This window comes from Paroedura picta, chromosome 13 (genome assembly GCF_049243985.1).
Source record: "Paroedura picta isolate Pp20150507F chromosome 13, Ppicta_v3.0, whole genome shotgun sequence".
In the NCBI taxonomy this organism is placed as follows: Eukaryota; Metazoa; Chordata; class Lepidosauria; order Squamata; family Gekkonidae; genus Paroedura; species Paroedura picta.
In genome coordinates, this window is record NC_135381.1 from 22,034,187 (window position 1) to 22,177,547 (window position 143,361).

Genomic DNA, 143,361 nt, shown 5'->3' on the forward strand with positions numbered 1-143,361 from the left:
AGAGAACAGGCATAATTGCTTCATGTAGCAGCCATTACTATTCAAGCTTTCTTTTTTTTTTACCAACATCACAGCCAACTTATGGCAGCCTTTTAGGTCACCTTGGTATAGTGGTTAAGAGCAATGGCTTCTAATCTGGTGAGCCGGGTTTGATTCCCCACTCCTCCTCCATATGCAGCCAGCTGGGTGACCTTGGGCTCGCCACAGCACTGATAAAGCTGAGCAGTAATATCAGGGCTCTCTCAGCCTCACCCACCTCACAGGATGTCTGTTGTGGGGAGAGGAAAGGGAAGGCGACTGGAAGCCGGTTTGAGACTCCTTTGGGGAGAGCTGACTAAGCAGGTGATTGGAAGCTGCTTTAACACTCCTTCGGGTAGAGGAAAATAACATATAAGAACTAGCTCTTCCTTGGATTTTCAAGGTAAGAGTCCTACAAAGGTGGTTTGCAAATGCCTGCCTCTCCATGACAACTCTGCATGTCCATGATGGTCTCCCACCCAAATACTCACCAGAACCAAACCTGCTTAGCTTCTGAGATCAGACAAGATCAGGTTAGCCTGGGCTATCCAGGTCACAGCATTCAAGCAGTGGCACATGAATTTGACAATTTATTTTTAAGCCAACTCAAATATACAAGTTAACTTTTTTGTTGTTAGCAAAGCAAAAACTGGCGGCTTCACATGCTATCAACCACCCTGAGAGATGTCAGAAGAGTTTTACATACATTTGCAAAGCACAAATCGACCCTGTATTGCTTCATGGCTCAGCAGTAGCTATTAATGTGCAGTGGCATCCTTATTTCCCTTATTTCAATGCCTTAAATACGTCTCCCCAGCTTCAAGTCCAGCGGTTGAGCAAAAGTTAATGTTGCTTTCCTATGAATGGTGACTATGTTCAAAATTGTCTTTGATCATAGATTCTTCTTTTCTTTGACATCTAGCGAGTGAGAAATAGTGATTTGTGGTGGTGGTGGTAGGGAAAGGTGGGCAGCTGTGTATGAACCCCCTAGGAGGGGAGCACACAAATGGTCTTTGACATCGCAGTAGGAAACAACCTGGAAGTGAAGCAGAGAGAGTTCAAACAATGACTTTGTTTTTGCTGCTGCAGAGGAGATGACACCCAATAAAATGTTCCATGGTGGAAGACTAACATGTTCCGCAGGAAGTTGTGGGCAGCACACTGAGTTTCTCATTGCCATCTTGCGCAAAGTAAGAGTGAAGTGGTGTACATGCTGTGTGTACACTGGGCATTGGACACTGGAGGCACATGGACCTGAACGAGCCATATCCCCCAACTGCCCCTAAACCGGCTGGCATCACCGTCAACATGAAAACAGTCCTGTACCTGATAATCGTATTCGTGATCGCTCAGCTTGTTGGGGCGGTACTTTTTGGTTTATATCTTCACATGAAGGTGGACAAGGTAAGTCTGGGCTTCAAGGATGGAACAGGTTAATGAGTAAGAATGGCTTTAACTGTTAAGCAACAGAAAGGCTTCACAGACACAAGAGGCTGCCTTATTCTAAGCCAGGCTGTGATTTTATCTCACTCAGCCTTATATATTCTGACTGGTGGCAGTTTCTTCGGAGTCAGAGGCGGACAGTTCATTAAAAAAAAGATAGCTTAAAGGCAAACAGTGCAGATACATTTGTTAAATTAGGCAGAATGTGACTAAATGGAGAGAAAGAACCTTTTCCCCTCTCCCTCAAGCAGTAATTTTGGATTGCTCGATGAAATTGACAACCAGTAGATTTAGGAAAAATGTAATTAATTAATTAATTTGTTTATTTATTTATTATATTGTGCTCGCTTCGGCAGCACATATGCTAAAATTATTTATTATATTTATATACCGCCCTCCCCGAGGGCTCAGATCAAAATGAAGTATTGTTTCACACATTGTACAATTAATTAATGTGTTGCCATGAGGTAAGATTGCCACTAGCTTATATGATTTTTGAAATATAAATTAATGGAGGAGAATTCTGTCAGTAGTTCACCTTGGATAGCTGGACAGAGCCTCCACCTTCAGCATTGGTATTCAATTAAATATTTATTGTGGAAGTTCGGGCATGGCTCTGATCTCCTCAAGGAGCTCGTTCCACCAGGTGGGGGCCAGGAGAAGGCTCTAGTCCTTGTTGAGGTCCGATGTGCTTCTCTGGGGCCAGGGATCCGCAGCCAGTTGGAGGTGGTGGAGCGTAAGGCTCTTTTGGGAGTATAGGCAGGGAGGCGGTCTCTCAGATACACTGGGCCAAGACCGCGTATGGCCTTAAGGGTGATTACCGAAATCTTAAACTTAATCCGGAATTCAACTGGGAGTCAGCCGAGTTGTTGGAGTGTTGGCTGCATATGGGAGTGTTGGCTGCATATCCTGGCTGTAGCATTCTGCACCAGTTGTAGTTTCTGGATCAAGGATAAGGATAGGCCTACATAGAGCGAGTTGCAGTAGTCCAGTCTAGAGGTGACGGTTGTATGGATCATCGTGGCTAGGTGCTCTGGGTCCAGGTAGGGCGCTAGTAGCTTGGCTTGGAAGAGGTGGTAAAATGCCAGCCACACTACCTTTGTGACCTGGGCTTCCATTGTAAGGGAAGCATCCAGGATCGCGCCCAGGTTTCTGGCAGAGTGCATCGCTGGGTGGGCAGACGCGCTTCCTCCCATTGTCTCTTCCTACCCAACCATAAGATCTCCGTCTTTGCAGGGTTGAGCTTCAGATGACTCTGTTTGATCCATTTTGCCATTGCATCCAGACATCTGGATAAGGATTCTGGGGGAGAGTCAGGGCGGTCATCCATAGGAGGAAGAGCTGGGTGTCATCCACATATTGGTGGCAACCCAGCCCAAATCTCTGCACCACCTGAGCCAGAGGGCGCATAAGGATGTTAAATAAGATAGGAAAGAGGACTGCTCCTTGTGGGACTCCACATGTGAGCTGGTGATGGTTAGATACTCTCTCTCCTATTGCTACCCTCGGTCCGCGATCCCGGAGGAAGGAAATCAGCCATTTAAGGGCTGTTCCCTATATCCCGGTTGGCTAGGCAGTGAGCTAGGAGCTCATGATCGACTGTGTCAAACACTGCTGACAGATCATCAGGGCAACTAATGCTGTCTCTACCCCATGGCCAGGCCGGAAGCCCAACTGAAATGTGTGAAGGGCTGAAGTTTCCTCCAGGAATGTTGATATTTGGTCTGCAGCAGCCTTTTCAACCAACTTCCCCAGAAACGCTAGATGCGAGACGGGGCAGTAGTGGTCAGGCTTCTGCGGAGCCAAGAATGGTTTTTTGAGCAATGGGTGTATCATTGCCTCTTTTAATCCCTACTTTGTCACCTGAGTTTCCATAGATAAAGCAGAGTGAAATGTCATGTCTAAATTCCTAGTGGTTAATGCAGCTGTCAGCTGTACCCCATCTAGGTAAGGCAAAAGTGAATCCTTGCCTGGGCCTTTCCTACCTATATGAAGGTTAAGATCACATTAGTTCCACACATCTGCAGAGCCCTAACCCTTTAAAGGTAAAGGTATCCCCTGTGCAAGCACTGGGTCATGTCTGACCCTTGGGGTGATGCCCTCTAGCGTTTTCATGGCAGACTCAATACGGGGTGGTTTGCCAGTGCCTTCCCCAGTCATTACTGTTTTACCCCGCCAGCAAACAAGCTGGATACTCATTTTATCGACCTCAGAAGGATGGAAGGCTGAGTCAACCTTGAGCTGGCTGATGGGATTGAACTCCCAGCCTCATGGGCAGAGCTTTCAGACTGCATGACTGCTGCCTTACCACTCTGCGCCACAAGAGGCTCTTCCTAACCTTTTACATACTCCTTTTAGGCTTCCTAGAATCATCCATCCAGCTGGATGCTGGAGTTGGGTAGCTTCTACAAGAAGGTTTTGTGCTGGCTTGATATTAATGGAGCAGGGTTAGGGGGTGGGTTTAAATCATTGATACGACATCATCCCCTAATAACCCATTAGCCAGCTTTCTTCTCTGCTGTCCTCTGACTTCACCCAAAACCTGGATTTATACCAATGCTTGGGAAATATTGAACATTTTTCTTGACCCAGACCCTCCCCCATGACTGTCTCCCCTCTCTGGACAACTGGAAGGCTTTCTCAAGTTGTTTTTAAATCAGAAAATGCAATATTATTATAGTGCTGTTGGCCATGAGTCAATCAAAGCTCAAGAAAATCTACCATGTGGATGCTCTTTTGCTAGTGTGAATACTTGTTTAGAATCATAAACATGTAAAAGCAGCCTAGATAGAGCTTTGGCATGATCCAGTGAGGCTCATCTTAACATTTTTGAATTCTTAGCTCACACCAATGGCACTAAAGTCAACTCTAAGAACAAGAAAAAATACTAAAAAAGAGAGGGACATAGAAAAGCCAGTGTGGCATAGGAACTAGAGTTTTAGGCTACAGCTGCAGCTATACAGGTTCAAGTATCTGTTCACTCATGAAGGTTACTGTGTGACCTTGGGCCATTCATTAGCTCTTGTCCACATCGAACCCTCAAGGAGATAAAATCTTGAAGTCCTTGGAGAACTGGCTGGATAAAAAGATAATAGAAAAATCAGAGAAGATATCGTAACATTAATCAGATGAAGATTAAAAACCCATTAGAGGTGGTTATCTCCAATAGGTCAAGTGTAGTTATTTATTACTAGAAATGCCATCCCCGCTCAGAATGGCTCGAAATCAAATTTGCTTGCAGAACAATTGGGGGGCTGATCTACTCTTTCCCCTATATTCATCATTAGATCTGTGCAGCTATCTGACTCTTGTACACAGAACTTTTTATGCATTAGGAGAAGGGCAGAAGGAAGCAAGGGCCAGAATGGATTCCTTTATAGATTATATTTCTAGATTCCAAAATAGTTTGCCATCATTCCCAGTTATTTGGGCTGTTGCATCCAGAAATCTGGGATGCTGGGAGGTGCAAAAACTTGAAAGCTGGGGAGGAAATTAATATCAGTGTTTTAACATTCATTTATGTTTTTAGGAATATTTATTTATGCCTTTAGGAATATGCCTTTATCAAATTCAAAATCGGTTTTTTTCTAAATTCACAGTGAAATTAGAATTCTAAACTTCCCCCAATTCTTAAATGTGTTGCAAAAAAGCCAGCCTTATTTATCAAAGAAAGTAGGCAATTAATTCTGTCTTGGAGCCAAAGTACCTAAGATGGCAGGAGATGCTGTGGCTATTGTATGAGCAGCCCGCTGGGATTCAAAACCTGCTCAGGATGCAGGTGCATTTGTATTTTGATGGTTGACTTCAGTTGTATTTGGTTTAAGCTGTTGTTTTTAAAATTATATTACACATTTCTGTAAGTCTCTTTGGACCCCCATTGAGTAGAAATGTGGGGTACTAAATTACCTAAACTCAATCAGATCAAATATGATCGCCTGACTTTTTTTAGCAAAGAAGAGGAGCAGAACAGGCCTTCAGTGGTGGGGTGAGCAAAACTTTTCCTTTGTATGCCCTCTGCTCCCAATCAAATTCTTACACCGTCTTTGTTGCTTCTTTTAAGAAAATGGAGGAATAAGATCACATCTTGGCTAGTTGGGCCTTTCTTTCCCCAAAGCTCATGGAGTCAACATGGAGTTACATTGGGACTGCTTAACACTAGCAGATGGAACTAATTTGGAGTAGAGAGAGCCGGACCAGAGGCAAAAGGGAAAACACAGACAAGAGACTTTCATAAATGTGTGGAAGCAGAATTGCTTGCTTGCTTATTGGACCAAAGTCAGAGCATGCCAATTAACGTGTTTACATGGGGCTTCTCTCAGAAGGATATTTCTCTGTGCTTTTGTAGGCAAGGAACTGATAGCATTTATTTGGGAAAAATATTTCACACTTGTCCGTGGAAAATTTAAAACCATACTCTCTGATACATGGGAAGCTGCCTTATGCTGTGGCCTGACTACTCATCATCAACCTATCTCAACAGCTGACACCCACTGGCTCTCTAGGGTCCTTCCCCACACCTGGTACCTCTTTTAACCAAAGATTCAAATGACAAAAGCCGGGCCTTTCTGCCTGGAAAGCAAGCAGTCTGCTATAGGGGTTGTTGTAAGGATAAAATGGGAAGGAAATGAGCTCGCCTCCCTGAACTCCTTAGAGGAAGGCGCAAAATGCAGCAAATAAATATTCTGGGTGGTCTGAAAACAGACCTGCAGGTTGCATAACAGAACAGTCAACAGAACTGAACCTCTGTCGTAAGCCAGAGGTCCACTGGGCTCAGTTGAACTCCAGAATCCTCAGGCCAACTGGTTTCAGTGGAGGGGCTCTGGGACCGGCATTACATTGTGAATCATTAAGAAAACCTAGAAAGCAAACTACTCATCAAACTTGTGAGAATTAGAAAAGGGGTGGGTTTCGGGCATCCAGCCTTCCTCTGCAGGATGTTTATTTATCAGTTTTCTTTCTGGAAACCCTTGTCTTTTTTCATAGTCCAATATGATTTATCGCACCTTGCTATAAACAAACTTTCTTTTTCTGATTTTTTTTTCAGGTGGAAGATGAGATGAATTTACGAGAAGAGTTCTTGTTCCTTAGAAGACTTCAGAAATGTTTGAAACCCCAAGATGCTGACACAACTTTGCTGGATTGTACAGCTATCTTAAACATATTTCCGGATCTTCAGGACCGAACAAGCAAAGTAAGACACTGTCTAACCGTGGCCGGTTCATCTTTACAAAATACGTAGCTTGGGGGATTGCATATTTTGTGAAATATACTTTGTGAAGCATATTGTATTTGATAGCCACGATGTTTGTGAGCTGACACTTGAGACGTGAGCGTAACCTTGAGCATCCAGCATGGTGTAGTGGTGAAGAGCGTCAGCCTCTAATTCGGAGAACCGGGTTTGATTCCCCCTCCTCCTCCACATACAGCTTGCTGGGTGACCTTGGGCCAGTCCCTCCCAGAGCTACCCCAGCCCCACAGGGTGCCTGTTGCATGGTCCCTAGGCAAAATGAACTGCAATTTGCTTTTCATACCTGGCATAAAAGAGCCTCTTGTGATGCAGGGTGGTAAGGCAGTAGAAATGCTTTTTGAAGCTGTCTGCCCATGAGGCTGGGAGTTCGATCCCAGCAGCCGGCTCAAGGTTGACTCAGCCTTCCATCCTTCCGAGGTCGGTCAAATGAGTACCCAGCTTGCTGTTGGAGGGTAAAACGGTAATGACTGGGGAAGGCCCTGGCAAACCACCCCGTATTGAGTCTGCCAAGAAAACGCTAGAGGGCGTCACCCCAAGGGTCAGACATGACCCAGTGCTTGCACAGGGGATACCTTTACCTTTACCTTTTTACCTGGCATAAAAAACATTTATGACTGAGTCCAAGGGTCTTGTAATGGAAGGGTATATTAATATTTGAACCCGCAACTTTCTTTATGGAATCCATGTGCCTGAGTTTTGACCCATGCTCCCTGCTTTCAAGCCAGATTAGTTGCCTATTCGGCTCACTGTTATCTGTAAAGACCAGCAGTGTTATCTCTAGAGTTTCAGACAAGAAGTCTTCTTCAACATTTGTTATCTGAAATTCTTTGAACTGGAGATGCTGCAAATTGAATCTGGGCCTTTCAATGTGCAAAACAGATGCTCTAACAGAAACTGCAGTCCGGCCCATTTTGACCTTTGGTGCTTGGATGAAGCCAACCTAGGCAACAATCAATTTCTTTCGCTTTCTCCCTGCCCCAACCTAAATAGGTTTTCCAGAGTAGAATCTACACTCACATTTCCCCCCGCTGTAAATCTTGTTGAATTTTGGTCGATTTGAACCTGTATCTACAGCCTTCTTCCCCCCCCCCCCCCGATTTGAAACAGAGGTCACCCTTCTGCATTTGCATTGTCCCAATGTTCTGTTTCCTTCCCAATTGATTGGGGGGTGGGTTGGGTGAAGCTCCAGCCGACATTAAAGGAGCACAAGGCTGAAGAGTGCTTTATTCTCTGCCTTTTGACTCCCAAGTCTACAGCCAGACCAAGACAGGGGAGGGGTAAGTGGAGCATGAGGCTGCTTGTTTATCTTTCTTTTCCTGCAGGAGTGGGGGGGGGGGGGGGAAGCAGCAGCCTCACAGAGAATGAGGAGGGGAAAGTAAATCCAAGAGGCTCATAGAAGTGTGGGCTTTTGGAGCACTGTCACTTTAAAAAAGACCCTGGAAAGGACTTTATGCCATCAATGTGGCAGTGCCCCCTATGATTCTGCCCCCCTAATCTCCCACCAGGAGCCAGTCACTGGTTCCTACTGGCTCCTGGTGAGAGATTGCCTTGGTTCAAGGCAAGCTCACCATACCAACTTGCAGAAATGGAGTAGGTGGAAATGTTCTTGATGGAGTGATAACCAACCTTCACCAGCTATATTTCTGCACAGCAGGCAGTCCAACTAAGCAAAGGAAAAGCAAAAGCTGTTACTTTGAAACTATATCTAGTGGTGGTACATAGGAAACCAACATAGTTTCAGGCATCTCGAAGGTTCACACCCTCATTTTAGACTTTCCGTTTATATAACAGCTTTTCCTGTTGCAGCATTCTTACCATACAAATCCAGTAAGAATAGAAGCTTTTGAAGATTCTGAGTCGCAAGCAGAAAGTGTGCCCCAGATAACCTTTGCGGAGGATGTATTTTCATAGTCACCACAATACACAGTCAGGATATGGATTCAAGATCAGTTGCTGCGAGTGAACAGAACTGGCTCCAGATTTTGAGGGGCCATTGGCAGGATGTTTTCAAGTGTTCCCTCCACATTAAGCACACACCATTAAGCACACCCTCACAAGCACACAGTTGGAGAAGGAAGTGGAGTCTGACTTTCTGGCTTGTAGGGTTGGTAGGAATTAAAGAAGGAAAATTTTGGATTCTGCTGATTCCTTAGATCAGCGGTCCCCAACCTTTTTCAGGCTGGGGACCGGGGGGGGGGAGAGGGAGGCACGCTGGTGCCCACAAATCAGCAGGCACCCCTCAACCCCCCGCGGTACTGGGCCACGGTCTGGTGGTTGGGGAGCACTGCCTTAGATGCTTCTCCCTGCAGGTGACATTGCAGGGGTTTCTACGGCATTCTCTTACATCTGATGGGCATGCATAAGTCAAGCAACTTTTGCTGGGCCATGGGCCTCAGGAGATGCTTCACCATGCTAGCCTTTGCGTCTCTGTAGGAACCATGTCATTAGACCAATCCAAATATAAAGGTTACTAATGGACTAGATTGAGGGCAGATAACCTTGCTCCTCCAGGAACATATGGATTGATTCTCTGAATAAAAGTAGGGAAGTGTAGTTTTTTCTTAGCAATTAACATGAAGTAAATGGAACTTCCATATTGAGAAGCAGTATACCTTTGCATACTAGTAGTTGAGGGGTCAACAACAATGGGGGAAGCTCCTTGCCCTGCTTCTCAGAGGCATCTGGTTGATTACTGTGGGAAACAGAATACTAGACTAGATGAGCCATCGGTCTGACATAGGCAGGCTCTTCTTATGTTCTACTAGTGTATCATAATTTTGGCCTTATTTTCCTATTTGACCCTAAACTAGGCGCACATTGATCATTCCTGGAGTGCAAGACTGTTTCTCCCCTGGCTCACCCTTGTACCCATCTAACCATGATAATATATGGCTATGTTCTTGATGAGAAGCCAAGAAGGCTTTCCCACAAGGTGAAACATTATCTGCCAGTCACTGAGTTTTGATCAGTGTCTAGTGTAGCATGCATTGCAAAGATCCTATTGTGCTTTTACTAATAAGTCTTATTAATTTTTCTTACTCCAGGTTCCCCAAGAAAGTTTAGTTGCCATGCAACAAGGTATGTGATTGACCTTAAGATGTCAGTTTTCAGCAGAAGGTGTACTGAAAGAAACAATAGGTTGGATCTAGCCAACTTTCCCATTAAATTCTGCCAATAAAATTCTCTATTTACTGCAGTACCTCACCAATGGCTGTTTTTCATGCAGATCACATGATTCCCAACCTTCTTGTTGACCAAAGGGGATTTCCTGCCCTCTTTTTCAGCAATGGATAGCCCAGGCAAGCCCAGTCCTCAGACCTTCTGGCTACAGTGCCCATAGTGCTTACCACCAAACTATAGCCTCACCCCCCACTCTGCTGTCTTAATGTATGGTAACTGGTGTGTTCCAGTTGGGCTCTGAAAATCTGGCAAGCCTAAGTAGATGATGAAAATGAGTCCTTATAAACCAACCCCTAATAGTGGCTGCTTCTGCCCAAATGAAATTATTTAAAACTGTATAGCCAATCATATCTCTGTCACTGTCTGGGAAAATTCCCATCAATCTTCCTTCCTGTGGGCCTTGTTGTGACTACTCCTGAAATGCCCCCATCTTCTTAATTTGCACTTAGATGCATCAGTTCTGTGGGGATAGCTTCTGTGAAGTGACAGGTTGATCTGTTTAGATATCTGTTCCCAGATTTTTGTCAGTTAGGAACCAATGTTTGCAAAATTAAAAGCTAGAGAGCCAAGATCTGACTCCAAAGTATTTACAATTAAGTTCTAGATCATCTAATGTAGGGGTAGTCAAATTGCGGCCCTCCAGATGTCCATGGACTACAATTCCCAGGAGCCCCTGCCAGCAAAAGCTGGCAGGGGCTCCTGGGAATTGTAGTCCATGGACATCTGGAGGGCCACAGTTTGACTACCCCTGATCTAATGTATCTCAGACCTTAAAATACCAGATCACACTGAATCAACGTGTACCTTTCCTAGTATATGAAAAGTCAACTCGCTCTATGCGGGCCTGCCCTTGGCTTTGATCCAGAAATTACAGCTGGTACAAAATGTGGCTGCAAGGATCCTCACTAGGACACCTTGGAAGGCCCATATTGAGCCGGTACCCCGTCATCTACACTGGTAACCAGTCTGTTTCCGGATCAAGTTTAAGGTATTGGTTTAAGGCTATACGCGACCTGGGTCCTATCTATCTGCGCTTATCTGTTTATGCTCCCCGCAGAGTGCTACGCTCTGCGGGTATGAATCTACTAGCTGTCCCGGGCCCCTGGGATGTTTGCCCGGCCTCGACCTGAGCCAGGGCTTTTTTGGCCCTGGCCCCAACCTAGTGGACTGAGCTCCTGGAAGAGCTAAGGGCCCTGTTGGGGTTGTCAGCTTTCCGCAGGGTCTGCAAGAAGGAACTCTTCCGCCAGGCATACAATTGAGGTGGCATCCCTGGTGTTACCATCTGAGATCTCCATCTGAGACCAAAAGAGATTAGCAAGAATCCTCGCTCCCAGTTTCTTGACATACATGCTGGACGCGGGGGGGGGGGGGGGGAAGGTGTGTGGGAGGGTTGATGTGTTATGGTTGCAATCTTGTTTTAGTGTTAATGTTATATTGTTATATTTTAAGGGTATTGTTGGGGATTTTATTGTATTTTATCGACTTCTGTAAACCGCTGCGAGACATTCATGAGTGGCAGTATATAAATATAATTATAAGTAAATATAAAATAAAATAAACTGAGAACCATTTTCTTTTCAGGGGAGAAACCAACAGCATCCATTCACCTTGCAGGTTTCAAGAACAACCCTCAGCCAGTACCAGGTACGGACAGGCTATCATGGATGTTGTTGTGGAGGAGGGTGTGAATACAATCAGCATTTTCCCACCCTGTATATGTTTACATTAGTCAAATAATTAAACAGATCATTAGATAACAGGAAGAATAGTTAATGTGAGATTTTGCTCTGCCTACTGTACAGCTGCTATTAGGTAAGTTGAAGGATGCACTGAGACCATAAGGAACTTGGCTGGATGGAAAATGAAAGAAAAGGGGTCCAATTGGGGGTATTGATTAATGCTATAATGTCATTCAAAGGGATTATATATCTGTAAACTGATTGGCTGTATTTCAACTGATGGAATCCCTTTGAAATCCCAAGGGATTAAAGTAGTTTAATAGTCATCATATTCCCTCAGGGAACCTGAGGAGGTACTTATTGAAATGCTAGCAGTAACTTGGATCTATCTCCAGCAAACTACACTATGCAATGAATCAACAGGACCCCCAATGGGTAGTGCTGTGTAGTGGTTGGTGGACCCCCCCCCCTCCGCACACATACACAAAATCCTGTGGCTGTTATTTCCACAAAGAGATTGTGGATAGCTGTGTTGAACAATTAGGAGTGGGGAGAACTCAAAAGCAAACAAACAAAAAACCTCCCAAATGAATGAGCAAGGTTTTTGAGCTCCACAGAACTCTTAATTAGGCTGGATCTTAGATTTTAAGCCCATATAGTGAATCCTGTACTCTGAGGTGTATTTATAGACTTCTGGGCTATCCATCCTGCCCTGAAACATATCTCCCTCCGACTTGGTTTTCTTGTGTTTAACGTTCAAGCTGATGGAACAGTATTAGGGAATTCAAAAGTTTCAGCAGCAGATGGGATATCTTAACGGGTTCAAATAAAGTGCTCCCCAATACCATGCTACCACACTAATGGTATTCTTCTCAACCAATGTTAAGCTAGATAGACTACTGTCTTGGTTCAAGCAACGTATGCTTTATCAAAAACCAACACAATTAAATCTTTTCTTCACCATAGTCTTGCAATGGACTGAGACAACATATGCCCCAAGAGACGACACCTTTTCCTACCGAGGTGGAAAGCTAGAGATTACCAGAAGAGGACGATATTACATCTATGCCCAAGTCACTTTTTGCATGAAATCTGCGCTGCATGTGCCATTCAGTGTGTACATGTACCTGCATCTGCCTTCTGAGACAGACCAGCTACTGGTGAAAGGAGTGAGAACCCCTGGCCGTTCTGACAGCATTTGCAGCCTGCAGTCTGTTTATCTTGCAAGAGTGGTCGAGCTCCAGCAGGGGGACACTGTCTTCATCAATGTGACCGACTCCTCCAGAGTGAACTATGATCACGGAAACACATATTTTGGCATGTTTGAAATCTCTAAGAGCCTATGAAGCTTCACTTTGTTGAACAAAGTACCTTCTTTCAGTTTGTGATATTTATACCCTCATTCCTCTTGGGTTTTATTGTCCTTATTTTATTTTATTTATTAACCATGTTAATCATCAGAACATTAAATATAATGCTTAGAACCCCGAACCCACACATATAGCAGCTGGGTGTCAAATGCTATGTATGTGTCCTAGAAGCAGGATGGCTAGGCCCAATCCTGAGCCTCATGTGCGGGCACAATGAGTCTTAGGATCACTTTTGCTTTCTGTTTCAGTAGGCCGAAACCCAACCAGTTACCAAGAAACAGTTGCTGCAAAAGAAACTCAAATCAATCTCTCCTTTCTAGCTGTATCATTTTACTTCAGAACCAAGACAGCCATTTTCCAAGTCATTGCCTTGAAGCAATCGCTCAGTTTTCTGTTGTGGAAAAAGTGCAACAGTACCCTCTCCGAGTCAGGAAATAACATGTTGTGCAAATACACTGATCTTGTACCTCATGCGGTTGCACATCAGTGTTTCTAGGTGCAAATGAGGATGTGCACCAGGACTGTGACTGGCTCCAGTGCAAAATGATTAGAGCTGGACTGGGGTCATAAGGCACCCAGCAATGAATGAGCCATATCTATCACAGTACGCAAGTGACAAATGCAGGGGTATGTTTCAGAACTAGTCTTTGGAAAATAACCTCAAATATTATCGAGCACAGTTTGAAATCTTAATGAAGTAAATGTCATCGTGACAGTGCCAAACTGTGAGACAGACATGAATTTTAAGAAAGGTAAAAGTGATTTGAGTGGAGTTTCATATCCCAAAGCCTATTTCTTTTGTCTGGTTATATCCCAGGTTTGTGAAGCAGTGTCAAAAAAAAAAAAAAAGAGTTTAGCATGAGTAAAAGCAAGAAAATTGTACAAGCAACAAGCTTTTTTTTCAAATTCTCTGGTGGGGAAAACTAATCTGTTCTGGCCATAACATTTGTATGCTCTCTCTTACTAACTTGGTTGGCAGCACTGACATTTTGAACTGAATACATCAGGGGTCGTCAAACTGCGGCCCTCCAGATATCCGTGGACTGCAATTCTCATGAGCCCCCTGCCAGCAAACAGAGTTTGACTACCCCTGGAATACATGCTATGGATTTTGTGTTTGGTTGTTTCCCCACAGGGGTCCTCTTGAATCAAAAAGCAGGAACAACAAAAATGGTGAATGGTGATTTTCAAAAATGTATTGCAATACATGGTATGTGTCCTCTGGTTTGCTCTCATAAAAGTTGTTAAAGAGTCCAGCAGGATACAGGTCAAGGTGTGAAAGATGTGGAGTGAAACAAGAAGCATTTTTTCCTTTAAAATCCTTTATTTTGTTGAAAACCACAATTAAAAAACTGTTCAAAATAAAAACAGGTTAGAAAAAGTTTAACTTGCATCAGTTGTCATAACAGTAAATAAATCCTTACATGATAAGAGATAAACTGGGATGCAAGGGAGAAAAAGAGGAATAACAGGAGCACATCTATAAAGGGGCTGTAAACAAAGAATATATAATACGGGGGAACACTGCAATTAGTTTCACATGGCTTCTGTTCCTTTAGGATAGCTGCACATTCTTCCTTTATTGTTTTTTTTTTTTTACAATGCATAACATGAAGTGCATACATTATGAGCAAATGCTCCATTGGGACAGCGAGACCAGCCTTCTTCACACATTGCATAGCCATGCTCCAGTTCCAGAGGTGCGTGCATATTTTCACAATCAGTTCTTGCTCTCACCGGCAGGAATCCTCTTGGCATATGCAGGACAGCCCCAAACAACGCCTGGCTCCAAGCGTTCCACTTTCATCCTTACCAGGCATGGCCATGACCCATGGGAGGGATGCCAGTCCCCACATGGGATCTGGGGATACCTTGGACAAAGGGGATTTCATCCTCTGGATGCTTTGGAGCAGGGGTAGTCAACCTGTGGTCCTTCAGATGTTCATGGACTACAATTCCCATGAGGCCCTGCAAGCAGTGGCTGGCAGGGGCTCATGGGAATTGTAGTCCACGAACATCTGGAGGACCATAGGTTGACTACCCCTTCTTTGGAGGACTTCCATAGCATTATACTCCCCTGAGGTCCCTTCCTGCTTCAAATCCCACCCATGCCTGGCTCCACCCCCAAACTCTCCAGAATTTTCCCACTCAAAGAGTGGGCAACCCTAATACAGAGAGACAGGGCAGGCTACTCTGAAGCTGCAGCTGCCATTCACAGGCCAACACTCCCACTCTGGCCACCAGCTGCTGCTCCTCATGGCTATCATGGTTCAATTTGAGAAGGGGAGGAACAGGAGTGTTCAGCAGCTGTTCCTGCCTCCCTTCTGTCTGGCAGAAGAGAGGAGGGGTGGGCTGGCCTAATCCTTGGGGGGGGAGGGAGGGCAATGCTACTTCTATTACCACAGAGAGAGAGAGAGAGAGAGACAGAAAGAGAGAGACAACAGGCAGGCCCTGCCAAGAACCTGGGGCTCAGCAGAGGCCCAGCAAATGCCTGCCCTTCCTGACTCGGAGAGGGTACTGTTGCACTTTTTCCACAACAGATTGGTTGTCAGGAGTGATTGACAGGCGCAAGCTAGGGGAGGAGCTGAAAGGAGGTGAGGAACGCTGCAAACGCTATGATCGTGGAGAGAAAAGCGGGGAGGGCTATCTAGTGTAAAATGAAGGTAGGACGCTACAAAATGGCGCGCTGAACATGTTACTTTTCCATTGTGCGGAATGGTCCCCAGTCTCCTTCAGTGATATCCAAACGGTTCTTGGCATAGGGCATCAGGAGGGGGTTGGGTGGGGGGACTGGTGCACTTATAAAAAGCAATGCATCCATGCCTCTGGGCCTTCCAGAGCAGAAGCAGCAACTATGCTGTCCTGTCTCTCTGCCCAAATGTGGGTAGCAACATCGTTGCAAAAGAAGCCGGAGCCTGGGCAAGGTGGGATTCAGGGAGGGGAGGGACCTCATCACAGACACATCAGGAGAGCCACGGTTCGGCCACCCTCCAAAGCAGCCATTTTATCCAGGGGAACTGTTCTTTATTGCCTGGGGATTAGTTGTAATTCTGGGAGATCTCCAGGCCCCCCTTGGTCATCTCAGTGACAGGACTGGGCATAGCTCAGTGTCAGAGCATGTCCTTTGCACACAGATGGTACCAGATTCAGTCTCTCGTCTCTCTTTAAAGCAGTGGTCCCCAACCTTTTTATCACTGGGGACCACTCAACGCCGGGGACCACTCACCGGGGACCACTCAACGCCTTTTACTGAAGCGGAGGGTAGTTTACTCCTCTACTCCCAACCACTGCCCTAAGGCTCTCTGATCGCTATGGTAATATTTAAACATTCCTTCAAAATAAGATACAGACACACCACAACAATGAAGTGTGTTGTAAAGGGCTGGGGGGGATGAAGTAAAGGGCCGGGGGTGGGGGAGAAGGCGTCCTTCGGGGCCCACCTCCAATTAGTCGAAGGACCACATGTGGTCCGCAGCCCACAGGTTGGGGATCGCTACTTTAAAGGACCCTGCATATCAGATGTTAGGAAAGACCTTTCTCTGCTTGACATTTACTGCTGGTTAGAGAAGGCAAGAATGAGCAGGGACCAAATGCCTCAATTCATCTGCTGCTCAATTAATCAAGGGGGCACACTTTTTTTCTCTATCAAAAGATTTTTCTAAACACAGACAAGCCTTAAAAACTGCTAACCAACAAAACACACACGTACACAAAAACAACCACATCCTAGCCAAGCTGAATTCAGATTCTACTCAGGCATGAAACACATTGTGCTGCAGAAGGAGGAAAGTGCTGGATAAAGAGAAAACCAGTGTTGTGCAGCCAGGTGCATGATGCACACATGCTCACATGCATGGTTTTGCAGCCCCTGATAAGCAGCCAAGCTGAGAGGCTGAATCACAACCTCTTGTGGGTTTCATGTGTAGCTTGCTGGAAGGCTTAGTGGGTCACAATTTGTGCATGCTTGCCCCACATTTGGCTAATGAAAACACAAGAGGGTCAACATCCCAAAGGGCGTACAAACTGGAGGGAGGTCAGCTTGCTGAGGCTTCAAAGCAGTGTTGAGGGATCAGTGCAATCTCCCTGTGTGATAATGAGGGCACCTCCAAATCAGCCCTCCCCTAGCAAGAAATAAATGCAACCTGTTGCATTACCTATTGCACATTTGCACTCACAGAAAGGCCACATGGGAAACCACTGTATTGCTATGTGCTCTCTTTCTCAAGTGTGAAGAACAAAAATTGTGCATTGGGTGGGAAAACATAACCTGTTTTCCTGCTTATCCCCCCCCCCCAAGAAGTGCATGTCACCTTTGGCTTTTTACCTGATTGCAATTCCTGAAACCATGTTTTTTCCCCTCCTCCAATACAAATAAATTAACGAACAGGTATTTGAATAGAAAAGGGAAAAAACTGAGGAAGGAAAAATTTTGCATTTCCTCTGAAGTTTCTACTCAGCAAATTTTCTTCTGGACGGCTATTGATTGTTTGCGAAATCCATATCCCAAGAAGGAGTTGAGGTACTGGGAGTTTGCAGAAGAGCTGCTGTGATTCACAGGCCAAACTTTCACAGAGGAAGTGTGGCTGACTGTGATTTGCGAAATCTAACCTGCTGGATGGGGAAAGGGGTTAACTGAGCTGTCGCATTTCTTTCCAAAATCCAACATAAGGAACAAGAGGGATCAGAGTCCAGCCTTGCCAAAATACCTGAAGTCACATGCAAGCTGCCTGCAGCACAGTTCAGAAATCAAGCCAGAACCGAAGACCTGCGGCTGGTTTCTTCTCGAACACATTCATCTGTTTGCTTTAACAGCCTCCAGACTAATTTCTCCAAATCTTTCCTGGACTTCAGCTCTTCTTCCAAGCATTGCTTCATCCTTTTATTCTCCTACAGTGTATAGGCAAGGAAGGGCCAGAGGAGGGAAATATTAATATCCTAATTCATTTCCAGGATTTCTTAACCACCTTTTAACAATTCCCCCCCCCTCAAAAGAAATCTCCCCAAAGAAAACAATTCAGCAGTTGATGTGTTTGTGTGTGTGTGGGGTGGGGGGTGGGGGGTAGTGGCTCAAAGATATAGGGATTTGTGCTTCAAGTTTGAATTTTCTCCTCTTCCACAAATTCACCAGGATGTCCACTTTCTCTCAGCCTCTATCTGCCACATGGGAACAATACCTGTCCAACTTAAGGGCTTCAACAAGACACAGAGTGTGAAACTCAGCATCAAGCTATATAAATAGCATTTCCACACATTGAAAAAAAAAATAGCATTACGCCAACAAAATGGTGTAGTGCTAAACGTACCGCTCCTCTGGCCATTCCTCATCTGCTGCCTTCTTGCACTTCTTACACTCCGCAAGCACTACTTGAAATGGCGGAAGAGAGCAATATGCTTTACATGCGACTCTCTTCCGCCTGTCAATCAAGCCAGGCAGCCAATCCAGTTTCACAATGTTTTAAAGCAGGGGTAGTCAAACTGCCGCCCTCCAGATGTCCATGGACTACAATTCCCATGAGCCCCTGCCAGCATTTGCTTAGTGTTTCATTTGCTGGCAGGGGCTCATGGGAATTGTAGTCCATGGACATCTGGAGGACTGCAGTTTGACTACCCCTGTTTTAAAGGGTCCGCGATGCCTGCTAATTTTTTTCAAGTAAAACTTCTCCATTTGAATGCCTATGCATCTAATCATACATGTATAGTGCTTTTTATAATGCCACCCCTTATGGAATCATGAGTCTGGAATCTTTAAAAAATTAATTTCATTCCTGATTTTTGGGGGAGGGGGAATTTAGAGAGGCATGCTTTGTGTGACAACTTTGGGGGTAAATTCTTTTTGGCTTTGCCTAGATGACTGAATGCATATTCATTGCTCCAGGCAGTTTGCTCTAAAAAAAACCCCAAAGAACGTCCCTGGGAGAAGGGAGGAGGAGGTGGGTGCGAAGGCAGGACATTGGAGGCAGAGGTAGCGCTTCTTCACCTCCATACATTTCTTTAACATATGGCCTTCTGGTTGCTCTCTTGTAGCTCATGCTTTTTAGGCTGGAGAATCACTTTATACGATTCCCCAACTAGCGCTTTAAAATGAAGGGTGTTGCTTGAGGTTTGCTGGATGGACATGGGAGGCTGGCGATGTCGAGCAAAATGCCAAAAACATGGTGTCTTCATAAGGTTAACATTTCACTGTATTTATCAGGTGCAGAACTGCCCCTGGTGTTACAAAGAAGGCAACTTCAAGCAACAGTAAAGGGAAAACTTCTACCTGATGGCAGCTAATTCCCAAAGTTTATACAAAAGGTTTTACACAGTTTCAAAAAATGGATCAGAGAGAAATATCAAGGAGAGTAGAGATAAGCTTGAACACCCGATCTATGATTCCCCCACGCAAGTCTCCTCCCAGAGATGCCTTGGCATTTTGGGCTATGTGGGGCTTTTATAAAGACAGGATCCTGGATCATGGGAATGTGGCTTACCTCCCACCCCATTTCAGCAAGCAGTGTTCATACACACCACCGTCATAAGTTAGGGACTAGCAACTTGGAATTTATTCTTTGCCTGATTTCACTTTCTGCACAATCACAAAACTGCAGGCCAGGCATATCACTGGCATAGAGAGTGCTCCTGCATACCTGCTTTAGTTCTTTGACCTCATCCTTCAGTGCATAGACGGTATCAACAAGACTTCTAAAAAACAAGCAGAAGGTCCAAGTAAGAAGCTTTGCTAAGATGTCACATTAAGAAACAGAGAAACATTAGGTCCGGTGGGGGGGGTAGTTTACTCCTCTACTCTCAACCACTGCCCTAGCGCTCTCTGATCGCTATGGTAATGTTTAACATCCCTTCAAAATAAGATACAGACACGCCACAACAATGAAGTGTGTTGTAAAGGGCTGGGGGGATGAAGTAAAGGGCCGGGGGGGGGGGGGAAGGGAGAAGGCGTCCTTCGGGGCCCACCTCCAATTAGTCGAAGGACCACATGTGGTCCGCAGCCCACAGGTTGGGGATCGCTACTATAAATGCAGCTGAATGAGATGACAGACTAGTGGGCAGGATAGTACAGAAAGACATGACACAGCACGAACCAAACACGTGTCCCAGAACCTCTGGCACTATGCGGAAAGCATCCAATAGTATAGTAAGTTTGTTCTAAACACTGGGGTGGAGGGGGGTAAAGTTCTCACTCTCTAGCATTCATCTAAACTCTTTGGGGGTTTATGACAGGGTTTTGATTGTGTGACCCACCCCCCCAGGTCACAGTTTCTCATGCACATCCTAGATTCACTCACTTCTCCTCTGTGATGGTCTGACCGTTGCTTCGTGTTTCCTCAACAATGATTTTTTCTTCTTCAGGAAGCAGGACTTGGGGGATGGAGTCTTTCCGGGAACCTATTGACAAGAGTTGACTAATCAGGGAGAAAACTTTCTGGGATACACACGGAGTAAAAAAAGAGCTGTGCGGCAAACACTCTAGAACTAAAGGTAAAGATAAAGGTTTCCCCTGTGCAAGCACCGAGTCGTGTCTGACCCTTGGGGTGACGCCCTCTAGCGTTTTCTTGGCAGACTCAATACGGGGTGGTTTGCCAGTGCCTTCCCCAGTCATTACCATTTTACCCCCCAGCAATCTGGGTACTCATTTTACCAACCTCGGAAGGACAGAAGGCTGCGTCAACCTTGAGCTGGCTGCTGGGATTGAACTCCCAGCCTCATGGGTGGAGCTTTCAGACTGCATGTCTGCTGCCTTACCACTCTGCGCCACAAGAGGCTCAAAATAGAGAATGCTGAACTAGATGGAGGAATGGTCTCCAGGCATCCATATCAGAAGGTTCAGTGACAGAGCAAATAACCTTCATGCAGAAGATTCCATGCTCATTCCTGGAATTTATCTGCCATTGCTAGTCAGAGCAGATAATATTGAGCTATCTGGATGAATGGCCTGACTTGCTAAAATGGCTTCTTCTGCATTCTGAGTAGTACAGGATGCCTTCCATACTCACATACTCTATGCTGTAAGCAAGAAAAACATCCACAAATGAAACCACCAGATAGCTGCATCTCGCTTATCTTGAAAATACCGCAGCACATATAGTCAAAAGCGTGCCTGAGATAACTTGCTTGATTCACATCCAGAGGTTACCAACCTGAACTCAGGGTTTGCTGAAAGCCAGCTCCTGTGCAATAGGCCTCAATCACTTTCAGGATTTGGGCATCTTCTTCCAATGCAGCAGTACCTGCAGGACATTGCAAAGACAGGTCAATGCAAGAGGAATTTAAGGTAGTCTTTACACTATGTTTTATGTACTGCTTTCTGATTTTTGCTTAATGACACTGCTTAATGACACTGTTGACTTCATATAATATGATTTTTCACAGTGCTGTTCTACAGTCTTGTAATTTCTGCTTTGCGCTCTATATTATGCTGTGTTTTTAGTGCAATGTCTTCTAATGTTTCAACTGCCCTGCTTTTTAGCTATAACACACCTCAAGTCTCAGTGAGAAATATGGACTGTAATTGAAGTAAACAGATTTGATTAAGGGCTTCTTAGAGAGCCACATGGGGAATGGGTACAATCTGAGATTAGGACTGGGAAAACCTATGTTTAACCTACCTTATAGGGTTATTGTTGTGAGGATAAAATAGAAGAGAACTGTATATGTCACTCATTTAGTCTGAGGTCAGGAACTCAAACCAGAATCTCCATGGTTCAGGATCAGCAGGTCAGCTTACAAACCAATCCAGGATGGCAAGTTACTATGGGGCTTATTTCTGGCCCTGTGGTGGAGGCCTGCCAGTTAGCAGCAACAACTTGAAGTTTCAGGCCTCCCTCATGCCCCCATTGCCCTTCTGTGCCCCCCTTAATTCCTCCTTTATCCAATCTCTGGTGGGCCAGTGTGGCTATAAATTATAATCAGTAAAGGCTTGTGCAACAGTGATAAATTGCCGTTTTGCAACTTTTATCATTTTAGCTTGTTCTGTATTGTTATTTACTGGTTTTACTGTGTTTTAAATTGCGTAACACACTATGCTTTCAATCAAGTAAACCGCCCTGAGAGAGGTGATATAGAAATCCCTACATAAACAAACAAACACATTTATGTATTGGATTTTTAGATGACACTCACCCAAAGGGTCTCACCGCAACTTACAATATTAAAATCATAAAATAAGGTTAAAACAACATATAGTAGATAACAAGTTTCTTATAGTAACATGTTAAAACTGTTAAAATATGTGCCTAAAAGGTAAAGGTATCCCCTGTGCAAGCACCGGGTCATGTCTGACCCTTGGGGTGACGCCCTCTAGCTTTTTCACGGCAGACTCAATACGGGGTGGTTAGCCAGTGCCTTCCCCAGTCATATGTGCCTAGCACATCACTAACAAAGATCAATCCAAATATGTGGATTATTCTCCAAAGGCCAACCAGACCATTCGGCCTTGCATGTCCTGCAGAGACTAAGCAAGTCTGGCAGGCCATGGGTGTCATCTGAGAGTTCATTCCATAGGATAGAGGCCATAAGGGAGCAGGCCCTTCCCCTGGTAGGGGTATACAAAAGGAAAAAAATCTTTTTCCTTCTCAGGTCTATTGGACCCCCCAATATTCAGTATTTCTGAAAAAATCCCAGGTCTGAAACAAATACTGGTATAGAATCATAGTGTTGGAAGGGGGCTTTTAAACTGACGCAGGAGAAGCTACCCCCAGGATCTTTGTGCAGTGGGGCAGAGCTCCCTATGGCAGGCAGACCTGGCTGGGAGGGCATCTCCTGTGGTCTGGTTTAGGATGACTGGAGGGAGTATGGGGGGTTGTAATGGCAGAGGAGTTTGTCTGTCACTGTACAGTGGGGGCATGGGGGGACCTTGGCGGGGGGCCTGGCCCCCTCTGACTTAAGATTCTAAGTCTCTCCTGAATTTTCAGGTTCCTTTGAATGGAACATGAACCTGCTTTGGCCTTCTAATATTCTGGCCAACGAACACATAGGCAGTAGGAGAATTCATGAACCCTGCTTTTAATATATTTTTAAAAATTAAATGCAATTAAAATCCTTTAAAATATTTGAATCTCAAACCAGCAATATCTGCAGGGCCCCTCCTCCCTCTCTCCCAGAAACTCACTCATGCATTCTGCCCCTGGACCTGTTTGCACTGTTATAGTTACCTTTGTTACAGTTATTAATGTTAATTATTATTGTTGGGGTTATCTAAATATTATGGAAAACCTAAGTTCCTTGTATTGTTTTACATTCTATGTAAACCGCCCTCAGCCTCAGGGGAGGGCAGTATATAAATATAATAAATAAATAAATAACTCTAGCAGTATTTTTATAAAACCACACAGTAGTGTCCTGTGGCTTTAAGCGATAGATAACATGGTTCAATAGCAGAGCACTTGGTTTGCTTGTATGGAGAAGCTCCTGAGCATGATCTCTGCCAATTCCAGCTAAAAGTTATCAGGCAACAAAGGGTGGGAAAATACACTTCTCCCATGATCCTGGGAGCTGCTTCCAATCTGAGTACTGAGTTTAATGAAATAATGCTCTGATAGGTAAAAGGCAACTTTAAATAGTACTCGACCTCTCAGCAGTGTTTGATACAGTAGATCACAAGCTGCTAGCTCTCTGCCTTGCCAACACCGGGATATGAGCAGCAGCCCTTCAGTGGCTGATCTCCTTTCTTCAGGGTCACAGGCAGAGGGTAACAATAAGAGAGAACCAGTCACTCCCATTTGGGGTGTTGTAAGGAGCAGTTCTCCAATCCTATCTAACATCTTTATGTGTGCTCTTGCCCAGCTGATATGGAGGTTTGGTCTGGGGTGCTATCAGTACGCCGATGACACCCTGCTTTTCCTAATGATGGGCGGCCACCCGGACTCATCCCCAGATGCATTTTCCTGCTGTCTGGAAGCAGTGGCGGGCTGGCTCAAACATCTGAACTCAATCCTTCAAACATGGAGGTCCTGTGGTTTGGTAGGAAAGGTTCAGGAGAAGAAGCCCAAATGCCTGACCTGGAGGGGGTGCAACTGTCAGTTGTACGCTCAGCCAGGAACTTTGACACCTCCCTCTCCATGAAGGAGCAGGTCACCAGAGCAGCATGGCTAGCATTCTTCCAGCTACTAGTGACCTAACAGGTCCCAGAACACCTAGCCACAGTGATCCAGGCTTGATTTCTGCTCTACGTAGGCCTATCCGTATCTCTGATCTGGAAACTTCAACTGGTGCAGAATGCAGACATACTGATGATCTGGCCAGTTTACGGCTGTTCCCTATGATTTCACTAGATTGGATTGTATTTAAAGAATCATTGCAAATTCAGAACCACAGAGCCCACTTACTTTTCCTAATGACAAATTCCTCGTCAGAAGCTTTCCTTTCAGTTTTCCTTTTAGGAAGGAATTTCTTCATTGTCTTTGGACTCTTGCTGGAATCCTGTAAGGGGCATTTACTGAGTTTAACAATTGTCAAAAGAACATATTTAGTTTTTGATCTTCCAAAGCCATTCAGTTTCACTATCTGACAAACCACAACAGCAACCCTATAAAGGAGGTCAATGTGATTATACTCATACTGTAGAGCAGGGGTTCCCACCCTGAGGCCCATGGGCCAAATGTGCCTCCTGACCTCTTTCTGTGCGGCCCTCCAACCTGCTTGTCTGCTGCTATCACCCTCAGTAGGTTAAGAATTTTGTTACGTTTTGGTTTAAGATGTGGCCCTCTTTAGGCACTGGGCACGCTAATGCGGCCCCCATGTGCCGAAAGGTTGGGGGACCCCTGTTGTAGAGTGTGACATCCTGAGACTGAGAGACCGTGTCTTGGCTAAGTCTGAATCATGAAGTTCTTAGTTCATAACTTGATCTTGTCACCAATATGCTACATGAACAGTGCACACCTAGGCAGACCTAACTAGTGCATTGTTGAACTTGAAGCAGAACTTGAGGTATTCACAGAGCTGAATTCTACATCCAGGGTCACTATGGCCATTTTCAGACCACTTGTGTATTCCGTTTTAGTAATTGGTTATGAATGGATTTCGCCCCTATCATTTCACTATTCTATTCTACAGAGAATCTAGAAGATAGTGCTAGCAACTCATGACATTCCAATGTTCTTTGGTGGTCTCCCCACCCCCAGTTTTTTCTTCAGACTCAATTTATGGCAGTCTATTTTACTGAAAGTGCAACTGCAGTACCAGCGTGATTAGTGTGAATTGCTGAAGTTATTAAAATCATTCAACCCATTTTGCTCATTTGTCCCATGAGCAGTGCTGCTACCCTACTTGATGAGTAAACTCCTGTCAGCTTTTTGACTGCAGCATTCTTGATTTGATCCTTAAAAGATCAGGCCTGGTTCATGGAGAAAGCAGTCTTTATTTACTGCTTTCCTGTTTACAGCCCAAATGATTTTTGTTTTTTTGTTTTCGAATAATTGTATTTCTGTTGTGGACTCAATTATTAAAAAACTAGAATTAAAGCCCATTGTAGCTGATACAACGGGCACTAGCAGGAGGAGGGAGAAAAATAGCCAAGAGAGAGGGAGGTAGAAAGGAAGAGAGTGATTAAGATAGAGAGAGCTTGGCATGAGGAAGAGTAAGGGGAGGGATTGTCCAGCCTAAGGGCATGAGGTTGAATATGTGTGTTGTGTGGGGGGGTTGTGGTGGTGTGGTGACAAATGAGGCCGTAGGTGTGGAGGGATGGGTGTCAAGAACCTGTGGTTTGGATTGTTCGTTGAGTGTGGGAGAGGACTGACCTTTGGGAATTGTGGCATAGTGGTTACAGATGAGCTTTCAAGAGCCATGTCTTCAGATATGTGAAGGGAAAATCAGACTGGAGACTATTCTTAGGGGGAGATTACATGGCAACCAATTCCTCCCAGTTCTGTGGCCCTACTCCTTCTGTCTCCATTTTTTTACTGTTGATATAATGTTATGAGCCCACATGCTTCTTTCACTGTTGCCCCTTAGAAAAAGAAGAGATGGATTTTTGTACCCTACTGTTTAATACCAAAAGGAGTCAGATAGCGGTTTACAAACACATTTTCCCTTCATCTCCTCACATTAGATAACCAGTGAGGGATGTGGGGCTGAGAGAGAATTGGGAATGGCCCACAGTCACCCAGCAAGCCTCAGGTATCTCTAAGCAGTTTAAAAGCACCTTCCCTTCCTCTCCCCATAACAGTCACCCTGCGAGGGAAATGGGGCTGAGAACTCTGAGAGAACTGGGAATGGTCCACAGTCACCCAGCACGCCTCAGGTGTCTCTAAGCAGTTTAAATGCGCTTTCCCTTCCTGTCAACTTGGACACCCCGGACACGCTCCTCCCACAGGGCTGTTCCACAAATAGATAGAGGAACCATGGATAAGGATTAAAAGTGATCCCAAAAGAGTTTTCTTGTCTTTTAGTTCATGTTTCAGTTTTGCTGTTACTTGTAAATATTCAAACCAGTCAATATGCTTTCCTTCTTTTTTTAGTTGCTCCCAACTTTTAATCAGCCCAGTACTGGTTATTAAGTCTTTATTATATTAAGCAATCTGTTTTCTTCTATTAAAACCTGTTCAGGTGAGCTTCTACTGTGGATGTCCACATTGATATGGTAGAACTCAATCTGCCTTTATATTTTGTCCATATGTTCAACAAAACATTCTTCCAAAAATAAGTATCTGTTTTTTTCTTTGTTCCCATCGTTGGCCACAATAAACTGTGCAGTCAAGGCCATGTTTTTCAAAAGCTAAGTCTCTCATATAGGCTTTAGAATCAAATCAGTTATCCAAGTTAGAACAGAAGCATGATAATATAGCTTTAAATCCCATAGTCCTTGACCTCCTGTTGTCTTATCATCCTGAAGGACTTGGAAAGCGATCCTGGGCCTCTTATAGTTCCATATGAATTTATTCAAACAACTTTTCCAGCTTTTCAGGGTTTTATTTTGAATTTCTATAGGTAAGACTTGAAATAAGAATGACGGAGTTTAAAAACATAATTGCAAAAGGTAAATTCCGTATGCGTCAAATATATAAGCTATAAGCTATTAATAAAATTTGAGACAGAGGGTGAACAGATTAAAAATTGTATGGTTAAGTGGATGCAAAACATTATTCATAATGTATCTATAGACGACTGAGAACAATTATGGAGGGGAGACTGTCAAGTTAACTAAATGTCAAGTACTAAGTCAAAACTGGTACAAAATGTTTTATAGATGGTATGTAACCTACAAAGGGATCAGCAGAATGTTTAATCAGCATGATGGTAAATGTTGAAGGTGTCATGAAACAGTCCGTTCCTTTTATTGTATGTGGTGGTACTGTCAGAAAGTTGTAAAAATTTGGATAAGAATTCATACCATCTTAGAAAAGATGTTAAATATCAGATTTCCTATTTATGCTGAATATCTGTTATTAAGCCATAGCACTGATAAAGCTGTTCTGACTGAGCAGTGATATTGGGGCTCTCTCAGCCTCACCCACCTCACAGGGTGTCTGTTGTGGGGAGAGGAAAGGGAAGGCGACTGGAAGCTGCTTTTAAACTCCTTCAGGTAGAGAAAAGTGGCATATAAGAACCAACTCTTCTTATTCTTCTAAGCACTTTCCAGAATTATCCCAAGTGTCAGATTAGTCGGATAAAATTGGAGAACTTTCTAATATGGCCAAACCAACAATATTGGTAAATAGAAAATCACTGGAAGAATTTCAATGGCATTTTTAATTGGATTATATAACTAGGTAGCTTTTTGAGTATTGTATTAGATAAGATGACTAAGTTGGGGAATCACATGGAGCCTCTTTCTTCTTTTTCTTGTTCTTTCTTTTCTACCTCTATCAGTATTAAAATAAAAATTTTCACACACAAAAAATTAAAAGTGAGTGATTCTGTTCAGCTGCAAAGAAAAAAGTAGAGCTGGTAATAATAATAATTAAAGTCATGCTATTGTCCAGGACTGTAACTGAATAGAATTATACCCTCCTGAGTTCACTGAAGTCAGCTCTGCTTAAAATGGCATTGCAAGTATCTAAGAGGTTCTTATGCACAGCAGCCCTGGATCCACAGAGAGACAAGTGGACTAGGCATCTGTCTGGAACATTTTCATTTTGCAGAATACAGCAACAGCATAAACCTGCCACCCTACACGCACTTTAGGAGCAAATCACACTGCAGTCATTGAAACTTTTTCACGCTGGGCTTTTGCCACAGCTTAGCTTCTTAACTACGTTGGTTTTCCTTCTCTCTTATAGGTGATATCATTTGCTCTCCTAATTCCTCCATTTTTGTTTTCAAACCACTTTTGAGGTGGTCTGCAAAACCATGGGAGAAATGTGGGCAAGAAGAACAGAAGAGCAGCAATGAGCAAATGATGCCAAGGAAGGGAAAAAACCCAATGCAACTAAAACTGGGCCGGATCAAAGAAACATGGACAAACCCTGAGTTAGCCTGCCCAGGACTGGATTGTTATAAAACAAACAAGACACCATGTCTAAAGGGATCCCCTGTGCAAGCACTGAGTCATGTCTGACCCTTGGGGTGATGCCCTCTAGCGTTTTCATGGCAGACTCAATACGGGGTAGTTTGCCAGTGCCTTCCCCAGTCATTACCGTTTTTACCCCCAAGCTGGGTACTCATTTTACCGACCTCGGAAGGATGGAAGGCTGAGTCAACCTTGAGCCGGCTGCTGGGATCGAACTCCCAGCCTCATGGGCAAAGCTTTCAGACGGCTGCCTTACCACTCTGCACCACAAGAGGCTCTAAAGAGCCTGCCCATGACTGGGTTGTTATAAAACAAACAAGACACCATGTCTAGCACCAGCATATATGACATACACACATTCTGACACCAGGCGGAATGCCACAGAGCAGGGAAACTCATATGTATCTGAAGTAGTCAAGCATATGCCTACTGCCATGGAGCAAGCCACAGAGATGCTTCTACCCTTACCTTTAAGATGTAGGACATCCGCTGCAGTGAATATGCAAAGAAAGAAAAGATGGACATGAGAAACTGATTATTAAAAATATACACTCCCCTGTTCACCATTATATCAGGATCTGCCCTGACAAGTACTGGGTTGACTTATGATTATGGCCAACTGGTGACTAGGGAGGGGAATTGTAGTCCATGGGCATCTGGAGGACCACAGGTTGACTCTCCCTGCTTTGGAGTACATGGTCACTATTATTAACAAACAACACTCTTTCATGCAACATGTAAGAAGTTTCAGGAGTAAAAATATGTTTGTTCTCCCCCACTTCACTGATAGGGATCAGATGTACAGATGCCAGCATGCTTCTAGCACAAGAGATGAGCAGGACGATACACTGTCCGCTAATGCAGGGTGTTCTGAACGAGTCCCATGAAAAATGAGTCATTTAAAAAAAAAAAGATTAATTGAAAAGGGATAACTGTAGATTTTGTACTCTCGGTGGCTTACAGGTTGTGACACCAGTTTCTGGTATGATGCAAGCCATGCCACCCTCCCCTTTTCCCACCCCATTTCCTGTGAGTTAAAATTGCATAGTGTTGTGCTACAAGGTTAAAGCTTGTCCAAAAGGGGAATAGCAATTTACTAAACCACCACATTAAATCTGGTTTCCAGAATAATAAGTAAAACAACATTGGATACTGAAAAATGCCAGCTTTTGTATGGGTTTTGCATGGGTCGTGGAGAGCAAAATCAAAGTTGAAGATTCTGCTAGATGAAGAATTCTTAAAAACTTAGATTCAAATGACTAGCCGTGTGGGTCTGAAGTAGCACAATAAAATTAGAGTCCAGTAGCACCTTTAAGGCCAACCAAGATTTATTCAGGGCGTGAGCTTTCGAGTGCAAGCACCCTTCGTCAGACTATGATCTTCTTACATGACAGGGAATATATAGCAAAAATCAATTCTGTTACATCAGTAGACTGTGTCACAACCAAATACAGCCAATGATAATCCTTTGTCAAAACAGCCAATAGCAACATTTTGGTTTCTCTTTGTAAAGTGCACTGAATTCTAGGGGATTGATTTTTAAAGACAGTATGGCAAGCCAAAGATGCCCAAAATGGCTTGGCAAACACACCTGGCTTTTTGTCAAATATGTGAATCAAGCCTCTTGGCACACAGGCAAGCGTCAAACCCTCTGCATTCTGCTGTAGAATAAAATAAGCAATGAAAAGATTCTGATTCATGACAACGGCTTCATTAACATTACCTCTTTGTAGCTTAGTGCCACCGATGGCCGGAGGGGAGGGGCAGGTCTGAGGCAACTTAAGGTCCAGGGTTTGAGGATCTTCGGTGGCTCCAAAGGACCACGTGTTTGTCCAGTACAGTTGAAGGCCTGAAGAAATAGGAGATGGTGAGAAAACCAGAAAAGGCTGAGCCTGATGATTTTATGTGCTTATTCTATACCTCCCGCTATTTTGGCTGAATTCATAGGAGGTTATGAGACTAAGGTGGGTCATTCATTAACAAAAAGCCATATGAGGAGAAAGAGTTCTTCTATCTTGTGTTGGTCTACAACAGGGGTCCCCAACGTGCTGCCTGTAGGTGCTATGACACCCATGAACCACTGACTCCTTTCCTGGTGCCTGCCAAGCAGTCTTAGTCAGTGGGTGGGGCCAGTGGGGATAGCTCCATCAATAAAAACATTCTATTATAGAAAAATAAAACCTCCATCCTCAAAGGCAATATATCTCTAAGTTCCATTTACTGGCAAGGCATAAGAACATAAGTTATCTGATCAGGCCAATGGCCCATCCAGTTCAACACTTAATATGACACCATGACCAAAATCCAGGTGCCATCAGGAGGTCCACCAGCAGGCTTCCTCTTTGGCCTCTGTACCTCTACTAGAGGCCTTCCCAGAGGAATCTGGCTGGCTACTATGAGAACAGGATGCTAGATTAGAAGGACATTTGTTCCAGCCAGGCTCTTCTGACGTCCTTATGTAGGACTGTTCCATTTTGGAGTTTTGGCTCACACGCATCACCTGCAAAAGAGGTCAGTGCTCTCCACTGCTGAAGCACAGCATGACCAATCCAATAACCTTACCGAGTGAGAACTCCAAGAGTGTGTTTTGGACAGGGTGCCACTTGAAGCTGCTCCTCTTGTCAGCCTCTGCAAATGGTCCAGCCATTCATGCAGATCGTGGCTGCTATTACAATGTACCGTGATCCGGTCTGTCATAGTTCCTGTGAGATGGGAATGAATGGTGTAAAATTTAAAAACAAACCAAGCCCTACTAAGAGCCAGCTAAGGAAGAAAAATGTAGGATGCTTTCACAAGTAGCATAAACGTCTTTTTTGACATTATGTTTCCCCTCCTTTGAACATGGTTAAACACAGCATATAAAATGGAAAAAATAATCATTTTAAAATATGGATGGTCAACCCCCCCACCCCCTCCAAATGCTGCTAAATTTACATGATCTGGCAGATACTGATTTTCCATGTTGCTCTAAGCAGGCGAGTAATCAAAGGCAGGCAAATCTGCATTCTGAGTTGCCGTATCTGGTCGCACAAAAATATAGCATCAGGCCTTCCTCCTGTATGCATGTGGGGGTGTGTGTGTTGTGTTCCTAACTGCCCCCAAACACTAATATTTGAATTATGCATAATGTGGCTTGGCTAGTCATTGCTGCACAAGTGTGGGAAACTGGAAAAACACACACGCATAACTGAACCATCTCTTACAAAAGTGCCAATACATTGTGTAAACATTATCGTAAACTAGTCTCATAGTGTTCTAGTTTGGGGATAACATCATAGCCAATAGCCACTGGTGGGCCAATCCTCTGTAACAGTGTTTAGGGGCAGCAGCTTCTTCCATCTGCAGCCCTTACAATCTGTTAATGTGCAATAAATAAACATATGGGTATTATTGTTAATAAATCCCAGTTGATTAACCTGTTGCCATCACTAACTAATCATGTCAGGATCTCCTTCTGCAGCAGCCAACAAGATGATATTCCTACCACAGCTGCCCATTTGTGCCAGCAAAGATATCCCCCACAACAGGGGTAGTCAACCTGTGGTCCTTCAGATGACCATGGACTACAATTACCACGAGCCCATGGGAATTGTAGTCCATGGACATCTGGAGGACCACAGGTTGACTACCCCGGCCCCACAACACGCATATAACAGCCACGGTTACTTGTTACTGTTGTCAGCCATTCAGTGGAGTCTGAATACTGGTGATTCCATGGCGCAGCTGTTGCCACAATCCCCAGTCCCACACCACCTCCCTCATCCATGCAACTGTCCACCTGGATCGCATCCAACCACTGCACCTTTTTTTATCCTGGTTTCCTTTTTCCACTGACCAATCCTAGCGTAACTGCTTTCTCCATTGAATTGCATATGGCCTTACTGACTGACCTCCAATTTCAAAAGCGTGTTCGTTTCCATCCATCTCTTCAAGTCTTGTCACCACCATCCCTGTTAAAGACAGTTTCCCCTACACCCGTAAGAAAGAAAAAGTTATTTCCATTGAATTTGATGAAGATTCTGCAATATTTGCAAGCATTGATTTTATATCTTCCATTCATCAGTTAATCATTTAGCTGGTAGAAGATTTAACAATCCTGTCATTCCTAGGCAATGCTGCCAGATACAGTTCTAGAAAGAAGGATCAGCATTCCGTAACCACCTGTTGCATAGGTAGACTTCCCACTTAATTTAGGGAATCACTTCTTATTTAGTATTAATATAAATGCACCAAATATTTTATCCATTTCCACTTTAGATGTTGTTGTTGTTAGGTGCGAAGTTGTGTCCGACCCATCACGACCCCATGGACAATGATCCTCCAGGCCTTCCTGTTCTCTACCATTCCCCGGAGTCCATTTAAGTTTGCACCTAGATCTCAGACTTCAAATGCCCTATCTTTTTCATTACTACTACAATTTATTTTCTTAGCAGTCTTGTACTAGAAAGGTGGTGTAACTCCTGAAATTCACAAATAAATGACTAAACGCAGAAATAAGCTTTGCCACTTCTTACTTATATTTACTTATTTTATGCAAGGCCATTATGAGCTTGGTTTTCAGTTTCCGGGAATTCCAAGCAGGCTTGACTCACCTGATAGATGAAGCCACTCATTCGAGGACTGGCTGAGAGCATCAGGAGAACATTTGAAAACAGCATAAAATACCTCTCTTCTCTCTCCTGAAAAACAAGAGGACATCTTAGATCAGTCTGCTTTCACAAAATGCTTTCACACCTTGCAGGGAGTGGGCCTAAGTCCAATCCCTGACATCTCCAGTTAAAGGACAGCTGGGGTTGAGAAAGACCTTTCTTTGCCTCAGATTGGTGGCCAGTCGGCACAGATGATACAGACCCTGATAGTTCTGGACAGGCTGGGCTGTGTAGCTCCAAGCACTCCATGAAAAGGCAAAAACCTTTCCACAGACAGAATCATCCATCCACCCAGCACCCAGTCAATCATTTGGCCTATGTTTATTGTTTTGAAATGCCATAAGAAGGCACTGTGCCTTTTTGGGGGGGAAGAATTACACATGTGGATTTGGCGCTGTCCTTTCACAACTTGTCCTTTCACAAGGAAGGGTGAAAGAAGAGAAAACGGTGAACAAGGGTCTAGTCCTCATGGTTTGTGATAGTTTGTGATAGTACCACCTTTCTTACCTCACTTGTTCCATATTGGACTATGACTTGTGACATGTAAATGACAGGGCCCATAGATTTTATGTCTTCACCTTCCCAGCCCTGAATGGACTCAGAAAGGATCTGGAGCTCCAGCTGTTTCCTCTTCCTCAGTTCCTGACACTGGGACTGGAAACAGAAAAAATGCCTTTGATTTAAAAACAAAATTGTTTCCTGTTTCTCTCTCTCTCTCTCTCTCTCTCTCTCACACACACACACACACACACACACACACATATAAAGAGCAGATGCTCTAATAATCATTCTATATATCTTGGTTATAGGACTGGAGACACAGGAAGAACAGACCATTCTCTATTAGCTGGAATAGAAGCTCTTCAGTGGCCCATTACTCACGGAGGGGAAGGTCCGCATTCGGGGTGGAATGGCGTCGCCTAAAATCACTGATAATGCACGGCACCAGCTGCAACCGGCCGCAGATTCGGTGCATGCTGCCGAAAAAGCCGCTTTAGTGAAACATGGAAGAAATCGCAGCTTCCGGGAGACCGGGGCGCAACCAGAAGCGGCGCCGGGGTCGCCGCGTGCATAATCGGTTACTCTGGGTTTTGCCGCCGTTGTGTCCCGTTCCGTACATAAGCTTTTTGGTTTAAGCCTGCTTCTGAAGCCTCCCCCCGAGCGGTTTTTCTTTTTTCCCATTTGTGAAGTTTGATAATACTCAATGAGAAAGAGGGTGTAAGCCCTCTGATAATTTAGTGAGATTATTTTGGTGAGCCCTGATAGTTTGACACTAGAAAGAAAATTTCCTTTTCCTTTTCCTTTTTCAGGGCTCTAGAGCCGTGTCCTATCAGTTGTACACCAGCCAACACCCACTTACAAGCTGTGAGCCCAGTAATTAGAAAAAGGAAAGCAGTCTTCAGAGAAAATGCCAACAGAAGCAGTCCAACAAGAGAAATTTAAAATTTCTCAAGGTAAAATCTTCTAAAATAGCATTCTTGAAAAAAACTTGAATCGGGCACCAAGAGCACCTCAGTTGTTCTAGTTGCTTGAAGAGCGAGATTCGGAGGGGGAGGGTTCCTCAATTTACCAGCATCTCTCAGTTTTGTTTGAATAAACAAACTACAGCTCTCACTCCCAATCTCTCCTGAATGTCGGTCTAATACAGTGGTCACTAACCCCCGCTCCGGGGACCGGGACCAGTCCGTGGATCGGTCAGTACCGGGCCGCGGCTCCTCCTTGTCCTCCTCCCCAGGTGCTGCCTCGTGGTCTGCCCTGCCACTCTGCCGCTGGCTCACCTTTGGTGCTCTCCAGCGGCCGCCATGGCTGGGGCTCCCCCTTGGCGTGGAACTGTGCAGCTGCTGCTGGCAGCGCCCCCCAATGGGTGGCAGGAAGTCAGGGGTGCTAGTGGGAAAGCAAGTGGAGCAGGGGCTCAGGCGGCAGCAGCAATGTCCCTCAGCAAAAGACTACCCCCCCCCCCGAGCCTCAGTAAAATTGTCAAGCGTTGATTGGTCCCCGGTGATAAAGAGGTTGGGGACCACTGGTCTAATAGATAGTACAGTTGGTGAGGCAGAGAAAAGTTGGTTTAGCAGGACAAAATAGAGAGAACTTATCTCCTTCTTGCTACCTGACTTCAAGCTCTTCTCTACCCCTACCCTTTGAAGCTTCTTTGTAAAACATGTGCTTGCACATAAAGCCTAGGGAAATAGTCCCCCCTTGTGGGCAATGGAAATCTATTTTTAGGACAGATTCCCAGTTTTTTGCCTTACTGATCCCCTTCTAAGCAGATAAAAATACCACCCCCAGTCTCTTGAAATGTCACTTTGGGACAATTTCAAACCATCTACAAAACTGCCCTGAAGTGAAATGAAAGGTGGAATGCAAATATTTGAATATAAATAAACAAAATGTACTAAGGGAATTGTCATAAAGGAATTCTCAGAAATCAGTCTCAAACAGTGGAAACAAAACAGATTCACAAATCAACGTAATTTACTTTACAATTTTAAATGAAACAACTTTTAAGCTTTGATAAAATCAAGGAACACCCACACACAGATGTTCAAGCACTTGACAATCCAGAAGGATTGCTTTAGGATGCTTAGGGCTGATCCTGCGTTGAGCAGGGGGTTGGACTAGATGGCCTGTGTGGCCCCTTCCAACCCTATGATTCTATGAGGCTCCTGTCTACTTTTCCCACTTATCTATATTTATCTAAAAATTCATCAGTGGTACTGCATCTGGTATGACTGGCAGACACCGTTTTGGAACCTACCACAAGAGACTTGAAGGATGTGACAGCTTTCAAGACTTCTTCATGGTCTGGATGCACTTCCTACAAAAAAGGGGCAAGTTCTGGAGTCAGTCTTGAAAGAGGGTGGGGGAAGACTGAGAAAGGCAGAAATCCCACCTACCCCTAGGTGGTGCTGGCTACAAATACCTGAGGAGTTACCACCACACACACACACTCACATACACACACACACCTTTCCCCCTATTTTTCACATAGTTGTGCATTGCACCACTCCAGTCATGATGAGGAAACAGAAAATATGGATCCGACTTGCACAAGGGAAAAGCAATCCCCCTTTCCACCCCCTCCCCCAAAGCTAACCAGGAATTGTTGGAGACCATCTTCAGTGCTGAAAAGCATGCCTCCAAGTTTACCTCCATGTGCCGCTCCAGTTCCTGGAGAAGGGAGATATATTTATCCAGCCGTGTAAATGGTTTGCTGAGGCTCGTTGTTAAGGTCAGGATCCCTGAACAGGCTGCCCCTTGGATCTCCATGAACTTTTCTAGTTCATCACTAGAAGACGTGAACATACAAGAAAAACACAGCAGAAGAGTTGATTTGCATTCCCTGCTTTTCTCTACCAGTCTCAAAGCAGCTAACAATTGCTGTCCCTTCCTTTCCCCACAACAGACACCCTATTAAGTAGGTGGGGCTGAAGGAGCTCTGCGAGAACTGTGACTGACTCAAGGTCACCCAGCTGGCTGCATGTGGAGGAGGAGTGGGGAAAGCACTGGCTCTCCAGATTATAGCTCTTAACCACTATACCATGCTGGCTCTCTAACAGGAGATGGAACCAGAGTCCATTATTTATATCCCAGTACTTTCTTGAAAGTTTTTATTATTGTTGTTGTTGGTCTCTGTTTTTACCTGTGTTGGGTCAAGACACTGACAGCTGAAGGATGGTTAGCACAATAGGTGAGGTACAGCGATCTGATCTGGGGCATCAGGCTCAAGAAGCAGCCTCCAACCTTTTGCTGGTTCTCTGGAAGTCTACAAAGTATACAGGGGATGTGTTCAGAGCACTCATTCATCCATCATAACGTTGCCACACTTTCCTCTTCTGCATGAAGGAAAAGCTGATGAAAACTCACTAAATACATCGTTGTTTTTTCTGATCTCTGCACAGAAGAGTGAATTTATTCTGCAAAACTGATTTTGCTCTGCATGGTGAACTGCCTCTTCGGTGCTTTAAGCGTCTTTTAAGAGTTTTTTCTGAAAGATGCTTTTCACCAATTCATTTCTCTCCTGCCTGCCTGAGACGCTCTATTAGTCATGCAGAGAAACTCCTTTAGTTATGCAGATTAGTGACTGCATTAGAGAACAAAGCATGTCACTGGCAAAACTACAGGGGGCAGGGCTATGAACTGTTTCATGCAGAGAGCATTTCAATGTAGTTTTTCAACAGACTATATTCAATGCAGAACAACCATTGTAATATAATAAAGCGGTCTAAACTGATTGTTTTTAAAACTGTTTTATTGGGCTCCGTGCAGAATACCTCCTGGTGAGAGTTGAGAGATTCAAATTTCAGCCTGGAGGTGGCGCCATAGGAATGCAATGATTTCAGCCCCACCCCCAAAAGGTGGACCAAAGGGAGACAATAACATTGGTCACTCTTACAAGACTATTGTAAGAATTATTGATACTTTGCCATTTTAAAAAGATATTCAGTAGCTACCCATTTGCTTTGGTGCGGCCCTCTTCTTGCCAGTACTTACTTCGCACATTCTTCCAATGCCTGGTGGAGCGTTTGCTGAAAAGAGCAGATTTCGTCTACATTCCCAAGTAAAGATGCAGTATCTATGGTGCTCAGCCTGGAAAAAAATCCAACAATAAAATGCTATCTTTCCAACAAGCAACAGAAATGGCATGTAACTAGTACTTACAATACTCAAGTTAAAACATCTCATTTCACACATCTGTCATTAGGCTGTGAGTTCTGTCATTAGAATCCTTTGTGTTCTGAGTATTAATGAACACACACAGCTACTTCATCCCAGGTCAGACTGTAAGTCCATTTAGTGCCACCACCAGCACCTTATCTGTATCAGCAGTAGCTCTCAAATACCTTGGGAAGAGAAAAGAGCTTCCCAGGGTCAGCTACCTGAGGACCTTTTAACAGAGATGTCTACTTTTAAGTAGAGATAACAGGAAAACGCTAGAGGGCGTCACCCCAAGGGTCAGACATGACCCAGTGATTGCACAGGGAATACCTTTACCTTTTTAACAGGGATTAAACTTGCAGCCTCCTACATATGAAGCACTCGCTCTCCCATTGAGCCAGAACCCAAGCTGAATGCCTTATTGTTCATTTTCCCATGGTGCTTTGCAAACCCTAAGAATGGCATGGTTCAGATGCAGCCCTGGATTGTCTTGCATGATCCTTCTGGCTCCTCCCATGCACTCAGTCTGTAGCAAGCCATTGTTTGATAGTACATATTACATCCATACTGGCAAACTGCGATATTTCCCCTACAAACCAGGATTTCAAACTGGGAACAAAAAAATGTGGTCTGAAATCATGGCTTGTGGGGTGACTGCAAATTAGATTTCCTGTTCTTATGTTGATGCAAACTTGTGCCAAGTGCAAAATCAGTAAGGATGCCAGCCCAAGGATGTTTCAAACTTCATTCACAAGAATACTTTGGTAGCCCTGTTCACAAGTTACAGTGAACATGCATATTGTCTTGTCTACAGACTTTTCTTTACATGTTACATTCAACACATGTACAGTTGAATGTATGATTGAAACTGCACATTTATCTTCAGATGGCAGGTTCTGCATTTTCCATTGCATTAAAAAAGAAAACCAACATTGCAAATATAAAATTAGCACGTTGCTGATTTTCAATTTGCAGTCTTTCACTTGTAAGGCGGCATGCCAAACTTCATGATCTTCCCCCTGCAGTCTGAAGTGGAGCGGACTACCTCACCGACCAGTTTGGGAACCATGCCCAAGTTGCAATACACTGCTGCACATGGGGTCCTCCCTCATCCTTGTGGAATCTGGACCTACCATGGGGGCCAGTCATTGCCCCCCTGATTTACATCTGTTCAGATACGCAATTGGGAATAGACGAGTTGAGGAATAAGGGTCTAGATAGGTTAGTTATTGTCGCCATCTATGTTATTTTAGTTCATCTTGTTTGCATTGTGTATTCTGTCGGCAAGCTGATATGGCTCGCTGTCTTATGGGGTTTTAATGTTTTTATTATTATGCTTGTAAAACACCACAAGCTGGCTGGTCTGGAAGTGGCAGTACAGAAATCCAATAAATAAATAATAAATAAATAATCAATTTTTGCAGCTGCAAATGGAAACTTATCAATCTGGAACAAGTAGATCTTACTTGTCATAGGACTGGAGGGGCCTCAAGTATGTCCCCAGAAGAGCCTGCAGTTCCCTGGCATAGTCTCGCTCTGTTTCCAGAATATTCTGAAGTACCTAAAGTGAGAATATGATGAATAAATGGATAATAACAACTGAGCTCTTGTTGAGATGGCAGGGATTGAATCGACCTGGGATTGGAATAAAAACTCCATGCAGATTCAAGCCCTGGTCTCCTCCATTTCTACTGAAGCAGGCTGTTTACTGAGCAAGGAAGTCACAGAGTGTATTTCCAGTAAATGCCCACATATTCCACATCTTGTTTCTCGAGGCTCCCTCTACCCTCTGCTGGAATATTTTCCTGCAACATTAGTGTGACATCAAATGCATCAAGTTAATCTACATGGTACCAAATTGTGATGCTGGTTAGGTTAAAGGAACTGACAGGTGGGGGGGGGGCAAGTAAGGATGGGAAAAGAATATATCCTAAGTAACTGGAGTATGTGTATTGTGGAAGGAATTGCCAAACACATTAGGGGTTACCTCCTGGATGCCTGGTACAATTTTGCTAGTAAATTTAGAATTGTAAAGAGAACGTCATGTTCAGATTCTTGCGGATGTAACAGTAGGATGCTTCTAGGCAAACTCTCACAACCACTATCGGACTCTTCCCATCCCTGTTTGGAGCTCACAAACTTTGAGTATTTATTTGCTTAATATACCAGCTTGTATGTTTGGATCAGTGGTGCAGAACTATGAAATTGTAGATTTATTTATAGATAGGGCTGCATCTAAGCAGCTTCTCAGCTGATGACAAAGATATTTGTGGTTCTCCTTTGACCACCAAAAAGGGGGTCATGGGACATGCCAGGACAAAAATCATGTGAGATTCAGGCTTTAGTAAGGAGAGAGGTGAAGCAGAATGAAAAGACTGGCTAGATCCAACCTATGATCTCTTTGACAAGTCAGATTTTATTGCATGTAGCCATAGGTCATTACAATACAAAAGAAAAATATAAAAGGATTAAAAACATTTCAGATCAGTAATAAAAAGTAAATAAGAGAATGTGCAATCTCAGATAATAATTACTTAACAACAATTTCTTTGTCTGCACATAAAATTGGCCTGGTTCAGATCCAGCAACAAACCAAGGCTTGATACGACATTCACAAGCCTTGTAGAAGCCTCAAGGAAAGTTAAGAAGAGCCCTGTTTGATCAGACCAAAGGTTCACCTAAAAGAAAGAAAAACCTATCACAAGGCTACTAGCAATGTTTGCAAACTTTATACAGAATAAAGAAAAATAAGATAAAAGGTCTCTTCTTTATGTGTGGCTTTATTGCAGGATCCAACCAAAACGGATTTCTAGATATCTCCCGTTTTCAAGGTAAATTTTCCTCAATGGTTGTTCCTCTCACTTGTAAATGAATTGGTACTTCAATACCTCTATGAAAAGAAATTATTTAAAGTATATCCCGGTCTTTGGCTCTGCAGTGTAGGGAAGCTAGTAATGCAACAGTTGGATTCTAGAAGTTCTAATTAACAGAACTGAACTGAGGCTTTTAGAACTTACCACAGGATAATAATTCTTTGTTAGCTGAGGGCTGTCAGTTCCTTTCAAACCTTTAGGAGAGAGTGGCTTATCTGGAGAGAGAAACAGAGGACGGCATTATACACAATCGGCCTTATTCCGTCAGGAAACAAATAGCAAAGAAAGAAAAAAGATAGGGATTTTGTCAGCAACTTGAGCAAAATTTAAACAACCCACAGACAAGAAGCCAATCTTAACTGCAGGACTGCAGCCTGAACTGATGTGGCAACAAGGCACTTCAGTGGGTCACAGATATGGCAAGCGGCTTTTGGAAGCTTCCACAAAAGGACAGCCTGACAAAGCTAAGGTTTGTTTTGAAGCTTGCATAGTGGGTACAAAAGGTCTGATTGACAAGAGGGAAGGTGCCACTGGGAAGGGAGGAGAGGGTAAAAATCTTTCATCATTTATTATTTTTATGTTTATTTTCATCATCATCATCATCATCAATTTTTTGATTTGTTACCCACTGCTCTTGGCCAAGACCAGTTTGCAGCAGTCTACAGTTTAAACATCAAAATACAATAGAATACAATACTATCTGGAAATCTGGAACAACTTTGCTGTATAATAAAAAGTTAAGGCCTAGGCGGGCAGAGAGTGGGTGGGGCCACTCCAATCTTTGTACCTTCCAATTGGTCCAAAGATTGGACTGGCCCTGCCCCCCCCCCCCGGACTTGGGACCAATAGGGAGGTGACACCAAGTGTGCCCACTACTTCCACCTCATCCACCAGTTCTTCCCTATTGATGAGAATCAAGTCTAAAATAGCAGAGCCCCTGGTTCCCCTCTCTACTTTCTGGGAAATGAAGCTGTCAGCAAGATAAGAAGAAATTAACAGAGTTTGTATTTTTAGCAGAGTTGGTCTTCCAACAGATATCTGGGTAATTGAAGTCACCCATGACCACTGTTCCCCCCCTCTTTGAGAATTCTGTAATTTGGCCTAGGAGTATCTCATCCAAATCCTCTGACTGGCTTGGTGGTCTATAGCAGACCCCACAATAATATCACTCTCTTTTCTTACTCCTTTTATATTTACCCAAATACACTCAACTGAACTTTCATGCTCAAGTACCTGTATTTCTTCACAAGTATAAAGATTCTTAACATATATTGCTACACCTCCCTCCTTGTTTTCTTGTCTGTCCCTTTTGAATCTCAATGAGTTAGGGATCAATTCAAAGAAGTTGTGCTAATAAGGACTTTGATATTTTTCTGCCTGGTTTCCCCTAACTCTGCCAGTCCAGGGTACAGAGGCCAAAGTTACTAACTGCAGGTTGGGAAACTCCTGGAAATTTGGGGGTGAGTCTGGGAAGAGCAGTGTATGGGAAGAGAAAGACCTCAGCATGGCATGATGCCATAGGCTCCTCCCTCGGAAGTAACTATTTTATCCAGGGAACTGGTCTCTGTAGTCAGGAGATCAGTTCAAACTCCTGGCCCTACCTGGAGCCTGGAAACCCTGAGCATGTAGACACACATTTCTACCCCCCTCATTCTTCAAATAAGTTTGTATATTGTTCTTTCTCTCTTCTTTATATTAGCTTCACCCTGTGTGGTGGGTTATGGTAACAAAGAATAACCACCCCAAGGCAGAGTAGGAGTTTGAACCTCTATCTCCCCTTTCATAATCTATCATTCAAAGCACTCCACTCCAGTATATCGCTCTCCCAGAAAGAAGATCAGGGGTTTTTAGCAGCTTACAAACACCTTTCCCTTCCTCCCCCTACAACAGAGACATTGTAAAGTAGGTAGGACTGAAAGAGCTCTGACACAACTGCTGTGTGAGAACAGCTGTAACAAGAATGTGACTAGCCCAAGGTCACCCAGATGGCTGCTTGTGGAGGAACAGGGAATCTACCCAGCTCTCCAGATTAGAAGCTGCTGCTCTTAACCACTACCATAAATTGGCTCATCATACCAAGTGAGCACCCCCTTTTTTCACTGCCTGGAGGAGTCGCAAAGTGGCTTACAAACACCTTTCCCCACAATAAGTAGGTGGGGCAGAGAGAGCTCTAAGAGAATTGCTCTGCGAGAACAGATCTGACAGGATTGTAACTAGCCCAAGGTCACACAGCTGGCTGCATGTGGAGGAGTGGGGAATCAAGCTTGGTTCTCCAGATTCAAGTCCGCCACTCCTAATCACTACGCAACACTGGCTCATAGGCCTCACATGTACTGGGATAATGGAGTCGCTAGCTGAAACCTCCCCCCCCCCCCTCGGTAATCTTGAACTACAGGAATATTCGAACCGCACTCTGATTGCATTGACCACTTGGGCCCCAGTCAGTCACTGCTTAACACAGGTTAAAAATCCAAAAGGAACATCTTACCCGTGGATTTCAATTCTCTGACATAATTACTGGGAAACCAGCCAGTCTTGCCGTTAAGGACCCCTTCCCACCATCCGCCTTCCTCAACCCGGGTGACGTAGATGATATCGCCTTTGTTGATCGAGAGCTCATCTTCATTCGTCTGCTTGAAGTGGAACCTGGCCTTGACCACCAATTGGTGACTGCCATTCTCAGTCATCTCCTGACGCAAAGACACAAACAGTAAGTTCCATGAACTGTGGAAACCGGCAAAGAGCAAAATGACTCTAAGGGGACTTTTTCTGTTCTGGGAAGCAAATTACTGAGATCTGTGCAAGAATCAGGATTCATCCTGGAATGCAACTGACTGGAGACACTCCGAAGGAATGGAGCTGGGCAAAGTTAAGCCAAGTCTTGTAGATCCCAGGAGAGCTCAAAAAACCTTTTAGAAACCTGAAGGCTCAGGGAAGCTATCAGGTGCATATTAACTGTGACCGCACCATGCAAGAAACAGAATCGAGTGCCCTGAGAGTCTTGGAAAGTTTCTAGTCCACACTGTCTGAGATGTAAGCTTGAGATCCAGATAATGCAGTGATGATGGGCACTTGCTGAGCTAGCTTTATTTTTTAAAGGATACACACCACAGAGGATGGCCTGTCAACAATAATTAAAAAGATGGAACCTCCATGTCGAGAGGAAACAAAGAGCTGGTTTTTTTGGTACCCTGCTTTTCTCTGCCGGTAGGAGTCTCGGAGCAGCTTACAATCGCCTTTCCTCCCTCTCCCCACAACAGACACCCTGTGAGGGAGATGAGGCTGAGAGAGCTCTGAGAAAACTGTGACTTGCCCAACATCACCCAGCTGGCTGCATAGGAAAGAGTGGGGGATCAAACCCGGTTTTCCACTCTTAACCACTACACAAAACTGGCTCTCAGTACACCTCTAAATACTGAACACAGGGGGTGAACAAAAAGGGAAACAGTTGTAATTATCCAGAGTCCTCTAGTTCAGGGGTAGTCAACCTGTGGTCCTCCAGATGTCCATGGACTACAGTTCCCATGAGCCCCTGCCATGGACATCTGGAGGATCACAGGTTGACTACCCCTGCTCTAGTTGACTGCTGCTAGAAAGTGAACAGAGATCCAGCAGGACAATTTTTAGCTCATGCCAGTGCCCTCACATAACCCAGAAGGACAAGGAACAGGACTTCTCTTGGAAAGTCAATACTTTTCACAGTTATTGGATTTGGGTTGCGGAATCTGGCAGTTCCTGGGCCAGAATCTGAGCTGCTTGGAAGCAGAAGTGCTGTACTATGAAGAATAGCATCTGCCAATCAATGATCAATTGCTCAGCAAGAACGGGTGGGAAAACAGACATTACGATCCTGCAAACCACTGAATGCACAGCAAGTCCCTGTAGCAAGGCCACCACAACCCTCTGTACATGCTCTTCTGCAACATACCCCCACTCCTGACTGCCTCTGCACTGCTCTCGTCGATTTTGCAGCTGCTCCTTGTGGAAAGGGATGGCTGTCACCCCTGGGGGAGCTAGGAGACAGCAAACGTGGGCATGGCCTGGTGGACTGTTGATCTGTTTAAAAGGAAGAACAAAAACACCTCCAGTGAGCTGGACGGTCTGAAGTCACTCGACACTACACATATATGCAGAGAAAACCCAAAATTTGCTGTTTCAGGCCATGCAAAACAGCCCCAAGAGGGAACCCTTACACAACCAGGACAGGTTCTCATGTAATACAATATTGCACTATCACTGGACTGCAGCAGTCATTTGCAACGAGGCCATGCGGGCAGCGACAATATGTGGATGCAGCCTCAGGGAGGCAGGCTGCCGTCAGCAAAGCAAAATCATCCAGTCGGCTTTCCATACTGCGCCTGTCAAACAGCAGCTGGATGTTGGCAGTGTAACTGCATATGCAAAACCCACACTGCAGACAACACGAAAACACGGTGACATTTGATGCAAGTTGCCACAGCTGTTTTCTGTTTGCCAAGGTGGGCCAGTGGGAAAGGACAGCAGGCTCCTAAAACAGGATTGTTACTCCCCCCCCCCACCTTCTGCAGACAGGAGAAGACAAATGACCCACACATCAATTCTTCCCCACTCTGCTCCCAAACTATCATCCTCTGAGATGCTTTTCCTCTAACAAGGTCAATGCAGCGCTCACCCTGAAGTCTTCCCCACGTTATTTGCTCCTTGAGCTACGTCATGTCAGTGTCTTAAAGTTATTCTCCCACTCCAAAATTGCAGACTGCCAAAGATGGTTAGACATATCATGCTAAACAATTTATTTATATATTTTAATGTATTTAGGGATTTATAGACTGCCCCTCTCAGAATACCATCTTGGGACAGTTTGCACAATCTAAAAACACAACGATACCAGTAAAATTAACAGCTATACAAAACAAGTTAAAATTGTACCGTTTACAAAACTGCAGTGAATCACTCTTGCACCGGCCATTACTGATAATGATTTAAAACCACGCTGGTCCACCAGATGTTGGACTAGGGAGGAATCAGAGGGGGAGCAGAAGGGCAGAAATGGCAGGAGGGAGACCTGAAATTTCATTGCTGTTACTAGGCTGGGCTCAACCACAGGCCTGGTGGAAGACCGCTATCTTGTAGGCTCTGCGGAACTCAGAGAGCTTCATCAGGCCCCTGATCTCTCCTGAGAGCTCATTCCACCAGGCAGGAGCCAGGGCTGAAAAGTCTGATTGAGGCCAAACAAATTTCCTTACAGACAGGGATCCTTAGCTGATTAGTGTCGCTCAATCAAAGTGCTCTCTGGGTAATATATTCAGAGAGGCAGTCCCTCAGATACAGTGATATAACTGGCATAGTCATCTCTGCCCACAGCTCTGCCTCATCATCATTTGGGGCTTCTCTCCATTGCCAAATAATTTTTATACCTCTTCCTGACACGTACTCTTTGGTGAGGGGGAAAGGCACAGTGTGCTTATGAGTGTCTAAGACAGGGGTAGTCAAACTGCGGCCCTCCAGATGTCCATGGACTACAATTCCCAGGAGCCCCTGCCAGCATTTGCTGGCAGGGGCTCCTGGGAATTGTAGTCCATGGACATCTGGAGGGCCGCAGTTTGACTACCCCTGGTCTAAGAGAACTATTCCTTGGCTCGCTGCAACACTTCTAGTCCTCAGCGATGTAAAGACAGAGGGGAATCTGTCCGCAAGATTCCACTGAGTTTGTTTTGTTTTGCTTCACCATTTTAAGACAAGGCTATATGAACCATATTCCCCTCCCAACAAACTTCTCCCCTTCGCACATCTTCCTCCTTTACTGAAATGACACAAGAGCATGTTTCTATACCACAGAGTAGGCCTTAAGATAGGCAGGGGCAGCAAAGCTTTGCTTAAGATACCAAATTATCATTTGAGAACATGTGGCAACTATTTCATTCTGCATAGTTATATCTCCAAGAATGATTAAGTGCCCTATATCAATGGGTGATCCAATTTCCCCCTTACAACAATGCTGTGGGACACAGGTTAGGGTGAGGAAGTGTTTGTGATTGGTCCAAGGTCATCCAAAGACGTCATGAGCTGTGATCTCCTTAGCCCGTCCTTAAGCACTGTACCACACTAGTTCCAAGGTGCTACAAGAGAGATTTGTGTCACCCCAGGCAATTAGAAAATTCCACACCCCTGCTCGCAAAAATCATGCGATGTTGGAAGAACCGTAATAGGACCTTCCCAGTGCTTTTTAAAAGGCTGAACTGCCACACTAGGCCACAATTCAGATCAAGGCTGTCGTGTTCTGTCTCTTTCTGGGTCTTCATGGGAAGATCAAACGACACATCACCCAGCACTATATCTGTTTAGATCCTCAACTGATGAGGTAGGATTTGATCACTATTAAGAGTCATCACTTCACTCATGAAGACAACACTATGCATATCTACTGTGTTCCACCTGCTCGAAATATATTTTCAGCATGGACATCATGGCTAGGCAATCAGTCTTAAGCTATGAACAGAGCATGGTTTTATTTCCAATAGCTTTTCTCTAGAAGAGAGAAATTAACCAAGTCAAAATATTCAGTTATTAACCATGGTTGCAGAATTCACTGATGTAACCCAGATTTTTAAAATCTTCCCTCCAAAACAATAGCTCATTGATTTATTCTCTTAAGTACTCAGCAAGAAAAATTATGCTTGCAGAGCAGCCAGGGCCAACATCTATTCTTGGAACAGAGTTTGAATCAAATTTAAATGTCATTTCAGCGATGAAGCGTGGTATGCATCAACAATTTGGTGTTTGCATTCTGTAACGATTTAAACTTTCAACATTGATTCTGCTGTGCTTTACCAGCCAGATATTTCCATATGAAGCGTTGTGCTTGCCAAATTGTTCAGAATAATCAGACATTACCCTGTCTGCTATCAATGTCAAAGCTATGTATGAATTCATTTCAGCATCTTGCAGCAATTTTATCTTTTTTTAAAGCTGCATCAAGAACCTGCCTTGATCTGGCAGCCTGGGATTCCTGAACACAATATCCTGTAGGGTAGCGATCCCCAACCTGTGGGCCGCGGACCACATGTGGTCCTTCAACTAATTGGAGGTGGGCCCCGAAGGACGCCTTCCCCCCCCCCCCAGCTCTTTACAACACACTTCATTGTTGTGGCGTGTCTGTATCTTATTTTGAAGGGATGTTTCAACATTACCATAGCGATCAGAGAGCGCTAGGGCAGGGGTTGAGAGTAGAGGAGTAAACTACCCCCCCCCCCACCACCGGGCCTCAGTAAAAGGCATCGAGTGGTCCCCGGCGTTGAGTGGTCCCCGGTGATAAAAAGGTTGGGGACCACTGCTGTAGGGATCACACCATTCCAAGTATTGCCTGAAGAAAACTAGCATCAAAGAGCAGGACAGCACTAGACTTCTTCCTGATTTGTTATTTTTCTATGTGCTGAGAGATTCTGTATAGATGCAGGGGGAGGAGAACGGGACATTTAAATACAAGATTTCCCATTTGCATTATGAAGTGCTGTAGCCCAAGGAATTACATCACAATAAAGAAAAGTGGAATAAGGGCCTATGCCCACAGCTGTAAAGAATGGGCGGTATAAAAATCAAAACAAACAAACAAACAAATAAACAAATAAATAAATAATGCCTACATAAGAACTCCCTGTGTCAGAAATTCCTTGCACACAGACTGTTGTGTCCTAATGGTAATTCTTTCACAACAGTATGAAAGCCCATGCCTGGTCAAATTCCATTTTCTACCCAATTATATACAGAAGTAATTTCTTCCTTTCCATGAAGGAGCACCTGTTTTGCAGCCAGAGGGTCCTGCTCAATCCTAACCACATTCTATTAAAAAGGATGTCACACAATGATTTTTACGAAAGTCCTTCTCTCCTTGAGATGCCAGAAAGCTGCTGCCGTTCAAAGCAGACAATACCAAGCTAAATGGGCTGCTGGTCTGACTCAGTGTAAGGCAGCTTCTTATGCAGAGTGGTTATAGTTTAACAGCAGATTGCCTGCTTTGATTGCAGAAGATCCCGAGAATACTTCTTAGCATCTCCAATGAAAGCATCTCAAAGAGCAGGTGTTGGGAAATGTCCAAGGTGCTGGAGAATAAACAACCCTCAGCCAATGGTCACTTAACATCCAGAGGAGAGGCCAGAGCTAAGTGGCAAAGCACCTGTTTTGTATGCAACCCCTGGCATTTCCCACTAAAGAACTGCAAGCAATTCATCCTGAGATCTTAATGAACTGCCACCAAATTGACTAAGCAATGGTCCAACTAAGATAAACAAAGTTTGGATTTGATACCAAAACTAGTGCTGAAGCAGGGAAAGACATGTTTGATGGGTGCCTGATGGTTGAAACTATGCAGATTTGGTTTTGTTAAGTGCTCGAATGGAAAAAGCCCTGGTAATCTGCTGTCTGTTACTTTGAATTGAATTCCAGCATGAAAGAAAGGCAGGATAAAGGTAAAGGTATCCCCTGTGCAAACACTGGGTCATGTCTGACCCTTGGGGTGACGCCCTCTAGTGTTTTCATGGCAGACTCAATACGGGGTGGTTTGCCAGTGCCTTCCCCAGTCATTACCGTTTACCCCCCAGCAAGCAAGCTGGGTACTCATTTTACCGACCTTGGAAGGATGGAAGGCTGAGTCAACCTTGAGCCGGCTGCTGGGATCAAACTCCCAGCCTCATGGGCAGAGCTTTCAGACTGCATGTCTGCTGCCTTACCACTCTGCGCCACAAGAGGCTCTTAAGGCAGGATATTAATGCACAAAATAAACTTGCCCACAGGTTTCCTGTGCAGATAGTTGCTGCAAGAGATGAACCCAACAATTTCTTACCTTCTGTTGCTTTGATTATAGCTGCAAGGGTATTCAGCACCTGGGGAAAATTGTTTCCAGTGTACAGATCATGTGCATCAAACAGCTGTGGGAATAGACAAAAAGAAACATCATGGACTTCCCAGCTCAGCATTGAACACAAGCAGAAGCTGTATCTATCCCAGGGAAAGTTTCAGCACTGGATTCTGTTTGTGGTTTCATAAAAGAAGGAGGGATTCAACAAACTGTGCAGACTCTTTCCAAGCACTTGGATAATGCCACAAAGGAGCAGTTTTATCTTTCAACATCAGCAACGTGAGGGCTTTCCCTTTGCTCAAATTCTCAGAAGAAAGAAGAAAACTGGAAGGGGCAAGGGCAGAGGAACTAGCTCTGAGACTCAGAGAGAGAAGTCTAGGGTCATATATCAACATCACACTTTCGGATTAATAGGGAACTAGTTTTCCACTCTAGCTTGCAATGGAAAGTGTAAGTGTAATGGTTTTTATCATCGAAATGTCAACGATGCCACTCTGTACTAATAAAGAATCATGGCATACGTCAGCTTTCAGCTGTTACCAGAAGTTCAGGCACTGCATTCTTTGGTTTGAGATCCCCATTTTGTCAGCTTTAGATAAACTGTTGAATCTGAGTTTACTTTCTGATCTTTAAAATGCTAACCCCTACCAACCTCACTGGGAAATCTGTGAAGGAAAACACCATACCCACAGCTGTAATTCAAATTAAAAGCATAGCATAGGCCTATTTTTGTTTTGCACACCAATGTTTATCAAAACTCTCAGGAGAAGTCTTACATGTACAACGCCCCCCCCCCCCTTATTGCAGAGATTATCATTGCAATGGATATAATCAGGCACTACTATGCCTGAGTAAGGTCCTATATGGCACTGACAATTTTACAGGCTTAGAGCCAAGCTAGATGTTCTAACACCAGATCCCCTAATGAGTAGTTTGTTTGCAGAGTTTGAATATGCAAGGAGAGCAGTGTACCAGACTGCTTGAAGAATAAAATTGCTTTTATTCAGAAGAGAAACAACTATATGTAGAAAAAGACAGAGACCTACAGTCTAACAGGGGTAGTCAACCTGTGGTCCTCCAGATGTCCATGGACTACCATTCCCACGAGCCCCTGCCAGCGTTTGCTGGCAGGGGCACGTGGGAATGGTAGTCCATGAACATCTGGAGGACCACAGGTTGACTACCCTTGGTCTAACTAACAGTTGTCTGCAGTCATCCTCCAGTTGTTCAGCAATTGTCCGTCAGGCACGCAGGGGGAAGTATGCTCAACCAAACAGGAAGTCTTTTGTGGAGCCAATCAGAACACTGGAGGAGATAATTTGAAAATCATCAGGAAGCTCCTATTCTATCTATGTTACATATACATCTCTTCTGATGCTCCCCAGACACCCTTCATATTCTGCACAATTATGCACACTGCAGATCTTGCATATTTCAACATTGTTTAGCCTCAAAAATCAGACAGAGGGGGTTGGAACTTAATTTAGACAGGGTCCCTGGTGCTGGGAAAAGGTTATTTTTTAGGAATGCTGGGCACTCTGCAGCAAACGGGTTCAGCAACCAAAAATGCCATATGTTGGACAACCACAATCACTTGTGACCACCAACACATCTAACTTGGCTCTTACAATACAATACTAAATGTATTTACTCAGAAGTTAATGACACTAATGGAGTTTACCTTCCAGCATGAGCTCTTCACCACTGTAGCCTACAGAAAGGATCAGATTTTTCTCAATCTGGTACTTTACAGATGGTGGCTAAACTATTGTCTGTTACTAGAGATGTCAGTGGAAGCAACTAAATGCTGCAGATGTTTCAGTGGTTTGTGGAGAAAAGGAGGGGGTACCCCCTCCGCCAATGTCAGCAGTTTTACAACTGCACCCCTTAACTGCTAAGTCACTCTGTGGCTTTTGCCTTCCTGGAACAACACAGAGACTGTAAGGCACTCCCTCTAACCACAACTTCAGATTCTTAATTCTCATCTAGAACAGGATGAAAGGGACCATTCCTTTTTTTTAAATCCAAGGGCTGTAATGTGAGTTGCTAGCAAATTGTACCCAAATGAGATCCTAGATTTAGGGTTGTCTGTGCTGTGCTTTCCTTTACCATCTGTGGCTTGGCACATCTGAGTCATCTGGGACTAGGCATTCATCCTGCAGGCAATTCAGAGCCACATACCTCACTGGATCATACTCTACACACATAACACACTGTGGTCTGAGTTTATGTGGGCGAGTCTGGGAAAGAGTAATGTGATGATACCCTGACTTCTTTTCTAGCCCTGCAGTTCCATAAAATGCATACGCAAGCCCGCTATCACTCTCTCCCTATGGACTTTTTAAAATAAGGTGTTTTAAAGATTCCTGCAGAGCGGTAGACTTGGTGGCTAATGGTTGCTGGGATTCTTGCAAAGAATGCTGCCCCAAGTCCGAGCACATATTCCGGATGCATGCATGGCCAAGGGGTTACAACACACATCACCCACATACACACAGTCTCAGGATCAGTCCCAAAGTCTAACTGGCAATGGCTCCCCAGCCAAAACAGCCTAGAGCAGGGGTAGTCAACTTGTGGTCCGCCAGATGTCCATGGACTACAATTCCCATGACCCCCTGCCAGCAAATGCTGGCAGGGGGATCATGGGAATTGTAGTCCATGGACATCTGGAGGACCACAGGTTGACTACCCCTGGCCTAGAATGCTGTGATCATGGGAATTATAGTCCATGGACATCTGGAGGACCACAGGTTGACTACCCCTGGCCTAGAATGCTGTGATCCTTCCAAGAACAACCAGGGTAGAATTTGCCAGAGCCACAGCATACTTCATTGGGTGCACATTTTACAGCTTCTGGACTGTGCAGCCCTTTGATTCCCGTCACTCCCAAATTTCTCTATTTTCATGCAAAATGCATGTATGGATCCCCAAAGGCATGACGCAGAAGGGGACGCCGGTGGAGAAACCTAACTTCCCCACCTGTACCAGAAGGAATAGGAGAGGAGGCTGGAAAGGCAGGTGGAGGGCACAGCAGAACCAGAGCAGGCAGGCACAAAGTTCAGGGGGTTTCCCTGCAGGGAGCACTTCACATCTGGCAGCACCAAGCGGACAGGAGGATAGTGGAGAAGGAGGAAAAGGAAACATGAGTGTTGGAAGCGCTTCCTGCCACTCAGGCAGGCTGGTGGGAGAAGGGGACTCAGGGCGCGGAAAGAAGAACTGCAATGACCACGGATGGTTTGCGGGGCGCGCGGGGACGGAGCGCGCGGCTGGGGAGGGGCGCGCGGAGGGCGCACCAGGCGCCGCCGCAGAAGGGCGAGCGGCTGGGGAGGGGGCGGCCAGCGGGCGAAGGCTCCAAGCGCAGGAAGACGCGGCCAGGGGCGGGGAAGGGGGGGCCAGGGAAGGGAGCGGGACTGCGGCGCGCGGGGCGTCCAAGGAGGCGCCAGAAGCGCTGTGGGGCCACCCCCCTGGCCGCGGCCCAAAGGCTGCTCAGGCGGCGGGCAGGGGCGCGCAGCCTGTCACTCACCCGCCTCAGGGTCTCCGCCGCGGCCGGCCCATGGCAGCGGGGGCCGACTGGCGCCGGCAGCAGCCACTGCGGGGGACAGGACGGGAGGCGCCGCGCTCTGACCCGGAGCCGGATCGCAGGCAGGCGGCGCAAGGAAGGGGAAGTGATAGGCGGCGGCGAGGCGGGCAGGGTCGGGCCTCCGGAGCGCCACCTCCAACCGAGCCGCGAGTCCCTCGGGCGCAGAGAGCCGCCGCCGCCGCCCCCGGAGCCTGTGCACACTCGGCCCCCCTCCCTTCGCCCATGTCGTCGCCAGCAGGCAGGCAGCCTGGAGGCTAGATACGAGAGCCAGAGTCTCCTGAACATGTGCAGAGCGCTTTTCCTCGCTTCCAGATCACCATGGGGGGGGGGGGGGGGGGGTCGGTTGGTCCGGCTGGTTTGAGCCCCACAGTTCTGGTTTAAGTTAAGGACGGGGGGGAGCCGCAGGGCGAAGAGCTCGAGGCAGGCAAAGAGTTATTTCAAACCCACTCCCTAGCTGAATTGCTGGCAAGGAGGCTTTGGTGAAAAGCTGGACGTTTCTTTGCTTTAAGCAGCTCGTGGGAGTCGTGGTTTCCTCCCCCCCCCCGGGTTGTTCTCACAACAGCCTTGTAAAGTAGGCTACACCAAGAGGTTACGCCAGTGAACTATAAGGCTGAACAGGAATTCAGATTAAATTCCCACCCCTTCACCCACTATATGTACTGGAAGGCATATTTAAGATCAGCATTAGGGCTTTCTGGGCTTCCTTGTCCAAAAGACAAACTTGTAGTTTTTCACAAGTACCTACTTTCCTGAGGACATACAATAGTTTCGTTATTTAGTCAGGCTATTTTACATGCTGCCTTTTCACCCAAATGAGTCCTCAAGGTGGGCATCCGATAAATCTCGTTTTTATCATGGAAAATAATAATGTGAATAGAAAAGAGTGCCTCTGAGCATATGACCTGCAGATTTCTAAAACTGGGTAATCTACACATTGCACCAGCTTGCGGCCTGCCACTATAGGTTTGCTTAACGAGCTATTGCTGCCCTGCTTTTTAGGCATCGGACAACAATAAAACCAATTACAATGCATCATAAATCCAAAACAGCAAAGCACAATAAACAATAAAGCATTTTTAAAAAACCCTCAGCAGACGAAATAAATATGTCAAAACAACAAAATTAAGACAGCCACTCAAACCATCACAAACATTAATGAGGTCAGGTAGGCAGACTACCAGACATTAGAAGCCCAAATATGAAACCACTCGTTTACAAACACTTGAGCACCTGATGAATGCAACCCAGTGGCCATGTGCTTGAGTACGTCCCTCTATTGCTGCTGCATTCAAGCAAACCCAAAGCTTATACCAATTCCTTGCGCTGCTCTTTGTGGTCAATGGCTTGCATTCTGCTTGGTGGGTCACAAGAGATACCATTTGCTGGAATGAGCACTTCAAAATCCCTTATTCTCCCACATACTGCTAGGTGTCCACTTTGAATAGCCAGCTATAATCCAGACAATCCTTTCTGTTTTTCTCTAAGCCCCACCTTGTTATATTCAGAAATGCTTCTGCCTCAAGAACAGTCATATTAGGTTGCTATATAAAGTTTGCACTCCACCCCTCCCTCCATTGAAAGAATCAACTGTTCTTCCCCTCCCACATATGGCACCTGGTGGGCATTGCCATATGTACTCAGAACTGTCATGTTCTTTCTTCTCCTTTCTTGCCATTATGCCTGCAAACTTAGCTGGAAAGCCAGAAACATCTTCCAGCATTACTAAAGATGCATGTTGTTTGAGTCAGTGGGTATGTTAGGCTAACAGTGGTGTTTTCCTCCAGCACAAAAAAACTTTCTGTTTGAGCTATTTCAGGTGTCCGCAGCAGCAAAAGATTATTTGCATTAAGGGAAAACACCACCATTAGCGGAACAAGTCTGGAGGGCCTAAACAAGGGAAGCTGGAATCTACCATGTTTATGAACAAAATGGTAATGTGGGAATTCTCAACTATTTCACCCAGGGCTTAATCTGTGCCAGGTCTGAGCCCCAGAATCTGTCCAAAACACCCAGGCTCCCCTATTCTACTCAGGTCCTTGGTTTGTGATTGCATAGCCGTTACCAGCCAAGTCCATGCTGTGGGAGTTTCATCCCACCTTCCTTCTTTGTCCTGCTCATGCACATATTCCATACATTGATGTCCTGTTTTCCCCCATGGCTCAAAGTGGCTTATAATGTATAACATTCAATGAATCTACTAATCTACTAACCCACCATGAGCAAAACAGGGGATGCTGGCTATGCTGGTTAATCCCAGCCACACAGCCCACCAGGGCTTTTTCCCAGTGTTATTAACAGCCAATCCACCTCTGGAGTCTCAAAAAAAACAAAACCAGTAAAATGCACCAAAATTAAAAAAGCAATCAAAAGAATCAGCAATAAAATGAGCAGTTTTGAATCAGCAAAGAAATCAACCACTAAAAGCCCGGCTAAATAAAACCACTTTTTAAACTTTTTGCCAAAAGACTGCAGCAGTGGAGTAATCCTTCTGGAGAAGGACATCCCCACAGAAAAACTCTTCTGTTCAGCAGCCCATTTATAAACTTGGAGCATCAAGATAAGCATCTCCACGGCAGATCTTAAAAACTGGAAAGGTCCCTATGGGAGATGCCGATCCTTCAGGCACTTGACCCTAAGCTTCACTAGGGTTAGAAGTTGTGTTTGTCAATTAAAATCTTTCAATGCCATAAATATTACAGATAATGCAGTCATATTATTAAAATTATGGACGTTTTAATAACAATGGCTTGCTTTTACATGCCAAAGTTCACTTTGTTAAGTCCTGGGTACGTCCCATGATAGAATTAAAACTCACGGATTGCCCTTAGTGAAGCTCTGGATCCATGCATCAAAGTAGATGTTCGGGACTAGATAAAAGAGCAGGCTTGATACAAGTGTTTAACACTCACCTGCACTTTAAGTGCTGCACACCCATTTAAGAACTCCTTGATGTTGCCAATGCAGTCAGCTTCTGTCTTGGGCTCCAAACAATACTGTAAGAATCAAAAGCCAGCAATGAACATCTTGACAGCTCCCGTCAGAATAGCCTGTTCTGTTCTCGGCAAGCCTGGGTAGATATCAGCCTGTGTATTTGTACTACTGAATGAGACAGCTTGGCACTGTAATGATTTTTAGAAAGAGGGTGGACTGTGGTGGGTGGTTAGTGGGTAGAGGCAAGCTGTCAAGCCAGGAAGAAAGAGCAGAGCCAACAGAACAACTGAACCAGAAAACTACGTGGCTCACTTCTTGTTTTGAATGTCAGAAGGAGGATGTCGCCCTTGAAGATCAATCACCCTGCCCAAAGGCAGACCACAGCTTATACCAGGGGTGTGTGCTAAGAGATTCTGTCGCTAGCCTCTTTTTTTTTAGGGGGGGAGGGAGGGGAAGTCATGAATGTAATTATAGGGGCATGAAGAGGAGTGCCTTCCTGTAAATGTGGGAAAGAAGAAGGGGAAATACTATTAGGGTGTTTATGGTGACAGATGCAGGGAAAGAAGGGACTCGAGCATCTGATAGCTGTATCTAGTGCTTCTAGCTTCTGTGCCAGTGTAGAATGCGGAGATGGCAGCAGTCTTACAGTCGGGTGGAAATGCTCGAAGGGCCATGCAGGGTGAAGTAACAGTGGGGTTCCTCGATCTGATTTCTGGCAGCTGGCTAGGGAGCAGGGCTGCACATATGGAATCAACTTCCTAAGGTAGTGGTGAACTCCCCCTCAAGCAGTGGTTGGACAGATACTTATCCCGGATGTTTTAGGCTGATCCTGCATTGAGCAAAGGGCTGGGTTGTTGTTGTTGTTGTTGTTGTTGTTAGTTGCGAAGTCGTGTCCGACCCATCACGACCCCATGGACAACGATACTCCAAGGCCTTCCTGTCCTCTACCATTCCCCAGAGTCCATTTAAGCTCGCACTGACTGCTTCAGTGATCCATCCAGCCACCTCATTCTCTGTCTTCCCCTTCTTCTTTTGCCCTCAATTGCTCCCAGCATTAGGCTCTTCTCCAGGGAGTCCTTCCTTCTTATGAGGTGGCCAAAATATTTGAGTTTCATCTTCAGGATCTGGCCTTCTAAGGAGCAGTCAGGGCTGATTGCCTCTAGGACTGACCGGTTTGTTCACCTTGCGGTCCAAGGGACTCGCCAGAGTCTTCTCCAGCACCAGAGTTCAAAAGCCTCAATTCTTTGACGCTCGGCCTTCCTCATGGTCCAACTTTCACAGCCATACATTGCCACTGGGAAGGCCATAGCCTTGACTAGACGCACTATTGTTGGCAGGGTACTTTTTAGGATGCTGTCTAGATTTGCCATAGCTTTCCTCCCCAGGAGCAAGCGTCTTTTAAATTTTGCTGCAGTCCCCGTCTGCAGTGATCTTGGAGCCCAGGAAAATAAAATCTGTCACTACCTCCATTTCTTCCCCATCTATTTGCCAGGAATTGAGAGGGCTGGATGCCATGATCTTCATTTTCTTGATGTTGAGTTTGAAGCCAACTTTTGCACTTTCCTCCTTCACCTGCATCAAGAGGCTCTTTAGTTGCTCTTCACTATCTGCCATTAGAGTGGTGTCATCGGCATATCTGAGGCTGTTGATATTTCTCCCTGCAATCTTGATCCCAATTTGTGACTCATCTAACCCCGCATTTCTCATGATGTGCTCCGCATACAAGTTAAATAGGCAAGGCAACAGTATACAGCCTTGCCAAACTCCTTTCTAAATTTTGAACCAATCAGTGATTCCATGCCCAGTTCTCACTGTTGCTTCCTGACCTGCATATAGGTTTCTCAAGAGACAGATGAGATGCTCTGGTATTCCCATCTCTTTAAGAACTTGCCACAATTGTTGTGCTCCACACAATCAAAGGCTTTAAAATAGTCAATGAAACAGAAGTAGATGTTTTTCTGGAACTCCCTAGCTTTCTCCATGATCCAGTGTATGGTAGCAATTTGAGCTCTAGTTCCTCTGCCTCTTTGAAATACAGGGTTGGATTTGATTACCTGTATGGCCCCTTCCAACTCTACCCTTGCTCTTGCTGTGATTTGCAGAAGTGAAAATCTCCATCTATGATTATATTAATATTGAAAGCTGCCAAGCACATTATTCCAAATAGAATGCATATTTGCATGATTGCAGAAAATGTATAAGTAATACCTCTCCTTGGGCTAGAAGTGGGGCACCTTGATGTAGAATTTGGAAGTAGTCTACTATCACTCCTTCAAAAGAGAGAAAAACTCTTTTGCCGTGGAGGCAAAAATAAACAACCCCCCTCAATGTTTCTCTCCTGCCCCAAATCCTCCTGTGATCCTATAGAATTTTGTAGAATGAGTCTCAAGTACTGGCTTGGAGTCCTTGAGATGTACACTTAACCAGTCTGAGAGATTTTACAGTTAATAGGTTCCTGTTTTTGGGAGGGTAGGGGAGGTATTTCAGTAACAGCCTTTTATCACACTGCTGTTTCCTCTTTCTCATAAGTTCTTTATTCTTTCAATTTGTCTTGCTTTTCAAATATTGCTGATTGGGGGTTGTGATATATAGCAGTGGTCCCCAACCTTTTTATCACTGGGGACCGGTCAAAGCTTGACAATTTTACTGAGGTCTGGGGGGGGGGGGTTGTCTTTTGCCGAGGGACGTCTCCACCTCCTGAGCCCCTGCTCCACTTGCTTTCCCGCCGGTGCCCCTGACTTCCTGCCGCCCACTGGGGGGCGCTGCCAGGAGCAACTGCACAGTGCCATGCTGAGGGGAAGCCCCAGCCATAGTGGCCGCCGGAGAGCACCAAAGGTTAGCTGGCGGCAGAGTGGCAGGGCAGCTCCCGAAGCAGCAGCCAGGGAGAAGGACGAGGAGGAGCCGCAGCCCAGTACTGATTGATCCACGGTCTGGTACCTGTCTCCAGACCGAGGGTTGGGGACAGCTGATATATAGCACTACCAAATGAGGCTGGTCAGCAATAGATTCAGGACAGACCAAATAATATGCATCTACAAACAATGCATTATTTATGGAATTTGCTGCCACAGGAAGTGATGGCTTTGGCCCTTGCCCCACACAGCTTTTAAAGGGAAGGTGATGTGAGACATTCGTGGAAGATGGGTCTAGTGGGAGCAATTAGCCACAATGAACAAATTGAACCTTTGTGTTCAGGGGCAGCCCCTGAAATAAATACCAGCTGCTAGTGGGAGCAGCAGGAGTCAAAATATTGCTTTCCTGCAGCTTTCCTCAGTAGACACTGTGGAAAATCAGGAGGGTTGGTGTGATCCAGCAAGTTGATGATATAGGGTAGTGTTAGACCAGCAGACTAGGATCTGGGTGAGCCAGGTTTGAATCTCCACTCTGTCATGGAAACTTGCTACAAGACTTTGGGCCAGTCATCTGCTCTTTGCCTGACCTGCCTCACAGAATAATCCTTCCAACAACCACCCTGAGCGAGGCCAAGCTGAGCTAGAGTGACTGATCCCAAATGGCCCAGTGAGCTTCATGGTGCCATGTTTGGGGTTCCCATGGGTGGCGCCATTTTGAAAACCCGGGGAGCCCCCTGGGCATGGTGACTGTTGCCATGTATTGGGGACTTGTTCTCAGAGCTCCAGATGCCCCTGTTGCCCTTAAGAGACTGGCGGTCCGGGGAGCCAGTTCTTGACCACAGCTCCAGTGCATTTAGCTCACCTGCATGGCTCGCCGGACCTGCGTGCTTCCAGCAGCTCCTTGGCTGAGCAGTCCTGTGGCTGCTTAGTGCAGCCCCCAGGCGGCGTGCCTTCTGGAGCTACGGAGCACTTATAGCCACACCTGGAGTCTTGCTTATGCTTCATTGTAGGCTTCGGGGCCACTTTGCGGGAGCCAATGCCTTTTGGCACAGCTCGACCTTTCTCCTTCATGAGGGCCCTTTTGTTCTGTGCTGCAGCCTTCCAACCTGCCGGGGGTGGGGAATCCGCCACCACCAGCCATGTCCCAGTATGAGTCCACTGGAGGAGTTGAGGCCTGGCGCTCCGGGCCGCTCCTCAGGGTCTTGGGCAGCCACCTCTGACCCTTCCTCCTGCTTTTCTCCTGCAGCGTGGTCGGTCCTGGCTCCAGTCACTTGTGGGTAGTGGGAGCCATGGAGAAAAATCCCTAGCAGTTTTCTTAGAATTGCGAGGAAGTTGCTTGTAGCAGAAAAAATATCCTCTTTTTGCAGCTGTTTTATTTTGTAAATCCAATGGATTCTATTGATCAAGAGCAAAGCTCGGGATCTCCTACCTAGGCAGTAAGGTATCCCCTGTGCAAGCACTGGGTCATGTCTGACCCTTGGGGTGACGACCTCTAGCGTTTTCATGGCACTCAATACAGGGTGGTTTGCCAGTGCCTTCCCCAGTCATTACCGTTTACCCCCCAGCAAGCTGGGTACTCATTTTACTGACCTCAGAAGGATGGAAGACTGAGTCAACCTTGATCCAGCTGCTGGAATTGAACTCCCAGCCTCATGGGCAGAGCTTCAGACTGCATGTCTGCTGCCTTACCACTCTGCACCACAAGAGGCTCATTGCCTAGGCAGTAAAGGTAAAGGTAAAGGTATCCCCTGTGCAAGCACCGAGTCATGTCTGACCCTTGGGGTGACGCCCTCTAGCGTTTTCATGGCAGACTCAATACGGGGTGGTTTGCCAGTGCCTTCCCCAGTCATGACCGTTTACCCCCCAGCATCAAGCTGGGTACTCATTTGACCGACCTCGGAAGGATGGAAGGCTGAGTCAACCTTGAGCCGGCTGCTGGGATCGAACTCCCAACCTCATGGGCAAAGCTTTCAGGCAGCTGCCTTACCACTCTGTGCCACAAGAGGCTCTTGCCTAGGCAGTAGGGCAATCTAAAACTGGCTCTGGTCACCAGCTAAGTGGCTGCAAGAAATTTATAGTACAATTGCCCTACCTAGGCAAGCAGAGATGTGACCTGGATGACTTCGGCCCCAACGTAGGAGAACTATAAGACTCTTTCTTGCAGTCATTGCTTGGAGTGCCTAATTATGTAGTCAATAAAACCCTGGCTGTGTTGCAACAAGAGTGTGGAAGCAAACCTTTAAATACTGGCTTGGGTTTTACTTTTTAAGATCCATCAGGGGAGTCTATTATCCAATCTACTGGAAGTTCCTTTTGTGTCGAACTGGTCAGCGTTAGTCCAGCAGAAAACAGCAATGAGATTAGATCTATTGTTTCTGATTGGACATGATGAGAGGTCAATATTGCTGCAGGTTATTCAGGATCTGGAAATTCAGTTTTTGAGATCTGAGGCATTTAGTTCATGTTCAACAAAGCACTGGGGAATAATGACAGACTATGGAGAAATACATCTCTAACTTTTTGTTTTAGACAGTTCACTTTCACGAAGACCATTCTTGCTACCCAGAATGAACATCTTTCCGTATAACTTAACAAAAGTCAGGTTTAATAAGATCCCTGTTTCCCAAGGCTATGCATTCTATCTATCTATCTATCTATCTATCTATCTATCTATCTATCTATCTATCTATCTATCTATCTATCTATCTATCTATCTACCTACCTACCTACCTACCTACCTACCTACCTACCTACCTACTACCCTCCCTGGAGGCTCAGGGCGGTTTACATAAAACGTATAAACAATCCATGAAACCATCCATGACATATAAATAACCTTAACAATAAAAAAGACCAGCTCCTCTCTGCTGTTGTCCTCTGTGCATTCAGAGGCATCTCTCTGCTCTGGCAGCAGAGTTGGTTGATTTACTGCAGCTGGCTCGGCAGTTGTCTCTGCTTGCTGTGGCATCCCCTCGGAGACGGGAGCTGTCGGCGGGGGCATGACACCCAGTCAAGAAGCGTGCAATCATACTAATCTTAGTTCAGATTTTAGTTGCCCACGTGGAACAGATAAACGCAACTGCTGTACCGATACATGATTTTTGTAACTGTCCTGCAAACCTGGTTTCGCACCGTGACTGTATTTTATTCTTGTTTTACTCTTTGTTCCTGTTAACACCGATAAAGGCTCTGTACTTGTTGGTATAATAGTATCACTCCTTTAGATAGCTCATCTGGTAACCCTGGCTCTCTCTTTTGCAAGCCTAATCGACCTCACAGGACAGTTGAAAGGATAACATGGGAGAAGGGAGGGTTGAGCTTCTGCAAAGGAAGCATGATAAAAATGCACTAGAGTGTGAGCTACTTCTCATCGGCTGCCCGCAAGCTACTACTACTACTACCTCTGCAAAACATATATCACTGGCCTACTAGATTAATGGAAATATTGAAAGCTCTTAGGGGACCTTAATGGCTGTCTTTCATTAGTGTCTCTCGGGGAATGAAAATAGTATAAGGAAGGCTCATAGTTTCTTATCAATATTGAAGAAGAGTTGGTTCTTATATGCTGCTTTTCTCTACCCGAAGGAGGCTCAAAGCAGCTTACAGTTGCCTTCCCTTTCCTCTCCCCACAACAGATACCCTGTGAGGTGGGTGAGGCTGAAGGAGCCCTGATATCACTGCTCAGTCAGAACAGCTTTATCAGCACCATGGTGAGCCTGAGGTCATCCAGCTGGCTGCATGTGGGGGAGTGCATAATCAAACCTGGCATGCCAGCTTAGAAGTCCACACTCCTACTACACCAAACTGGCTCTCTTGAAGCTTATGGCTGCAGGATACTCATCTCCCAACCCCGGATAGGTACAATTTTCAGAGATCTTGCAAGCTGCGGGCTTTGAGCAACAAGCAGGTCAGCTTATAAACCTTACCTTGTCTATAGACCCCGGAAAAAGCCGTAGAGAAAGCTTGCACAATGCTACTCCGTCCTTCAAGGACATTTTGAGGAACTGCTCAGGGTCACCGATCCGCATTTTGGGGGAATTTAGGGCCCCCAACGAAATCAGCCAGGTCACTATTTGCTCTTCTGGATTCATGTTCAACGATCTTTTGTCTCTGGCACCAGATCTTATGCGCAACCAGGCCTAAGCCACATCCGTGATTGCATCTTCCTGCTTCTTCAGGGGTTGGTGGAAGTGAGCAGAGCTAGCGTTGACTGATCGCTCTGCACTTAAAGCCACAAACCAGTTGAATTCTTCAAAACAGAAAAACAAGGTACTAGAAACTATGCCCTGACTGAGGGAACTGGTCGGAGCACATTTTCAGTCACGCTTTCTGGTCTTTTTCTGAGCATATCTGCAGAAGTATAAATGAAGGGAAGGAAGAGCAAAGTGCTGGCCAATATATTGTGAGTAAGATATCCTGTTGCTCTCCCCACCCCCACCCCAATCTCACAACATATGAAACTAGCTTCTGTGCTGAGTCAGGTCATTGATCAATCTAACCCAGTATTATTTACTCACGCCAGCAGTGGCTCTCCAAGGTCTTGGTGGAGAGAGAAGCCGTACCAGAGATGGATGTTGGGGTTTTCTGCACGTGAAGCATGTGCTTTCCTCCTGAACCACAACCTTTCCATCCAAGGGCCTCCATTTGCAGAAGAATGAACTGGTAAAATCACAAGGTGGTAGAGTTGATTGTACCACTTAAGACTGCTGAGAAAGGGTGCCATTTTAGTTCTGGGGCCCATGTACTTTATTCCAAACTTTCTCAACTTTTTTACTGTTGAGAAACCCCTGAAACTTTCTTCAGGCTTTGAGAAACCCCCAAAGTGGCACGATCATGCAGAATATGGTTGGGAAGTATAGCTGTGAACATGCCCACCCAAGGGCCTTCCTTTCCTACCTCCTCCAGGCGCATCACTGGCTATTTTGGTGGTCAATATGGTCATATCACCCAATAAACATTTAATATAATATATATATTAATATTAAATATTAACTTCCACCCATTCAGGAAACCTTTTCAGGGCTATCAAGAAACCCGAGGTTTCACAAAACCCTGGTTGAGAAAGCCTGCCTGAAAGGTACACGAGAGGTTCTGCAGCACAAGAAAAGGAGCTGTGGGGGAATTTATAAGGTCAATGACACATGAAATATGCAAAAATGACCAAAGCATATCTTTATTAATTTCTTAAGCGGTCATGCTCAAGATGGCATAGGACTTCTGCACATTGATTTTTTATTTGGTCTAACCAAAATATTACATGTGCAGATTGCCAAGTATTCCAGATGCACCTAGCTGAATAGCTAAAAACGGGGGTCATCAACCCCTGGTTCGCAGTCCGGTACTGGGCGGCGAAGGCCTCAGTACTGGGCCGCCACCGCCCGCACCTGCCTCCTCCCCCCCTGCAGTGAGAAGTTTGCCAGGCCGCGAGTGAAGCCTGGTTAGCTTCTCGCTGTGAGAGGGGGGAAAAGAGGTAAGCACTGCCGCAGGCAGATGCAAATGTGCGTGTGCGGCACTCTGCGCATGTGCATTAGCGCCCCCTGCTGGTGCAAACGCACATGCTCTGCGCTCTGCGCATACGCATTAGTGCCCCTTGCTAGCGCAAACGCGCATGCATGGCAACTCTGCGCATGTGCGTTTGCACGCAGCTGCTATGTGTGCGTGGCGGCGCCTGGCCCGCCAGCTCTCCCCCACCCCCAGAGGCAGTCCTCAACCACAAAAAGGTTGGGGACCGCTGGCTAGAAACACACCAATGACCAAACAGGCACAGGAAGGAGCAATGCAAGGAGAAAAAGGTGACAGGTTTTATAAAGCCTCATCTTTTAGAAATCCATCCTCATGTGCACTATCCAATTGGTTTTGTTCTGGGACTTTTATTTTGACTAAGAGTTCCTGGTAATCAACAGACAGATTCACCTTCCCTTTGGCCCTCACTGCTCTTCTCCAATGTTCACCAGCTAAAGCAAGGCATCCTGTCACAAGCCTGTTTGTGACACACACACACAAATCTACTTTCCAATAGCCCTCCTCATTCATCCAGCTTTAGCCTGAGCTATTGCCTCCACCTGCCGGCAGACAGCTTGAAATCCAAACACTAGCTCAGGCATCTCCTAAGGATGCAGACTACTGCCCAAATTCTTTTCCACTTGCCTGACCATAATGGGCACACTGAATCACGCTCCTCAGACACTAGGGCTTCATGTTCCTGTTACATGTGAAGTGTAGGAACGAACAACCCCTCAACTGCCCTAATGCATGCATCACCTTCTTAAGAAATGTGGTTTGGAACTGCTGATGCAGATGCTAGACCTTTTGAGAGGGTCAGTTGAGCAAAGTTTGCTAACGCAGGTAAAAAGTATCCTATTTGGTGCTCAGTTGACATGGAAACCCCCTTGGTGTTTTCAAAACAGGTGTATAAAAGTACATTTTCACTACCTGTCTCTGCACAACCACCCTGGACTTCCTTGGTGGCCTCCCATCTAAGTCCCAACCAGGGCAGAGGCACATGAGCAGCCATCATCGTTGCTCCCTGCCCTGGAAGTGGCAGGGAAAACGGGAAGTGGATGAGAGCAGCCATCACAGTTTATTCCTGTCCTGGATTTGGTGCAAATAACTGGGTGGATGGGGAGGGGGGGGGGGAAAGCAGCCATTGCAATTGCTCCCTGTCCTAGATGTGCAAAAGGCTGGGCAGCTGGTGGGGGCAGCCATCACAGTTGCTCCCTATCCTGGGAACCGTACGAAAAACCTGTGTGCTGCTGGATTGGATGACAGGCTAGATGGCTGTAGGTGTCACAATCACAATCAGAGAGCCAGTTTGGTGCAGTGGTTGGGAGCACGGACCTCCAATCCAGCAAGCCAGGCTCAACCCCGCAACCCCCCCCCCCCCCCCGTCCCCATGCAGCCAGCCAGGGGCTCACTCTGCAGAGGCTGCCGATTGCATGCCTGTATACACCACCCTGAGTCCCCAGCCCAGAATGCAGGGAGTCAGCTGCCTCCTTGAAATCCTCCATAGTCTGAGGCCCCAGCCCAAAAGCCTTGGGCAGTCTCTCAGCAAACTCCTTGGAGTCTCTCTTCATTGTCTTCAGTGGTGTTGTGCTGAATTTGAGTGCACACAGATCTGGGAGATTTTCCTTCGCTCATTTTGTGATTCAATAGTAGGAAAGGTTTTCTCATCAGTGGGTGAGTGGAGCTAGCCAGGAGCCTGCTACCTGAATGGGAGGGCTATTCAAATTTGGAAAGCCAGCCCATGGTCACCCATTAAAGCCACTCAAAATAATTTGAATAAGAATAGCCCTAACTGAGCAAGCAGAGGCATGACCTAACCACTGAATGGAAATGGCACTTTGCCTTTCTGACAGATGTAGGAAAGCTACTCAACAGTTTCCATGTGCAACTTCAAGGAAAGGGGAAGCCCATAGTTCCCATTGAGATACTGGCAAGTTTGTTGATTTAACTTTACTTGTTCTTCATTTTAAATATTGTATTTGCTCCTGTTTTGTTTTTACTTCAAAATAAGATATGTGCAATGTGCATAGGAATTTGTTCAGTTTTTTTAAAACTATAGTCTGGCCCTCCAACGGTCGGAGGGACAGTGAACTGGCCCGTTTTTAAAAGTTTGAGGACCCCTGGTGTAGGGGGTTGGACTAGAGATGACCATTAGGCCTCTTCCAACTATTAATCTATGATTCTGTATTGTGCCTTTTTAAAGTAGTGGAGATTCACAAATTTAACACACTGGCTTAAATAGATTCCATTCAAAGCCTTGCAGGAGGGATCTGGGTCTCCAACCACATTCAGACCAGAAACTTTATTGAGGTGCAAAAAACAGTATCTTCGTTAAAACGCAGGCAAAAATGAAAGCGTGTCACTAGCTTGCTTGCCCAGAATAGAATGATCAGATGAGTTCAGAACCTGCCGACTGGCAGAGAATACAAAGCTTCATGGCATATATAAACGATTAAGTCAACAGTATTTAAAATTCAGTTTGAATGCATGTAAAATGTTGGCAAAGATCAAACACAGTTATGACTAATTTTCTGCAAAGATAACTTTATTGAAATCTACTAAAATCCATGCCATTTGCCAGTCCTCCCTCTTTCCCCAAATATCAGTGGCATAAGGCAATGTTCCCAAACCTATGGGATGCAAAGCCTCTGAAAATGGGCCAGTCCTCACCACTCCTTTTGCCAAAATCTGACCCTGGAAACAAGGTGTTTTTGATGGCATAAACTAGTCAGTATTTTTCATTGCATAACTATGTTGATCAAACGAAACTTGCCTCAATGGTTACCAGAGGAAGTTTCTTAGAAACCCAAGAGCTGGCCTAGAGGGATGCAAGGGCTGTGTATATTAAAATGCCACTTGCTTTGGGTTCAGTGGATAGAGCTGCACTCTTTGTGCAATGTTTGGTTTCTCAGTAACATCTGGTGAGACACTGTAGAAAAATGAAATACTTGACTAGATAACCACTGAAGTCAGTTTGCTAAGGGAACCAAAAAATCTTGGGTTGATCCAAGGTTACCATACCAAGTAAATCAGGATTTGTTGGGGTCACTACACAAAAAAGGTTGCAAACTGCTATTGTAAGGGATAAACCCCTAATCACCTATTCAGGGTTTGTCTGTCAGCTTGACCAGAACGGTTCAGTTTTTTTAAAACTATAGTCCGGCCCTCCAACCATAGCTACACTGACCTGCAGCTACACAAACGGAAACTTTTAGCTTCATTAACGACTGACAACGCAAGGTGTCTCAAGACATTTCAGGCACTCCCAATTCAGAGAAGCCAAATATGGGTTTTTTAGTGCAACTAAACAGGGACTATGTTTTGAGAAGCCCTGTCTGCAGGGTTAGAACAGTGGTATCTGATAGAGCAGGGATCTCCCAGTGGAAAATTCAATAGTTCACTGGCTGCTGTAGTATTTAGAGCACCCCCTAGAAAACCCAGAAGATAACAAAATGACCTGCACAAGGCTTTTTTCAAATAAAAAAAAGATTTCATGGAATTTTTTCCTATGATATTTAGCTGATGGCTACATTTCTCGTACTTGTTCTAGCCTTGGTAATAACTTAACAGAGAGGGAACTACTTCACAATATTCTTCATTACATCAAAGTAGCTCTCTTTAAAGAAGAGGTTGGGGACTCCTTTGTTAAAGGGAACGAAGTAAACTGGACAAAGACTGCTGCCTGTTGTCTTTCCTGGACCCATAATAAAGATGCATATGGCACTCTGACTTCCCTCTGAAGTCTTCCTTAAACACTGTAATTATATTTGAAGCCTTCCCAACAACTGCATTCTCTATGGGCATCCATTCTTCACCATCCACAATTACCCAAGTACCTAAAAGAAAAAGAGAAAGCAGTATCAGCATATATTTCAAAGATAGGAAAAAGCCAATTATTAAAATGACCTAGCTCAGAATGATTGAGACATCAGTGAATTAATCTGAATCAATTTCAAAGGCCCCCCCCCAAAAAAAGAAGAAAGAAGGCACAGCCCGCAAAAAACTGTTAACTGAGACAAATCTAATCCAGTTTCTGTTCTTGAGATGTCGGGAACAATAATTTTCCACACAGCATATACCTTTGTGAGGGTGTAATGCCCAATACCAACAAAAAAAATCTTCAGAATGCCATTTCTCTCATCTGATTACAGTCTTTCAATAAGCTATTTATTCTTTTCTGGATTGCTGAAGAGCATTTCCTACCCAACCTGAGCCCCCAAAATATCAGCATTTCCTGAATCCCAATACCAAGTATGATTGTTGAAGATTGCTGAAGAGCACTTCCTGCCCAACCTGAACTAAAAGAGTATACAATAATTACGGGTGTAGGAAATATACGAAAGCAGTATTTTTCAGATTCAGGTATACAGAGCCACCAAAATACCAGCATTTCCTGAATCCCAATATCAATATGGTATTGGGATTCAGTAATATATACACCAAATTTTTTCAGCTTCATTATAGCTTATAGGGACAAATATAATCAATGGTCTTCACAGGGTATAAAGAAGATTCAATCTGGGGTATTGGGGAGGTGGGAGACTGCTTTGGACTAGATTCCTGGTCCAATCTTTTTGAAACTCAGGGAGGTGAAATTAAGAGGCACCAGCAGCTATGCTGCATATTTGTTGCCTCTTAATTCACCTCCCCAAGTTTCAAAAAGATTGGACCAGGAACCCAATTCTGAGAGTTCTCAAAGTAGGTTCCCCAATTCTCCATTGTTTCCAAAAGCAAGGAGAAAAGGCATTTAAAGAGAATGTGGCCCCTTTAAAATTCAAATGCATTTTGTATTTAAAGTCATGACACTGGTGTAAGTGAACTCCAAGGATATCTAAAGGGATTGAGAGTCCTTTAACTGCAGCTATGGAGCAGTCCTGAAAATTCCTTATGTCCAAAAGAACCTTCTGGTTGTCATCAATTATAAGAATATTCCAGTGAGTGTTGCTAACTTAGCAGCAGAAAGTTGCACTCAAACTCACTCTTGAAGGCCAATGTTAGTTGCTCCTGCATCACAACTAGAGAACTTTCTGAAACCCAAAGGAACATCCAAAACACAACCAATACATTTCAAGTAGAAAGAAGTGCTGCACAACTGAATTCTTGAAGTTAAAGACTATATTCAATACTTTATAAGCAGCAGTGCCATTAGTGTTTAAGGAAGCCAAACCTGCCATCTGAAAGTGATGCCCTTTATGATCACTGACACATTTTAAAAGTCAGCTCTCTTTATGTAGTGGGCTTATTGAGACCATGCAGAGGAGCCTTCAGTTTAAAAAAAAACCCAACTGATTGGCCAAGCACCTAGATTCCATCTCTGCATGTGCAGTAACTGGTTTCAGTTTCTATTCTAGTGGAAACTGGTGCTTGTCCTCAATTCCAAGCTAAAGAGGCTTTGCATTCCTCTTAAAACTGTAGCTCTACTTCTGGATTCACCTGCTGGACTGTTTTAGCTGATATCCATGTTGTCCACCACCGATTCAGAGACTGCATCTCAGGTAATATCTCCTTGGGCGATGATCAGCCTGCAACGGTTAACAGAAATATGAAAAACAGTGCTAACACTAGCTGCCCGTGCCCATAACCTCCCCCCTACCCCAAAAATGAACTGGCATGCCTGAGTTTGCCGATTAATCTGTTTCAAGCTCTAATACTTTAGTTTGAGAGGTGGAAGGTTCACTGGCTTGGAAATGAACTGGTGGCTTAGTGATAAGTTGCATGGCTTATGGATTCTTATATTTCCTTTCCAATGCTGATTTTCATGATCAATCCATAAGTTGATTGGCAAATATATTTTGAGGACTACAGTGGAACTTTAGTTGGAGGTCTTCAAGTCTTATCAAGAGCATCTGTGAACTTCGCGGCTACACCTGGGTCATGACAATGTGCCACAGGTCCTGCCATTTCGCATCAACACTCCCCACAAAAGACTACAGTACGAAAAGTGATCAGCCATCCAACTAAACATCAGGTTCGTAATGGCTTGCTCAAAATTCCCCAAGATGATCTAGATTTTGGCAACTTAAGCCAATTTCTGTTTATGTTAGGGTTTTTAATTTCTTAATATAGAGGAGCCTGGTTAAGTATCTTCATTGAAACACACTGGGCAAAAAGCAACCCTTCCCAACCCTTTTACAGGGAGTTGGTCTACAATGAGCTGCTTTTTTAAAGTGTCATTTTCAAAAACTTTGTGCCATACACTTTCATCCAAGATAAGGTTATGTTGAATTTGGAAGGCTTCGCCTAAGGTTATCCAGCACAGTTTTTCCATTGGGTGCTGTATTCTTTACATCTAGAAAGAACTTCCATTGCCATGATGTACAGCATATCCTACCGTACTAGGAAGATGAGAGTTTTCATTTCAAGTTTGACTTAGACTGAAAAACTAGTTTGCTTTGCTTACCATCTTTGCTGTTTCACAGGCATTTGGTGCTTTAAATCTGTTGTGGAATGCTGTAAGTTTCACTGCTAATATGAAGCCATAAGCCTTTCAGAAGTTGGAGAGAAAGACTTCTTTGCTTATCTTATTTTCTCCATTTTGCCTTTGGAATCAAAGATGTTCCTTTAAAATGAGACACTACAGGGTTGCAAAAATTTGAAACAGTAAGAGCAAGTATTGTTTTGTAGCTTCTTTGATGGAACCGGTCAAACCTTTTATTTACAGAACTCTGTAGCTTTGCTTACTACAGATTATTATTTTATTTGGGGGGCGTATGAGGTTCTTGCAAATTCCCAAATGAAACACGTAGGAAGGCACAATGCACATTCAGCATTATCCATTTGTTGTTTTGATTTAATGACTGAATGGTATCTTGAATTTTACATAAGGCTGAAGAAATTTCATATTTGCGAGCTTTGTGTGCATTCTGGCACTAACATTTTAATTTGGCACACATTCCCACCACCCTCCAACAACTAAAATGGTGCCTAGAAAAATGGCACATTTGCATACGTAGAATGATCCATGGCCATTTTAGATGGCTGCACGTTGTATGGGGAGCCTTAGGTTTGCTGGTCTCATTGATGAGGTGAGAAGTGAGGCATTTTAGGGTTAACGTTTACTGTGAAAGTTACAACACTAGTAATACAGGCTCAAATGTCATACATTAACATCTGCTTTTTGAGAGAAATATTAACAATTTTGAAATGAAATAACAAGTGTTTACTCTTTTCTCACAAAAAACATAAGTCATGGAGGGGAACTTAACAGGCAACAATTAAAAAAAAGGTAAAAACAACTTTTTCAGTAGTCCTCTGGGAGTGAAGATAGAACTTCCATTCCATTTGTTTGAGGAAAAGCTGATTTGGTCCAATAGTTTTAAAGGTTTAGTATCTGCTTCGGCCTCCACCTCTATCAGAGCGACTCCCTCCACGGCCACCACCTCTGGGTGCTCCGCGGCTTGAGCTGCTGTATGAATCCCGTGGAGGAGGATAGCCCCTTTCCATAGAAGGGGGCAGGCCTCTGTCTTGTCTTCCAACACGATCACGGCCACTTGAGTAGACTTCACTTCTGCTGCTTGAGTAACTTTCTCGACTTCCACCATACCCATCTCGGGTGCTCCCGTAATCGTCATAGCGACTGCTTCCACCATAAGATGGAGGGGGCCCTCGTGCAGGTGGAGCACTACGTGAGTTACCTGCAGGTTCAATGGTCAGGTAATAGGGCAACACTATAAATCATATCACCACAATTTTACATCTGAGTTTAAAAATTGAATCAAAGGCTTCTGTTACTCTTTTGTATTAACTGAGAATATAAATCTCATACGTTGGGACATTTGGCAGGGGAGTATCGGACAGTGAATGAAATAAAAGGCTGTTTGAAGACGCTGGTTTTTCTCAAGGCAGCTCTTTTTGGGGTTATTCCAGAACAGCTTGCAATTTTTACAGAAGAAACTCAGCCATTTTTTTCCAGTGATAGATGCAATTCATGAATGTTGAACTTTTGCTTCGTTAGCTTACAGGAACTGCAATTCAATTGTGCTGTTAAATAAAATAACCGTACTTTTTCCCCACTGTGGAGGGCAACCCCAGCATTCAAATCCCCCTCACGCAGAAGCAGAAGCAGTCTAGTAAATAGAGAACAAATTATGTTAAACCTCCTTAAGACCCTAATAATAAGCACTTACCATAACTCTCATATGAATCTCTGTAAGAGCCTCCGCTAGGATGATCTGAGTAGTCCCGGTCACGCCCTCCGTAGCCATCACGGTCACTGTAAGAAGAATAACTACTGAGGTTTAGTACAAGTTGTTTCTGGAATAGCTCACAAATCTGTAAGACAACTTACTACGTTTCCCCAAAAATAAGACATACCCATAAATAAGCCATGGCAGGATTTCTAAGCATTTGCACAATATACGCCATAGAAATAAAGCTGCGGCTGACTTTTTACTCGGCACTGTGGGCCTCTCCCCCAGCTGCGGGGCTGGGAATCCGCTCTGACTTGGGGGTGTTTCTCTCTCCTCTCTTCAAAGAAGGGGGTGGAAAAGCCCAGCCAAGAGGAGTCAAAGGGAAGAGCAGCTTGCCCTCCCTCCCTCGCAGCAGATTCCAGCGCGTGCCACCACCTCCCCTCAGCTCAGCGATCCCCGTTTACTTCCACAGCAGCCAAGCAGGAGAGGAGGGCAGCTTTTGTAAGCAGGGATGACCAGCAGCAACATGCCAGCTGATGCTTGGCGGAAGACTTGGGTGCCTGCAGCCAGCCAGGCATCCTTCTGGGTGCCAGCCCTGAGCACACCACGCACATTTCCACCCTACCCCGCTTTTCTCTTTCCCTGAAAATTACCCATAGTGTGTCTTCTTGAGGAATAATAAATATAAGAATGTCTTATTTTTGGGGGAAACATGGTACTTCTAATATTCATACCCGTCATGTTTTCACATGGTTCCCAGGTACCTTCCTATACAGGCAGATGGACTACTTCAAAGAACATGTACCTTCACACCATTTTCTAGCTAACTTGTTGATAATTGCTTTTAGCAAATCAATAGTGTCTTGGTGTGGTGGTTAAGAGTAGTGGCTTCTAATCTGAAGACCTGGATTTGATTCTCCACTCTTCCACATGCAGCCAGCTGGGTAACCTTGGGCTAGTCACAGTCCTGTTAGTCCTGTTCTTACCAAGGAATCCTGTCAGAGCTCTCTCAGCCCCACCTACCTCACAGGGTGTCCTGTTGTGGGGAGAAGGGGAAAGTGATTTTAAACTGCTTTGGAACTCCTTTGGGTAGTGAAAAGTGGGGTATAAAACCCAACACTACTTCTTCAAACAACTATAGCGATGGCCTCAATTTCCTCCCTAATTTGCTCCCACAACTGCTGCAAACATCACCCCCTGATCAGTCTGTTATATATACCACAGAGTCACATACATAAACAGCTGAACGCAAGATACCTGTAACCTCTTGAGGGGTACTCATCACGTGAACTGGAATGACCATAATCACGGTAGGCATAATCTCGTGGTGGTGGAGCATAATCCCTTGTGTCCCTGGAACTTGGATAATCACGACTTGAATAACTATGGAAGAGAAAGTGAAATTACTTTTGCTATTGAAGGAAACAAACTACCAGACTATTTATATCTTACTAACTTTCAAGCATTAAACTTATGGAACCTAATTTTACCTGTCTTTAGTGCTGTAACCATCATCTCTTGGAGACAAGTAGACATCTCTTCGTGACGGTAGTGGCTCTCTACGAGGCGGACCTCCATAGCTGTCTCTGCCACGGGACAGGGGTGCTAAAGAAATCAAGCACAAAACAAAACATTATGAAATTAAATCTTATGAAATAGTAAAATTGTTAGAAATTCTCAACCAGGTTGAGCAAAGATAATTGCTGAACCACCAAAGGAGAAAAGAAGTTTAATATGATAGCAAAAATAAAGAGAAGTAACAAAATCATAAAAAGTATAAATTCCTTTGGATCATTTCCTCCAAACAAGACAAGGTTCAGAAGTCTATACTCTGCAATGTTTCTATAGCGTAAGAGGAGTGACCTATCAAATTTATGTTCACTTCAAAGCAGTCTTTCTCAACTTTTTTACAGTTGAGAAACCATTGAAACATTCTTCAGACCTCGAGAAACCACAGAAGTGGTGCAATCGTGAAGAATATTGTTGGGAAGCAGGGGCATCCAGAATCACATGCCAACCCAGTCAAATGGCCTATCTTTGCTGGTGTTAATGCTAGCTGACTCCTCAAGCCTGCACAACAGGCTCCAGGTACTTGGTCAAAAAATCTAGGTGGTGCAGAAGGGTGGTTGCCCATCAAAATAAATAGTTGTATGTCATCAACGTACTGGAGACAACCTAGCCTGAAATCATGGACCACTTGGGCATGCTAAGTATTAAATATGTTAAATAACATTGGGGAGAGAATAGCTCCCTGTGGGATTCCATATATTAGGGCTCACTGCTGGGATATTCTCTCCCCTAGCATCACCCTCGGTCCCCAACCTTTAATAGCCCATAAACCATACACCTAAGTGTTGAAGAATGAACTCTCCGACCCCCAAGTAAAACAGATGCTTGCTACATCAACAATCTAGATTTGACAGTATCAGATTAATATTTCAGTATCCATTTCCCCAGAAATTATTTTGCTTCATATTTTGGATAGTAGAAAAGAAACACTGGATACTGAATCAAGTTCCATCTTTTGGCAGTCACAGTAGCGTTGGTTTGAAGGTATCTAGAGGAAACAACACTTCATTTGAATTGCTGGTAGTGCACTGCAATGTGCAATCATGACTGCCTGAAGTTAGGAGCTGTTAATATGTTAAAATACAGAAGCAGATGGAATCCAGTGGCATATTTAATTCTGAGGTAGAGTGAACATTTCTGCCTAGCATCTCTTTGAAAACTGTTCCAATTGTACTTAAACAGTTCTTGTATAAGTAGTGACTCTCCTTTTTGAGTTAAATTTTCTCAATTAAATATGTCTCATTGTAGCATCTACTATACCATGCCATCCTGCTTAGCTGCGTTCGTATGCTGATGACATACATCAGCAATACACGGTGGCAAAGTTAATATTTCACAAAATAAGATATGACTAAGGGATGGTGGTAGTGTTGGAATCCAATCTTGTACTGTGCTTCACAGTGTTAGTATTAACAAGTAATTTCAGTCTGGGAGCTTACAGAGGTCAGTATAACTGAAGGGATCAGTTCACACACTAAATTAAATGAAGAAACAGGATAAGCAAAGACTATCAAGTCAAAAAATAAGTTGCAGGCTTCTTAGAATCATTTCATTTGAGGCTGTTTCCTGGCTTTACACTAGTTAAATCAAGAACCAAGAGGGATTTTATTACCTCTGTTACATCTTTCATTTGCATGTTTGGGAAGACTTACCTCTGCCTCCCATTCCACTGCTGCTACGTACAGGTCCAGAAGGAGCAGGTCTTTTAGGTGGTGGGCCCCCACTGCGTGGTGGTGGTCCTCTTTTCATTGGAAGAGGGCCCCTAGAAGAACCTAAAACAGTGGCAATTAGGGTTAATTAGACATTACACCTAGTTTCAGTAACAGGAACACCACAAGCAAGTTTCCAAAATCCCAGATAACAGAATCCTTCAGAATCTGACTTGCTACAGACAGGCATTTTGTTGACAGCATTTTCTATACAACAGGTGACCCAAACATAGTGAAGAAAGAACTTTACTAAACTAAGCATAATGCAATTTACTACTGATCTGAGTAAATACACCAAAAGTTATACATTCTACTGTAAAAGCCAGGATGGAGTTAAATTGTAGTCACAGTGGCTTTTCTATGTGCAGCATAGCAACAAAAATTTACTGAATGCACTGCCTCTATGTTCAGATTATCAAAAAGGGACAGATCATGTTATTCCAATGCATGAAAGGCTGTTACATTTAAGTGGGCAGAGTTGATTTCTGCTGTTCTAATGATGTAGATTTTGGTCAATTAGGATAAAATTCTCTGAAAAGAGCAGGTTAAGTAAAAACTAGATAGTCATCTTTCAGCAAAAATCTAGCTTTGGACTGCACACTGAGCAGGGGCTGACTAGGTTGTTTATAAGGTCACTTTCAATTTCAGGACTTCACAGATTCAAACAGGTGTCTTATGCTCAAACATTACAAGCATATTGTAGATAACAGACACCTAAAGTCAGTCAATATATCAACAGCTGGCAAATTTAAGAATTTTATAACAATACATGTAGAGTTTATTCTGACTAAAGATAGAATAAGTGCTTGGTTACTCAGTGTTATAGGAACTAAGGTCTCTCAAACAGTAAACTTCAGGGGAAAAAACATCCTATGTTTTACAGTTAATTATCACTGCATGATGAGAACTGCCTACAAGTTTCTGGAAGTGTAATATATCAAGCATCATCTTCAATTTGCCTGATCAACATGAGGTTAATTCCTTACTTCTACTGCTATAACACAATTGCTCTTCTTGGGCACAACCAGGAAGGAATACAAGACTACTTTACAATCTGAAGTGAATACAAGACTTGGCATCTGAAGTGAATACAAGACTACTTTACAATCCTTTAAGTTGGTGCAAGAGGATCAGTCATCTCTTTCTTATCAAGGTATTGTGAATTTCTTTTTGTAAATGAAGTTCCTGATTTGTGATGCTACAGTTTGAATGTTTGAGCACAGGATTCCTTGTTTACACATTTTTTGCATACCACCAAACAGCAACCACTATACATTATCTAATGTGGAAGAATTCACACGTACCCAAATGGCTTCCCCTTGAAGGAGGACCCCGCGTTCCACTGCCACCTCTTCCACCTCTAAGACCTCTGGGAGGGCCTCTACTCCTTGGAGGGGGTGGGGGCCCACGCCTACCGGTTTCAAAGAACGGTTTGGTAGCCTGTTCCACTTTAATGGATTTCCCATCTAAAGACTAAACAAAAAATTCTATTATGTTAATAGCAAGAACATTTTATTTTTACGAACCAGTGCACAAATAACCAATACTTTATAGAATTTTGTTGTACTCAATTATATATTTTATATTATGTCAGACAGATTATAATTTTGAAAGCCCTTTTAGTTCTAGTAGATGTTTACCAGGACAGAGCTTGATAAATCCTGTGTGCCAGGTCGCCTATGTGCTTATCTGTTACAATCTTAGCAGCTATTGCTCCTGACAACTTGCATTCACTCCCTTCCCAGCCATGATTAGAACTGGAACTTAGGAGAGTTCCATCCTAACAATGAGGATGCAGCAGAGCTTCCAAAAGGTAGCAGTCTCTCCTTAGATTGTGGCCAGGGAGGTCAGGAGCAGTGACAGCCAACTGTAGGATTTTAAATACCCCCCCCCCCCCCGATCTCTCAGCATAACTGCTGATACTCTTGCCTACTTCCCTTCTTTGCTGTAATTGGACAGGGCACAGGTAGCAGGTAGCATTGGAAAGCACAACACCTTTGTAACAGATACAGTAATTTGTCATTAAAATGTATATAGTTCTTATTACACTAAAGCTAGAGCCCTGAAGATTTCTCTTGAGAATGATTCAACTGAAAGTGTGACAGCTCTTTAGACAGCCACTAATTACTAGGGCCTAAAATTTTGCAGTTCAAATCTCCATGTTGAATCTCTGAGAAAGTTTAGGTTCTGACAGCAGCAGGGTCCAACAAACTTTCAACTTGATCCTGCCCATCTTCCCTTATTAGTATTGCTCACGTTGCTCTGTTTAAACTCTGAAGCAAATGAGTTTGGTTTCTAAATTTCTGAGCCAGGCCCTACATTCAAAAAATATGGTCCAACATCTGTATTAAGGTATTTTCAGTAACGGTTGAACACCATGCAGAATATCTTCCACTTACATTAATACAGTTTCAAAAGATAGCTATGTTGGCCTACAGTAGATCTAACTACAAATTCAGTTACACCTTAGAGTCATTAAGAAACATCTTGATGTTCAAGGTATAAGTTTTAAAGAATCAAAGTTCTAACAAAGAGAGCTTTGACTTTAAAAGTTTGAATATAAATAAATAAATCCCCCCCCCCCCCAATCCCTTTTTGGTCTTCAAGGAACCACTAGAATCATAACCAGCTCTTCTACCACATTTATTTAGTTCCCGCCACTCATGGCAAACCATCTCGTGGCGGGTTACATAATAAAACCCCACATAAAACAGCAAAACCCGATTAAGTTACCCCATGTTACTGTTTCTGCTGGCATTCATAACAAGCCCAACTGTATTACACAAATCTATGTATTTAAGGGCTCTGTATATAAAACCCGTGCTAGGAATCTGTCAGTTTTGGCTAAATTAGGGAAGTCCAATTGCAACTTGATAATCATCTTGTAGATTAAAGTTTAGAAACTTTGAAGTGATTTAAGAGTCTAGATCAACTGACAATTTGTGGACTGCATTATAAGTTTCCAGGCTGTGCTTTGTATAGTATAGCTTATCCGATTGCATGGCACTTACAAATTATTAACATTTCATAGAATTATACTTGAGATGCTGGGCCTTCCAGCTCCATTCTTTTATAGTAACGCCTTCCCCACCCCCTTCTATTTGTACCTATGTTCCACCTGGTGGAATGAGCTCCCGGAGGAGATCAGGGCCCTGACGGAGCTTAAACAGTTCCGCAGGGCCTGCAAAAAGGAGCTCCTCCGCCAGGCATTTGGTTGAGACCAGGCACAACCAACAGCGAATGAAGGGCCCCCGCTCCCCCCCTCCCCCCATCTCCCCCCTTCCTCCCAGAACTCCACCAGAGCGCTCTGGACCTGTTGTGGTATTGCACCGTTCCATCGTTATATTATTTTATTATACTGTTATACTGTTACATTATTCTGTTATATGGTTACAACCACTGTTATTATTTACTGTATGTTTTAACGAAGACTGTTTCATGTATCGTTGATTAGTTTTAATGTAAACCGCCCTGAGCCTTCGGGGAGGGCGGTATATAAATCTAAATAAATAAATAAATAAATAAATAAATGTCATTACTTTCTAAATGTGTATAATTTAATGCATTTGTTGAAGTGGATTTTGGTTTGTAAAAGCACACATGACAACACATTTATTAACTTTAAATAAATTAAATAGAAACACTTTACTATTCTTGCAAAAGCACCATGCTTTTTCCTTAAAGTTTAATTCAGGAAAAAATTATCACTACAGAGGGCATTCTGTTATCAAGATAGGGCCGTTAAACTTTCCCAGTAGCTATTTTACTTGGATAAGGCAAACAAAAGAAAATTTCCAGAAATCACCAATATGCCCAGATCTTCAGTCTTCCAGCGAGCTATCATCATCATCATCATATATAAAAGGAAAACATTCTTTTGTGGTGGTAATCCAACTGTTTTCAACTAGTAAACAACAATTCTTACCTTTCCATTCATATCTCTGGCAGCATCCTTGGCATCTGCAGGACTCTCAAAAGTGACAAAAGCAAATCCTCTTGACTTATTGGTTTCACGATCTTTCATGAGGAGAACTGAAGACAGAAGGAAGTGTCATTCCTAGCTCATGACACAGTAATATACTGCGTTTTTACATCAGTTTGCTCAGAACTTCTTAGAGGACAAACAAGCTCTATCATTTCAGCTCATGATCATAGCTGTTTAGTTCATCACTGCAAAGTTAACTATAACACTACTTAAGATGCTTTGTGCTTACCTTCCACTATGCGCCCATATTTGCCAAAGACAGATTCAAGAGCCTTCTCATTTGTCTCTGTATTCAACCCACCAATGAACAGCTTTCCAGGCCGATCTGCTTCCACCATTTTTACACTATCTGGGATTTAGAACAAAAATGCAGTTGTTGGAGAAAACTGAAATGCTTCGACATTTCCAATGGAAAACTTGGCTGTATCCTCTGGGCCCTGATACACCTAAAATAGACCTGTTCTCTTACAAAAATCCCAAAGATACTTATTAAATCTTGTCTGCTTAGAAACAACAAGTTAAGGAAAGGACTTCAACATTCAAGTTAAAGCCACTATTATTAAGGCTGTCGTTTCCCACAAAATATTCTGCATATCAGAGACCAAAGATTCAGCAGTCTGTCACACAACGGCCTTCTTGGATCTGTAAAGAGCATGAAAGGGCTGCGAATGCAAAGGAAAAAGAAAGCGTGGTGGACCAGAGACCTTAACTCTATTGATAAAGCCTCCTGCACAACCTTTTAAGTGTCTCCTCCCAGTCCACCCTGGCATATCTCACAGGGTGGTTAGGAGGGAGAAAAACTGTGAAGGCAGCAAGAACTAATGAAAATTAGTATGGAGGCAGTCAGAACATAATCAATCAATTCGCTTTATAAGAACCAAGTGGACAAAAAAAAACCCCGCCGAGGGAGCGCATGCGCACTGAGATGCTACGGGGAACAAAGATACAAAAAGACGCGCCGAGAACCTATGGGTAGGAGTGAACTGTGGCGCATGCGCAGACAGCCGCTCTGTGCACGCACGCTAACCGTCCTGAAGCCGGGTTCCTGGGGGGAGATTAAAAAGGAGCTCCTTAGAACCGCCACAAAATGGCGGCTCCAGTATCTTGTTCCCAACCCCTCCCCAGTGCAGTTTAAAGCGCCCATGCCAGGGTTGTCCTCAGACGGCCGCTCGTTCACTCCCCTCAGCCCAGCTCTACGTATTAAAATGGCGCTTAACCATCCATGAGGAGAAAGGGGGTGTGGATAAAGCGAGGTCAGCCATAAAGACGGGGACAAAAGCCCTCCGCACAAATTGAACATATCACGGTGAGGTGATGGGAATAGGTTAGAAAAACAGTTAGAAAAACAGTTGTTTTACCTGCCCGGCAAACCGCCTGCTTAAAAAGTTGCCCTGCACCACTCACTACGCACCAGCCAGCAGGACCGCAAACGACGCACTGAGAGGGAACAAAGGGGCTGCGGGCCCTTATATAGGTGACGTCAGCGCGCTGCCGAACGATGCAGAGAAACCCGGATGGAAGAAGGCGCGGGGGAATGAAAGGAGGGGCGGGAGGATGAGGGCTGCTCAGGAGAAGAAAGAAGTGGATTGAGGGACCTGAGGTGGGGAAGGGTAGTAGAGCTGGCCCGGACAAAGACCCAGGTTGTTTCCCACGACAGCTAGCCAGTTGCTGTTGGAAGCACTAAACGTGATTTTTGCAGAGATTTCCGAATTTTGCTTCTGTGCACGAGAGTGTATATACTTACAGCAAGCAGCACGGAATAGAATGGAATATGGTTTAGTCGACCTTAATGGGTTTTTGTGAGGAAAAAATGGAGGAAAGGAGGAGGACATTGTAAGCTTTGTTGGTTCCCTATTAGGAAGAAAAAGTGGTGCATGGATATCTAAATATTTTATCTATTTCATTTAATATACTCATTATTTCTGGACACTGAAGTGTGAGAGTCAGTGCAGCCCAAAAAAGTTGAACTGGGACTGGGGTTCACCCACTAGAGCAGTGGTTCCCAACTTGGGGGTTGAGGCCCCTTTGGGGGTTGAACGACCCTTTCACAGGGGTTCTGGCAGGTGAGCAGCTTGGTTGGAGGGGTGCTGCCACTGTTGCCACTCCTGCAGGCACCTGTGCTTGGCTGCTAGCTGCTCCAACCGCAGTCTTCCTGGGAAAAAAAACAATTCATATACAATCCTGAACAATGGATCTTCACGCCATTGGTCAGTTTCGGTTTAATATCTGTGAAAGAACACTTGCATAATTTTATGGTTGGGGTCACAACATGAACTGTATTAAAGGGTCACGGCATTAGGAAGGTTGAGAACCACTGGGCTAGAGGCAGCAAAGCTCTCTGGAATAACCTTGGGCCAATTGTTCTCTCCCGTGGTTGCTGCAGAAATAAAATGGTGTGGAGAACTATCTGAGCAGCTGAGCTACTTAGAAGGGATAAAATAGTAATGTAAAAGTGCAATAATAATTTAGTCATCCATTTAATCGGATGATTCAGAGATGCAGCAGTATGAGAGGGAAAAGTCCTCTGTATCCTGTGTCTTGCAAATAAAGAGTGTATTTATTACTTACATTTACAGACGGCCCCTATCGAGTCTGTTGTCTGCAGGCAGTCTACATCAGGGCCCCTGCCCCCCTCCCTCTCCTCAGCCCCAGAAATCCATCAAGGCGTTCTGCTGCTGGACCTGTTGTATCATTACTGTTAATGTTGTTCTGTTACCCTGTTATCAGTTAGTATTATTACAGTTATTTATATGTACAGTTACAGTTATTTATATGTATATTCTTTGTACAGTTCTCAGTTCTATGAAAACCGCAGAGAATGATGGCCTCTGCAAGTACATATATTAGACCAGGGGTAGTCAAACTGCGGCCCTCCAGATGTCCATGGACTACAATTCCCAGAAGCCCCTGCCAGCATTCGATGGACATCTGGAGGGCTGCAGTTTGACTACCCCTGTATTAGACTGAGGATGGATTCCAAAGACTAGTTGGAGTAGCAGCTAACAGATTTTTCTTTATCACCCCACAAGCCCTTTGATTTTAAACATGAGTGCATTCCTCACAATTTAACCACTGAGGAAGACCCCCTCGGGGTCAAAACATGTTTGGTCCATTCTGTGTCGGTCTATTCCATGTGATGTTAAGACATGTGATGTTTTAATAGTATGATGACTATATGTAATAAATATTTGAACATTTTAAAAATTATTTTTGCAGCTCAACCTTTGGGTTCCTAACAGTTGTTGTTGTTGTTGTTATGTGCGAAGTCGTGTCCGACCCATCGCGACCCCATGGACAATGATCCTCCAGGCCTTCCTGTCCTCTACCATTCCCCGGAGTCCATTTAAGTTTGCACCTACTGCTTCAGTGACTCCATCCATCCACCTCATTCTCTGTCGTCCCCTTCTTCTTTTGCCCTCGATCTCTCCCAGCATTAGGCTCTTCTCCAGGGAGTCCTTCCTTCTCATGAGGTGGCCAAAATATTTGAGTTTCATCTTCAGGATCTGGCCTTCTAAAGAGCAGTCAGGGCTGATCTCCTCTAGGACTGACTGGTTTGTTCGCCTTGCAGTCCAAGGGACTCGCAAGAGTCTTCTCCAGCACCAGAGTTCAAAAGCCTCAATTCTTTGACGCTCGGCCTTCCTTATGGTCCAACTTTCGCAGCCATACATTGCAACTGGGAAGACCATAGCCTTGACTAAACGCACTTTTGTTGGCAGGGTGATGTCTCTGCTTTTTAGGATGCTGTCTAGATTTGCCATAGCTTTCCTCCCCAGGAGCAAGCGTCTTTTAATTTCTTTGCTGCAGTCCCCATCTGCAGTGATCTTGGAGCCCAGGAAAATAAAATCTGTCACTATCTCCATTTCTTCCCCTTCTATTTGCCAGGAATTGAGAGGGCCGGATGCCATGATCTTTGTTTTCTTGATGTTGAGTTTCAAGCCAACTTTGGCACTGTCCTCCTTCACCCGCATCAACAGGCTCTTTAGTTCCTCTTCACTTTCTGCCATTAGAGTGGTATCATCTGCATATCTGAGGTTGTTGATATTTCTCCCTGCAATCTTGATCCCAATTTGTGACTCCTCTAATCCCGCATTTCTCATGATGTGCTCTGCATACAAGTTAAATAGGCAAGGTGACAGTATACAGCCTTGCCGAACTCCTTTCTCAATTTTGAACCAGTCAGTGATTCCATGTTCAGTTCTCACTGTTGCTTCTTGACCTGCATATAAATTTCTCAAGAGACAAATAAGATGCTCTGGTATTCCCATCTCTTTAAGAACTTGCCACAATTTGTTGTGCTCCACACAATCAAAGGCTTTAGCATAGTCAATGAAGCAGAAGTAGACGTTCTTCTGGTACTCCCTAGCTTTCTCCATGATCCAGCGTATGTTGGCAATTTGATCTCTAGTTCCTCTGCCTCTTCGAAATCCTGCCTGTACTTCTGGAAGTTCTCGGTCCACATATTGCTGGATCCTAGCTTGTAGGATTTTGAGCATAATACTGCCAGGCAAGTCAGTATTATTACTTCTATATTACAGATGGAATGAAGCTGTGAGCACAGGGGGTTTACTGAGTTCTATCTGTTCCTTACTTTTCCATCTGGCAAGAAATTCTGAGGTCAGGGCTGTCTTCTCCAGACTTGCATCTACCCAGGAAAGTTCAAAGGATAGACATATTCACTGTAACAAGGTGCTAAAGCGGTAATGACTGGGGAAGGCACTAGCCAACTAGTATTGAGTCTGCAATGAAAATGCTAGAGGGCGTCACCCCAAGGGTCAGACATGACCCGGTGCTTGCACAGGGGATACCTTTACCTTTACCTTTTAAAGCACAACAATAGATTTAAACTGGTGACTTTCTGATTTGTATCTCACAATCCAATTCCAATCTTGACCTCATTGTATCTCTGACAACAGCATGGCACTGTTAGTATTCTATGTATTCTATGCCAACTGTACAGAAATTAGGTAACAGAAACATCCCCAGCATGGTACCAAGTACATAGCAATTCCACTGCAAACTATCAGTCATGTTGCAATGTGCTGCTGCTGCCACCTTAGTGACAACCAGATAGAAAAAGCCAACATGTGCACACAGATGCGATTGTGCCCCCTGATTTCAGGTTGTGCTGCTGTCCCACATGTAGAACATGCAAACTGAGGGAACACATGCCAAACAGAGCACCCTGGCATGACTAAAAGACCTGGAGTATAAAGTCTCTAAGAAGCTCTGTAGATGTTGGTTTGGATCTCCTTTAGCCACTAAATTCTATTTTGCCAGACAAGTATATATGTGTACAGCATCCCATGCAGCTACAGAATTCACAAGAAGCTGTAGCTCAACAAGAGCTACATCCCCAACAGTATCACCAAACCCTGTTAGTTCTCAAAGTATTTATTTATTTATTTAGATTTTTATACCGCCCATTCTTTAAAGAGCCTCTTGTGGCGCAGAGTGGTAAGGCAGCTGTCTGAAAGCTTTGCCCATAAGGCTGGGAGTTCAATCCCAGCAGCCGGCTCAAGGTTGACTCAGCCTTCCATCCTTCCGAGGTCGGTAAAATGAGTACCCAGCTTGCTGGGGGGTAAATGGTCATGACTGGGGAAGGCACTGGCAAACCACCCCGTATTGAGTCTGCCATGAAAACGCTAGAGGGCGTCACCCCAAGGGTCAGACATGACTCGGTGCTTGCACAGGGGATACCTTTACCTTTACCGCCCATTCTTTACAGCTCTTTACAAAGGAAATTCCAGTTAACTTCCCAATAGGTCAATGGGGAAAGGCACTCATGTCTAACTGGAGTCATCAGTTCAGAGATCAGGATGGAGGTGGGTGTGGGAGGGTAATGACAAAAAGGCAAAACTCATTTTTGTACTGGCAAAGGCAGCTGCAGTCAGTAAGAAGCAGGAGCAAAATGATCCATATTTACCAAATCCCCATCCCAGGGGTTAGGAGTCCTGAATATATGAAATGCTATAAGATATGTTGAATATTGTGGAAACACTTTTGTGCTATACAGTACAGCGTCAGAAATACTAACAGCATATCAGATGAGTGGGACTGCCAACTCTCTTGTTCCAGTGAGACATGTGTGCCATTGCATACTCAGACTGCAGGTCCAAAGGTGGCCCATCAGGAGGGTAGTAAGTTGTGCTGGTCAGCACATCTCCTGCAGCTTCAAATGGTGCAGGAGCTAGGCTAGAGTAAGAAAGGTGGCAACTTCACAACAGCACAGCTGGAAGGACATGGGTGGTACACTGGCAAATCTTATTTATTTAAAACATTTTATGCCACCTTTCTATACAATTTGCGTCCTCAAGATTACTAGTAATTCAAAGCATTCAACTACTACATAATATATAAAAGCAATTAAAAACATAAACATGAATGAGGGTTCATAAGGGAACATCAAAAGAGACAGAAAAGTCTCCACTTGCTGGAGGAAGGTAATGACCCTGGGAAGAGAATTCCATAGTTTTGATACAACTGATTAGTTCTTGCCTTGTGGTTGTGGCCTCTATTGCTCCTGAAGATGATTGTAATGCTTAGGTAGGCTCATATGAGAGTAGGTGGTTTTTAAGGCATGCTGGCCCCAAGCTGTACAGGTTTGTACCAGCACATTGAATTGGGGCCAGAAACAAATGGAAGGCAATGTAAATGGAACAAGAGTAAAGTAATATGGTCCTCAACAATTTACTCAAGTTGTCCTGCTTGCTGCAGCATTCTGTATTAATTGTAATCTTCAGACACCGTTCAAGGATAGCCCCACATAGACCACACTACCACAATCTGATCCAGATGTTTCCAGGGCATGCAGTACACTGGGCAAGATCTCTTTTACCTACTCGAAGGTGGCTGCTGCTGCCGCCACCTCTTTATCCAGCAGGTGGTCCAGGCCTGGCAGCCCCCCCTCCCCCGCTAAGATACAAAACTGCTCCTTTACCAAGTATCTTTGAGCTATGTGGGGCACATGGCTTCAACATCATTCCAAACGTTTGAAGTCTGGAATTGTGTTGAAAATCTTACCTATCATTGCACCACCACAATATTACAAAGAGCACACCGTACTCAAGCGAATCAATGCAAAAGTATCATAGACATGACACTGAAATTAACAGATGCACCCGTTCCCGCCCGCGCTCCTACAGCCTACTCTCTACCTCCACCCCTCCGGCAGGAAGGCGGCCGGCAAAGCAAGCCCTGGCAACTTTGCCCTTAGTCAAGATGGTGGCGCGCGGGGAGGGTTGTTTTGGTCACGTGGGAGGCTGAAGCCCCCAGCGAGCGAGCGAGGGAGCGAGCGCAGGCCTGGTTGCTGCGGCTGTTGCTGGGTTCGGGCGACTGTGACGCCGCTGCCGGCTCGGAAGTCTTGCCAGCCCAGCGTTCTGGATCCTCGTCCCGTGGGCGGCCGGGCCGGCAGCGAGGCCGGAATGAGGGGGGCGAGGCTGCTTCTCCTGCTCCTGGTGGGCCCGGCGTCCCTTTGCGGCGCCTTCTACTTGCCCGGCTTGGCCCCTGTCAGCTTCTGTGAGCCCTCCCAAGACGGCCAGGAGGGCTCCGAGAGCTGCAAGGTGAGACGAACGCGGAGGAGGCGGAACGGAAAGCCCCCCTTGGATGCCTCCTCTCCGCCTTCAGCAGATCCCCCTACCTCGGGAGGGGTCGGGGGTGGGAAAGTTGCTCTCAAAACTCCTCTCACGATGGGGGGGGGGAATTTATTCGAGAATATTTAGTCTTCCTCCGTTGTCTCATAGCCCCCTCCCCTGATGTTCTTAGGCAGAGGTAGTCAAACTGCGGCCCTCCAGATGTCCATGGACTACAATTCCCATGAGCCCCTGCAAAGGCTGGCAGGGGCTCATGGGAATTGTAGTCCATGGACATCTGGAGGGCCGCAGTTTGACTACCTCTGTTCTAAGGTGTGTCCTGCGAGGAGGGGCGAGAAGCCATGAAATTCTCAAAAGGAGGCCCTACTTCCCTACATGTGGAGGGGGGCGTTATTCCCTCTGATGGGGCTAACTCGTAATTCTGCTGAATAAATCTAATATGTTCTAATCATCATGATGATAAATAAAAAATGGGCAGGCATTTGAAGAATCTTTCTCCTTAATGTCTTCTCAGTTATCTCTAGGAATGCCCACCTTGGTGACCCATACACTTGGTTGAGGTGATTGATTGCTTGTCCACCCTCTCTTAATATGGGTCCATTTGAGAAGATGGGAGGGAAAGTAGGTCCTGTCACCCCTTCTCACCTTCAGGAGAATTCCCTACCCCTATAAAACTAAGACTATGCTAAAGCCTTTGGAGCACAAGAAAACGTGGCAAGTTCTTAAAGAGATGGGAATACCAGAGCATCTCATCTGTCTCTTGAGAAACCTATATGCAGGTCAAGAAGCAACAAGAGAAAAGTAAGAGAGACTGGTCCAAGATTGCTAAAATTGCTACCTATTCTGTCTTCAACAGCAACCTTAACAGGCAGCAGTTCAACAAGTGATGGTTTCTCAGTCCCTATATTTTAGAGGCAGACAAAATGTCAGTATTTAATTTCTTCTGCCTTGTATATGAGTCTGCAGTCTAGGTTGCTGCTTACATTTGTAAATCCCTGTATTGCTGAAAAGCAGGGAAGAAATATAATAAAGATATGGAAGCTGGGCCAATGGAAAAGATGGCAGGTATACAGACCATTTGCTAAAATTCTTTGCTGAGCAAGGCATTTGCTATCTCAGAAGCTAGTGCTCCAGAAATTGTAACACATTTTCTTGACTTGGAAACCCTTGAATATTCTTGACTCTATTCCTTTCTCAGTTTTCTTATGTAAGTTGTTTACTTACTTAATTTAGAGTCTACCTTTCTTCCTGAAATTTGTAGCAAGTTATATATATTTTTAAAAGAATGCCATTAGCAACATTATTATACATAGAAGAATAAACTATTTATGATCTTATTTGGATGAGGAGCATTGCACTAGTGTAGAGTAGTCCATATAGTATCAAAATAGGAGACAGTTTTGAATCCCTACTCTGTCATGGAAGAGTAGTAGGTGACCTTGAGCCAGTCACACACCATCAGCATAATCTACCTCACAGGGTTGCTGTGATGATAAAATGGAAGAGAGAAGATGATGTAAGCCACTTTGGATCCCTGTTGGGAAGACAGATGGGGATCTAAATTAAGGAACTACAGAAAAATCCTATCCTTATCCATGGTTTCTCTATATAATCATCCATGGTTCCTCTTCCATGGTTCCTCTATATATTTGTGAAACAGCCTGGGGGGTGGAACGTGTCTGGCTGTCCAAGTTGTAATAGGGCCAATTAGGGATTGGCCCTGCCCCTACAGCTCTCGCCCTCCCTCCCTGGACGCTAGCCACGTTCATCTCAGACGCTCCAGAGACAGAGAGAGACACATAGAGCCCTGCCAGACCAAACACGAGCCCTCATTCCCTCCTATCGCTCCTGCTGCGAGGGAGGCAGAGAGACACAGAGAGACCTGCCCCAAGCTGCTGACAGAAACACAGAGAGAGTCGTCCCTGCTGCACCAGAAAGAGAGACCTGCCCCAAACTTCACACCAGCCCTGCTTCCCTCCTAAGAACAAGCTCTAATTACCTGCTATGCCTCCTGCTGCAAGGCAAACCAAGACACAGTGAGAGGCAGAGGGGGAGAGAGAGAGAGATCTGCACCTCCCGGTGTCCCCCTGAGTCCTAGCGCCCATTGCATTCCTGTTTGCAATGGACTTTCTTACTGGTTCTCTTTATAAAAGAGCCAGTTTTAGGTAAGACCCCCATCCTTTGCTATACAATTTGACATTCGCTAGGATGGCTTGACATAAAATAAGGTTGTGTGAAGTTGAAATTTTTACTAGAGAAACTGAACTGAAGTAATTAGTTGGGTTGGTGCTATGAAAAATAGTTGCCTTATCTAGTTATTTAGGCATTTCTTTTCCCGCTTTCCCCTCCAATGAGGAACCAAAGCAGCTTAAATACATAGGAAAAAATATCATAAACTGAAATAAAAGGTGTGAGATAATGATAAATCAACAGACTATATCCTGGAGTTGAATTTGGATCCATAGGGTTGATTTCAGATTCACAGCAAACCTGCTGTTTTTTTCTTTCTGTTGTCACTAGATGAGAGCCAGTGAGGTCTTTTGGCTAGGGTATTGGACTTGTGCTCAGGAAACCTGGTTTCAAATCCTGCTCACCCTTGGGCCTGCTGTGGTGGTCTTGGGCAAGTGGCTATCTCTCTGCCTCGGTTGTCTTTCTGTAAAAGAGGAACACTGGTGAGTGACTTGCTATAATGAGAGCATATGAACTGGTGTCTTTATGGGTCATGGACAATGTTCCCTCTAATTTCCCCCCCTACTGAGCAGAGCAGTTCACATCCTGAGCAGACTATAACTGCTGTAATTTTAAAATGGGCAATGGGCAGTGCACGGCCCTGTCTGGCTGCAGATGGTGGTTGCTGAGTGGGGCTTCCTGTGTTAATGAGCAACTGCTCACCTACCCAGTTTAGGGGGAACACTGGTCATGAACCTGCAAATAAGCCTCTTTAAAACTCAGTGAAATTATGTTTGCTCACTGTCAGTTCCATTAATTTCAATGTGGTTATGGCTTCAAATTATTTAGTACATTTTTGTTGTTCTCCTTTTCCTCTGAGAACTCAGGGCAGTGTACATGGTTCTTTCCCCTCTTCCTTTGTATTCTCATAACAACCTTGTGAGGTAGGCTAGGCTAAGAGAGAATGACTGACTGGCCCAAGGATACTCAATGAGTTTCCAGCAGAGTGGGGATTTGAACCTGAGTCCAGCTCTCTAGTCACGTGCCACATTGGCTCTTTAGTAAGCTTGTTTAGAATAATTAGGATCACATCTGAATAATTAGGATCACATTTTTCACTATGCATAATTGTTCAAATTTAATTGTTTTTTTAAAAAATCTATCATTAAATGCAAGTTGTTATAACAGATTTTTCTACTCTTCTAGTCACAAATTGAGCTATTTGTGAACCGTCTGGACTCTGTAGAATCAGTCCTACCATATGAATATGATGCGTGAGTATACATAGCCCAATTTTTAAAGTGCTTAGATTTTGGAGGGGTAAACTATCTGAGAAGCTTTCAGATTGTGCAGCCTGAAAGAATTCTAAAAGCTGTTAACTGAAGTGCAATGTATTTGTGAAATGGTATACATAGTTACAGCATGTCATGAAGAATTAGTAGTTTCCGACAGATAATTTAGTAATAATAATAATAGTTTAGACTGGATAAAAGCATAACTCTAAATTAAAACCAGTTCTTTTCCCCTCCTTAGTTTTGACTTTTGTCAAGATGCAACTGAAAAAAGGCCTTCAGAAAACTTGGGACAAGTGTTGTTTGGAGAAAGAATAGCTTCATCACCCTACAAGGTTATTGCAGCGTTTAGACACTTTTTGGATGACCTGTTGTGGTGTTAAGTCTTGCTGTATGTTGTTATATCCTATTGATTCTTGTGTTAGTCACTTGCATTTCTGCTGTTCTGTGAGGCCTTCCTCCAAATACTGAAGCATGTTGGGCTCATTCAGACTCAAGCACTTCAGCAAAATGTTGTGTACTGTAAACAGAAGTATTGCCCCATTTGCACGCAAGTTGTGTTGTTGTGTTGCTCTTGGGTAATAAATGGCAAAAAATGAGAAATTATTAATAGAAACTTCCTCTGGTCTTCTGGAATGGTGAAAGATCACTGTTAGTTTATTTATAGGTGAGAAGTTCAAGAGATGGCTCAGAATCAAGTATATTTATTGATGACATTTGCAAAGCTTCTATTGCTCCAGTTTTCCCCATGAATTTCCCAAAGTCTCTGGCTGGCCACTGTATGCAACAAAGTAATGAACTAGACCTTTTTAGGTCTGAGTGCCAGAAACCTGCTCCGAGATACTGGAGTGCTGGCAGATAAAATGTGTTGGAGCGGGGTGAGGGTTGGGATTGGCCAGACACCACAAAGTTTCCATGGCAAACTAACCCAGCATGTTGAACAGAATAGTCTGCCATGCTGCTTTATAGCACACATGCTTGTCAATGACCGTTTATGCACTGGGAACTTCACTGCCTCAGATCCCATGCAAGAGCACAAATTGGGGGCGGGTGAGGGCACACCAGGCCAAATGCTCCTCCATGTGGGTTCAGGAAGAGGTGGGGCAACCTGCCACGACTTAAACTCCAGCCTGCAGCCTGGCATGAAACCTCCAGTGCATAAACTGTCAATGAGAGGTAGAAACCCTTTTTTGAAAATATAAATTCGCTTCCAGCAGAAGCCTGTGCATACTAGATTAACACCACATACACTAATTGTCTCTCATGGCTGCATGTTATTCACCTCTAATGTAGTACCCCATAGACTGGGGGTGTTTATATGATTGAGGCACTAATTTCTTATAAAGAGCACTGGACAGAAAATAAAACTGCACATAATTTACAGGCAAGATGTGAAATGTCAGCTTTTATATATTCTAACATAAAATATAAAAAAATTCCTTGTTCATCATACAAGCAATTATTATAAAAATACAGTTTTGAATGAAAGTATTTTCAGCTACATGGAGTGAAAAATTTGAAAAAAACCTGTTTTTATTACAGTTTACCTTTAATAGACAAGAAACATGCAAGAAAGTCTGTGTGAAATCTTACAACCCAGAGAATGCTGAAGATGTGAGTAAGTTGGCATTTTTGAAGAAAGGAATGCAGTTGAATTACCAGCACCATTGGTGAGTTAACACTTTCTCTGATATGTCAGATCTCTCGAAACAAGAATAATAATTCGGAAGTCTAACTATATTCTTATGACAGTTCCCCTGCTCATTTCTTCCAGGGCAAGTAAGATCCAGAGCCCATCCCTGAGCCAACAAGCTTATCAGGTTGCTCTTCACTAGCCCCTGAGGTGCAGTGCAGTCTGTCGAGCAGGAAGGGGAGGGGAGATAATACTGCCATCAGGATAGGCAGACATAACTGGTTGTTAATTGTTTATTTCTAAGGGAATTTTATTCTGGGGTTTTATATCTGTTACCTGCGACGAGCCATCTTGTATGGGAGTGGTGGGCTATAAATAAAAGGTATGAATGAATGTAAATGAGTGTTCTGTTCTTGAATGTTTTAAGTAAAGCTTCCATTCTAACAGTAGAATAATTTCCTTAATTTTTTTGCTTAGGATAATCGATAATATGCCAGTAACGTGGTGTTATGATGTAGAAGATGGACAGAAATATTGTAATCCAGGATTTCCTATTGGATGTTTTGTAACTGCAGATGGCCGGGTTAAAGATGCCTGTGTTATGAGTGTAAGTGTTCAGTGTATCTCTATTGTTGTTGAATAAGTCTTCACATGCCAACTTCCAGTTTTCTTCAGAATCCTGTCTTATTGGTAAATCTTGAAGTATCACCAGAACAATTTAGAAAAGATTTTTTTTTGAGGGGGTGGTAAAATACAACTCATATATCATGCAGGTTGATACTAAACATGTTTGTGCTGTAGTAAATCTCATTGAGTTCAATGGGACTTGGTCCTTAGTAAGCATGCTCAGTGTAAAATACAAGGGCCACATATACTTTTCTGCAGACTTTGGTCATCTAAAGCAGTGGTCCCCAACCCCTGGTCCGGAAAACGGTACTGGTTCGTGGATCAGTGGGTACTGGGCTGCGGCTCCTCCTCATCCTCCTCCCCAGCTGCTGCCTCACCACTCTGTCGCTGGCTCACCTTTGGTGTTCTCCAGTGGCCGCCATGGCTGGGGCTCCCCCTCAGTGTGGCATTGCGCAGCTGCTGCTGGCAGTGCCCTCCAGTAGGCGGCGGGAAATCAGGGGCACCAGTGGGAAAGCAAGTGGAGCAGGGGCTCAGGTGGCAGCGGCAATGTCCCTCAGCAAAAGACTACCCCGCCCCCCTCGGGCCTCAGTAAAATTGTCACGCGTTGACCGGTCCCCGGTGATAAAAAGGTTGGGGATCACTGTGCATCCACTATTTTGGCTTGATAGGTATTCATGCAGGAGAAGTACTCTCTGATTTGGTAGGTAAAATTAAAATAAAAACACAATCAAACAGTCTGTTGTTATATTACCAGTAATTGGTCACAAACCATTTTGAATTTTTAAGAAGCTTTATAGACAATCCTTTATCATTACATCTTTACATAGCAAACCTGCATTGAATAGTATATTGGCTGTGTCCCCTGTGGGGATGATGAAAACAGCACGACTGGAGACAGGTAGGCGTCCCAGGGCACTCCCCGGGTGTGCAGAAAAATAAAATTTTTACAAACTAACCAAAAGGAGAAAAAAGCTCTCCAACATTGGCCTGATAAAATTTTTTCAGATGGAGCTGAATGTTGAGATCAGCTGAGAATCAAAGAATAAAAAGGGAGGCCAAACCTACCCACTTAGGATTTTGGAACATTAGAAAACTCTGGGGGAAAAGAGCTGGTAGGAGCAGGATCGGATTTTAAATGTTGTTTCCGTGTGCCAGGATATTTCATAACTAGGGATGGCAGGTTGTTGTCTATCAGTGGCACCGTTGAGGCTGGTGCAAAGGGTGAAAATGATTTTCCATTATGTATAACGTTACATCTGGACAATGCTCTGATAGTCCCCCAAAATTCCATGGTAAGTACTCACAGAATGTTCCTGACTCTCTGATACCTCATGTTGTGGGACATAATTTCTGCCCCAGGCATTTCTTCTGCTGGTCCAGGGAATAAAGGCAGGAGGGTGGGCTCAGCCAGTGGGAACCCTCCTGCCACCATCAGGGAAATGCTTTTGCTTTTCCTGCCACCCATTGTAAAATCACTAACACTAAAATCATGTGAAATGTAACATGTAGGGTTGGGTGCTTTGGCGTCCAAAGCAGCCATTCGCACTCGAAGCAGCCAGCGCCACAGTGCGGGTGGGGTGGGACTCCCTGTAGAAGAGCCTAATGCTGGGAGCGATTGAGGGCAAAAGAAGAAGGGGACGACAGAGAATGAGGTGGCTGGATGGAGTCACTGAAGCAGTTGGTGCAAACTTAAATGGACTTTGAGGAATGGTAGAGGACAGGAAGGACTGGAGGATCATTGTCCATGGGGTCGCGATGGGTCAGACACGACTTCGCACTTAACAACAACAAAGAGATGTGGATCCATAGACAAAGCATGATCTTGTTGATAAACATTTCTCCTCTTGACTACCTCTTCTGGGAAAACTGAATGGGGATTTATGCAGTATGTGTTTTTTACAAACGAATTCCAAATTTTTAGCATACTTGGATTGTGCTCATTTTTTCTCTCTCTTTGTGTGCTATAATTAATGCTATGCTACTACAACTGTCAGGACAATAATGTAAAAACCAATTTTTAATATCTCTTGAAGGCTGACTTTAACAAGAAGAATACATTCTACCTCTTCAACCATGTTGATATTATTATAATGTATCATAGTGGAAAGGATGAGAACTGGCCTGGAGCTCGACTAGTTGCAGCAAGACTGGAACCCAGAAGGTAACTAGCCTCCTCACAGTGAAGCACTTTGCAGGGACTGACTATATTGCAATTGAATTTGGTTTTGGCTATTCATTGTGTTCACGGGGCTTTGCACGTTATCATTTACTAGTAAAAAAGCCCACTGCAGTCAGCGGAATGCAGCGGGCGCTAGCGGGGTAGTGGAGGGGGTAGACAGAGAAACAGAAAGAATGACAAGAAAGAAGGAAAAAGGGAAGGGGAAGGAAGGAAGGAAGGAAGGAAAGGAAGGAAGGAAGCCAAGCTCAGAGGCTTGGCCAGGCTGGCACAGACCTGTTGGACATCATCATTATGTTGTAAACTAATTAATGGCTCACCCTCTACTTATATGTATGGATTGGTGACTTCCACAAAAGATAATACCTTGAATAAACCCCTGTTGGCCTTAAAGATGAAACTGACTCAAACTTTGTTCTGCTTACTCCCCATTGTTTGTTTTTCCTGGGAGATAAAATATTATTTTTATGCCATTCAGAAGTGGCTGAGCTGAAGCATTGCTGACATTTTGTTGCTGTTTGAGTAGAGGTGTACATAACATGCAGTTGAATGGTCTGAATTACTTGAAATTGACGTAGAGGCATTGCATCTTCCATTACTGCTGCGCTTTTTTATCCCTCCATTAGGTGGCTCTGAAGCACCCTGTAAAAATTAAAGGTTTTGCTGGTAGAAGATGCTTCAGAACTAAAATTCTTAGTCTGTCCCTCTTCTGGTCATTGAGCTTGACCCTGGGCTATTGCTTTCCATGGCAGCTGCCCAAGTTGTGAAAAAAACATTAGCAGCGAGACCTGGTCTAAGGTGCATCAGAGAAGGCTTCACAAATCAGACAGAAAATTGGAAGCTTATCTGTGTTCTGCATCAAGATACTAACGACCCAAGCTCAACTCCCCACTGTGCCATGGAAGCCTTTGAGCCAGCCACACAGTGTCAGTTTAATGTACCTCAGAAGGTGGTGGTTGTGAGGATAAAATGGAGAATGATTAAAACTGCTTTAGGTTCCCATCAGGAAGGACAGTGTGTAAATATCCTTAACACTTTGATTATCTTATATTTTAGAAACAGCCTCCTGGGCGGAGATTGTCCAGGGCCTGTCCAGGCTGTCCAGACTTTACTTTCTGTCCCTGGAAGCCAATCAGAAGGCCAGCTCCACTCAGGCCCGTCCTCCACAAACCCAGCGATGCCACTTACATTTATTTCGCTGTTGGATGTTGCTGAAGGTGGAGGTGGGCTTCTGGGAGCTTCCTAAGGACAGCAGGCAGAGGAACCTGCCTGCCCCAGCCTGGCCATGCCTCAGAGGCTTGGCCAGGCTGGCACAGACCTTAAGCCCTTGGGGGGGGGCAAGGAACTGCCTGCACCGGTATGCTACGAATGTGTGTGTGCGTGAGAGACAGAGAGAGTGAGAGAAGTCAGCAGCAGCACCCCCCCACACACACACACACACTGCCTGCCTTGGGGCTCCTGTGCCTTCCCTGCCTGCCTGACTTTAACAATGGGTATTGCTGACAAGAATGGGGACTGCAGTTGCCAGCAGCAGGCCTCAGGCTTTAGAAGGGCAGACATCACCAGCCAAGCAACAGACTGTGCTAGGGGTGTCTATTGCCATGTGCCTTTCTTTGAAGGGAAGCATGTGAGGGGCGGGGGGAGCTTTCCCTTCAGCCTAATTTCCTGGAGATGAGCTGTACTTCCAGGGAATTCTCAGGCCCCACCTGGAGGCTGGCATCCGTAAACCTCAGTGGGATACAATGTTACATAGTCACCCCTCCAATGCAGCCATTTTTGCCTGGAGAGCTGACCTTTATAGTTTGGAGATGAGCAGCCATTTCAGGAGATCTTCAGGCCCCACCTGGAGGTTGGCTGTCCCTGGTCTGGAAATATTCATTGAGGTTTGGAAGTGGGGCATCAAAAGTGTGTAATGCCCCTGCAGCCACCTAGCACCCACTGACCTATTTTAGGTCAAGAAAACATTGCAGAGAGGAGGTGAGGTTGACAGAGTGGTGTGGGTTCATGTTCTGCAATTCCACACTATGTAGGTGTGCATAAACCTGACTTGGGTCAAGACTGCTATGCACAGAGAGACCTCTCCTTAGGGTTGCCAACTGAGTCACTAAACCCACACCAAACCATGAGCTAGCGCCCGTTGTATTACAGAATGCAACGGGCGTTACTGCTAGTCTGAAATAAATAAACTCTTGTGCTAAATAAATGTCTCCTTTACAATATTTGTACTATCCAATAAGTGTGGTTAAAAACAATGATCTTTGCAGTTATAAACATACGGAAAAAAATGACCCAACCTGCAATGGCCTCCCAATGGAAATTCCTGCAGTGTTCTCTGAAAAGCTGGATCTGATCTACACTTACTCTGTGAAATTTGTAGTAAGTATAAGAAAGTACTATGCTTGCAGCTGTGATTTTTTAGATTTTAGCTTATTGTGAAGCAGATACGTTCTTCGGTAGAGCTGGGAGTGTATTGAGCAACCAAAGCCCAGTAAATTAAGGTAGGGTACCCTCCTACACACATTTGATATTTTTTCTTCTGTAAATGTGATTGCTATACAACTAATGCTACCATCTGCTGCATTCATACATGACAGATGTTGAATTTCAGTTTGAACTGATGTTTGCTGTCATTTTAATACACCTGTATGAGTTTAAACCAAACGTTTTAGGATGTGCTGTCATTAATGTACTATGTAAATATCAGTTGAACTATGACGTTTGGGAGATTGCATGTTTTATACAAACTTTCCAATGATTGGGCCAACCGCTCACTTAGCCCTTAGGCTCCGCGGGTGGGGGTGGTTTGGCTAGAACTCTGGCCTGTCCTGGTGTGGGCCCAATCGGGCCGTCATCCGATTGGCTAGAACTCTGGCCTGCCTTGGAGAGGGCCCAATCGGAAGGCCCGTAACCAAATATGATACCGCTCACCGAGTGGTTACAGATTGTGGGCTCGTACAATGCCTGTTGAAATTGAGGATTCACATACTGATTTCGATACCATCTAAATTCCATCTACAGGCACGCAGCTTGTCTCCTCCCTCCCAAAGTAGCTTGAAATTCTGCTCCAGTGGGATGGGGGGACTTTAAGGGTTGCCGCGGGACGGTGTCATCGCTCCCCTTGTGTTTTCCAAAGAAGGAACTGCATATCTTAAAAAAGAGGAAGCTGAGCTGCTTTGGCTTCCCAGCCATAGCAAGCACAATACTTCTGACACAGGCATTTATCTTCGGTCTTTTGAAAAGAGGTGACACAAGCAATTGCAGTAATGTCCGTCAGTCACAAAATCACACAAACATGGCTTAGCCAGTGAGAGTCAGATTTCTGTAAATATTTTTTTAGGAGTGACATCAGTGATTTTACTTTTCCCCATGCAGGAAAATAACAATATTAAATGGGCTTCAAGATGGGACTACATCCTGGAATCCATGCCTCATACCAATATTCAGTGGTTTAGGTAAGAAATGCTTGGTTCTAGAAGAAATGGCTTCCAGGCTAGCATAGGAAGATTGGAATCTTCATGTTTTATTTGGGGAATCGTAGTTCCTTAAAGACCATGAACTGTTCAGGCGAGTGAACTTTTACATCTGCATCTGTGAAGTAACTCTTCAGCACTGACTCTCCTGGGAACAGCTGTAGTATTGTATTTCATCTGAAGAATGTGCCGTCTGTATCCTGAAGAATAGCAATCTCTGTATTTTACTTTTATCATCATATTTCAGAAAATTTGAAGTGCTGGTTGATCAACTTAAAAAAAAATCTGTCCTGTGGTTCACTTTGGAGCTCTGTCTTTTGTCAGAAGCTGGTATTTATCACTAATCACTAATTAAAAATACAGTCTGTAAATATGGACTGCTTTTTTCTTTTTAAGTTAAAAGTATATTTGTATGTCTTGAGATCAGTATGCAGTAAGAAGCTGATAGTGATGGACGCTGCTGCTGAATTTTTAATGAGCATGAATTAATTTCTAATGGAAGTACATGAATTTAATTTTATACACCCGCATGAAATTTTGTAGCAGTAGCAATCTAGAACAGTGCTGTAGCGTTTCAGGTCTTGGACACAGTGGTTGTCTTAATAATTTTCTATAAAATGCTCTTGCCCTTTTAGAACAGAACATCCTGGTACTTGTTCAGCCCACTGTTATTGTACATTTGCACATCTAATTATATGCACTGTATACTGCAAATGTACCTTCAGTATCTACCAGTGTGTGGAAAAAGCTTGTATTAAAATGTTACATTTTTCTTCCTTCCCAGTATAATGAATTCTCTTGTGATAGTTCTCTTTTTATCTGGAATGGTGGCCATGATTCTTCTGAGGACACTTCATAAAGATATTGCAAGATACAACCAAATGGACTCCTCTGTAAGTAATGCAACTCCTGAATTTTGGGAATGGATCCATATAGGTAATAGGGGAGCTTTAATATTTAGGGAAATCCTTAGTATATGAATACTGAAAGCAGTGTAGCAATTTTCTTCAGCAGTAAGGAAGGTACATAGTTGCCTCTGTAGGAATATTGGAAAGGAAACTCTGGATAATTGGCTTTCTGTTTAGGACTGAGCAGGTAATACTGATCTGAGAGGAGTAAGATAAGTGATCACACCTTTCACAGTAGACTGTGCTAGCCTTGGCAGGCTTGCAATACGTTTCTAAAAATGCAATAGTTTCTAAAAATGTATGTTTTTCATACAATACGTTTCTAAAAATGTATGTTTGCTTTGTGAAGATTTCTATTTCTTCTTGCCAGGCTGGAAAGCTACATGTGGTCTACATGGCAAACAGTTCTTGTGGTTGCCTTTGTGAAGAGCTTTAAAAACTTTATCCAAATAGGCAGTATTTGCCTAGCTAATTAAAACAAAAGTCTGCAAAAGACAGGCTTCATTGTCATTTGGTACTAATGAAAAGGCTTACAAAAATCTTGGTTCCCCAAGGTGACGAGTGGCCTTGGTTAATACGAAACAAATCAAGAGCTCAGCTTTCATGGCTTGTTTAGATAATTTGATTCTCCTCCCAACCCCCGATCAAATAGGATCAGGATGTCAGGGTAAATAAATTGGTGGGCCTGGAACTTTCTGCCATGGTTGAAGGACATGCTCAACTGTCTTGTCACATAGGTGATTTATTTTATTTATTTAGTAGCAAGAAAGCCCATTGCAAGCAGGAATGCAATGGGCGCTAGGACCCAGGGGACACCACTCTGTGTGTGTGTGTGTGTGTGTGTGTGTGTGTGTGTGTGTGTGTGTGTCTGGTATGCCTCACAGCAGAAGGCCTAGCAGGTAATTAGGAGGAAAGGAGGGCTGGGGTGCAGTTTGGGGTAGCTCTCTCTATCTCTCTCTCCCTCTGTTGCAGCAGGGGCGGCGCTCTCTGTGTCTCTGTCAGAAGCTTGGGGCAGCTCTCTCTCTGTCTCTTTGTGCCTCCTTTGCAGCAGGAGCGATAGGAGGGAATGAGGGCTCTGTGGTCTGGCAGGGCTCTGTGTGTCTCTCTCTGTCTCTGGCATGTCTGAGAGGAAGGTGGCTAGAGTCCAGGGAGGGAGGGCAGGAGATGCAGGGGCAGGGCCAATCAGGGTGCAGCCAGCAATAGTTGGCTCTATTCCAACTTGGACAGCCGGACACGTTCCACCCCCAAGACTGTTTCACAACTATATAGAGGAACCATGGCTAAGGGTATTTATAGACCGCCACTCCCGGTACAGCCAGCTCATGGCAGTTTACGTGCAAAAGACAAAAACAACATAAAACCCCCAGTACAATCAATTGATGGCAGCAACAATCCACAGACTACTTTGCCCAATACGAACCCTTAGACCTTCTGAGCAGCCATCGCTGTTGCTCTGGTAGGTGATCATAGGCGATGTTTGGCCTGGGAAGAGGGGGAGGGGGGAGTTGTCCAGTCTTTAAGGGCATGGGCCAGGAGGGACACACCTGCACCATAGCCCAGGAGGGCATGGTCCAGGAGGGACACAGCCCATAGCCCAAGAAGTACACACCTGCACCACTCCACCGTAACCTCAGTCTGCAACTCTCTATGATAGTCTCTAGTATCGCTGCCCCCTGCTCTCCCTCCCAGCTCCTGCTTACCGACTGACACTTCTTCTATATGGAAGAAGTTGGAGGGGGTTGTGGCCAGGGGCGGGACATCCCTCCTTATTGGCCGTTCGTTGGACAGATGGCCACTGAGGGATGAGACCGCTGGGACAGCAATGAGTAGGCAACGTGTCCTAACTCCTCCCAGCACCCTCTTCCCCTTTTTTTTATATGTTCAGATTTTGTTACATTGGCTTTATTGTGAAAAAAAACTGAAGACACTTGATGGCTTTGACGTGATACAGTGTCTTTTTTACCTCTTTGTTGAATTTGAAAGTAGCTTGACTGGCTGTAGAAGACAAAAGGCAAATAAATGTGCTAAGGGCTTGTGATACAGCTTAAATTAAACACAGTCTTTTGTTTAGTATCAATTAGTGTTCCATACTGTAGCTAAGTATGTTAATGTTTGTTTCTCCTTCTCTAGATAAGCATTTCTTAATAAATCTGTATCCTCCACCCCCAACTAGCAGTCCATTAGGGAGTTGTAAAATCAGCGAGTAATGAAGCTGATGCAATTAGTCCCCTTCAGAAACAAAACCGAAAGATAATCATGCTAGGAAAGTGAATTTCACGTCTAGCTTGTACTAATTCACTGCTGCATGATGTATGCCTAATAAAGATGTGATTGTAGGAGGATGCCCAGGAGGAATTTGGGTGGAAGCTGGTCCATGGAGATGTATTCAGGCCTCCCAGGAAGGGCATGCTGCTGTCTGTCTTCTTGGGCCAGGGGACGCAGATCTTCATAATGACATTTATTACTTTGTGTAAGTAGCACTGGATTGGCTAACATTATCATTTATACAGTACCGATGATGTATTTGGAACTTGACAGCATAAACAACAAGATTTGGGGTGTGGCTAAATATGGTGTCCTGAGGGGATTGCAGAGCAATCACTGGAGCCTGACAGGGGTCAATTGTGGAAGCAATTGCCAGAAAAGAGAAGGGGTACGCAAACCCTACCTTATTTTTTCTACCCAGGAAGTCCTAGTGAACTCTTGGGGCCGTCTCCAATCCTTTAGGGAGTTTATCTCCCCGGATTACATGCTGTCAGCGTTTCAGGGCAAGAGGATGTCCAGCCATTTTCTTGGACTTTATCTTTCTTTCTCTCTTAAAAAAAAAACAAAAAGATTTGTACCCAAAGACATTTATAATTTTTATGTATGACAATACAGCGATGGGAGGGGTATAGATCACATTGGGTGAGTGACAGCCATATGTAAACCGTGAGATACAACAGGCCTGGCCATGTGTGAACACTTGAATGTGCCCTGGAACTCCCTATAATACATGGGCAAGTGTGAAAATGGGCTTATCTAATGTCATCGTGCCTGCTATGAATATGTGTGTTTATGTAATGCTGGCCACTTCCTCTGAGTTGTTTGTCCTGCCTTAGGTAGTATTTGGAAGCAGCCCCCTCTGCCTCTCACTTCCCCATAACAACAGGGTGTTCCACAATGAAAGGGTCTAGGAGTTTTAAAAGGTAAAGGTAAAGGTATCCCCTGTGCAAGCACCGAGTCATGTCTGACCCTTGGGGTGCCGCCCTCTAGCGTTTTCATGGCAGACTCAATACGGGGTGGTTTACCAGTGCCTTCCCCAGTCATGACCGTTTACCCCCCAGCAAGCTGGGTACTCATTTTACCGATCTCGGAAGGATGGAAGGCGGAGTTACTTTCTTAAAAATAAAAGCTAGGAATGCAGATAACTTGATTGACCTTGATAATGTTATAACAGTTGCATATTTTGAAGCCTTCTGGTGGGCGGAGGATGACTGTGGGCTGCTAGGGTAGGGAAGCCACAGGGAAGCTGACCACAAAGAAATCGTTGTTGCTGCTGTGTTGCACTGGCTGCTACAGCAGCTGTGGGAAACCATACAAGCCCATCTCTGTGTGGAAAAAACCACTGGCAGATGTGAGTAGGGTAGTGGAGTTTACATGCTGCAATTTGATACATGAGAAATGACAAAAGGAGAGTAGGCAAGGTGAGATGTAGGCAGGTATGAACTGAAAAGAATATAACAATGTGTTGGCGAATGTAGTCTTCTGAATCTTGCTGTGCTTTGTTTTCACTGCTTCAGTCTTTGCCTGCCTTGGATGTCTTTCACCAGCCAACAGAGGGGCCTTGATGACCTGTGCAGTTGTGCTCTGGGTCTTGCTGGGGACTCCTGCAGGCTATGTATCTGCTCGTATGTACAAAAGTAAGTTAAGTGCAAAGCTTCTTAATAGAAGACATTCTTCTTCTGGTTAGAATTGCAAAGGTCATATTAATATGGAGCACAATATGTGGTATGTTAGAAGTACAGAGGGATATGTTCTCATAGTCTGGGCCCAGGCCAGACTGTCTGATAAGGTGTTAAATTTCTTCATTATGGAAGATCAAATACACAGATGTAAGGGCAAATATTAGTTGCTATAAATAAAGGATGTCAGGGTTTATTCAGAGTTCTTCATTCAGCAAATAGGCAGGAAAGAGTAGCTGTTCCTTACACGTTTCAATCCTACAGTTTCATAATGGCAGGCAATTGATTTTATGGATTGTAAAATGTTTAATGGTGCTGTCTTGGAAATAATAGATCTGACTTTCTCAACCAGGGTTTCATGAAGTTTTTTATATGCTACTTTTCTCTACCTGAAGGAGTCTCAAAGCGGTTTACAGTCGCCTTCCCTTTCGTCTCCCCACAACAGACGCCCTGTGAGGTAGGCGAGGCTGAGCCCTGATATCACTGCCCAGTCAGAGCAATTTTCTCAGTGTTGTGGCTAGCCCAAGGTCGCCCAGCTGACTGCATGTGGGGAAGTGCAGAATCGAACCTGACTCACCAGATTAGAAGTCCACACTCCTAACCACTACACCAAACTGGCTCCTAACCACTACACCAACCAGCTGGGAGACTTTGGGTTCACCACGGCACTGATAAAACTGTTCTGACCAAGCAGTAATATAAGGGCTCTCTCTTAACCACTACGTCATGAATTAACAACTGGAAACTAGCTGCTATAGTATAATTGCAAGTTATTGTGTTGAACAGGTAATTCATAATGTCAGGTTAGGGTCACAGATGGATTTATCAATTTTATGCTAGTTTGCAGTAATGCTATCAAGACTGTCTAACGTTCCATTTATTATAAATGTTCATTAATATTCTTTTCCTTATTCATCAGCATTCAGAGGTGAAAAATGGAAGACAAATGTGTTGTTAACTGCTCTGTTGTGTCCTGGGTTAGTATTCGCTTCTCCCTCTCTTGTTCACAATGGTATGCTGCAGTAATTTTCCATGTTGTTGTCCTTGAAATTTGTATAATATGCACTTATGCGTTTGTTGCTTATTACAACATAACATCCGGTTTTGTAGGGAGGCTTTGATACAGTTTATGCATGCACACGTCCTATTCATATATGAGTTCATATAGCTTATAACTGTAGTTCCTCATATAGGGATGGGCATGAAACTGTACTGCCACGTATAGGGATGGGCATAAAATGGGAAAATGCAGTTCAGTTCGTGGTTTGTGGTTGACCCCCCCAATCCTGAACCAGAAGGCTTCTTTACAAACTGAACTAATTCTTGGTCCTGCAAACCCCATTGAAAGGGTCCAGAGTCCCTTTAAACAGGATTTGCAGAAAGACATTATGAATTATCCCTATCCACATATGACTACATTTATTGTTGTTCACTTTCATTAGATTTTAAAATCCTGTTCTGTTTAGAAACTGATTTGTAGGAAGTCTTACATAGTCATTTTTTATTTCTATAATTATTATTTATGAATTTTATAATCATTCTTTAGCTGATAATGGCTTTAGATCATTTCAAGCTCTTGAGAAGTCTGCATAGGACTACCTCTATAGGAACATGCTGTCATCACTTTTGTCTTTTTCTCCCTGCCCCCTTTTTACTGCCTCACATTGCTGAAATTCCATTCAATAGAGGAAAAGGTCTTCCTGGAAAAAGAGGCCATGGTTTCTCCTTTTCTTCTTCTTGCCAGAAGGGAAGAGATAAGTGACCATTTCCAAAAACTGCACAAAACAGGCTTAGTAGCTTACTTGTAGCATATGTAAAACTTTAAAAGGGGAATAGACTACAATTTTGTGTGTCCTCTTTTTCTTGTTCAGGCCCCTAAACTCCTGCTGCTATCTAGATAGCTTTGTAGGGCACAAAGTTCCATGTTGATATCTTAAATTCCAGTAGCGAAATTCCAGTTCTTAGAAGTAGAATCATTGCCCAGGGAAGGGAGGAGGGAGGAGAGGACAAAATAAGAACAGATGTCTTGATTGTGCTATGCTTGTTCAGTACATTTGCATAATGCTATAAGCAGCCCAAGGCAATTATGTACTATGGATTGATTTTGAGAATGTGAAGGTGGGTAGATTCCCCACCCCCTCCTTTTTCTCTTTTTGGAGGAATAATGTATTTGATAGCTTTCTTGGGCACAGCTTTAAAATAAAACAAAGTGCTACCATTCAGAAATATTATAGAGTGTTCATCTCATAAGAAATTGGAGAGCATTTGCTATCTGAATGGTGTTTCCAAATTTTTTTTGGCTAATGTGTTGGATATGGTATCTTTCTAAGGTTTTATTAGAATTGGTTGGGGTTTTTTTGTCCAGTATTGCATAGAATGGATCTGCTTCTGACAACATTGTAAATTTGACTCTAAAACTACTTACGTAATGAGTCCCAGGCTGGTGAGTGTGGCATTGTTATCCAATGAACAGAAGGTGCGTCAGCTGCACAGAGTTGGCTTCAGAAGGGGTCAATGTTTTCAGTTGCCAGGCAGTGTTCTGCTACAGTGAAATTATTGCTTCTTTGTAATCAATGGCGTGTACACAGATGATGCTTGGGGGAAATGTGCATCTTCCTGTGGTGGGCCTTTATATGTGCATATTGATTAGGATACAGCTTTTAAAACACTGGCAATCTAGTCCATGGATTTCCTGGGGAAAAAAGCACTGGGAGACTGTGGGCATTTTTGCCCTGATGGTTCCCTTGCTTTCACAGTGCATTTCAATTGTTTTTTCTAACCCATTATGCTTTCCTGTCACTTTCACTGCACACCTCATTTGGGTTTTTTACCTCCTGCATAGAATTTTCTCACTTTAATTCTCAGTTCACTTTTTGGCTCTTTTATTTACAGCTTATTTGATTTTGGGGGCTTCCCCCCACACTTTGCTCAGAAGCCAAAGTTAAATCAAAAGCATAACACGCTATACGTGTGCGTTTGCTCCCCTGCTGGACGCAAATGCGCATGTGTAGCAAGTCCTCGCATGCGCGTTTGCGCCGGGGGCCCTGGGTCGCCCTCTCCCCCCCACCCCGTGGCAGCGATCCGCAGCCACAGAAAGGTTGCGGACCGCTGCACTATGGTACTATACTGAGGTCATTCCCCTCCTCAGACCCTGTCCTTTAGGCACCATTCCCCAAAATCTTCAGGAATTTCTTAGCCTGGAGTTGGCAACCCTAATTCATCCAGGAAGTAGTAGCAGCCCAGAAGAGAAATGTGCCACCTTTGCCAAAACACACTTGAAAAAAAGAGTGAGTGTTCCCACAACTGGAGTTTTCCTGAGGGGAAATGTAGTACCTTTGTTCAGGGTAAAAAATAATTATAGGAAAGGGCGGAAAAAGAGGGCTGATGTGTGCTTGAATCTGGAACCCCATCCCCCACAGGGGTCACAAATAATGTTTTAATTTAAGAAAGCTGCGTCTTTTGGGTTGTGGCTGCAAAATAAATACATCAGAGAAAAAAGAATGGTGTATAATGGCAGGCACCAAATTCAAAATCAAGTTTAAAGGCTTGACTGCTGGAAAAAGCCCTATGCAGGCCTCATCCTTGTCTCTTCTTCTAGACCCAGCCCTGCAACAATAGAAGTGAAAGTTTGGTATAGTTCATCCATATATATGGTTCCTCATAATATTTACGACGGGGAGGTGGAGTGTGTCCGGCCCCCAGCAAGCGTCTGGACCCTGTTGGGCCGGCCCTTACAGCTGACACCCTCCGTAGCCAGCCGCTTGCTGCCTGGCCACCCTACTCACTAAAGAGGGTGCTTGTGAAGATAAAATGGTGGAGGAAAAACAGATTTGTGCCTCCCTATCCTTTTTCAAGGAATGGCAAGATTAATATCTAGATCCAGATAGATAAGTAAAACAAATCAGGTATATATTGATAGATGATCAATATTAAATGACCTTCATTTGTAATGTTAATGGAGTTTGCAGATTGTATTGAAGTACCCCTGACTTTCTGTTCCAAAGTTAAAATTAACCTAGAGCCATCACCTGTTGTGCACCAGAGATATTTGATCTTCTTACCAGGGCTTACTTTTAGTTTAGTTTTATACCAATTTAGAATATTTTCCGGACTGATCTAAATATTCTTGCAATGGCTATAGCTTTTGTTAGCTAAAACCATACTGACCTCTAGCACAATTCTTGTGCGAAATTAATGTGGTGCCACCAAAGGAAATTCAGTCTTGTGATGAGGTTATCTACAATAATCATCTTCCATGGTGGTGATCAGGGTCTTATTTTCTTGGCATGAAAGTTCTCAGGCTGCCAAAAAGATCCCATGAGCCACCAAAGTAAATAGAGAGGCACCAAAGTAAATAGAGCCACCAAAGTAAATAGAGAGCTCCCTGTTAACTGTAAACGTACTTTCATGTTTTGTTTTTTTATTTCTTCACCCCCCCAGAGTTGTTTTTGCTGACTTCTTCATCATGAATCTTATCCTTTGGGTGAAAGGCTCATCAGCTGCCATCCCTTTTGGCACACTGGTTGCTATCCTGGGCATGTGGTTTGGAATATCTGTCCCATTAACTTTTATTGGTGCATACTTTGGATTCAAGGAAAAGGTAGGTCGGAAATACAGTTATATATTTGTTTGATTTGTTTTTAAATGCAAAACACTCTTGCTCCTGGAGATAGATCTGCTGAGCTTGCTGCTACCTGTAATGGGTAGCTGCTACAGCAACAGGACTATCTAAGGAATGGGTTGAAGACTCTGTCAGCTGTATACCTCCTGTCTGCCCAGTCCTCTAGCAGTGCCATGAGGAATGGAGGTTTCGGCTATTTAATTGTACTTTTTTTTAGGGGGGGCGGAGTGTCTTGTGTTAAACTGCTGCAATATCATTGTAAACTAGCCTTAGGTGTCAGTGGTGGTATAAACTGTTAATACATGAAAATTCATTATTTTTATTTATTATTTGATTAACACTGCAGACATAATATTCCCAAAAGTAGAAATATATTCTTGCTTAGTTTAAGTTATTTCTCTCTCAGTTTAAGTTATTTCCGTCTCCCCTGCCTAGTTCCTTGTCTTGCTGCCCTGTTGGTTTGGGGACATTTTTCCTGTTGATTTGTTAATGTCTGTCCATAGCCGATTGAACACCCAGTGCGTACAAACCAGATTCCTCGGCAAATCCCAGAGCAATCCTTTTTCACAAAGCCTCTTCCGGGCATCATCATGGGTGGCATCTTGCCCTTTGGATGTATCTTTATTCAGCTCTTTTTCATTCTGAACAGCATTTGGTGAGTGAGAAACCTTCACGTTCTGAATGGTTATTTCCCAAGGTGTGTCCCAGGACACACTTAATCTGAGGTGACTGCCTGTTGTATCTTTGTATGGTTCAATTGCATTGGACTTGAATGTGCCTCATGAGCTTCTGATGGGCTAATTCTATCTGCATTTTTACCGAAAGCTTAATACATGAAACTGCTTTGTACAGAGTCAAATGTTATGTCCATCTAGCTCAGTATTGCTTACTGGTAGTGGCTCTCCAGGTCTTCAAGCAGAGAAAAGTGTCTCCCAGCATAATGCTACCGGAGATGGCTTTGATTAGACTTGGGGTATTTCGCATGTAAAACCAAAACCAAAAAAGGAACACAACCCAACCTTTACAAGTGGGAACTCAGAAGTTGAGCTGTACACTAAAATAATATAAAAACGGTAATCATTTATTGTGGTGCACAATTTAAAAACAGAATAAAAACTACATAAAAACTATACAGAACTGCACATAAGACCAAACGCGTTTCGACCCTACTGGGTCTTCCTCAGTGGTCAGAATTATAACAATACACTCTATATACAAAATCTAAACTCATTATAAAGTGTAGCTGAGTGGGATCTATAGCTATATAGCTTTTTTTCTAATGCACCTGAGATACACTCTCAGCACAGAATTATAGAGTAGTGAGCCTAGGCATATGCCATAGGAGGTGGTCTCCAAAAAGTCAAAAATTTACACATTGGTTGGAGCCATAACATAATTTCTAGGCAGAGCTATGAATAATATGTTGTTCTAGGATTTGGAGAAAACACAGTCATAATAATTTCTGCCAAATTCTGAAGTGGCATGATATGTCACATCTGGGCTTAGGCTGGAAATGACATTGCAACCAAGGCACTTTGTGTGTGATGGACAGAGGGAGAGGGTGGGGGGTTAAAACTCTTCATCGCCATCTTTTAATGCTTAGTTTTAATGTTCATTTTAATGGGGTTATACTGGTTTTTATCATTTTACTGTGAACCGCCACGTGTCCGAATGAAATGCAGCGGTATATAAATACAAAAATAAATAAATATATCATGAATTATAAGGGATGCCCAGGCGGCTGGAAAGAATTTGCCGCCTTCATATCTCTCTTCACCACCTTTCTGCAAAGCTGAAGTATGTATAATGGGACTAAACACGTGTTCTTCCCATTCTTTTGGCCTCCCCCCCCCACTTGCTCTGTTCAGTTCCTCATGTTGAATTTTAGATTATGGATTCCTCAGGGCAGGGACTGATCTCCTCAAACTCTAAAGCAGGGGTAGTCAACCTGTGGTCCTGGCAGGGGCTCATGGGAATTGTAGTCCATGGACATCTGGAGGACCACAGGTTGACTACCCCTGCTGTAAAGCATCCTGCATGTGGACAGTGCTATAAAAATCAAATAACTCTTGTTTTGCTACCACCCATAATCTTTTAAATCTTCACAGTGATGACTCTGGATATTTGGGTGGGGTGGGAGAAGCTGAAATGCATATCAACAGAGTGTGTTCTCTCATTCTAGGTCCCACCAAATGTACTACATGTTTGGCTTCTTGTTCTTAGTGTTTATCATTCTTCTGATCACGTGTTCAGAGGCAACGGTCTTACTGTGCTATTTCCATCTATGTGCTGAGGTAAACAGATGTCTCTTTTCACTGCCAAGACCTGTGTATTTCTGGATAGGCTGGCCAGATGGTGGCTTCGAAAGAGCCGAGCTACATCTGCAAGTTACTGCTCCTCCATCACTGAGCCATATTGCAAAGATTTGTGGTGCCGTGGCTTCCAGCTTTGCAGACGTTCACTGCTTTGATAGAAAAGTGGATGATGCTATGCTTGGAAAGGCAGGATGGTCCTCACTATGTAGTAGGCAGCTTGGTTGTCGGCAGCTGTTGTGGGGAGTGGGAGGGGAGCACTTCTGCATGCTGGCAGAAGACCAAGAGGCTAAAGGGGGAAGAGAAGCTGAGATTTTTTTGTTTGCCACTGCCAGTGAAACAGACTGCTGCTGTTCCAGAGCCAAATCAACTTTTCGTTATATCAAGATGCAATCGTATCTATATACCAGCAATCTATATACATGCAATTGTATTTATATACCAGATTTGTCAGTCCGGCGGCAAGGGACCATTTGCGAGCCGCGCTGTGCACGGCTTGCAATTGGTCCCTTGCCACCGGATTGACAATCGGAGGGCCCAATCGGCAGGCGCTTTGTGCTTTGCCCCTGCTGATTCGGCCCTCCAATTGTCAGTCCGCGGGAAGGGGCCTATTGGCACCCTTCCTCATCCCGGACAGGGCCCGCCCTCGGGGCCCTTACTGCTTTATTTTATCCGCTCTGCTAGGAGCGGTTAAAGATAGTAGATATTCTCAGGACACCAGATTGTGCATGTTCATACACAGACATAGGTAATTTGGAGCACCTCCAACATGCCTCTGTTCTTTTCCCTGCCCCTTCCTAATCTTGATTACTTTGGAGGGAGTAGAACACAATTTGTATCATGATTATTTTAGTTCTATCAAGGCCAATGGATCTGAAGCCACACAAAAGAGCACTAATTAAAAAGAGTCAGGATTCTATTTCTTCCAGTGTGCTTCCCATCAGGATATGAGTCATTATCCCAGAAGCCCCTGTGATATATCTTGTATCGTAGAAAGAGTAGTGCAATTCTCTTCCGTTCTGCTTTCTTCACTGCTACCAGATGCTTTTCCTGTTGAGCAATAGGTGACTGATCCAGCATTTCTGGTTGGGTGTATTCCAGTCTGCTATACTGTGATGTCAGGTGGTGGCCAACCATGCTAGTGCTTGATTCTGACTCCTACAGTGTTTAACAAATGTATGTCCCTTAATGTGGCGATCTCCAATAGACAGATAAGTAGAATCTGCGTAAGAGAAGTAATACCTTATAGCTTATGGAAATGATAGTATCTGTTCCACTTAATATTTCTGGTAAGGGCTTGGAGGAGGAGCTGGTCTCATAATGCCCACTCAGAGCGGCTGTCCCGCCCCTGAGTGCTTCCTCCTTCAACTAGCTTGCCTCTCTGTCCAGTGGCCAGTCAATCTCCTTCTGTCCCCCAGGCCTGACCACCCCCACTTCCCTTCGAGGCTCAGAGACTGCAGATCCCTGCTGTGTGAGACCTGCCCCTGCCAGTGAGTTTCCTGCCCGGGGGCTGCCAGCCTGCAGCTTTTCCAGGTCAAAACACTGTCCTCTAACATGTTTCCCCTTACCAGACTTTTTTTCTGAATTCCAGTATCACCTTCTGTTTTATTAAAATCAGCTACACTGAATGCAGATGTCTTACTAAAGTTGTTTTCCAGTAAGTCAGTTTAATTAGCAGAAGTATGTCCAATGAGTAATTAAAATAAGTCCTTTAGCTGTATACATAAAGCTTTCATATATAAAGGATCATTTTGCCCCTTAAATATTCTCTTGTTTTTTTTTCCAGGATTATCACTGGTGGTGGAGATCGTTCTTAACCAGCAGCTTCACAGCCGTTTATCTCTTCATCTATGCAGTTCATTATTTCTTTTCAAAACTTCAGATCACAGGAACTGCCAGCACTATTTTATACTTTGGATATACCATGATCATGGTTCTGATTTTCTTCCTTTTCACTGGTGAGTCCCAAGTAGTTGAACATACCAGATTGGAGACTTGGTTTTGTATTGAGTTATGAAGGGACCTTTTGCTACCTCAGTGGTCTGTATGCTCGAATCTGTGTCTTTCTGTATATCTGCCTTTAACTTTGAACCTTTCTCCAATTTTTTTAGCAGCACAGTCTAAGACCCCTCTGTATGGCAGAATGTGAGATTAGAATTTGTGATCCATATAAATCACAAGAGCTTGTTCATTGTTTTTCAGAGGAATCAACTTGCCTATTCAAATGCCAGTAGTCAAGCGATGAACTTGCATAAGTGTGTGTGCATATGTGTGTGTGTATATATGGTTGGGTAGTTGGGAAAATGAAATCTGTTACAGAATTAGCTACCAAAAAGTGCTACATTTTTTTTGCACCAGTGGCCTTTTTCATAGTTGTTTTTGGGTTGCAGAAAGGTTTTTTTCGTGTCTTCAGATGAAAAGAAACAACCAAGCGGGATTTAATCCCACATTTTTGTAGAAAGCAGATATGGGAATTGGCATGATTCCAGCAAAACCTCTGTTTTTAAGTTCTAGCTCTGCAGGCCAGCTCCTGCTGTCCCCCGTAATTTACTCCAAATAATTCAAAAGTTTTAATTTTGAACTAAAACAATATGCTGATGTCTGTCTGGGTTTTAGTAGAAGTTAACTGCCATTCTGCCAATTTCGGTTTGACTTGCATGATGGAAATTGCTAGAATTAGAATTATCCTTTTCGCATAGGAAATGATAATTGAAACTGTCATAACAGCTGCTGAAAGGGATTAAAATCTTCTGTGCCTGCCCTCGTCTCCTTGATATGAAGGGCACTGAGGCCTAAATCTCCTTTGGTGAAGTTTATGCCTGTGTGTTCTCCCACCAAGGCTTGGTCCTGACATCATGTTCTGATCCTCCAATCCACGCTCTGGGAACATGCTGTAGGACTGCATGTTTGTTTTTCCTCATTAATAGTTCGGTGATCCCAATTTTATAGGCCCTATGTCCCATACCTTAGACAGACTATTGAAGTAAGGCTGTCCATAGATGGGCTGAAGAAGCACCACTTCCTTGCAAGTACAGCAGAGCTGCTGCACATTATGTGTAAGGCTGTGTGTAAAAAGAATACCTTCTTTTTAAAAACAATTACACAAAATGCAGCTGCAGAGGCATTCAGTAGAAGAAAGAGATTGATGCTGGGGAGAGGGCTTTCTTAATGGTTTTCTCTTCATTATATATCTTGTCAAAAGCATCCCGACAAGTTCTCTTGATACTCCATTGCCCAGATGTGCTTTCTCTGTGGGATGACAGTGTATGGAAGAAGTTCATGTAGTTGCAGTCCTCCCCCTACTTACCCTCATTTACTGATTGGGGCTTTCAGGGCTGCCCCAGAGATTGACCAAGTTGGTCTACCATCACATGACTTATCGAAATTACCCCTTTTTTGCCTGGTCCTAGAAATTTCCAGTATGGATTTCATAGTAATGAATGGTTAGTGAATGAGTATATTTGAGCAGGTTTGTTTTTACCTCTTGCCTTATTGCTCTTGGACCAAAGAGAAAATGCTGTATTTAATCTAAATGCATGGCTGTCTTGCACCTCTATTTGGGATCATCATTTTGACTTGTGAATTAATACCATTTTCAAAACTGCTTTTTGATCTTCTGGATAAATTGTGTTTAGAATCCCAGACTCTAAAATATACCATTGTGTATGGCTTGAAAGCTATAGGGAATGTGAAAAAAAATCAGTAGGTTGCAGAATGTTTTCTGTCTTGCTTTCTGCAATTATCCTATGCTTGTTGTTGTTAGTTGCGAAGTCGTGGCTGATCCATTGCGATCCTCCAGGCCTTCCTGTCCTCTACCATTGCAAGAAGTCCATTTAAGCTCGCACCGATTGCTTCAGTGACTGCATCCAGCCACCTCATTCTCTGTCGTCCCCTTCTTCTTTTGCCCTCAATCGCTCCCAGCATTAGGCCCTTCTCCAGGGAGTCCTTCCTTGTCATGAGGAGACCAAAGTATTTAAGTGTGCCTAGTGTGCTGCCAGGGGTGCATGGGGGCTCATCGGCTTCACCCGCCTGAGGCAATGGCTCCTGCCTACAGAGTTTAGGGAAGCCAGCCTGTGTCTTCTCTGAGGGGGAGTGCCCGCCCCCCCGCCCCCCCAACTGCTGCTTTCCCCCTCTTATGGACCCTGGGGCACATAAGAGAAGAGCCTTGATTTACAATTTAACATCTGTATGAAATTAGAGCAGTTGATAAAAATTAATGGAATTATTAAAGAATAACACCAAATACATATGGCTGAACTCGATGTCCGATACAATTGATCTAAGCTGTTAACAAAAAACAAACACTTCTAAATAAACTTAAAAGAGTGTTTATTTATGTTTTTTAAGTTAGTCAATTTAACTCTATTAGCTAACTGCTAAATCGGTGGTTCTCAACCTTCCTAATGCCACGACCCTTTAATACAGTTCCTCATGTTGTGGTGACCCCCAACCATTAAATTATGCAAGGGTTCTTTCACAGAAATTAAACCGAAACTGACCAATGGCATGAAGATCCATGGTTCATGATCGTATATAAATTGTATATAAATTGGTGGGTGCCTTCAGGAGGAGACTTGAGACCCACTACACAAGGTTGTTGTGCAGATGAAACAGGACCTTCGCAACAGCATCCAGTTTCGTCTGCAGAATAACACTGTGCAGTAGGCCTCAAATCTACAGAGAGTTGTGAAGAAGACATACACATGGCTTGGCTGTGTCTAACCCCCGGCCAGAGCAGGATTTTAAGTGAGAAGGGCCTTTTCTGTGGCCTCCCTGTCAGCCAGCTGTTTGGCAGAAGGGGAAAGCGCCCCGTCCTCAAAAGGAATGCCCTCAGGCTCCCTCCCTCAAAAGGAATGCCCACCCCCATGCCCTGATGCTCCCCTGCGTTGCTCTTGGAAACGTCTCCCTCCCCTCAGTCAGAGGCTGTCAAAGGATCCTTCCCAGCAGGCCTGAAGGGAGGGGGAGGGAGAGCATTCACCAGCCTCCTGCCAGCTCTGCCAGGGTTCTGAGGCAAGTTACAGTTGGACATGACAGGACAGCCTTGGGGTGAAAAGGGCTGGCACAGCCTGTCCAAGCCTCCGTTCTCATCCCCCTTGGCAGCCCTACTAACCTCCTCTCTCTGCGGTGGTCAGGAGCAGACTGGCTAGAACTCCTGGGTTGCCATGGCCTGTCTGGGTGAGGGACCAATCGCTCCTGAGGCCTACAGGCAGGCAGAGAAATGAGGCTCCTGAGGTCTACCTGTGCTCGGCGAAGTCTAGTGGCCAAATGGTGGCCAGCAGCCTCCACAGGCCTCTGTAGGGTGGGCCTTAGTCTGGGCAGCCAATCAGATGCCTGCAGGTTTTCTGCAGCCTTTTTCTGATAGGTTTTTGATAGCCAGGACTGTCCCCTCCCAGCGGGCGGTTTCACAAATATTAAGAGGAGGAAAAAGTGTTAAGGGTATCAGCTACAAAGCCTCATCTCATCTTTCAGATACAATATTAAAATTATCATATAGAAATTAGCTTTATTTGATGGATTCAAAAGAATCCAACGAAAAGTCTTGCTGTATCAGAGGTTCCAGCAAGTCCAGCAATCCCTTTTCTCATTCTTAGTTGTTCTGTGCATCCACATTTTATAGTAACCTCTCTTTTTAAAATGGTCAGTTTACTCTTCAGAGTGTCCCAAACACAGGGGTCACTATAAATTTTCGGGCTAAGTATGATGAGTTCAGTTCCGACACGGACTTCCAAAATGCGATCCTTTAGCATCCAGCCATGGAAATACTTTTTACAGCCATAGACGCTTAAAAATGGACAAAAAAGGATACCAAGAAAATGAGGAATGAGGATTCCAAATGCAAGGCTGTGTGGAGGGGGGGAGGGGCCATGGAGGCCGCAGGAGTGCCATACACAGTAGGGAGGAATGAGAATTGACCGTAAACTGGAAAGACTTTGAGATGTCAAGCCCATAAAGGAATTAAATTCCTTTTGTGTGTGGCGTATGATCTCCTATCAAGCGCAGTAAATCTGCCGTCCCCCCACTGTTTGAGAGGATGATAGCTGCAAACCTAGAGGAAGAGGGTAATCTGCAGAAGATAATAGCAGGCTGTGGGAAAAACCTTTAACTAGAAAGAGAAGTGGCAATATTGGAGGAATAGAGGAATAAGCCTTGTGTATAGGGTGGAGGGGAGGGAGGAGTGGGGGGAAGCTTCTTCCTTTTATTGTCTCTGCAAATATGTCTTTTCATCAGTTGCAACTATTAAGTGTTCAAGCCTCTAGGGTATTTAAGAAGGCAGCATATTTCTAATGAGTCTGATCTTCTTTTCAATTGCTTGGCTCTTTAGGAGATGGTATGTAGCAGTAGTAGCTAGATGATAATCTGTTGGTGATAGGAAATTAGAAGTACAATTGGTTTAGGAAGAAACAAAGGACAATGGAGTGTCAGGCACACTGGCATAACCAAAACCTCCAGCTCCCGTCCCAAGAACTACAAGGGCAGTGCTGTTGGGAGAACACTGTCTCCTTCCTTTCATCCAGCTTGGTTCTCCACTGTTGCAAGAGAAGATTGCCAACAGTGAGTAAAATACAGCCTGAAAAAAAAAACATTACTGGTGTTTGCTTTGAGGAATCTCTTAATAGTTTTCCTAGTTCCCTCAAATTAAAACAAAACATGATTCCATATGTTCAAATAGGTCCACTTCAGTTCTGTTTTCCTCTAGTCCAGGGGTAGTCAACTTGTGGTCCTCCAGATGTCCATGGACTACAATTCCCATGAGCCCCTGCCAGCATTTGCATTTGCTGGCAGGGGCTCATGGGAATTGTAGTCCATGGACATCTGGAGGACCACAGGTTGACTTCCCCTGCTCTAGTCACTTGAATTTTCCTTGTTTTGCAACAGAGATTCTGACCCTATGTTTTGGCATGTTATCTGAGTCTAAAGTCTAAAATAGACAGGGGATTCCTTGGATGTATAGGTTGAAGGAGGCAGGGACATGGGAGCCAGCTTGGTGGGTTTGATCCCCCACTCCTCCACATGCAGCCAGCTGGGTGACCTTGGGCTTGCCACAGCCCTGATAAAGCTGTTCTGACTGAGCTGTAATATCAGGGCTCTCTCAGCCTCACCTACCCCACAGGGTGTCTGTTATGGAGAGAGGAAGGGAAGCCTATTATAAGCATCTTTGAGACTCCTTCAGGTAGAGACTCCTTCAAGTGGCATAGACCCTATCCTGCTTATCTCCAGCAAGATGTCTGCATCACATGCCCTCTCTAACTGGTGGTGGGAGAGATCAAGACTTAAGTCATCATGGACTTACTATGTGCCGGAGACCATTCGGGAATCCAGTGGGAAGCAAGAAAGGTGGGCTATGATGCAAGAATAAAACAAACCCCTCAAAGTTGCTCGTTCTTTACTGTAGCTCAGCTGTTACTCTGGATGATTAATTACATGAATGTTTTAACTACTAAGCAATTCGAGATCTGTTGGGGCCACCGTGGTGTGAAGCCTAGATTAAAATTTCCACTCAGCTGGGAAGCTCGGAAGGGAAGCAACATGTGTCTTTCTTTGAGCTCCTTGGAAGAAAGGCAGGATAAAAATGCAATGGGTACATAGCTTGGCTAGATTCTATTTTATTTTTGTTAATTTTATGTATGGATGGCAGCAAGACTAACGGTATTTTATTTTGTTCGAACAAGCATGGGCTAATGTCAAGCTGGTGCTGCCTCATTTGCTAGAATCTCTGTGGGACTTTGATGTGTATGAAATTGTATAAAGATGAGCATATTACGTAGTATTTCTCAACAATAAAACTATAGCTGCTTTGGGTCCTGTTTGGGCAACATGGATGATAAGCATATTGAGTAATTGCTCTCTGCTAAACATGGCAAACCTGGGGTGGGCAGAGGGAAGAATCCTGGTCCCATGTGTGAAGCAATTTTCATGTTCCCTTTGAAAAACTTCTTATGGATCACCTGTGTTTTAATTCTTAATGGATCTTATCTGTACATTCTTGTGTAAGAATATAAGTGCCTTGCAGGGTTGGATTAGCATCTAGACCAGGGGTAGTCAAACTGTGGCCCTCCAGATGTCCATGGACTACAATTCCCATGAGCCCCTGCCAGCATTCACTCATGGGAATTGTAGTCCATGGACATCTGAAGGGCCGCAGTTTGACTACCCCTGATCCATATGTCTCTTCTTTCCAGAAAACCCAATGGCTATAAAGTTCTTGGCCCATCATAAAACTATTCACTGATCCACTTCTAGCTTGCCATTTATTGTTTGCCTACTCTTGTTCATGAGAGCCTACTTGTAGAATCATAGATTATAGAATAATAGAGTTGGAAGGGACCTCATAGGTCATCTAGTCCAACCCCCTGCACTATGCAAGACACTCACATCCCAATTGCTCATCCACTGTAACCTGTCACCCCTTTGCCTTCACAGAATCCTGTCTTCCAGGATCAGTTTAACTTCTTTTGGATATTCTCTCTCTGCCTTTTTTATTTTATTTTAGGGACAATTGGATTCTTTGCCTGCTTTTGGTTCGTTAGTAAGATTTACAGTGTTGTGAAAGTGGACTGAGGAGTGTGCTCTTGAACACATCCCTTGCGCTGCTGGACATTTTTAAACCATGTATGGAGAATAAACAATCACATCTTTAAAACAGTTATCAATACAGAGTTTGCAGGCTTTAAGCGGAATGGGATTGAAGAAACATGGGACATTTCTGAAGAACTTGACTTGAATTGCTTTTTACAAATGGCGCATCCAAAGCTTTTTTTTTTTTTTTAACATGAAGCTGAAGATGAAACAACAGTTTGAACAGCAGACGACAATGTACATCACACATTTTTTCCTCTCAACTGACGTTTATTGTGACTTGGTTACTTCTCTTTTTACACAGTTACTTGATTATTCTCTTACAGTATAAGACCGTCCTGTAAAATCTAATGTAAAAATGTGACTTTTTTAACCTTTAAAAAGTACAACTATACATAATACAGTAACCCGTCATCTTATACAAATGTGTAAGCGTTTAGTGTTTGTGCAGGTTCAGAAAAAAACAACTTACTATTTCAAATAAAACTGCACATTTCCAGCCTGGTTGGTGTTTGATTATTTCACAGGTTGGCTCTTATAAAGCCGCAAATGTATTTTGTTTGTTGAACTCCCAGAGAGCCAATGGAAATGGTAGAAGAGTCACGGTCAAGCACCTAAACAGTGGTGCCTCCAACCCTATTACATTTTATGAACAATTCTGCTGCCTTTTAGCAAGCTTGCTTTCTTTGGCTACCGCACTGATGCTGCTGTATTATTGATGATTAAATCCTAAACATCGAAGAGCTCTGCAATGATATATTCAGAACGGCTAAAGCAGGGGTAGTCAAACTGCGGCCCTTCAGATGTCCATGGACTACAATTCCCAGAAGCCCCTGCCAGCGCTGGCAGGGGCTTCTGGGAATTGTAGTCCATGGACATCTGGAGGGCCGCAGTTTGACTACCCCTGGGCTAAAGGGACAGAATGACAGTTTTTGTTTGTTTGTTTATTTATTTTTGAACTTTTATACCGCCACTCCCGGACCAGCTGGCTCATGGCAGTTCACAACATATGATAATAAAACACAACAACCCCATAAAACGACAAGCCCTACCAGTTTTTTGAGGACTACAAATACAATATAACAATAAAATAGCATAACATAGATGGCAGCAGTAACTAGTCTTATAGGCTGTACTCCTCAACCTATCTGTTCCCAGTTGTGCTAATAGATATAAATCGAGTTTGGACTCAATGGAAAGTTATGGTGATGTCAGTGGGGATAGAAAGAGATCATAAGAACCCTAAAGGACCAGCACACTTTTTTGCCCATGTTGGCTACCCAGTTGCCTCTAGGAACATGAAGGCAGTAGCCTTAGCCTACTGTTTTCCCACAACAGCTGTTCAAGGGTTATATGATCTGTAAACATGCTAAACCAGGGGTAGTCAAACTGCGGCCCTCCAGATGTCCATGGAGTACAATTCCCAGAAGCCCCTGCTAGCATTCACTGGCAGGGGCTCCTGGGAATTGTAGTCCATGGAGATCTGGAGGGCCACAGTTTGACTACCCCTGTGCTAAACAATCATGACATATAACCATGACATATAACCATGGATAAACCTTTTCTCATGGAATTTCCTAGGTCTCTTGGGGTCATGGTGTATAGTGCATTGCGGGCGTCAAGTCCATCGTTTGTGGTAGTGAAAAGTCAAAATACGTATGTTGGAAAAAATACTAAGAGTTTGTAAATTAAAAGCATGAATCTTAATGCTGTTGCACAACAGGGTGTGCTGCAATCACATCTAGAATACTGTGTGCATTCCTATGACCTTGGATAGTGAAAAACATTTTTTTTTTTTAGTGCTATGAAAACTTGGGATCACCCAATGAAGTTGATTTCCGATAGGCTCAGGACGCAAAAAAGTTTAATTCAATGTAGAAGTTGTGGAGTTCATTATCCTAAACTATGGATGGAAAGATAAATCAAAGTGGACATGGGAAAGCTGGTTTCAGTATCTCTATGAGGATGTTAGCTCTGAAATTGTGATCTGTTTAAGAGGGGAGGCCTTATGGGAAGAGAAAAAGGAAAGGATAAATAGTAATTGGACAAAGTATTTCCATTGGTTGAGGTCGACTGGGAACAGGGAGAGTAAGAATAAAGCCTTGAGCGGGATCAAGAAGCTGTGTACATGGTTGAAAGAGTTATAAGGAAACGGCAGGTAGGGTGGAGGGTGGGGGTGGAGTGAGGGAGGGAGAAAATGAGAAATGTAATTATAACATGAACAACTATTGTCAATAATCAAAGATTGAATAAAAAAAAAAATTTATTTTGGAAAAAAAAAAAATTATCCTAAACTATGGTGGTGACCACTGGCACACGTCCATGAAGAGATCTATCACTGGCTACTATTTATGATAGTTAAATGGAACCTCCATATAAAGAAGCAATACTGGAGGGTCCATGGAGAATCATCACCTCTTTATATCCTGCTTGTGAACTTTCTTGGGCCTGGCTGCTAGAAGCAGAATGCTGCAAAAGTAGAGCAGCTCCTAAAGTATCACATAGTACCAAATATTGCCTACAGTCAGTGTCACTGGTAATTATTTCAGCTTGTAAAAAGTGGGGAATTCTGCATTTTTTTGCAGTGCTGGTTCCAGAGTTTTATTGTTGACATAATATCTGTACTAGCTTACTTAATTTATTGTCTGTTTGCCACTGGAGGGAAAACCCTGATGTCTGACTTGCAGCACTGAAATCACTGAGATTTATAGTAGTAGCAAAACAAAGGGGGCCCCTGGGTGATTCTTTCTTGCGATAAAAAGTCAGATTAATCAGTTGTGCATGCTGGCCATATTTTTCTGTTTTGTTTTACTTTCCCTCCTGTGCTGTTTGTTGACTGGCATCATAATATATTGGAAGGCTGTGGAGCCATTGGCCAAATACCTTAAGACTGTAAAGCCTGTCAAGAAAAGAGTTTGTTTTTTTTAAAAAAATCTAGGGAATACTTTCTCTTTCAGCACCAAGTAATGGGCAAATGAACATACAGAGTCAAAGCTCCCAATGAAATTGTAACTTCTTCCTGAAAGAAAACCTTGCAGTCAAATTGTAGGAAATGACAGTAATGGAAACAAGCTGGTAGTTTACTGGTAATGTTGTTTTTCAGAAATCTTAGTATCGCTGTCACCCAGGGGTACACACACAAATGGATAAACACATGAGCACTTTGCCTTTAATGCCAATTGCAGAGGGGGGAAAATAGAGGAGATGTACCTTTAGAGAGAAACCCCCATCCCCAAACCTGCAAAGGTTGAACTGCTGAGCAATTTGTTCTAGGAAGATCAAGTAACGTAGGCACCCTCCACCTTCATGCACACTAGACGCACGTTGGCCTGCTTGATTCTCAGAATGCTGAAACAAATATTTCTTGATAAGGTGAGAAACTAGAAAGAGCTGCAGTGTAAAATGGCAGTTCCTGCAATTGTGGGGTACTTCCCATCCTTAAAGGGTATATTTGATATAAGTATTCTGTCCTCCACACCAAAATTCCACTGGTTTGCTATCCCCTTGCCTGCCTGGACAAGTCTCCCAAGTGTCAGCTCCAGCAGTGCTGGATTAGAATCAAGATACTGACTCAATTTCATTGCTTTTCTCATTCCTTTTGGTTACTTTGATAAAACAACTCCCCACCCCACCACTCAGTTTAGAAATGAATGAATCCAGATCCCTAACATGGGATGTCAGTAATTTGGTTTATTTTAGTGCTACATTAGAGCCTCTTGTGGCGCAGAGTGGTAAGGCAGCAGACATGCAGTCTGAAAGCTCTGCCCATGAGGCTGGGAGTTCAATCCCAGCAGCCGGCTCAAGGTTGACTCAGCCTTCCCTCCTTCCGAGGTCGGTAAAATGAGTACCCAGCTAGCTGGGGGGTAAACGGTAATGACCGGAGAAGGCACTGGCAAACCACCCCGTATTGAGTCTGCCATGAAAACACTAGAAGGCATCACCCCAAGGGTCAGACATGACCCGGTGCTTGCACAGGGGATACCTTTACCTTTAGTGCTACATGCTTTTTCCAAATGTGTGATTTCAGGTGGGTGGTATCCTGTATCAATGGTTGGTTCCATACTGACGTTGAGATGGTGTATGCCTATGTCACTTGAATGCTCAGTGCTTAACTTCCCAAGGGAAACTAAATTACATCAGCGTAAGTATTCTTGGAGAGAATCCTATATATAATTTATTCTGACTGATTTAGACCTAAAAGTGAGGAGTTTTCAAGTTATGTTCCTTGGCATCCCCGTGAGAACTCCCTCAATCAGCAGATCTGCAATGGCACAGAGGTCCATTTTCAACCGGTGTGTCATTTATAGGTTGTGCTCTTAGGTCTCTCAGGTCAGCACGGCGGCTCAAATGCTGAGTGGCCCTTTGTAAATGTGATTGTGGGTACAAGAACATCGTCCCAGAATCCTCTTCAGCATACATCCACCCTTCTACAGGGAGTCTTCAAAGAGTTCTTTGAAGGCAGATAGTTTGAAAATCACTTATGAGTTACTCATAGATGTCGCTGAGTGATGAACCTGCCAGAGGAAGCTACCTTTGCCAGTCATGTAAAAAAATTATCTACTCATGCTTCATTTCAATTGGCAGGGTGTTTTAAAGCCTGTCCTGGAAGTTTCTATTCATTATAATAACTTTGTTAATAACTTTCAGTGTGCCCTATCATTAAATATACCTTTTTTGTATTTCTCTACAATATTCTGCTTAGCAGTGGTTGAACTTCAGAAGTGTGAACCCAATTTAGAGAACAAAGTCCCTACTTACCTAATTAGCACCCACTTCCAACTTTTGCTTCTGGGGTTTCCATCAGGCTAGACTTTTAATTTCCCCCCTCCCGTTTGTGCTTCTCTGCTCTCTCTTAATGAATGGCAGTATGATGAGAAATAAAAGGAAATGGGGTGTGCGTGGCAGCTTGCACCTGAAACGTGCATAGGGCTGCAAAACTTGGATCAGTTGGCCCTAGGGTGTGACATGTTAACTCTTTGAACAGGGTTGAAACTGAGCAGACAGCATGGAAGCACAAAAAGTCACTATTTGCCTTAGTGTGCAGGATCTCAGTTTCTGCCTCTCTGAAATGTTACCCTGGCAAAGTATTCCCATTACTTCTGGGCTTTGTTTGGATTTTATCAGGTTGTTTCCTTTTGTTGAGACTAATTCCAGGTTAGCAGGACCATATCTCAACTCATATACCTGCCAATTGCATTTGTATTCTGGAGCAAGTTATTTCTGGCGTCAGGCTGCCGCCAGAGAGAGACGACGACGAGGGAGCCCCCCGAGGGGGCTCCCTGCCCGCCACCCAGACGCGGCTGCCAGAGAGACACGACGACGAGGGAGCCGATGACGACAGACCGCCGCCCGAGGGAGCCCCCGCCGTCAAAACGCCCACCCGGAAGAATGACAGTACCTAGCGCCCGCTGTATTACTCATACAGCGGGCTTGATTACTAGTTAATACATAAAGAGGATACGTGATACAGCACTACAATAGTTTTATAGAGCTATTTTTCTGTAGAATGTAAGTTACAAAATTTTTGCTACAATAATGGCAGAAAGAATGCAACAATGCATATTGAATTTTATACACTCCAACCAGTTTTTTTAGCAAAGAGGTGTATGAAAGAAAATATAAAATTTATAACGGATGCAATTGAATTTGAGAATAAGAGAATGAAAGCAGTGTTTCTATTTTTAGATGCAGAGAAAGTGTTTGACAATTTAATATGGTCTTTCTTACGGAATGTTTTGCAAAATGTGGACAGTGATCTTGCATTCTGGGGCTGGATCCACGGAATATATTTGAACCAACAGACAAAGATTTTAAATAATGGGAAATTAAAAGAACCAATTTCAGTTGAAAAAGGAACACGTCAGGGGTGTTCCTAATACCATTTATTATTTATACTAGCAATACATCTTTTAGTTATAAATATTAGACAAAACAAAAAAATTAAGGGAATAAAAGTGGGTGATGTAGAGTTCATGACGTGTTTGTAACAGTCTTGAATTTTCAAAAATCATTGCAATATGTGATTGAACATATTGAAAAATCTGGATCCCTATTAGGCTATAAAATTAACAGAAATAAAAAAAAAACATTAAAGGTAATCTGTAATCTGATTATGAAACTTTTAATACAACAAGAAGAAGAGATTATAAAAAGCATAAAGTGTTCATCAGCCACTGACCCAATTAAATATTTGGAAATAAATATGATTGGCCAGTACTCTAATTTGTTTAAAAACTGTCAGAATATTTGGAAGTTAATTGAAACAGATTTATTAAAATGGGAAAAACTTAAATTTCATGGATGAGAACAATCTCTGCAATTCATGTGAATGTGCTACCAAAAGTAAAATTTTTGTTCCATATGTGGCAGATGAATAAATGAATTTATATAGGACTAGCAAGAAAGCCCATTGCAACCAGGAATGAAATGGGCGCTAGGACCCAGGGGACACCGGTAGACGCAGATCTCTCTGTCTCTCTCTCTGTCTCTGTCTCTCTCTCTCTCTCTCTCTCTCTCTCTCTCTCTCTCTCTCGCCCATCCCATTATTTCCCCACCCCGGGTTCTGTCAGTTTTCCCCCGGAAAGATGAAATTCACATGGGGATTTTCTACTAACTAATATGCCAGAGAAGGGGAAAACTACAAAAGCCCCCTTCTCAGTCCTGGCCCCCACCTGGTGGAATGAGCTCCCTGAGGAAATCAAAGCCCTGCCTGAACTTCCACAGTTCCGCAGGGCCTGCAAAAGGGAGCTTCTCCACCAGGATGAAAATATGTTTTGTTGAATACGTAACAATGATGAAACTAGTATTGTAGTCAGATTAGTTATCAAGTTTGTAACTTAAATGAATAAAATTGTATCTGAACAGAAATAAGAATTATTGTATTTTATAGATAAAGCCTGAGCCTCTTGTGCCGCAGAGTGGTAAGGCAGTTGACATGCTGTCTGAAGCTCTGACCACGAGGCTGGGAGTTCAATCCCAGCAGCCGGCTCAAAGGTTGACTCAGCCTTCCATCCTTCCAAGGTCGGTAAAATGAGTACCCAGCTTCCTGGGGGGTAAACGGTAATGACTGGGGAAGGCACTGGCAAACCACCCCGTATTGAGTCTGCCATGAAAACGCTGGAGGGCGTCACCCCAAGGGTCAGACATGACTCGGTGCTTGTCCTATACATTATGAGAGCCAGTTTGGGGTAGTGGTTAGGAGTGCGGACTTCTTTTCTTTGCCTGCCTTTTTCCCTCTCAAGACTTAAAACACATTCAAATGGGTAGCAGCAGAACAAAGTTGGGAGTCCAGAGGCATCTTTAAGACCAGCCAAGTTTCAGTTAAGGTGTAAGTTTTCAGGTGCATGCATACTTCCTCAGATACAATGAAACCAATATAATGAATGATATAGTGAAATATATAATAAAATCAATATAATGAAACCAGCATGATTAATTGTATTTTAAGAAATGAGCATGCACACTAAAGATTATACCTTGAAAAAACTTTGTTGGTTTTACCCCTGGATTCAAACTTTTTAATAAGACTTAAATCACTCCTTGAAATATTACACCCACTCTACCCTAATATTATGGTCCTGATCTTTAGCTATACTTCACTATATTAACACACACATGTGTATACCATTCATAAATGTTGGTAAGATCTGTAGATGGATCTACCAGTGTCTCATTTATTTTGACATTTTGGTTCAAGATTTCCATCTAACACAGTCTTGTGATTATTTGCATCCTATGGCCAGTGCAGCCTTCTCAGTTTGGGAAGGCTAAGAACATTTGGTATGTGGGCCATTAAACCTACCACAATAAAGGAAAACAGTGTTGTCTTTGTGTGTGAGTGTAATGTGCACTTTCAGCTATTACAGGCATGCTTTGGACATTTCCGATCCTGTTCCGGGGCTTCCAGGGCCCTATTTTATGGAAATACATATAATTCTGATATTTAGTATGTGTAACAATAATCCCTAGGGGCAGATGATCTTCATTCTTATGACTCTTTACAAAGAAAAATATCTTTTCTAAAAAGCCGAGCTTGTTAAAAATGGTAAACTCTCATAGAAGAGAAAGCCACTTGGGTTTCCTGTTTCTCCTGCAGCAAAAGCCATAAAGCTGAGTGTGTGACATAATTTCTGTGGCGGCATGCTGTGATTTCATAAATGCAGGAGGGCGATTATAGTGCAGGATCAAGGTGAAACTGGATTGGGGAGGGGGGGGAAAGCTTCTATTCACATGCAAATGTTCCAGTAATAGCAAAGGGGATGCCACAAATTACAGGCAATTTCTTTTATTTGTGAATAAGTGTCCTTTTCAGCTCCCCCCTCCAGTCTGCTTTGTGTGTTTTTTTTTTAAAGGTAATATAGGAAACAATAAGTAGCAGAACTGGAGCGTTAAAAATATATTTAGTGGCATAAAATTAATTTGTGGATCAGTGATAAAAATAATAATTGGCTAGCCTTGTTAATTCTGTTCCTCCTTCCTATAAAATTGCAACATACTTTCCAAATATTAATAGATCACGTGCAGCAGGTTTTTCTAGTGAGGTGGATTGTGCAAGCAGCCTTTCCCCGCTACTCTTCAGTTTTAAAGTCTTGAGAACAGGGTGAAAACACAGCATCCTGCTTGTGTCTCTTAGAAGGTCAGGCTGTGAGGAGGTGTCAAAGTAAGGCTTCCACCTAGGATTGAATTCTATCCACACAGCTGTTTTGGAGGCATAATCTGCCTCTTTTGTATACCTCAATTACTCTTTGCACAAGCCAACGAATCTCGGGTGATACTGATAAACTAAAAACATATTATGGAATGATAAAATTAACCTTAAAGCTACAGCACTTTCGTTTTCTGAATGGAAATACAAAGCAGTTCCAAGGGGAGAAATATAAAGATTAGTAGAAAACTTGGGAAAATGGGTCTGTGTGTGTGTGTGTGAGAGAGAGAGGGAGGGAGAAGAGAGGAGAGGAGAGGATGTGTGTGAGCCACATTATTTATTTGTTCCAAATTGCTTGGAATTTAAACAGTTTAAGTGTGGGATTAAACTAATTGCTTCTGTAAAAACACCATTCCCAAGATCATTGAGCCTGCATCTGCTAACCCTGCAAGGGGAGGGGGCTGAGACTGGTGGGGATCACTGTGAGTCTGCAGGCAGATGGCCTTTTGGGGTTGAGTGGCTACCTGCCAGGTGGCTGCCATTTGGCCACTGGCGGAGACAGAGCAGGCTTGTCAGGCAAGGAGCCAGCAGTTCCCCCCATTCAGCTTCTCTTCCTCTTGCCTTTAATGAAGATGAGGCTTAATGCATCAGGATGGGATTCAGTGTTTTGGGGAGCACTGCTGCACATGCTGCAGGGGGAGAACGGTGCACTTCTATACATGGCTGTTGCTGTGCTGTCAGAGCACAGGGAAGCCAAGAAAGATGAGTCTGTTGCTTTTCACCAAACCGGGATTTCAAACCAGGGTTTGTAGCTGCGTTGCTAATCCAAGTAGATACTAAATTGTCATCAGTTGTGATGCCTGAATTCACAGACCGCTGTTTATTGAGTGGCACGCTGCCTGTGGCCAAGCCAGCAGCATGGAGAGGGTATCCTTCCTGGTCAGGACGGACTAAGAAGCTAGAGTTCACAAACCACATTTTGCCAATTTGTTGCAGAAGCAACAATTTACCAAGTGCCTGGAGGCATCAATTTATGTAATGCCTGGCGACAGATGTAAGAAAGAGGAAAGAAAGTTACACAAAAATGTGTGTAACTTTACAGTTCTTCAACGGGGGGTGTTTTGGTTGTTCGGTAAGGCATGGATGGGCCAGGTAGCTATCAGGGATAACACAGTTAAATAATTCACATCCATGCTTCCCATATGACTTGACTACACCCCAGAAACCTTAGCGGTGCTGGAAAATAAATTTGCAATGTCCTCGTGGATAGCCTCAATCTAGCTGGCCAACCAAGCTCTTGGCTTTTCCCATAACTGTGCTTTTCATGAACCCTTAAATGAGGGCAAAAAAGCATGGCAAAACATAAGGCATGTACATCTGCCGAGCCCCATATTTGTCACATCCCTAGGAGAAGTCTCTTGGGATAAGGCTAACGAGAGACCAGATTTAACTCCACCAATGGCCCACTGGTTAGTTTTTTGTTGGACCATCTAGAGCTGGGTTTCATGAAACCCCAAGATGTCTTGATGGTCCTAGAAGAGTTTTCAGAATGGGTGGGAGTTAATTCATTTTTACTATATTTTAAAAATGTGTTAAACATTTATCGTGTGATATGACCATATATGATCTGGTTGACCTATGGTCAATGGCCAATGGCCAATGAGGGGCCTGGAAGGGATGGGAAGGGGAGGGGCTCTGGGTGGGCAGGTACACAGCTATGCTTCCCAACCATATTCTATACTTCTGGGCTTTCTAGAAACCTGAAGAATATTTCAGGGGTTTCTCAATGGTCAAAAAGTTGAGAAAGGCTGGTCTAGAACTCGCTAGCTGTTAGTCTTGTTATATGTGATGGAACCAGTGGCTTTGGTCCTGCTCCTAGTCTGACACCCCTAACCACTCCACCACTGGCTCTCAGTGCACTTGCTATTTAATGGAATAAAGTTCTACCAGTATTAGACAAGCAAAGTAATGGATAGTTGCAATGCTATTTGTAGCTAATGGCATCCCTTCCTTAGGATACTCCTCTGTATTTGCAAAACCTTACTAGGCTCCATCCTGGGAACCTGCAGAAATCACAGGCTGTTGTTTTACTAGGCCAGGACATGTTTTATAGTTTTTATTTTAAACACCCCTTTTATATTCAAACATTTTTTTTGTATTCATTCACTATTTTAATTTTACATTTAAAATTTGGTCTGAATAACCATAAATAAAACTTGACTACTCTGGCCACACCTGTGCAATTCATTAGTCTCAGTAAACTGCAGAGCTCAGGTCTTGCTTTTCAGAATTATCTAAACAGGTCTGCCTGCACAAAGAGTATGGCCACATCCCTCCTTTAAAAGGCCACTTGAAATCCTAAGAGCACAATGAAACAGACGTTACGTAGGTTCTTACATGGAGCTCATTGCCACTGGATGTAGGGATGGTCACTACTTGAGATAGCTTGAAGGGGGGATTCAATCCATGGAGGAGAGAAACATGGATTGCTATTATCCTGACTAGCTAAATTCTGCCTCCAAGTTTGGGGGCTGTATAGTTCTGCGTAGCAGTTGTTTAGGGCAGGGGTAGTCAACCTGTGGTCCTCCAGATGTCCATGGACTACAATTCCCATGAGCCCCTGCCAGCGTTTGCTGGCAGGGGCTCTTGAGAATTGTAGTCCATGAACATCTAGACTAGAGGACCACAGGTTGACTACCCCTGGTTTAGGGTATAACCACAGGAGGATGTCTTGTTCTCTGTACCCTGCTTGTAGCCCACCTGGGAGCATCTAGTTGGTCACTGAAGGAAAACAGGCTATGTGGCCCTTTGCTCTGATCCAACAAGGGATCTTTTCACTAAGCCCTGATTGGAAGGGATTGGGGGGTAGGGTTGTGGTTCTAACCTTCACTTGGCTGGTATACAGCTGGCTCATTCAGCTGGGCTCACTACTCTCTCATCAATGTATGTTAAGAACCAACAGATGGGAGCAGAAATTGCCAAGGAAATGAAAGTTTCATTCTGGTGCCTTAAGTTTAGCCAATACACAGTAGGCTGGCTGGCTTGCTTCTCTGAAAGTCATGGTGTGAAAATACAACTCAGCTGAGTCCTTGCTCCTGGAGTTATTTGCAAACTGGAAAATGGCCAGATCTCTCTGGAGCCCCCTGGTGACTTTAGCTAAGGAGGGACACATGAAAACAATGTTTCATTTGTGCAAAAACAAACCAAAACATAATGTTCATTTTCTGTTGTTTGTTAGTCAAATTAGATGTCATTGGCAAAACTCTAAAAAATATCTGAATAATCTCTGTGCAACTTCTGTTTTTTTAAATGATAAAATGCAAATGCCGTGTTGCTGGATCAGACCCTGCATACATAGGGAATTGCTGCTCACTACTGTGGGATGGTAGGTGAATTTCCTCCAAGCTGGATTCTGGGGATTTTTTGGTGGGCAGGATCGCTTGGCCACATAATTGGGGTCACTGTGGGTAGGCAGATAGCTGCGAGTTTTTGCATTGTGCAGCGAGTTGGACTATATGACCCTGGAGGTCCCTTCCAACTCTGTGATTTTATGATTCTAGGTGCATGCAGTCCAGTATTCTATTTACAACACTGAACAGGAACATCATAAATAGGCCATCCAGCTTGCACTCCAACAACTCAACTGGCTTGCAATTGAATTCCGGATCAGACTTACGGTTTTGGTTCTTACCTTATGTGGTCTGGGCCCAGTATACCTGAGAAAGTGTCCCTCTACCTACACCCCCAAAAGAGCACTATACTCCACCAACAACAACCAGATAGTGATCCTTTGCCCCAAAGAGGCACGTCAGTCCTCAACAAGGGCCAGAGCTTTTTCTGTCCTGGCCCTCACCTGGTGGAACAAGCTCCCTGGAGAGATCAGGGCCCTGCCTGAACTCCCACAATTACACAGGGCCTGCAAAAGGGAGCTCCTCCACCAGGCATTTACTTGAGTCCGATCGACCCAACATCTGCTGGTCTCAGATGCCCTCTCATTGACCTGAAGCAGCCTGACCTTTCTGGGTGCTTGTCTAAGTTATGTTTCTTTGAAGGATCTATTAGATGGTTGATACGTTATTCATGACTGTGTTATTTGTTCCATGTATTGCCCCTGCATTGCTTTATGTGATTCACCCTGAGCCTTACGGGAGGGCAACATAAAAATCTAATAAACAAACAAACAGATAAATAAATGGAGATGACAGCCCTCCTCTATTTCATATTCCCACTTTCCGTTACTCAGCTGTACACTGCTCCTTGACTAACAGCTGATGAGAATTATAGGGTCTGGTAATTAACTTAATGTCATGCCTTTAAAAAAACATGTCTTAATGACTTGTTGTTGTTTTTTTAAACCCCTTGCTGGTTGCCTCTGATGTCCAAGAGAGGTCCATCTGTCCTCATCCAGGATCAGGGCCTTCCTGGTCCTGGCACCCACATGGTAGAATGAGTTCCCAGAAGACACGTGGGTCCTGTTGGGGTTCACTGTGTTCTGCAGGGCTTGCAAGATGGAGCTCTTCCACTGTGCATTCGGTTGAGACCAGGTAGTATCTAGGAGCCCCCAGCCCCCATAACACCCTGGATAAATGATCCTTGGGATTGGACCAGGAATTATAAGGATGCCAACTGCATTTCCAGGACAGTTTTATATCCTTGTTTTAGAGCCTCTTGTGGCGCAGGGTGGTAAGGCAGCAACATGCTGTCTGAAGCTGTCTGCCCATGAGGTTGGGAGTTTGATCCCAGCAGCCAGCTCAAGGTTGACTTAGCCTTCCATCCTTCCGAGGTCGGTAAAATGAGTACCCAGCTTGCTTGCTGGGGGGTAAAACGGTAATGACTGGGGAAGGCACTGGCAAACCACCCCATATTGAGTCTGCCATGAAAACGCTGGAGGGCGTCATCCCAAGGGTCAGACATGACCCGGTGCTTGCACAGGGGATACCTTTACCTTTTACTATCCTTGTTTTATTGTATGATAAATTGTTGTATACCCCCCTGTGGCAGCTGTGCCAAGAGAGGTGGTTTTATAAGTCCAATCAATTAAAATGATAGAGAAACCAAAGGCAAATGTTTTAATACATTTATAAATAAATTCAATAGAAGCTCCTCTGTAGAAAGGGGGGGGGGAGGTTACAAGAAGCGGGATAGAAAAATCATAGAACAATGGAAGAAAAACTTTCCAGATTAATACACTGAAAATGGCCTGAAATATCAGGTGCTGACTACAGCTTTCTTCCCTATTCCCTATATTAAAAAAAAACCCTGCAAATCTCTAGTTTCATGGCAGCCAATAAGTATCAAAGAAACGTTCAGCAAACAATTCAAGACTAATGTGGCCAAGTTTCCCCCACTGATTTTTAAGGGAAGGGCATGTCCAATGTCAAAAGCGTCACTGTGCCTGTCCCCATGCAAAGCACTGTGGGGTGAATAGAGATGTCTTCTACTAACTTTGCACCCTTTCAGTGCAGGCCCATCTTGTGGATTAGACTTGTTCAACCAATAAAGCAGTTATTAAAGGAATAGCTTAAACCAGCTCTCATCCTAATAATATATGAAACATGTATCTGTGCAATGAGTTAACTTTTGGTAAAATCGCCTCATTTCCTTAAGAGATAACTTGTGATAAAAATGCTGCTTTTCCGCCAGCAGAGGGTGCTCTTCTGCCTTCTAACTAAAGGTTCTAACTAAAGGCCTCAGTTTAAATCCGACTCTCCTTTTGAATGAATCTGAGAACCCCACGGGACAAAATACTTTGAGATCCATGGTTAGCTGTTCTCTGTGTTTTGATTCAGGCTGAGGCTTGCCTCCCTAGAACAAGGGGGTTTAACTTTTTCACCTGCTTAGTTTCCCAAATCAAAACCAAGACAGGCAAAAGAAATACGCTCCTCTCCTTACCTTTAAAAGTGAATAGCCATGTATCTGGAATCACTTGGCCAAGAAACAAAGCGTTTTTCTAGGCAAGAGTCAGCTAGTTGGAACCCAATGTATAGTGCGTCACAAGGGTCAGTTTTATCCCCAATACTCTAACATTGATTTGAAACCTTTGACTGAGATCACCTGGAGGTTTGGAATGGGTCGGCACCAGTAGGTGGATGACCCCAAGAGTTACAACTCATTACCCTAGCTCAGGCTTCTTCAACCAGAGTTTCATGATGGCCCTGGGAGGGTTTCCTGAATGGGTAGGAGTTAATAAATTAATTGGTTTTATTTATTTATTTATTTATTGGATTTATATACCACTGCTTCCAGTAAGCTGGCTCGTGGCGATACACAGTCACATAATCATACAAATATCCAATTCCATAAAACCACAATAATAACAACAAGCCTAAAAACAATTCCCACAGCTAAAACTATATGACTCTAAAGATGGCGGTAAAAAAATGCTAAAAATCCTCTTCCCACAGTGAAACCATTGGAGTCTGTCCAGATGTTCGACCAGATGTCATCACTGATGATGGTAAAACAGGGGTGGATCACCCAACAACTCGAGCACCATCTAATACTTTGGCCAAGAACTTTAAAGGGGGGACCTGATCTTATACCCTGGGGTCACCACCTGGCCTCAACTAAGCGCCTGGCAGAAAAGCTTCATCTTGTAGGCCCTGCGGAACTCAGAGAGCTCCATCAGGGCCTGCAGCTCTTCAGGGAGCTCATTCCAACAGGTAGGGGCCAGGACAGAAAAAGCCCTGGCCCTAGTCGAGGCCAAGCCTGCTTCCTGGGGCCCTGGGACTATCAGCAGATTCATACCCATAGAGCGACGTGCCCTGCGGGGGAGCACAAGGAGATAAGCGGTCCTTCAAGTATGTAGAATCTAAGCTGAGTATAGCCTTAAAGGTCAACACCAAAACCTTGAACCTGATTTGGAAGCAAACTGGTAGTCCATGTAGCTGCCTCAGCAAAGGCTGGACATCGGCCCTCCAAGATGACCTAGCGAGGACCCGCGCACCCGCATTCTGTACTAGTTGCATTTTCTGGTTCAAGGACAAGGGCAGGCCCACATAGACATTAAATTTGATAAACATATATTGGGTGATATGACCACATATGATCATGTCAACCCCCCACAATGAGGGGCCTGGAGGGGGTGGGATGGAAGCCCCGGATGGACATGTACAGTTATGCTTCCCAACCATATCCTGCACCATTGTGCCACTTCTGGGGTTACTTGAAAACCGAAGAATGTTTCAGGGAGTCCTCAATGGTAAAATAGTTGTAAATGGCTGCCCAAGCCTTTGGAGACAGCTGTGAAAGTCCTTGGACAGTGCCTTGAGGGTGTGGTTGCAAGAGAACAAACAGATGCTTAATCCAGACAAGGTGGACGTGATGCTGGTTGGGAAGGCAGAGTATTTGCAGGTGAGAACCAGACCTTGAATTGAACTCAGTAACAGATCAGTAATTGATGGAGCTTTGTTACTGATTTTCCAACCTCAGATATGGTTACAGACTCAGAAGAAGAAGAAGAGTTGGTTCTTATGTACTGCTTTTCTCTACCTGAAGGAATCTCAAAGCGGCTTACTGTCACCTTCCCTTTCCTCTCCCCACAACAGACACCCTGTGAGGTGGGTGAGGATGAGAGAGCCCTGATATTCCTGCTCGGTCAGAACAGTTTTGTCAGAACAGTTTTATCAGTGCCGTGGCGAGCCCAAGGTCACCCAGATGGTTGCGAGGGAGTGCAGAATCAAACCTGGTTAGCCAGATTAAAAGTCCATGCTCCTAACCACTGCTAAGCTGCCTCTCCTCACCAAGCTGGCTCTCTCAAGATCAAGTTGACTCCGCAGATCAAGTCACATAGAACTGTTCTACTGTAATGTCTAGACTGGACTGCTGGACTAATATACTGTACTCTGTAACCCACTTTGAAGACATCGCAAAAGATTCACTGGGTACAAAATGCTGCAACATAGCTCCAGAACTGCAGCAAATGCAGTGCTAATTACTGGCAATCATTTTGAAGGCCCTTCATGATCTTGAGTTCTCATCCTTATTGGTCTACATCTCACAGTATGCTCCCATGCACCAACTGCGCTGTTCAGACAGCCCTCTCCTTGCAGTGTTCTTTCTCAGGGCTGTTTACCTGTCAACAGGTAGTGCATGAGCTTTTTCCATGGCTGGACAACTGCTTTGGAATGGCATGCCAAGATTGGATGCAGAGGGTGCCTTTACAACAGAATTATTTCAAAAGGCATTAGGTGGAGGGTGCATTACATTTGGGAGTTCTGTTTTTATCTTGTTGATTGCTGATCACATTGTGTTTTGCATGTCTGTTGCTTTGTTAGCTGCCTTGAGTCTTAGAAGATACAGAGGGCTATAAATATTTTAAGTAAATAAATAAAAGGGATGAGAAGAGTCTGGCATGTCTCCTTTATCATTCTCTTCAGAGCTGCTTCAGTTTTTGTGGCAGAGAGCAGGAAGTGTGATCCAGGCAGCTGTGGCTAGAAGCTCACTTTAAAATGATAAAGGGTCTGAATAAGCAGGACAGGACAAGACACATTCTGATGAAGAATCATCCAAAACAAAATCAGGCAGGCAAGCTGTTTGTCACATGTTTTAACTTTGCACACCGTCTATTTATTTTTGGATGCATTATATATTTATACAGTCAATTGTTTTCGACTTCATCGCCGTGTACTTATACATTTGTTATCAGCAGATGGAACATTGTTTGTAATTGTTCTTGTCACATATTTTTTCCCTTATATAGTAGGTTCAGGCAATGTTTTAAATTTGTAGTTTACAATATACATCTATGGTTGATATGCCTTGTACACCCATTTTTGCATTCCTTAAGGGTGCTCCTTTTCATTTTCCGTGGAAACTCAGACAACACAAACTTACTCGAGCACTGATTGTTATTGGTGCACATGTTCAGCTGCACATTCTCACATGCGAAATAATCCGTTCACGTGCCTGAATTATGGATCCACTCAGTATCCGGTTCCTTCCAGCTGCTTGAAAGATCTCTGACTGTGGGCTTCCTCCTTGGTAGAATTCCAGCAAGACTTTAAGGGTGTGTGAACCTGAGATCATCGCTTTGGTTAGCATTTGCGATCTGGCTCAGGACTGGCATTATGCAAAGATTCCTCTAATTACTTTGCCCGCATTCACTCTGGATGTTTTTAGAAGTTACTGTTACCAAAACCATTGGTTGAAGTCTGCTGCACTGAAGCATGTTGGACTTATTATGAAGGGCACTTTCTGCAGCCTGACAAAAGATTGGGTTGTATAACAAAACATTTCAGGCCCAGAATAATGTGATAATAGCTTCATATGAATGTGATAATTAGATAAAAGGGGGCATTTGGCGTTGGTCTTGAAGACCCTAATTAAATTCACATTGACAACTCAGCATATTGGTTTCATACAGATTAAAAGCACCCTCCCTCTTTAAAGGGCTTCTTTTGTTTAGATAACAGTAATTAAATTCACATATTTTTCTGGTCTTCTTTGGTTACGTTATTTTAAGCTTCTAATGCAAAAGCTGAAACTTTGAACTTCTCTTCATTGTGAATCTCTACACTGGTAGCCCCCTGTTTTTTTGGGAGAGGGGGCTTGTCCTGTGTGTGTTTTCTGGTCCTCTTCTTTTTAAAAAGATAATTGCCTGGGATTTTTAGATAGCTAAGCAAGGATCTTTTGTGAAAATGTGGTTCCTATGTAATGACATCTTGTCAGAAGGATCCATGCCTGTTGCTTAACATTCAGATTCCTAAATACAGCTGTAAATAACACTTTGCAGCTGAAAGGTAATAAAAATGTTTCAAGAAATATGTCTCAAAAGAGAACATGATAGGGCGAAAAAACAACAACAACCCAAGTCTTCCTAGTAGCCAGTATGTTTGGGTCACTAATGAATAATAGGAGGTCACACTTTGGAGTACTGGGATCTATCGCTGGCCATATTTTTACAGGCTACAGCGCCATAAAAACATCAAGTAGCCTTAGCAAGATTTTAAAACAGTGGACCAATGCAGATGTTCACCCCTTTTCAGACTAATTTCTTTTGCTATTGTCATTGTACAATAGAAACCAACCATCTTTAAAACTGCATCTTTGCTGAGGACAACACAGAGCAAAAATGCAAAATCAGGCTGTGGCTAGAGGATCAGCAGAGCGAGAAGAGCCAGGGATGGATCATGGCGTTATCCCAGGTTGCCCACAAGAGTGCCAGACTGTCTCCAGGTGATCTGGAAAGGGAACTTGACAGATTTTGGCTCTGTCTACCTAAAAAGGCTACGCTCTACAAGCATAGCCTCCGTTTGCTTGTCCTCAAATGGACTTGATATCTTTATACCCTGCTTTTCTCCTCCAGGGGACCTCAAGTGGCTTTCAAATAATTTCCTTCTCCTTCATGTTGTCCTGACTGCAACTATGATAACTCTCTGAGGCAGGTTAGGTGGAGCAAGAGTGAATGGCCCAGGAAAGACTTTTGAACTTTTAGGGCAGAGCAGGGCTTTGAACTGGGTCTCTCAGCATCCATTCTAATAATCCAACCCCTCTGCCATGCTGGCTAGTTGCTTCTGCCAACTGCATTTTTTACGTAGCCCTTCCTCCAAATAGCTCAGGTTGATTTTCTTCTTCCTGTCTCCACTTTATCCTCATGACAGTCTTGTGAAGGAGGTTAGCCTGGTAAGGCCAACGTCACCCAGTAAGCTTCATGGTACGGGTGGGGGCAGGTGAGAGTCCAAGCCCAGCACTTTAATTCCTGCATGTCTAGTTTTGCCATTGTATAGGAAAGGTAGGAGCTCTATGAGGCTGTCATTGGAGTGCCTCTGGTTTGAATAAGCTAATTATGTACTTGTGACCTTTGCTCTACAGTGCGTTTAGCCCCACTGTTGGTTTCGTGTTGAAGGCGATTCCGTTTTTTCCAGCCCCGCAGCCTCCAGTATGCTGAAATTATTTGTGCACGTCATTCTCCCTGCAGCCTTCTCACAGCAATTCCTTTTGCCAAGATGGGCAAAATCTAGAAGCCTCCTTCCTTTGTAGCATGCAGGGGAGAGGGGGGGGAGGAAGAAAGCTCTAGACACAATAATACTGACTCATCACCCTGTAGTCATTAGCGAATATTCTATTTTTTGTCAATAAACGGAATTTAAGCACTTAGTAGCTAAGCTTCTTAAAATTCATAGCTGATGAGGGAGCAATTAGGACAGGATTTTAATGAATACCCATAAACTCCAGCAGCTTCTGCCAGGAAATAAAGAGTCAACTCTCGCTCGCTTAGCTGGTTTCACCCCCCCTTCCCCTCCCCACTGCTTCTTTTTTTGTTCTTATTTTAATTTGGAATATTGTTCAGATGGATAAACGACAATGAAACACTATTAAAGAGAAAAGACATCTTTTGGGCAAATTATGTTAATCTTTCAGCCATTATCTCACTTTATCAGCTGACTGGCAAACAGACACTTGGTATGCCAATCTAGAGAGAAACAGCATGAAGTAGTAGATTGTGAATTCTCCAACATGTCACAGTTGGGTGCATGCTTGTAATGGCTCAGATTTCATCCCAAGGAATACTGCCAAGGGCTGCTTGCATTCCCCAGTATGCCCCTGAAGGTTCTGTTCTGGATCCTAGATTCAGTTATTCATTGATCACTTGGTCTTCCACTGCTTTTAGACACAACTCTAGACTCACATCAACACAGACAGTAGAATGAGGGCTGAAGATAACTTCTAAACTCTGTAGTCTAGCCCTTCCTCTAAGCTGTTAAAGTTGGATGATGCTTTGTTCTTCTGTCCTCCATTTTATCCTCACATCTACTCTGTGAGGTAGGTTAGATAGAGAGGGAGTGGTTGGTGGCCTGAGATTACTCAGGGGTGATTAAAGGGTCACTAAGAGGAATCTCCAAATTGGGAGGTAGGCAGTAGTGTGGCCAGGCCTCTTGAATTATTAGGGGAGTTGGTGAGGCAGGGCATGGGAAGAAAGATGGTGTCAATTTGATGACATCATTTTCAGCTAAACCCCAGAAGTGACATCACCAGTGCACTAGACCCATGCCCTACGTGGCTCCTAAAAATAACAGACATAAGAATAGGAGTCCCCCTCTGGGAAATAATCAACCTCTCCCTCTCAATGGAAGAATTCCGGGAGGGATTAAAAAAGGCAGTGGTGCGCCTGATGCTCAGTGGTACGCCTGTTGGGGGGTATAAGTAGACAAGCTGCATATAGCGCCATCCAGAACCTTAAACTTGATCCGGAAACAGACTGGTAGCCAGTGGAGATGACGTTTCTGGGGAAGTTGATTGAAAGGGCTGCTGCGGACCAAATATCAGCAATCTTAGAGGAAATTTTCACCTTCAAGCCCACCTCCCTGCCTATACCCCCCAAAGAGCTCCGCCACCTCCAACTGGCTGCGGATCCCTGGCCCCAAAGAAGCATGTGAGACTTCAACAAGGGCCAGAGCCTTCTCGGTCCTGGCACCTAGTGGAAACAGCTCCCTGAAGAGATCAGAGCCCTGCCCGAACTCCCATAATTCTGCAGGGCCTGAGCTCCTCCACCAGGCATTTTCTTGAGGCAAACTGACCCCAAAACATCTGCTGGTCCCCCCCTCAGGCACCCTCTCCCATGATTGAACAATCTGATCTACCCCAGGATTTTGTCAATATTCCTGTTAAAATATTATTCTGGTTAACGTGTTATGTTATGATCGTTACAATGTTCTATGGAGGCTCAGGTCAAGAAAGTAGCTGGCTAGGCATTTTACCATCTTCACCAAGCTCGGCTACTAGTGCCCTACCTGTCCCTTGAACACCTGGCCACAGTGACCCATGCGACAGTCACTTCCAGATTAGATTTCTGAAAGTCGCACTATGCGGGCCTGCCCTTGTCCTTGATCTGGAGATTCCAACTGGTACAAAATGCCGCTGGTAGGGTCCTCACAGGAACACTGTGGAGGGCCCACACTCAGCCTGTGCTGAGCCAACTGCACTGGTTGCCAGTTGCTATCTGGATTTGATTTAAGGTTTTGGTTTTAACCTTTAAGGCCTTACTTGGGTTGGGACGCACATATCTGAGGGACTGCCTGTTGCCCTATACCCCTTCAGGGTCTTGCAGTCCCATAGGAGGTTTGCCTGGCCTCAACCAGGGCCAGGGCCTTTTCAGTCCTGGCCCCGACCTGGTGGAATGAGCTCCGGGGTGAGCTGCATGCCCCGTAGGACCTTCCAGTATTCTGCAGGGCCTGCAAAACAGAGCTCTTCCGCCAGGTCTACTTCAGGCAAGAATCAGTTGACATGTGTGACTTTTCCGTGACCTTCTCTTGCCAGGCACAAACTTCACTGAAATAAACGATCCCGCGCTGAAGAAAACATACAGTTGGTATGTGTCTCAAGGCAGAAGATTAGCCACCTGAAATCTGGCCACGTCCATGGCCATGCCTCCTTGTGGCCATGTTTGATTCATTCGCCAATCAATTCCCTCCCTGCTTCCTGGTTTCCTTCTTTCCATTGCACAAAGGCAAATTTGGACATCCTCAGATTCAGTTTTGAAGCCTGATGACCTTGGCACGCTGCACTGCAAATTCAGGTGGGGATTTGATTCAAATGGACAATTGACTTTTTGCTTTGTGCCTGTTTCAAAGCACTGGAGCAGAGAGGCAGGCGCTGGTGGAGTCTAAAGCCATCTGGGGCATTGGCTGACCTTTCCCTGGCCTTGATTTGTAATCAACAATTTTGTGAATTTCAAATCACATCAGAATCACAGTGTGTAAAAAACTGTCAGTTTTACCAACCATTAAACATGCAGTAAAATGCCCTTTGGGGGATTGTGGATACCGTGATACGTGCCCCCTTCTCCTGTCTGTGTTTTCTCTCTGCACTAATGCCAGAAACCTTGAGAGAGCTTGAGAAACATTCAACTGTATTCATTCTTGGCCAAGAGACCTTTTCCAAGTGAGACTGAAGGCTGTAAGCAAGCATTTTCAATGAACAGACTTATGTCAATAATATTTCCCTTGTTATCTTTGACACAGTAGCAAAGATCACTATTTTAATGTCTCTTTGTTTACTATTCCATATGAATACCTGGAGTGTCTCAATATACACACAGAAAGCTAACATAGGATATAATTGTTTTTTTCTTTGAAGAACCAACAAGTGCCATAGCAAACTGCTGCTTGTTCCTCAGACCATATATAGCAGGGGTAGTCAACCTGTGGTCCTCCAGATGTCCATGGACTACAATTCCCATGAGCCTGGGCTGCCGCGAAGGAGCGCCTGGGCCCGGCAGAAGCCAGAAAAGGGTGGCGGAGGTAGGGCAAGGCTTCTGCTGGGCCCAGGCACTCCTTCGCGGCTCCTGATTGGGCCCCCCGAGTTTTTATCCCGGACAGGGCCCGCCCTAACTCCTCCCCACTTGCCCTTACTCTTTTATTCCTCCCGCTCCTCTGGAGCGGGGGGGGGGGTTTAAAGATGATTCTATGATTCTATGGAATGGAACAGTACTGGTTGTGGCCAATGGATACAGCTTTCATCCTTGTAGAATGCTGTTTGTGTCATGTGGTTTGCCTGCCAGCCTGAACAAGGAAAATGTTGCCTTCTTACAGATAAACGTGCCATAACCTGATAAAGTGTTAATGTACGTTGCCATATAGGGTGATCTGTAGCAGCTTCTCTTTAGTGGCAATAATGTGAGAACTGTTCCTTAATTGTAATACCTAACACAGGTCAAAGAAGAATAGTTTTTTCCCCAAGTCAAGTCAAACTGTATTACAGTCATTCAGACCAAGTTATATAAAGTCAGTACATAAAAGACCAAAAGAATATGTTAATTTAATCCTTATCCTTTGTTGTTCCTCTATATATTTCTGAAACAGCCTAGGGGGTGGGATGTGTCCGGCTGTCCAAATTGAAATAGGGCCAATCAGGGTGCAGCCAGTTTTGCCCTGGTTGGCCCTGCCCCTGCAGCTCCCGCCCTCCGTCCCTGGAATCTAGCCTCTTTGCTCTCAGATGCTTCAGGCTCAGTGCCTGGAACCAGCAGCAGGGAAGGGGAAAGGCCCTGGGCAAAGGGTCCTGGTGGAGGGCTTGCTAACAAGGGCCTCTTGGCCTGCTAGGCTGGGCCTGCTGACTGCCTGCTAAGGAGTTCTGTCTTGGCACTGCTAACGAGCTGCCCAGCTCCCGCCTGCCCCACTTGATTTGGCTGTGAGCTGCGGCCCAAAGCCACCTTAAGCTGCCTGGCCAGGAGCCAGGGGTGGGGACCCTATCAGGGCCCGTTCTTAGGAACGGGCTTTGAAGCTAGTATAACATAATTTAAAACAAATCATAAAATAGAACTTAAAACTATGTTAGTTTGGAGCAATGGATTTTTATGGCAGCAGCACAGAACTTAGCAAGCTGAGTTGTGACTTGGGGGAACTCATCACTTAGCAACTTCTTTGCTCGATCCGCATCCTGATGTTCTGAAAACTTTTTAAGGAGTGGATCAATCAAGTTGCTACAAATGTCTATATAAGCAGGACAATGGAACATGTGTCAATTTGGCTCTCATTTGTCAGTTTGGCCACTCCCACAGAAATATTGTCGCAGTGTGAGGGGAATATTAGAACTTTCTCATCCTCTCTTTTCTGGTTTGGTCCTGTACCTATTACACCTTTTGTGCCCCCCTCCCCATTATTTTACTCATCCCCATAGCCATATGTTCATGTGTTTATCTCTGTCAACAGAGAACAGCACTTCATGCATGCAACAAAGTGGACACTGGTCCATGAACACTTATGCTGTGATAAATCTATTAGTCCTTAAAGTGCCACCAGACATTCTGTACTTT

General features: G+C 44.1%; 4 protein-coding genes and 1 non-coding gene across 7 annotated transcripts; 2 read left to right on the forward strand and 3 right to left on the reverse strand.

Moving 5' to 3' along the window:
• Positions 1-1,213: 1,213 nt before the first annotated feature.
• Positions 1,214-14,127, forward strand: CD40LG (CD40 ligand). Its single transcript, XM_077307293.1, has 5 exons — positions 1,214-1,422; positions 6,506-6,652; positions 9,754-9,787; positions 11,471-11,533; positions 12,535-14,127. Exons 1-5 carry the CDS (start codon positions 1,267-1,269, stop codon positions 12,912-12,914), a joined length of 780 nt encoding a protein of 259 aa, XP_077163408.1. The 5' UTR covers positions 1,214-1,266; the 3' UTR covers positions 12,915-14,127.
• Positions 14,128-17,592: 3,465 nt separating this feature from the next.
• Positions 17,593-62,922, reverse strand: ARHGEF6 (Rac/Cdc42 guanine nucleotide exchange factor 6). Of its 2 annotated transcripts, XM_077307290.1 has the most exons (22): positions 62,681-62,922; positions 55,881-55,964; positions 49,377-49,461; positions 44,487-44,614; positions 43,047-43,248; positions 40,703-40,773; positions 39,152-39,246; positions 37,521-37,616; positions 36,670-36,792; positions 36,177-36,315; positions 35,785-35,844; positions 33,537-33,683; positions 32,973-33,059; positions 32,271-32,349; positions 30,943-31,082; positions 30,104-30,229; positions 28,849-28,869; positions 24,260-24,353; positions 21,074-21,163; positions 20,222-20,321; positions 19,565-19,619; positions 17,593-17,825 (listed from the first exon to the last, which is right to left on the reverse strand). In XM_077307290.1, the coding sequence occupies exons 1-22, from the start codon at positions 62,843-62,845 to the stop codon at positions 17,685-17,687; spliced, it is 2,328 nt and encodes a 775-aa protein (XP_077163405.1). In that variant the 5' UTR covers positions 62,846-62,922; the 3' UTR covers positions 17,593-17,684. The 2 variants fall into 2 exon arrangements, with proteins under 2 accessions (XP_077163405.1, XP_077163406.1); XM_077307291.1 differs by lacking the exons at positions 55,881-55,964; positions 62,681-62,922 and adding an exon at positions 52,915-53,062.
• Positions 62,923-66,780: 3,858 nt separating this feature from the next.
• RBMX (RNA binding motif protein X-linked) lies at positions 66,781-81,131 on the reverse strand. Of its 2 annotated transcripts, none has more exons than XM_077309229.1 (10): positions 81,007-81,131; positions 79,878-79,997; positions 79,589-79,695; positions 76,968-77,136; positions 75,607-75,726; positions 73,876-73,990; positions 73,643-73,768; positions 72,383-72,468; positions 69,690-71,890; positions 66,781-68,092 (listed from the first exon to the last, which is right to left on the reverse strand). In XM_077309229.1, exons 2-9 carry the CDS (start codon positions 79,984-79,986, stop codon positions 71,580-71,582), a joined length of 1,143 nt encoding a protein of 380 aa, XP_077165344.1. In that variant the 5' UTR covers positions 79,987-79,997; positions 81,007-81,131; the 3' UTR covers positions 66,781-68,092; positions 69,690-71,579. The 2 variants fall into 2 exon arrangements, with proteins under 2 accessions (XP_077165344.1, XP_077165345.1); XM_077309230.1 differs by having other exon boundaries at positions 72,383-72,483; positions 81,007-81,095.
• Positions 79,762-79,837, reverse strand: LOC143823284 (small nucleolar RNA SNORD61). Its single transcript, XR_013226446.1, has one exon. It is a non-coding gene; the product is annotated as a small nucleolar RNA SNORD61 (small nucleolar RNA).
• A 5,759-nt stretch (positions 81,132-86,890) lies between the features above and the next one.
• On the forward strand, positions 86,891-119,470 carry LOC143823168 (transmembrane 9 superfamily member 2-like). The gene is made up of 17 exons (XM_077309172.1): positions 86,891-87,207; positions 90,613-90,680; positions 90,940-91,033; positions 92,241-92,368; positions 92,809-92,938; positions 94,992-95,119; positions 97,399-97,510; positions 98,507-98,586; positions 99,389-99,497; positions 101,850-101,982; positions 103,295-103,414; positions 104,376-104,433; positions 107,897-108,056; positions 108,581-108,732; positions 110,260-110,371; positions 112,176-112,347; positions 118,881-119,470. The coding sequence occupies exons 1-17, from the start codon at positions 87,070-87,072 to the stop codon at positions 118,946-118,948; spliced, it is 1,962 nt and encodes a 653-aa protein (XP_077165287.1). The 5' UTR covers positions 86,891-87,069; the 3' UTR covers positions 118,949-119,470.
• The last annotated feature ends 23,891 nt before the right edge of the window (positions 119,471-143,361 follow it).

Coding starts and splice junctions, on each gene's coding strand:
- LOC143823168 (XM_077309172.1), top strand. CDS start 87,070: ATGAGGGGGGCGAGGCTGCTTCTCCTGCTCCTGGTGGGCCCGGCGTCC. Junction 87,208..90,612: donor AGGGCTCCGAGAGCTGCAAG/GTGAGACGAACG, acceptor CTACTCTTCTAG/TCACAAATTGAGCTATTTGT. Junction 103,415..104,375: donor ATCTGCTCGTATGTACAAAA/GTAAGTTAAGTG, acceptor CTTATTCATCAG/CATTCAGAGGTGAAAAATGG.
- CD40LG (XM_077307293.1), top strand. CDS start 1,267: ATGGACCTGAACGAGCCATATCCCCCAACTGCCCCTAAACCGGCTGGC. Junction 1,423..6,505: donor TTCACATGAAGGTGGACAAG/GTAAGTCTGGGC, acceptor TTTTTTTTTCAG/GTGGAAGATGAGATGAATTT. Junction 6,653..9,753: donor TTCAGGACCGAACAAGCAAA/GTAAGACACTGT, acceptor TTCTTACTCCAG/GTTCCCCAAGAAAGTTTAGT.
- ARHGEF6 (XM_077307290.1), bottom strand. CDS start 62,845: ATGAATCCAGAAGAGCAAATAGTGACCTGGCTGATTTCGTTGGGGGCC. Junction 32,350..32,972: donor TGAGTGGCTTCATCTATCAG/GTGAGTCAAGCC, acceptor TTACGGGTGTAG/GGGAAACTGTCTTTAACAGG. Junction 19,620..20,221: donor CAGACCATCACAGAGGAGAA/GTGAGTGAATCT, acceptor CTTGTTTTTTAG/AAGTCTTGTTGATACCGTCT.
- RBMX (XM_077309230.1), bottom strand. CDS start 79,986: ATGGTGGAAGCAGATCGGCCTGGAAAGCTGTTCATTGGTGGGTTGAAT. Junction 73,769..73,875: donor GGTTACAGCACTAAAGACAG/GTAAAATTAGGT, acceptor TCTCTTCCATAG/TTATTCAAGTCGTGATTATC. Junction 71,891..72,382: donor AGATTCATATGAGAGTTATG/GTAAGTGCTTAT, acceptor TTGAACCTGCAG/GTAACTCACGTAGTGCTCCA.